This window comes from Pinus tabuliformis, chromosome 3_1 (genome assembly GCF_031772625.1).
Source record: "Pinus tabuliformis cultivar Carrire ecotype Pingquan chromosome 3_1, CPIR1, whole genome shotgun sequence".
In the NCBI taxonomy this organism is placed as follows: Eukaryota; Viridiplantae; Streptophyta; class Pinopsida; order Pinales; family Pinaceae; genus Pinus; species Pinus tabuliformis.
Window position 1 is genome coordinate 877,439,529 of NC_142301.1, and position 144,179 is coordinate 877,583,707.

The following is a 144,179-nucleotide window of genomic DNA, read 5'->3' on the forward strand; positions in this document are numbered from 1 at the left end:
TAGTCGTTGAAAGATCTGGGCAAAGTTGTCCATCATCACGTTCCTCTATCGCTCGTGGGCTTCTTCAAGCAAGATTTTGATAGGATCTCTTGCCCCCTCGTCTTTCTTTTCATCTTCCATGGGAGGCCGTCAGGATTTGCGACGCTGATATTGCAAAGGTTCAACCAAGTCATCCCTAACTCCTTATATCCTAACCTCATTAGGGACATACAAAGAAAAAACAAAGAAAGAGAAAACCCCTCTAATACCACTGATCCGGATCTAAACAGGAACGCAACAAATTACAAATATAACCGTAAATACAAAGATGCAGCAGAAATAACACTTCATTTAATTAATAGAAAAATATTGAAGTATGGTTACAAACAGAATGGAAATAAGTCTAGCTTGGGCGATGGTAGTTTATCTCTAAGAAGAGATGTGGTGTCTACATGCCTCTGAACTGAGTTACATTGAGGCTTAAAAGCCTATTTATTATTGAGAAACAATGGAAAACCCTAAACATCCAGAAACCTAACCCTAGAAGATGAAGCGCCAACACTATGGGCCCCATTTGGGTAAATTGGTACATCAACTTCTTGGGGTCGTAACTTTGGCATACGATCTCCGTTTGGCTATCATAATACCTCGTTTCGAAGATCTCGAAGAGAAAGCCGAAAGAAAATAGGCATACTGGTTTGGTACATTTTCAGTCTCTTTGTTTTCCCTAAATACATCGCTCAGTGCATCAAAACAACTTCGGAAGTTCAGGACCCGAAAAAACTGCGAAAAATAGTAAATTGTGCTACAATTAAGGAAACCGAAAAACTAAAAGAGATAGTGTTGGGGGTCTAAGTGGAATAGGCGGGTGGCCACCAATATACACCTAGATCAGGGGGGGACTAGAAAGAAGGGTTGGAAGGGAAAGAATTGGCAATAGAGGGAATCTGCCATAAGGAATAAGGGGAGAGACCCATTCTGGTTAGAATTAATTTTTCAAGTTGATCACATTCCCAATCTTTAGAGGGACAAGGAAGAGAAGAAATGATTTCCCTTATTTTATTTAATATAGATTTCCAAATAAAGTTTGTGGAGGCCCTGACATTCCTAAATGTTCATATGTTACACTCCTTCCAAATCTCCCTTGGGATGAATCCTGGGATGAGTTTCCATGCTCTATTGACAACGAGATTGTAAAAGGGGAGTTATGCCATAATTTTAGATTGAAAAGGAAATTACTTTGTATTATGTCAATGTGTCAAAAAAGCATAGCAAGGTGGTCTTAGATAGAAGCATAAAAACTACAACCGCTGATGATTGACATTTTCTAAATTGAAAAAAAAAACAAATTAAAAAACCTTGCATTCCAAAAACTTATATTAATATATTATAAATTATAAATTCCAAAATATTTGAAACACGTAATCAAATTATAAAACTTATATTATGTAGAAATTGGATAATATCTTAGGGTCAAACATAGTTCTTAAATGCCCTTAATGTTGTTGCAAGGAATAACATTCTGTCAGGGTCAAAGTTCATGATTTAAGGAAACGCCCCCCAATTGAAGGATATTTAGGTAATCTCATCTCTCAGTGTAAAAAGTCAATAAATATCTATATTATAAACCTCAAAAACTAGAGGCAATGAGTGTTACCCAATGAAACCCTCTTTAATTTCTTGAATACATGTTTAATTTTGTTATTGCATGTATTGCACACGTGCGAACCATAATCATTCACAATAAAATATTGTTTACGTATTTAAGTGTGTAAAACATGTATTGCACACATGTAAATTGGGTTCAACATCTTCATTTGACAACATAATGCCACATTAAAAATGCATAGTATAAGGAGACAACGTTTAATGGAAGTTTTTGTAGATTTTGACAAAATTCCACGGAATTTTTTGGAAATCAAAGTTACTGTCAAGTTTTAGGATTTCTGTCACCTTAGGGTTTTTTATGGTGCAGAATCAATTTCCACTATAAATAATAATAATAATAATAATAGATTCAAACACTCCCACGATCAAACTTAAAAAAATAAAAATAAAAATAAATAAATAAAATTCATTTCAATAAACAACACTCATTAAAAAAGCAATAATATCGAAGACCATTCACATAATGATTTAATGGATCAGGAATTATGGACTAGCCACTATTATTCACATTAAATACCATTCATTTTAATGGATTGGGATTTAAATGATTTGTTTACATCAACCCACACATCCTTTTCCAATTCTTGAAAGGTGCCAAATTCTTTTTCTCCACTCAATTATACACTTAAATTTAGTGGAGCAAGTGTTCTAACTTGAGTTGGGATCCCATGCCAGTGAAATATGGTATATTTTTCATCAAACTCTTTGTTTCAAGAACTTCAAAAACAATAACTAAAGTTAGTGTTTTTTATTTCTTCGAAGCATGTTTCTTCCTCCTTTGTTGAATCAAACTAAAGGTTCCTAAACAAGTTAGAGTCGTAACTTGCTCAATCATCGACTTAAGTGAAAATAAACATAGTATAACTAGCAATTTCCCCAAAATGTGGAAAGATACGCCAATAAAATTCTTAAATTGAAAAAGTTAATTTTATCATGGCAAAACAACCTGCTTAAAAATGATATTTTTATTTTAGTCAAATGCCATCAATACTTTTATTTTAGTCAAATGCCACCAAGCACAGGGATTGAAATATTTTGTAACAACATTAAAGACTCAATTGAGTTACTTAGATAAGTAAAGAACAAATCAAAAATCCATTCAAAGGGCCAATTCCCACCACTCATTGAATTAAGATAAACTTTATCTAATTTACCTACTGCACTCTTTTTTCAAGCAATTCTGATGAGGTTTATCAGAATAAAATCGTGTTGGTTTTTCCTTGCAATCCACTTGAATATTTAGAGATGGTTATTGTAATTTTGTCTGTGGGGAAATAAATCTAAACAACATGGATCCCAAAGAAAATACCCTACAAACACCTGGGATCTAAATATTTAGGAAATTGATCTAAAAATTATTGCCAATAGATTATTCATCTTGGGCATTCACTGACTAGAACTCACTTTCTCAGTAGCATGCAATTTACTTTCTAGGTTGTCATGCTATGTAAATCAACTTATTTATTCACATTTCTTTTACCATTCTACTATTGTTATTTTCTAGGTTGGTCCTCCACATTGTAGAACAGTATATGAGGATGCTTCACCTGAAATGATGAGAGACTTTTTCTCGGATGATGATTTGTACCTTAAGTGGGATGACATGCTTCTCTATACAAAGACTTTAGAAGAGTTCCAACGAACAAGAACAATAATTGCCCATTGGGTTAGAAAAGTACGAACTAGAGAAATGACATTACTCTTGATTTTCATGATGTTGTGCTCTGATTTTTATGTTTTAGTTGGTTTCATATTTTTGTAGTGACCGAGAGTATTTCATTAGTTGTTGAATTCGGGACTCTGGAAAGACATACTTCTCTGCGACAAAGGTATGGCTCATTACTGTTAGAATAGCATGATGTCCTTGATTTACTTTTATTGTAATTTGATTTCCTTGACCTTTTGGTGTAAGTATACTGTATGAGATACTTCATAGAGTGGTTGAAGGCATTCTAGGAGGGGGTTATCCATGTCTGGAGAAAGGAACATGGTCAATGACATGGAAAGGGGTACATCAAAGTTGGAGTTCTACTATAATAAACAAGAACTGGTGAATGATTAGCAGTCACAACACACTTCTTTTGTATGTCTTTCTGAATGTCCTTACCTCCTCCTGCATAATGGCTTGTGAAGAATCGACAACATCAAGAGGAAGGATATTATAAGGTGCATATATTTCCTTCTTCTCTTGGACATCCTTGGTGGCTGCAATAATCTGCTCATTAACCAAAAATATCACTTGAGAAGCTATTTTTAAGGAAAACCCTGGTAATGTGGTATAATGAATAGTGTGTCATAATGAATAAATATTAATGTTACTTCTAAACCGCTATTTCAATTATAATCATGATTATTGATATAATCATTATGTTTATCTCTGGTGCCACTTCATCAACTTTTTCGCTGCTTCTATTGACTACACATAACACGTCAAAAAGAACTCTTGCAGTCTCATAACATTTTGCAAACTGAGCCTTACCAAGACACAAGATCCTTAGAAAAAATATCTTCAATAAAGGGAAAACAAGACTATTTTCAATCATAATAATTGTTGTCGATATTGGGATTCAATTTAAAAGATGTACATTTTCAATAATAGTTACATATTTTTCAATCTATTCAACACTATCAAGTGCTCTAACATATTTTTCATAATATTATCTATAGAAGTTGGCAAAAGAACCGATATCTAATTCCAATACTAATTTATATTACACCTTGGATATAGATAAAAGGAGGAGAAAGTCTTGTCAATTTAGGTTGCATAAGTCAGATCAAAGAATATTTTTAACTATAGAGTGACTAGAAAATATACAGTCATATTGATCCATTACATGGAAGGCTAGAATAAAAAGGGAAAGATGCATATAGAATTGGGTGTAAATCGCTTCCATCCAAGTACCTTTGAAGGCAACACTAATATCTACGAAAAATAAAACTGTTTTAAGGTTTCTTTGCAACTCTTTTCCTTAGAGTCAGAAACAAACTCAAAGGTCTAAATATAAAGAAGGTATAAATTTCAAAATGCGAAGTGTAACCAAACCTATGAAAGAGTATTTCTATAATATTTTATAAGGTAGAACTGAAATTAATTTCAAATTTGTATAGCACAATTGATACCCTGTCCCTTATACTGGTCAATAAGTTTGGAAAAAATTACCAACAATTCACTCAACAATATACTTGTCAATTCTGGAATTTCATCCAACTTCATATTAGAGAACACCTTGTTCTCTATGTCTGAAGCTTGAGATAAAAGTGAACCTATAGTCAACCATAACAGTCGACTTAACATTTGAATATAGAATTATTTATTCAACCATAGCCAAGAAAATATGAATTAGTGTGCCTCATTTTATGTAATTTTCCAGCCTTATTAGAACATATCATCATCCCCCTTATACATAAATATGGGAGCAGATTAATAAACAAAACATTAATTTGTGTGCTTCATTTTATGTAATTTATAGCCTTATTAGAATATATCATAGTCCCCCTTGTACATAAATATGAGAACAGATTAATAATCCTTTCATCACTAGATATATATTGGTCATAAGTCACGTGAAAGGAAAGCATAGAGAATCCCCCTAGTGGTGATAAAAGGTCATCCTAAGGTGAGGGAAGAGGGTGTCGAGGTGACAATGGCAACTCTTCTGAGTTCCACTTGTCTTGTCGTCCAATGAAGACTCTGCACCTAAGGTGATAGATAAAGTGGCAATAGAGTCTAAAATATAGGTGATATAGTTTACCTTCTTATGATATTATGCATGCATGTATCCTAAATAAGAACCTACAACAAAAGCATATCATTTTGGCCACTAAAACAAAATTATTTAGAGAGGAATTAAGAAAGACCTTAAAATGGATCAAAAGGAGTATTTGCTACAAGGTTATGAAAAATGTAGATAATCGAAAAACAAGAAAGAAGGCATACAACAACATTTCCAGTAGTAGATACAAAGAACATAAAGGGAGAATCAACCACAATCAGTATTCTTCTAGTCAATGAAAAACATTACCTGGATTACATCCCTTCGAGACACATTTGAGGCAAAAATGGAAGTCTTAGACTTCAGTGTTTAGGTTCGGAACATTTGTTTCAAACTCCAATACGACTCCAAAAAATAGTCTATATTTATTCTCCAAGCTTTCAACAACCATTACAATAGGAGAAGCAAGTTGCAAACACAATTTCTAGAGATGCAAGGTAAATACACGAAGGAGATTAAAGGGGCTAGATCCTTATCAATCAAATATTTTCCATAGAAACGACCTCGAATCTGTCACCAAGGATGCACTCATAGACTCTCTAGATAAATAAAATAATGGAAAAGTAAGAAGAATGAAGCAAAACACCAATCAATCTCTCATCATCAAACTTGTATTGCAGTTCCCTCTATCAGCTGTTGTAGCCATCTCTAGTTAACATTCCTTGACATCCTCTCTTTTATTTCAACACCGAGACTTTATTGTATCTGCACCTTATTTTATTTTGATATATTCTTTTAGTTAGACACTTGGTTCTTTATTTTTCTACTCTCAGTTTTGATTTAGGAGTACCTTGATTGGATTTATTGTGTATCGACATTGGATGTACTCTTCTAATCCCATAGATCTACTTTGGATCATTTTAGGTCATCAATAAAATAATCTTATCTATATGAAAGAGTGCAGCTTGGCCTTTGACCAAAATAACCTATTTTGGTCAGTGATGGGCATTGATGTAGTTTATTTTTTTCTTTGTTCTGGATACCCTTCAACCATCGTAACTTATTAAAAGATATATGCAAGCTTCACTCTATAAGGCTCAGCCTGATTTTGATCTGCGCCTTTTTGTATGGTTAATACAGTCACTTACTCCACAAAGCTTCTCCTGATACAGGTTGTTGCTTCTAAATAAAATATTGATCCATGCATATAAACATTCATTTCAAAGTGCACAGTGAACCTCGAGCCAAAGTAACCTAAGAATGTGAAATTGCTCCAAAAGTACAAGAATTAAAGGCAAATTGTTGCATTTTATGAATGAAAGAAAATAGCTTACCCTGATTTAAGGCTAAATTATGAGTGTCTCGTGTCATAGACAAATTAATGCTTCCAATTAACTAAACTTATATGAGACAGATTGTCAAGCCCAAATTTGCATGCACAATTCAAAAGCAAAATTTGCAAGATGAAGTTAAATGTCTTTTAGTAAACCCTGGGAAAATGAAACTGTCGCACCTTAAGCATATAAATTTAAAATACTATTCAAATAATCGATGATACCATAAATATCTTCCAAATTTCTCCATTTAGCTCCATCCAGAGACTTGAACTCATAACCTTAACTCCAAATCAAACCAAGAAAGAGTCCTTGGGGTGAATTTTGTTAAAGAATTAAGCGCACTATCAATTGGGTTATAGTCTCATCGCCATGACTATGGAAGCCGCAGTAGCAAACTCACAATCCCCTTGCATTTATAAATCATAACTTTTTGAATTTTCCCCGCAAAGTTGATTATTCCTCACTAATTAACACAAAATTCCCATCGAGTAATGTCAACTCGTCCATGGATGAATCAAAGATAAAAGATCTCCAAAATACAATATAAAAAAGCATACTCAAAGATAGAATCATAAAAATGAAATACGAAAACATGCATATAAAGCATAAGATAAAGTGGACATACAACACTTTAACAATTCTTACTCTTTCCATACGTTGCAATAGAGTAGTCTTGAATTTGCATACGCTTCTCCCGCAAGAGGTTGGGGTCAAGCCAATGTGCTTTATTATCACTTTAACAATTATTACTCTTTCCATACATTGAAGTAGATTAATCTTGAATTGACATGCGCTTATCCTGCAAGAGGTTGGGGTCAAGTTTATGTGTTTCCTCATAAGAATAAAATCCACCTGACATAACGATTATATTTCATTAGTGACCCGAAGAATGGGAGCAATGCTCCCAAGAGACAAAGGAACGCTTTTTGTGTCAAATACTATTGTCAAATATGGGCCTCTTGTTACACTCGTTAGGTTTCTAGATAAATTCCTTGAACTTGTCATTTTCAAGACTTTAACCGGTGGATGTCATGTTTAAGTGTCAACAAAAGAATAATTTTCTCAAACACTCTTCATTGCATTCAAAACCTTTGAAGGATCTTTTTTCAGTGATAATGTCTAGGCTGATGCTTGCAACCAGGAACAAAGAATTGTAAGAAACCCTAGGGAGCCAAAGAAATATATAAATTGGAGCAACAGGAGCAAGAAAACACGTAATTATTACAGCAAAGCACTATGAATAAGTGCATTGTAAATACGACGAAGAGAATCTAGTTTATGTGACCTTTATTGCTGTGAATGAGCGAGGTTAGAAACTGATAAGGGAAATGTAAGGAAACGATTTGGAGCAACTTGTACCAAGAAATTACTTCGACTGGAGCAACTATCACTCTAACAACGCTGGTGGTTTTGGTGTCTCAACATAATAATCCTATGTAAATGTGGCTGAAATTGCCACTACATTGGATAATGGCACCATTGAAATTTCCGCTACATCTAGAGAATGCTGACACCCTTGTTGCAAGCTGCATAACGGGTAAAACTTGTAACAAGCCACTACTTCGACTGGACTAACTATATCTCCAACAACACTGGCTATTTTGGTACCTCATGATAATAATCGTATGCAGATGTCGTTGAAATTTCCACTCCAACAGATAATGGCACCACTAGAATTGCTACTACATCCGGAAAATAGTGCCAACGTTGCGGCAGACTACATAACAAGTAGAACTTATTGGACCAATCAAATTTTAAATTCTCCAATATTTTTAAAGAAGTCAAATTCATTTAAACATTTAAAAATATCTTTTTCATCGAAATTATCAAGCCAAATATAAAGGAGACGTGTAATTTTTTCCATGTCTCTCCTTGAGTTGACATGTCTCTTTTAAAATTAAAATAAAATATTCCCTTAAAAAAAACAAAAAATGAATGTACATATTTGGTAGCTTTTTGTTATAAGCATTATAAAACATCAATACTCTCACTCTCACTATGGTTGTTGGGTTCGTTGTTGATATCTCGGCTATAAATAAAATATTTTGATGTCTATGTGAAAAAACATAATTTTAGATAACCTTAGAGATAAAAGATAAAAATATATATTTTGTGTTTTCACCTTTTGAGTGTGAGGAAGATATATATTTTTAATACCTTTTACAAATATGTCAATACAAACTTTAAATAAATTATTTGAATATCCATATTAATTAATTTAGTTTAATATCAAATTCATATATATTTATAAAAAGGAGGAATTCATGTTGAATACAATAAAACATTTCAATATTCAAAGAGAAGAAGTAATAGAAAATAAAAAAAAAATCAATTACTTATAAGAATAATAAGATAAAGATGTGTTATTCATCCAATTTTTAATGATATATATATGTATACACTATCACAGCCAAGCGAGACACTGAATTGGTATATGAGGCCCCCTTGTTTGTGGGGCATTGGACCCACCTCCGCGCAGCAATTTGACTGCTAAGTCTACAAAGGCATAGACAAAAGTGGTAGTGAACAGTTTCAAAATGAAACGTCTATCAATGTAATTAATTGGTTTGTTTAAATTTTGGTAGAGATTTTTAAGAAAATTAAATTTGACGTTTCTAATTTGCCTAATTTAAATTCTCCAATATTTTTAAGGATGTTGAATTCATTTAAACGTTTAAAAATATTTTTTTTCATAGAAATTATTAACCCAACTATTAAGGAGATGTGTAATTTTTTCCATGTCTAACCTTAAGTTGGCACATGTCTCTTTTAAAATTAAAATAAAATGTTCTCTAAATAAATAAAAAAACAAAAATAAATGTACATATTTGGTAGTTTTTATTATAAGCATTAGAAAACATCGATAGTCTCACTCTCACTATGGTTGTTGGGTTCATTGTTGATATGATAATCACTATGAATGAGATGTGGAATCTCGGCTATAAATAAAATATTTGGATGTCTGTGAAAAACATAATTTTAGATAAGCTTAGAGAAATAAAAGAATAAAAATATATATTTTATGTTTTCACTTTTTTAGTGTGAGGAAGATATATACTTTTAATACCTTTTACAAATATTTCAATACAGGCCTTAAATAAATTATTTGAATATCCATATTAATTAATTTAGTTTAGTATCAAATTCATATATATGTATAAACGAGTTGTCTTTAGTGTGGCTTTTTGGAAGCTTTTCCGATGGGTTTTTCCGGTCTAATTTCTCTAAAATCCAGCAAGAATTTATTGAAATCACAAGTTTGATGGGTAACCCTGCACAAACAAAGTGCCCTAAGGGTTTTTTAGGGTGCTAAATCCATATATACAGTCAAAAAATCAGTTTAAATAACACAAATTAAGATTTCACCTCAAATTTTTCCGCCGGATTCCAACACAGTAAAGTCCAAATTGTCGCACTAAAGACAACTCCTATGTATAAAAGGGAGGAATTAATGTTGAAGACAATAAAACATTTCAATATTCAAAGAGAAGAAGTAATAGAAAATAAAAAAATTCAATTACTTATAAGAATAATAAGGTAGAGATGTGTTATTCATCCAATTTTTAATGCACATATTAATTATAATATATATATAATTTTAAGGTCATGGCCAGACACCAAATTGGTGTATGAGACCCCTTGTTTGTGGGACAAGGGACCCACTAGACACCAAATTGGTGTATGAAACCCAGTTGTTTGTGGGACAAGGGACCCACCTCCGCACAACGATTTGACTGCTAAGTCTACGAGGGCATATATACTCTACCCCCTCTCGTTTTGAACCTATGGCCTCTTAGGAGGAAACACATGCTCTTAACCATTAGGCCCACTCAAGCTATATATATATATATATATATATATATATATATAGTAATTGAAAAAAGTAAATTTCTACTATTTTACATTCTCACTTTTTTAAAAGTATATTTTTGGGTCAAGTTTGTTTGTAATCCAACAAAGATTTATTGGTGCAAAGAGATTTTTAAAGTATTGAATCCAATTATTGAGTTGAGAGGCGCTATCCAACTCAGTGTGATAGAGATGTTGTAACTTAATGTTTAAAATTTTGACTAAGTCAAATTACATAAAACAATTAAATTATATTAAATTAAAAGATTAATGTAACATAATGTAAACCTTTTTTTTTACTAAAGGAAAAACCGTAATTTTATTCAAAGACAAAAGTACATTTTGCAAATGCCCAAGGGAATTAAAGATATATCAGCTTAAAGGCCTACTAGAAAAACGCCTCATGGCGAAACAAAAAACTGAGAATCCAGCAAAAAAGTTAGCAAAATCATTAAACAAAACCTAGGCACAGCTCGCCCAGATAGCTCTGAAAACCCCAATAAATTGTGATAGAAACATAGGAGAAACGAGATCAACCACAAGTGTGAAGAGAAAAGAGGCATGAAGTCAAGGGAGCCACTTCGACCCCACCCCCTCAACTCCCATCTCCACAACAAATACGACAAGGGAGCTACTCCAAAAACGACCCCACAACACCCAACAGCGAACGACGAAGACCCTCGATTGCATCAACGCAAGGAGTCAGAGGCCTTGTGATAGGGTAGCAAGGAAGAATGGGCACAAGAACCCCAGAAATCACCCGCGGCGGCCACAAAGGGAGCCAACGAAAGCAACTTCCAACAAAACAAGGCGGTGGTGAGGGAGGGCATAAACGGCTCCAGGTGAAAACGGAAAGCACCAGCAGCAATCCCGGCAGGAACCCCATGCAGACACTCAAAGACGCGCCAATACCCAAAAATGCCATCACCATGCGCACCAAAGAAGTAACAGCAATAGTTTGAAGGAGAGCCACTGGCATCAGGAAACAAACGAAGGAAAGGCACGAAACAAGGGCCGAGGAGGCTAGGGCTTAGTTCTCTTGCCCCCGCTCCCTCAACTTCCCATAATGTAATGTAAACCTTTTAACTCAGTCAAAATAAAAATAACTCCATAAAAATGAAATAACACTAAAAATAAAAATGACCCATGGTATTCATGTGTAATATATAGTTTATTTAAAGAGGCAAATTAAACCAACCTAGATCCATCTTAACACCTGATCTACAAAGCCCCTGATCAAATCTCTTTTCACTCTCAACACTTGGTAAACACTGAGTTAAGATGGATCTAGGTTGGTACATTTAAAAATACAATTTAAACAAATATATATAGATAGATAGATAGATAGCAGATCTAGCAAGTGTGGAGAGATATTAAATATTTTTAAGTTAATTTATTTCAAATTTTATACTTTAACAAAAATTTGATCTCTGTTGATACTTACTAAATTTATATCTATGATTAAAATAAATATATACTAATAAATAATAAAATTTAGAATATTATATATATATATATATATATATATATATATAACCAACCAACTTCACATATCCTTTAAATAATTAAACCATATCCAAATAAATAAACGAAACTGACCCGTCATCCACACAGCATTAGATGGGAAAAGTAATACTTATTAGTCCTTGCCAAAGTAGGATTCTAACAATTGATTTATATGTTGACCACTATTAGTTTAACAATTGATTTGTATGTTGACCACTATTAGTTTAGTATTGACCAACTTAAGCTATATCACTAAACTTTGAAAAACAAATATTTATTTTTCGATATTATTGAAAAAATTATTTTTCAAATATTTGATTGGACTATAAGTTGAAAGGCCTTCTTGTAGCTTTGTGCCATGTGGATAACTATCTCACATTTTTTTGCCATAATTTGTGGATGTAGTTGCAATATGTATGTCATGATTTTTAAATATTTGTGCAATGATTTTTCATTGTTAAGCTTCATTGGAAAACCACCTAAAATTAAATTTTTCCACCATAATTTAAACAAGTATTTGTATTATCTTTTCTTCAAAACGTGTAAAAATGCGAATGTGCATACTTAATAATGGTTACTACCCACAAAAAATTTATGCAAATCTTTATTCCTTAATAAAGAATTAAAAGAGGAAAGATTTTCATATTTGAACACAAAAAAAAATTGTTTATTTTATATATTGTTTTTAAAGATATAAAATACAATAATATTTTATCTATGTATTTAAAACAAAATCAAAGACAAAAAAAATTCCAAACAAATAAATTCAATAATTATGCTACCCACTTTATATATCAATTTGTAAATTTTCTAAAAACATAACATACACCGCACTTAATGACATCACACTTTAAGTGTGTAAATTTTCTAAAAACATAACATCCACAGCACTTAATGACATCCACACTTAAGTGGCAGGAACTACTGTTGCCAGCCGGGATTGTTTTTTATGTATGTAAACAAAATGGAAGAGATGTAAGTGCTAACCAGGGTCAATAGCCCGCGTTAGATAAAATATATATAAAAGGTTAACATTGTCCACATCAGATATCATGTATGTGCCTGTGAAAAACTACACAGAAGTGATCTCTGATAGTTACATGTCAGAGGTTTGGAAAAGGAAGAAGTGATTTTGACTTGAGAAGAGACCAATTCACTAGTTTTACATTTAATCCTACAGAGCAGCAGAAGATTTGGAAAAAGAGAACAGGAAAGGGAAAAGGGCCAAATCACTGATTTTACATTGAATTCCACACAATCCAACCACAAGAAGTTTGGATGAAGAAAAGTAGGCAAAGTGGTTTTGAATTACGAAAAGGCTACACCAGCAGTTTCACATCCAATCTGTTCAATTCTACGCGTCTATGACTTTGATGGAGAAAGACAAAATGTAGCATGGAAATTCCTCGAAACTGAATTGAAATTCCTCTTCAATATACATTACAAATGGTGATTCCAAACTATCAAACAATTTCTGCCTCCGCTCCTCTCTATGTGAACACGAAAATTCCTCAAAAATCAATTCGGAATATCTCTTCCATATACATTATATAAATTTAGTTAAATCTAATTAAATATTTTTGAGCTAATTAAAATTAAAATAAAATAAAAATAGCCTATAAATCCTCATACGACATCATTGACATATCATTTTGGCAAGTCCATTGGAAGGACGAAGCCCTAGTTCTTCATTGAAATTCGAAGTCAATGCTTGTAGAGTGAAGCAAGCATTTGTTAAGGCAATTTTAGTTCACCCTGGCGACTCCCGTGATATCAATAGATAAAGATCAATGGCTATTAAAAGGCTTCATGAGTGGTTTCCTACTTTGGATATCGCATGGGTCCCAGGATACTCGAATAGCTTGGATTGAAAGTTCATGCAAAATTTGCCACAATTTGAGGGTCATCCATCTACAACAATTGACCACATAACAAAACTCATTCCAACGTAAAGGTGGTTCATCTAGATAGCCTCATGGAATTATTTATCGCCTCCATTGAATACAACCACCAAGGTTGGCTTGGCCCATGTGAGCCTGAAAGCATTTCATCTTTTACTGAGTTGATCAACAAATTCGTGAAGTATAAGGGGCCAAATTCCAATCTAATGAAGCAACTCGTGAAAGCTTAGAGGAAGCCCTCCAAAGGGAAGGTCTCATTAGTTAGGATGAGGAAGTTGGAGAGGACCTTGAAGATGTGTCCTGCTTGGGTTTGCACGATGAAAAGAATGGTTTTGAGAGCACATGTGTTGGGAAGGATGAGTCTATGGAAAGTGAGGTTGAGGTTAACCTTACCTTTCTCAAGGATATTACTCCTGATGACTCTCCTGTTGAGAACCTTGGGGAAAGTGATCCCATTAGCCCCTTTGAGGTTGATATTGGAAATTACTTTCATATTGAAAAGGAGAAACGGGAAATCGTTGGCCCACAATTTGATTGTGCTCCCATTTATGATACTGACAGGGAGGATGAGGTTGGGATTGGTCTTCCCCTTATTTATGATGACATATCCATTGATACCCTTGGGAAGGAGGATTGTTATTGTCCCTTGCATGAAAGAGGGAAGTTGGAAGTAATTGATTCTCCTTTTTGGGAAGACCCTATCTTTGATACTAATGACAAGGGAATTGATAGGGCCCTTGCTCCTACCTTCCTTCCTTGTGATTATGGGAGTGTATTCAAATCACTTGAGCCTTTAAAATATGATTTTCAGGAAAAGAGCCCCATTGAATACAATACCTCGTCTTCCCCATCACCTTTCCTTCTTGTTCATCAGTTTGAGTCATCCATAAGTGATTCCCTCACCCCTTGTCATATCATCTCAAGTGACCATAAGCCCTTTCCCCTTTCCGAGTATAGTGTCAAGGAAGAGCCCCTCATTGAATATACTTTATCTCCTTGGACACACGCTCAGGATTATGATCACTCCATGACTTCCCCTCTCTAATGTGACCATCACCTCGAACAACTTATTTGTTGCACTCCTTCCTTCCTTCACTCTCTATTCCCCTCACATCATGACCTTGTGGCATCCACAAAGCATAATATTATGAGCAATGATTGTGATAGGGAGTTCTTGAGAGTAATCATTCATTCCACCATAGTGTACTTACAGGGAAAGCCCTGCACTTCTAGATTGACTTATTTTTCTAGGGCTTCTTGTTACCTCGAATGGAGATCATATTTTCCCACTTCTCACCCGCTTCATCCTCTCTGTGATTGTGTCCATTTGCTGTAGGATTTTATACATGAGTAATCATATTGGCATGCATACGTACATAGATATGATGATATGTTGGTTGCATTGGCTTTACGATTACACTTAGTATTAACAATGTATTATATGCATGTTAGGGTAGGATGCAGTGCATGCTGATTTTCTAATTAGAACTAACATCATATGATATTCTCATGAAAGATTTGTTGCATTTAGATTAAATTTACATTTTAATTCTTGTTGATTTTTGGCCTAATACTAAGCATGGGTGATCATAAGACACCACAAAAACATGTTGCCCTGTGTGTTTGGTCTTTGATATGTGCAAGTAACAGGTCTACGGTACCAAGAGATTGTTGGTGTTCTCATGACCTCCGGTTCGAGTAGCTTCGCTCACTTCCCAAGAGATAATGTTCCAATTGGAGACAGATGCTACCCACCACCTATGGGTAGTGTATATAAGAAAAAAAAAATTCTAAATGGTCCTCAGTCGACATCCAGCAACCCCTTGAAGCCACCAGATAAGTCAATGTGCCATTGTCTCTGCCACCTAAGCTAGCCATATGATCCCTCAACCACTTGTCATGATTGTATGATTGGAGGTGGCCCTCCGGACCCTAAAGGTATGACTTTTCATTGGTTTGGTTGAGTAATTTTGTTTACTTTTCATGGGCACTTTAGGGCATGGATTGGTGGGGGAATTCGGCAAAAAGATTGGGTTAGGTTTGTATTCTTGTCTCCATTGCCTGATTTCATGGTTACCTGTGTATCTTAGTCCGATGGGATCTTCTTTACTGCCCATTAGCTTCAGGGTTGGCACTACAATAATAATATAAAGCCACAAAAATAACAATAGAGGGATTCTATGGGGTACAGTAATAAAAATATGGGGACAATAGGGGCACAACAATATTAATAAGGGATACAACTACAATAGCAATGGGGTAATCACTAGTATTATAGGGACCTAACATGCCCCTCCTTCAAAAAAGTGTTGTCCTCAACGCTTGAGTAGTTCTGGATGCTTTTGTATAAAATTCTCATCCTCCCATGTGGAATCTTCAGCGGATAAGTTCTTCCACTTGATGAGATACTCCGAAATTGATCGATTTCGTAGCTGTCGAGTTCTTGTTTCTGTGACTGCTACCGGTTCCAATATAATTTTTCCTTCCTTGTCAAGTTCTGGCAATATTGTTTGAACTGGGAGCTTGTCGCCTATAACCTTTTTTAAAAATCAAACATGGAAAACTAGGTGCACTCGAGACGCTGCAAGAAGCTCCAATTTGTATGCCATAGTACCAATCTTTTGCGACACCTTGTACAGACCATAATACTTTGGTGATAATTTATTATCCTTCTTAGCTTGCTTGAGAGACATTTGTTTATATGGTTGTAGCCGTAGGAATACCCAATCACCTACATCAAAACTTCTTTCGTTGCGATGTTGATCTGCCTGTTGTTTCATTCTATTCTGTGCCAACATGAGGTTATCTGTTAAGAGTTGGAGGACTTCTTGTTGATGTTCAATGTGATGTTCCACTGCTTGAACCTTAGAATTTTCTCTTAAATATGATGTGATGGATGGTGGCTGATATCCATAAAGTGCCATAAATGGGGTCATTTTTGTTGCTGTATGGAAGGAAGTGTTATACCACCATTCAGCCAGAGGCAACCATTTGACCCATTGTGTCTGTTTATCAGATACAAAGCAACGAAGATACCTTTCCAAACATTTGTTTACTATCTCAGTTTGCCCATCAGATTGAGGATGATAAGATAAGCTATGAGCTAACTGAGTACCAAGACAAGAAAATAATTATGTCCAAAAATTTCCAGTGAAAATGGGATCTCTGTCACTTACAATAATCTTTGGGTTTCCATGTAGCTTTTGAATTGTTTCCATAAATGCAGTAGAAACTGTACTGGCTTTAAATGGATGTGATAATGCACAAAAGTGTGCATACTTAGTAAGTCTATCAACTACCACCATGTATGAATGGATGAATGTTCCTAGAGATAATTTATGTTAAATACATCTCAATAAGTGATCATTTATTGCAAACCAAAGTATATTGTCCTTGCAACGGCTATTTTCATGCTCTAAATGCCATGCGAAATTGTTAAAGGCCTCTTTGATTTGGTGAATTCTTCCTAAACCATAAATTCTCCTAGACTCCATCTCTCCCAAAGGACAAGGCAATAATACTCCATTGGTGATCATTTTCAATGCTTATTCTTTTCACCTCCTTTTTCTAGGCCTCACTGACATAGGTCACCTAGGGCATCAATTATCTCACAATCTAACCATCTAAACACTTCGATTTTTGGCCCACAACTGTGCTGAGGTTTTCTCTATAGTCCCTCCAAATTTGAAGCAAATCTGACGATGGGATCTTGAGATATAGCAATTCCTAATTCAAGGACCATTTTTTGTCGTAGTTTTCCCTTGGCTAGTGTTCTCATTAGGATCACTGAATTCAAACCTCAAAGAAAATTTGTCCTTTGATCCTCTTCTCCTCCCTAATTAGGTCAAGCCCCTCATTGGGTGATCAACTCCATACACTTGACCTAATTTTGGGTATGCCTGGTCCCATGTGGTCCCACAACCTATTAACGCCAATTCCACAAAGATCACACAAAGACCAATTCTCCATAAGGATTTCTAGGCCTAGGAATCAGCGTTGTTAGATATTCCCAAACTCAAGCCTCGAGAATCCTCTTAGCCCTTCGTAGAGAGCATATCACCTTGCTTCCCGAGCAAGAAAGCCATATGACTGAGTCTCTCGTGAATAAGCCTTAGGAATCACTCCCTGCCCTCTCATTGTTCCATTCATCCAGTGATTCCCCTTTATACTGCGTCTCCTCCCATCAGTGAAAATACGTAAAGAGCAAGGCGATTTAGTTGAGGTGATAATGGGTTATTGCTCCATTGTTGCCCTTGACCTAGTAGTTGCTCTATAGGATCCCCTTCTAGGATTCATGCTAGTTTGAGCAGTAACAGGTATTAAGCCACTCAGTCTAAAACTAGCCAATCCTAGAACTGTCAACTCTTTGCATTCACCAAGCTCAAAAGGAATCCTACGAGATAACTCATTATTGTAAATCATCATAACTATGAACTCTGTTAGCATGCCCAACTCCTATTTGATAATTCCAGAAAGTACATTAGAAAACAATAGTAACACCAAAAGGTTTGACAGATTACCAAGCTCAGAAAGTATAGAACCCATAAGAAAATTAGAAGAGAGATCCAAAATTTTGAGAGCTTGGAACTTTCTAAAGGTTGTTGAAATGGGCAAAGAAGATGATAAATTCAAAACACAACTGTCAGATAAAAATAATCATTTAAGTTAGAAGTTTACAAGTGTACAGTGGGCACACAAGGTTTATAGACTGAACATGTTAAACCCCAATACAACCTCGTTCCATGCACAAGAAATCCCTACATGCAATGGTAAGCCATCAACGAAACTGCAATATGTTGTCACACTTCAAATCAATGTTGCACGACTCGTACTTCTATAAGAGTAGTCACGGCATTGACTTGTCGACTCGTATAACACTCGGGAATGACCCTTATAAGACTCGTAAAAGACTCCTCAAAATACAAAAAAAAAAAAAAAAAAAACTTAAAATATGGTAAATTTTAAGCACAAAAAAGAAACTAATGACAATTCCAACCCTTATAAGTTATAAAAACCACAATATATGCAATAATTCATAACATCATCTCATATCTATAAAAGTACAACATAACATATTCGATTTTTGTAAGCAAAACATTTAGATACTGAATAAGAAAAGGACTCATGATTCCATAATTAAAATAAAAAATGTCAGCAAATTCAAAAGTCAAATACATGTCATAAATGATAAATGATTGTCTCATAACAATCTTGCGTCTCATCACTCATAGAAGACCACGCCTAAAATAAGCCCTCGTGGAGCTAGTGGTAACATCGGAAGGTTGAAGTAACTGTGAGGCACGTGTATTTGGAGTCTCCATTTGAGACGGAAAACTAGAGAAATCATCAATCTCTTCATCAAGCCAACTCAAATCAGGGGCCTCCTCCTCCACAACCCAATCAGACTCTAAATCAATAGTATCCAATAAAATTGGATCTATATCCTTTGGTTGCACTTGTTTTGTGAGCATTCGAAGGTTGTAGTAGATGAAAACCAACTTCTCCAACCTCTCATGCTCCAACCTGTTTCTCTTTTTGTTGTGGATGTGCTCAAACACTGACCAATTGCGCTCACAAGAAGCACTGTAGGGTTGACTCAGAACTCTGATGGTGAATTCTTGTAATTGTGGTGCCTCAGTGCCACAATCTATCCACCAATGAGCTGTAAAAAAATAACAACAAAGATTATCAGTTTGCAATGCCAAACATATAAAAGAGAACTAGCAAAATTACAAGCTAAGTTCTAACAATTTGCACTTACAAGGCATTTTCTTGTCCTTGAGACGTTGGCTTGAGCTAAATCCAAACATGCCAGATGCTTCCTTGTACATATCTCGTTGTATGTTGATTTTGTCCTGAATATCTTGATCCGAGAACATCTTCTCAATGCATATCATGACACCTCTCATCACCTCGGGATCTCTTTGAATGTTAGACCCCTCATTATAGAATAAGCTCAGATTGAGATATGCTCCTGCTGCATGCAATGGTGAATGTAGTTGCTTGTCCCACTTGGGATCAATAATTTGCCATATAGGGAGATATTCAGATTCATTTCCCTTACAGAAAGTCTTGATGGCCTCTTTGGCTCTGTCCATGCCCTCATAAATATATCTCATTGCAGGTTTCTCTCCATCCATCAATCTCAAGACTTTCACAAGGGGCTCAGTGAAGCTAACAATCTCAGTCACTTTGTCCCACAAACTATCAGCAAAGACAGATGTTTTCACAGACATTGCTTCTGGTTTTGTGCTATCTTTCCATAATACCCATCACTGGCTACAAAACATTCTTCTCAACGCTTGGTACTCATACAAAAGGCTTTGGAGGGAAAGAAAGTTTCTAGCAAACCGTGTGACAGTTGGACGACTAAGCTCACCCTGTGTGAATTCCCTCATAAGGTTCAACACCCAAGCATGATTATAAATATACTTGGTAATATGCTTGCATTCTTGCACTACATCTTGCACCCACTCCAACTTCCCAATGTCCTCTAGCATCAAGTCTATGCAATGGGCAGCGCATGGAGTCCAAAAAATGATGGGATATTTGGCACAAAGCAACGTTCCAACTGCCACATAACTTGTTGCATTGTCCGTGATTACGTGGACAACATTAGCAACCCCAACTTCCTCCACCACATCAGCCAACAATGAAAAAAATCAAATGTGCATCTTTTACATTTGCAGATGCATTAATGGATTTTAGGAACATGGTTCATTTAGGGCAAGCTACAACAAAATTTATTATTGTTCTACCCCTCATCTGTCCACCCATCAGACATAAGTGTACAACCTGTAAATTTCCATGAGCTTTTAATGCTCTCCAATTGTTCCTTGACACACTCAAGCTCCTCATCTAGCTCTTTCCCCCTAAGTGCATTAGAAGATGGGGCTTTGTATCCAGGGCCAACACATGCAATGGCATCCACCATGGGTTGATAAAAATAAGACTTTGCATAGTTGAAAGAAAGGTTTTTATGGTACCAAAACCTCTTCACTGCCATATCTGCCTCCTTCCTCTTCTTTTCATTGAAATTGTCCAAGGTTGGTTGAGATCCTGGAGTTGTACGAGGACTAAAGAAAGAAGAGGTTATACTCATGTTTGCCACAGCACTTGAAGAGGAGTTACCAATACCTGGACTTTGAAACTGTGTTTCACTCTGAGATGGAGATCTACCTATCCCAACAATCTCATCCTTCTTGCCCTCTTAGAACTTGCTTCTTTAATGGATTCCAAAGCAGCTACCATTTCAGTAGTGACTTCATCAAGGCAACTTTGACAACATCCCACACCATTCCCAGGAATTCTGGCTAGGCGGTATTTCAGCATGTTTATGTCTGCATGCATTGTGGCATTGCAATAATTGCATTTGATATTGTGGTCATTATCGGGAATGATTCATTGTCCATGTACCCATGCTAAATCGCAAGACTGTCTGAAACCCTTTGGTGGCATGGTGACAAAATCTAGAAGAAAAATAAATAAATTTAATTTTTTTGTTTTAATTTTTTTTTGGTTTTGATTTTTTTTTTAATTTGCAGATATTTTTTATTGTGGCTGAATTTCTCAACCACACAGGGCCATTGTGTGGCTCAGAAACTCAGCCACACAGGGCTGATGTGTGGCTAAAAAACTCAACCACACAGCTGATGTGTGGCTAAAAAACTCAACCACACAGCGACCCTGTGTGGCTGAGAAACTCAGCCACAGGCAACCCCAAACATTAGGAAAAAAAAAAAAAGGAAAAAAACAAAAACAAAAACAAACAAAAAACAAAAATAAATACAAAGAAAACATTCTGACTAGGTGCATGAAGCCTACCTGAAGCTTAGTCTGATACGATGAAGCCTCCTTTAGCCTCTTCCAACAACTCTTTCACGCTCCTTTAGCTTCACTCTGAACACTCACACAAATTAGCCAAACACTCAAATGCCAAGTGAATGAGAAATGGAAGGGAGAGGTGCTTATAAAGCATTTTTTTCCCTCCAATTACCCTTTTCCTCCACCTCATTTCCAAAAAAACAAAATTTTAGGCAATTTGTCGGTTTTCATGCCTAAAGAGTCTTATACAGGTCCGATGGGGGTTTCATGGGCTACCCGCGGATTTGATGTGGGTAGCCGGGTCTTATGAAAAACATGTCGAGTTTGGGTCTAGACCGCGGGTTCTATGCGGGTGACCCGGCCCAGGCATAGACCTGTAGGTACCCACAAGTTTTTAATGGGTGGTGCTTCACTGTTTCAAATGCAAAAAGAGATAAGATAGTTTTATTAATGTCCAACAAATTACCATAAATAAATCAATGGCACTGAAGGATACAACCAATACAAGTACAATGTGGGAATGCAAATGGAACTCCTACAAAATGCCAAAGCTAAAACTAGGATATAATGAAGTAAAGCTAAAACTAGGATAAAATGAAGTAAAGAAGGATATAATAATAGGACAGCCTCATAAACATGTTATCACGGATCATGTAGAAGGATAAGTGAATAAGTCCAAGTTTGGAGGTCGATGATGTCAAGAATGCCCGAGTCTAATAGATGACAATGAGGGGGGCGAAAGTGGCACTGGCTTGCTATTGGAGTCCTCTAGATCCAATGAGGAGTTTGGCTGCATGATTTTGGGGGAGATGTAGGAGCAAGGGATACTCCTAATATCTGAGGCCAAAGGAAAGAAGCTCTAGATAAGTCTTTGGCTACTTTGTTGGGGTTGGGAAGGAACCCATCAGGGGGCGAGGGGCTGTTAGGGAACTGTCTTATACTAAACTCTCTGACACTCTAGGTGTGAGTGAACTAATGTGCTATTCAGCACCTCTGCAACAGTCTCAAGGGTATTGGTTGGCCTCCTAAAGGGGGCAAGGTGGGGAGACCCATGGTCTCAGTGCTCTACTATCTCAAACACTTGAGACTCGGCTCGTTGTTTGTTGCTCTAATCAGCCAGATTAACCTAAAGGTATGATGTGATCATCTAGATCATCCTCGAGTGAGGCAGGGTATGTAGGATCTGAGAACTGTCTAAATATCTCCTTGATGAAGAGGGCTAGGCATATCTTATTAGGATAGCAGAAGAAGGTAGAGAGGAATCCTCCCAACTCTCTATATAGGCGGATAATATCGTCCTCTGGTCTCATAGTATATGGGGCACCGAAAAAAGAGGTTCATCTCAGTCTTCAGCGCCTGTAGGTGGCACAACTGGCAAACCCTATCAGATCGTGGTATATGGCGATCTGTCTCCACCTGAAGGCAATAGGACCCAACTCAAAGCTACCCCAACGGGATCCTGAGTGAGTGCATCCAGTACCCACGAGTATAAGGGGGGCAGAAGATGAGGCCATCCTACAACTCCAAAAAGTGTTGTAGGTAGAAGGGCGTCTTTGAGCCAAGGCTCACCGAGGGGGATGTCCAAGTGACTTGAATGTATAGTCTATAGATATCCTCCTTGGTTTTGCATCTCCCGAGTTGATAAAATATGTGTTGGTCCATCAAGGGAGAAACTAAGAAAATATAGAAACCAAGAAAGACAAAATGCCAAGCACATCACATGACTGCCAACACAGGAGGCCAGGTACTACCTTTATAAGACTTAGGGAGCATTACTGGTGGAAAAAGTGAGACAACTCAAAATCAAGTAATGGAACAATATGCTTCCTTAATAGACCCTACTATGATATACAATTGATCTTAAGATAGATCCAAGCCATCATAAATTTCCACATTGCCAATCATCAATTTTCATTTAATAGAAGGATGAAGTTGACATCAATGGTTGTACTTAAAATTGTTTCAACTTCTTTCCCTGTTGGATAATTTGGTAAAAAAAATAAACAAAGGAGCTTTTACATGGTGGCATCATGAATGAATATAACCTAAACCCTTGTAATTTCAAGAACAATTAAATGCAGTTAAGTAGTCAACCCATGACAATTCTATCTGTTTATCACAAAAACAAAATGGGTCAAATTAGACTCCAAACAACTCTGTCTTTGCATGGTAGCATCATGATTGAAAATAACCCAAACCATTATAATTTGAAAGAAATTCAAATGCAGTTCAGCAGTCAACCCGTGATAGTAAAAAACAAAAAGAATAAAAAACAGGCTCCAAACAAAAAGAGTAAAAAATAGACTCCAAACAAAAAGAGTAAAAAACAGACTCCAAACAAAAAGGGTAAAAAGCAGACTCGAAGCAACTCTTTCTTTGGAATGGCAAATGGAAGCTATGGCCCATGGGGAAACCTTGCTAAGTGTTCCAACGTGTCTTTAAAATGAATCTAGAATAATGCATTTGCTCTTTTAATTTACAAGCCTAATGGTATAAACATTACACCTGGGCCTTTAGTGCTACCAAAATATACTAGGGCGAGTCTAGAAAGTAGCATTTTGCTACTTATGTCTCTCATTCGTCAAATTAATTATCACAAGAGCTTTCAGATACCTCAAGCCTTAGCCCTATTGATTGTTTTGGTGAACCTGATATGTTTGGTGATGCTACCCTATGTTTAATTGGAAAAACTTTGATGGTGGCAAAGTTTGGATAAATATGCTAGAAAATTAAAGCAATTAAACATGCATCCAACCAACACAGAGGAATATCCAAACGCAGACAACCTTAGGCTTCTAAGATTGACATTTGAAAAAGAAACATTTGGTAACTTCTTGAAAGTTCTACCATCTTTGATGAGAAAGGTTTTCCGACTCCTGAAGGTTTAAGAAGACAAAATTCAAGATCTTTCTACCTAGTATTAGAAGGATTACAGCTATCAACCCCCAACTACTGCAGGGAGCAGTTTGGCTTTTTCACATATCCTATCATTAACTAGTGCTACCTTGATAAATGTGTGAAAAATCAGAAACCCGATTCCTATTGCAGCGACTGGAAATAATTCTCCTAATTGTTAAATTAATTTTTAACAATTTATTTATTGTTTGCTACAGCAAATATTGAATCAATCACACTGCAACCTACACAAATAAACTGCGGAAGAAATAAACACTGGAAGAAATGCTAGCACACACACATAAAATAACACAGTTATTTTTTGACCAATGTCCCCAGAAAAACCCAACTCGAGAAAACTGGTGCACTGAGGGTTTTATTATTATCCAACAGTGAAAATAAACTGAGTACATCTAGATGTTGACACTGGAAATCCTACAGAGAAATAATGGCAAGAAAATCTAGGGAGGAGAAATTCCTCACTCTACAAGCAAATACAGGCATTGACCTCAGCTCAAATTGAGTCGTCCAAACTTACTCTGCGCAATCACTGTGTCACCCTAACACAGTTGTTGCTGCTCTTAGCTTGGAACAGCTTCTCCTCAAGCCATCTGACCAGTTGTTGTCTGGGAAAACTTCTCTCTTAGCCTCTGGAACCTCTGCCCAGCTTCTGGCACTGAAATTATGCTTCTCCCCAGCAATTTGACTTTGCCTCTAGAAGCTACTACACTACTCTACGTCAACCTCACTGTATCTTCTCTGCCTCTCTGCAAATGCACTCACCAGATATGGAAATCTCCCTTCCGCTTCACTGTCCCTGCCCCTCTCTCACTACTTTGATTTCTCTGGCTCTCTCTCCGACAACTAAATGCTGCTACACAAGAAATTGATCTGCTCATGAAATCGAACTACACAAGTGATTTCTCCAAGCCCCATCGACTTCTTTTTATAATCCTTTGTTGAAACTTCAACGACCAAGATTAGATCTTAATCTATGGCTAGGATTAACTTGAAGTCGATCCGTGTGATTTTCTAGAACATTCACACCATAACTTAATTAATTCTAATTAATTAGTCATATTCCCTAAGTTTAGACTTAAGAAATATTTAAAAATTGACTAATAATCTACCTAAGTTATTTCTAGGTGGAATTTTCATAAACGATTTATGGGTTTTGGAGATCTCATGCATTCTAGCCTCCACAAAATTTCGTGGCTAGAACACATCTGATGCTACAAAAACTAACACTCCCTCTTGGTGAGGAATGTGTTCTAGTGTTGTTGCCCCCTGTAGCAACACCCTGTCTCAGCGTCATCTCCTGTTACGCTGCTGATGTCTGGCTGCTGCTACCCACCAACTATTGCACAACTCTGATATACGTTGCATTTGTGTTGTTGCTGACTCTGCAAAACTGCTGCCAACATTGCATCTACACTGCAACTTTCTCTCCATTTGTTGTTGTTGCAACTGCAACTGAGGAGCATCCTAAATACTGAATCAATTGTGATCAATGTAATGCATCTGTCACCAAAGTCTCTAACTGTTGCTAGTATCTGTGCTGTCACTGAAGCATCTGCGTTGTTGCCGACTCTGCATTGTGCCATCTGCACTGTTGCCAACTCTGCACTACGCTCCCTAGCATCTTACTACAACTAGACTCTGCATCTGCCACTCTGGCATCTGACTGCATCTACTGTCACTGATCCATCTTGCTACTGAAATACCGTGGGCCCCCGTAGCAAGGTACTGATTCAAGAGGTGGATCTCGTCAAGAATCCTACCCATCTGTAGCACTCTAGGGCTACAGCACCAAATCACCTAATTTACTTCCTAGGGGTATGTCAGCAAACATGGCGAAGTCATCCTCCAGCCTGGAGGAAAGTCTATCGATCTCTGTTGATGTTCCCTGTTGGTCCTGCTTCACCTATTTGTCCTTCTTCTCCTCTTTGCCCTTCTTCCTGAGAGGACATTGGGTACTGTAGTGACCAAGCTCACCACATCTAAAGCACTTGACCTTTCATAGGTCCTTTCGCTACTCCCCTTGTCCCTAACTAGTACCCTTTGATGTGAGGGCCACATTCTCCTCTTCCTTCACCTCTTTCGATCTGTTGTTGCTGCCACTAATGGAGTTCTTCACTAGGTCCCGTCTCAACTCCTCTTGCTGTAAATCGGCCCATATCCTGTCCCACCTTGGCAAGGTTTCTCTACCCAAGATACTTTGGACAAATACCTGTCACTCCTCTGAAACACTTTTTAGTGCCAATCGCACTAGCTCTGTGAGTTGAGGTGTTGCCCCAACAACTGACAGCTGGTCCTGGATTCCTTGAATCCTGGTGAGGAAGGGGTCTATGTGTTCCCCTTTCTGCATCCTGATGCATCTTAGGTTCTCCTCTAAGTACATATTATGCTACTTGGAAGTGCCCTGTTACAGTGTGGAAAGTGTACCCCACATCTCTTCGGTCGTTCCCTTGGCCGCTATGTGTGATACAACATGATCCCGAACACCATTTAGGATCAATCTCCTTGCCCGCGCCATCTCCTTTCTATACTCCTTTAGTTGATTTGCATCCGTGGGGATAGCTACCACTGCATCTATGAATGGCTTCAGGCCATATTCATCCAGAAGGAAGGACATCCTTGCCTCCCAGATGACATAGTTGGAAGCATTGTCGAACCTGTCCTAATCTCGTAGTCCAACAGTGGCCATCTCAGATAATGTCGGAAATCTCCTCTTCCAGTATGCTCAGTTGTTGCTAGGCTATTCGCACTCCCTTTTGGAGTGAGAAAATATGCTCACAACGAGTGATGATCTGCAAGGGAAAACAAACTTCTTAAGACTAGAAGTTCCCTGAGGAAAATTTTCCCTCAGTGTGTGCTCTTGTTCCACCTAACGCTAGTTCTGCTCTAGTAAATTGCTGCCAAACTACTACATCCAGCTAGAGATCTGCTCTACGAAAAATATTGGCTGCTCCCTCTGCCTCTAGAAACCCTTGTAGTCCGACAGTGGCCATCTCAGATAATGTCAGAAATCTCCTTTTCCAGTATGCTCAGCTGTTGTTAGGCTATTCGCACTCCCTTTTGGAGTGAGAAAATATGCTCACAACGACTAATGATCTGCAAGGGAAAACAAACTTCTTGAGACTAGAAGTTCCCCGAGGAAAATTTTCCCTCGGTGTGTGCTCTTCTTCCACCTAACGCTAGTTCTGCTCTAGTAAATTGTTGCAAAACTACTACATCCAGCTAGAGATCTGCTTTGCGAAAAATATTGGCTGCTCCCTCTACCTCTGGAAACCCTCAAACTAGAGAGATCGAATTTTTCTGCCCCTCTTTGAAAAATCGATCCTCCTCAAGAATTCAACCTCTTGGGCAAGGTGATTGCGCTGCCTCTGGGGTTTCGATCTGTTGTGCCTCAATGAACAGCGAAAGTCCCTCTTCCTTCACTATTGAGCTCTCCAGATGATCATCTGTGCTTTGATACCATGTGAAAAATCGGAAACCCGATTCCTATTGCAGCAACTAAAAATAATTCTCCTAATTGTTGAATTATTTTTTAACAATTTATTTATTGTTTGCTACAGCAAACACTGAATCAATCACATTGCAACCTCCACAAATAAACTGTGGAAGAAACAAACACTGGAAGAAATGCTAGCACACACATCAAATAACACATTTTTTTGGGACCAATGTCGCCGTAAAAACCCAACTCGGGAAATCGGTGCAACAGCTGAGGCCCGAGGGTTTTATTATTATGCAACAGTGAAATAAACTGAGTACAACTAGATGCCGAAATTGGCAATCCTACAAAGAAAAACTGGCAAGAAAATCTAGTGAGGAGAAATTCCTCACTCCACAGGCAAACCCGAGCACTGATCTCAGCTCAAATTGAGTCATCCAAACTGCCTCTACGCAGTCACTGCATCACCCTAGAGCAATTGTTGTTGCTCTCAGCTTGGAACAACTTCTCCTCAAGCCGTTTGACCAACTGTTGTCTAGGAAAACGTCTCTCCTAGCCTCTAGAACCTCTACCCAGCTTCTAGCACTAAAATTATGCTTCTCCCCAGCAATTCGACTTTGCCTCTAGAGGCTACTACGCTATTTTGCATCAACCTCACTGTGGCTTCTCTGCCTCTCTGCAAATGCACTCACCGGATCTGGAAATCTTCCTCCGACTTCATTGTCCCTGCCCCTCTCTCACTGCTTCAATTTCTCTAGCTCTCTCTTTGACAACTAAATGTTGCTACTCAGGAAATCGATCTGCTCATGAAATCGAACTACACAAGTGATTTCTCCAAACCCCATCGACTTCTTCTTATAATCCTCTGTTGAGACTTCAACGACCAAGATTAGATCTTAATCGATGGCTAGGATTAACTTGAAGTCGATCCGTGTGAGTTTCTAGAACATTCACACCATAACTTAATTAATTCTGATTAATTAGTCATATTCCCTAAGTTTAGACTTAGGAAATATTTAAAAAATGACTAATAATCTAATTAAGTCATTTCTAGGTGGAATTTCCAGAAACGATTTCTGGGTTTTGGAGATCTCATGCATTCTAGCGTCTCCACAAAATTTTGTGGCTAGAACACATCCGATGCTACAAAATATAACAAAATGAAGGTCTTGCAAAGTCTCGGGTTTTACAAACAATCAAATGCTCATCATTGCACATTTCATTGGCATCAATTAAAATGTCAATGTGAACATGAAAAAAGGCAACCTTCATCTTCTGGTCGTTCCTAATCTGATCTGAAGTCATTATGATGACTCCCCTGATGAGGGGAACATGCAAAAAGGAAACCTTCATCTTCTGGTCATTCCTAATCTGATCCTAAGTCATTTTGGTGACTCTCCTGATGAGGGAACTGTATCAAGTATAACAATTCTTGAACCCACATCTTCAAGCAGATATTCCATCCGATTTCAAAAGGGCCATTCAACACTTGAGAATCGAGATCTCAAAGGCCGGCTTTAAAATTTAGGTCAAGAAAGGGAATGCTTCAATATTCCAATACTCTGTTATCTTCAGCTCATTAAGAATCAAATATAGCTTGTAGTTCGAATCCTCTAGGTGCAAGGAGGTCAAGGTAGAATTGCCTAAACTAGCAATCACCACGTTTTGAATTTTTTAAGTCATTTTATGAAATTCAATTACCACCAACTGGGCCAATCATGGAAAGCCTGAAAGTATCTTATGTGCAAAGGCTACATTAGCACTTTAACTATTGAAGGAAGTATGTTTTTGGGTTCATTCTTAGGATGAATGAATTCTTCATTGGTAGGGGAACTACCATTTTACAATCGACAATCATGCAATCAATTCATCTTACAGAGCAATTTTGGAAACCTGATAAAAGGAGCTAGGCAATCTCTCTTGATACTCTGTTGTATAATGTTTTCTTTTGCTGAATAAACCATCAACTAGCAATTGCCCCTGAAGATGCAAAAAGTATGCTGTCATAAGGTAGAGAGGTGAAAATGATGTAATTAAAATTGTGTTGGAGTGGAACAGTGCGAAATGCAGAATTTGAGAAATTAATGATGCACTTGAAATATTGGAGGGGAATTTTATTTTTTTTGCTTGCAAAGCAATTCATATCAAATCAAAAAGTGTTGTGTTCCCAGAATTTGCTTTAAGAAAACTACAGTTGATAGATAATATATTTGTGAAAACAGAACTATTTTTTTTAATGTGATTTTCCATCAGAAAACATTTGCCTTCCTATGATGGAAAATTACTAATAGTAATCAATTTGCATAGACAGGAATAGAAATTGAATGTTTCACTTACCAGCAGTAAACATACTTCACTTATCATCATGAGGGCACACGCTTGTTTGTTTTGTCACTGTTTGCTTTGACCGTTAGTTTGAATCAACAGAATTGAAAGTGAAGTTTTAAAATCAAGTGTATTGTACGGTAGCAGGAAGATGACAAACAATCCCAGCTGCATACAAAGGAAAAAGTGCCAACTATGCAAGGCACTCCCTTGTGCAAAGATGTTTTTGCATCTGTATACCATTTTGCAATAATTTGGTATAGTTATAACTTTCTTTTAAAATTTAAGCATGCACCATTATGAGTACAAGACTTCAAGATACATCAGTACTGGCACACTATTTTTGTAATTTTGTCTGAAACAAAGACACTGCACCATAACAAAAAGTACCACCAGCATAAACTAGTCAACAGTAACCATCAAATAGCACAGTAATAAGGCAAAAAACTCTGTTTACACTGTCCATAGAGGAAGCTTGATATGCATACAACAATATTTTTGCAACAGGAAAATATATATGTATAACATGAAGCTTTTTTTTGTAAAGAAGAAAAGAAACAGTAGATATGAATATGCTGGGCCAAGGTTCATGTTCCACAGAAGGCCATATCCTTGACACTAGTTGCATCGATGTTGGAAATTGTTTCATCATTAAGAGAGACAAGGAGGTCTGCAGACATGAGGGGAAAAAATTGACTCATGAAGGTTCCTCTGCCTATGCTTATGGTATTCTGATGAATGAGTCCATATAAACGAAAACAAAAAATTTAAATTTAAAAATCAAAGCAAAATAAATGGTCCATACCAGATATGCAGAACAAGAAATGCATGCCAACACATCATAGCACTGTTCTAAGATAATGTTTCCTCCATATCGGACTGCTAAGGAAACATGCTAGCCTCATGAATAGCCCTCTCTCTTTTAAATATGGTTGCTATGCTCTGCACGCCATCAAAAGAAAAACCTCTATAAATGAAAACCCCCAAAAAGAACATGCAAAATAAAGATGAATGGATTGACAGGGCACAGAAAAGCCTGCATAAGTAAGGCAGCCAAGGAATATATAGATTAAATTTTAATGCCAAAGAGTAAGTTACTAAGTGGACAAAATCAATATTTTTGTAATTGAAAAAAGAAAAAGAAAAATCAGAATGGAAGCAACTGAAGCCTATGTCAATTTTGCAGGTTCTTTTCAAGCATTTGGAAACTATAACAATCAGAGAAGAATGTCTGCCCTGATAAGAAAACACTTTCCAAATGCTTGAAAAGAACCTACAAAATTGGCATAGGATTCAGTTGCTTCCATTCTGATTTTTTTTGTTTTTCAACGACTTTACACACACAAACACAAACAAGGTGTCAGAGCACGTCACCAGGAAAGCTGTGGTCTATTTTTTTAAATCTTAAGGTCAACATTGAACAACAGATTTTGAATCCACAAGCATTGTGGTTTCCAATTCATCTTTTCATAAATTAATAGAGAAAGAAATAAGAAAAATGAAATATGCTGTGACTACCAATACTAGATTAAGATATGAATGAGCTATTGACAGAACAGTGAACTCCCTGTTCTTTGCAATGCCAGTAATCAGTTATCTGGGATTCGTCCAGCGTATATTACAGGAGGATTTTGTGGACCTACTCATTTCTTGAGGAGAATGGGTGAGGTATAAATGAATCTATTGCATGTGTAAGTGTGTGCATTTGGTATATTCATATGTGGATAAGAACATTACACAAAGACAAGAAGCAATGGACATCTATCCCACCAGGTTGCAAAGCACCTAGCTTCTCTCAGAGTTGTCTATACGGTGAATCTGTATATGCAGTAAATCTTTTCATTGTTTTTACAGTAAAGAAGTGACCTGGCAGATATTTTTTCTAGAAATGCAGGCAAATGAGTAAGATATCGTATTAACTAGTCAGTTCATTTGTATGCATGCCATAAATCAGTAGGATGTAATCATGATCCTTTTATTAATATTACAATAATTTTAATCCATCCAAATCTCCATCATGAATATTTCCTGGTCATGAAGTTGGACAAGCATAATCATTCTCCATTTTCCATCATTATATAACAATGTGGAAAAAGTCGAAGTCGGGATTAATTCGGCAAGGGTCCAAAAGTTGAAAAACTCGTCAAAGTCGGGAGTTTTTTGAAAAAGTCGGCAAAAAGTCGGCAAAATTAAAAAACACAAAATTATTCATTTTTTATTTTTTATTTTTTTAACATCTAGAGTATCCACAACATCAAATAAATGCATTTCCACATAAACATGTAAAGTAAGCTAATATATAATATGTATATGAAGTCTAGTGCTACATCACATATCAAAATAGTGAATCAACTCCTGAATTTTGAGTCCTGTCTGAATCTCAACTCTCAAGAGTCAAAATATCAACAAAAAATATAATAATTGCTTTATCATGAGTCATCTAAAAGTCATCAAGTAATCAGCCACTGAGATCCTCTTCCCCTTTTAATTTTTGTTTCCGTTAATTGTATTAAGAAATAAGTCATGCATTTATTCAGCAGATTGTAATCTGCTTGGGTAATAAGGTGTCAGGTAGTAGGTCCAATGAAAATAAACAATGAGTATCACAGTAGATGTGAAAATTAATGCTTGGTGACTCCAAGCTGCTTATTTTCTGAGAAGACAGTAGATGTCAGATTACTAACCTAGCCTTGGCATCTATTATTCAAAAACTCTTGGAGGTAAAATCCACTTCTGATACATAACCTTTCCCCACATTTACAAGGAGTTCACCACTAAAGAAGATTCCCTTTCAAAACGTGCTCTCATTGCAGGAAGGATCTTTTCTATCACAAGATTTCACAAGTACTTTGTTCCTGTCTGAAAATGGGTTCTTTTTTGAGGCACTGGTTTTGTTTTTTTGGACAGGTGGTTGTTATTTGATCTTCATGACCTCCTCTTTGTTGTTTCTTCTGGAAGCATTCAACAACTATAACAATGTTTTTGATGGTGTGGGGTTCTTTCTACGGAACACTGTTGTATGCTTATCCTTTTGGTACTTTTGTAATCTTTTGAAGGGGCAGTGGTTGTTAGAGTTTGGATCACTGAAAGCCTGGAGGCTTAGCCAATGTATACTTTGCTTTCTAACTAGAAATATGAAGTATAAAGATTTGTTTTTCCTTGGAAAACAAAAACATATCTTAACCTCAAAACTAACAGATTACAAATGAGACTACTATGCTCGCAAGAAGTATGACAAACAATACAATGCAATAACTTGAAAATGCATGGATGGAAGCTTCAATTTACAGTTTTTTCACCTTTGCGGCCTCTTTATCCGCGGCCTGGGAAGGGAGGCAGACTTTTTGGGTCGACTCCCGATTAAATCGGGAGTATAAGGAAAAAATCGCGATTTTTTCCTTTGTGAAAAAGTCGCCAAAAAGTTGGGGGATTAAATCGTTTAGTTCAAAAAATCGTGTTTTTAGGATTAAATTGGGATTTTTTGTAGACTTTTTCCACACTGTTATATAAAATCTCCAAAGCAAATTGACAAAAAAACTAGATGATCCAGACGTGGAGGAATGTTTAGGGTTACCGCAGCTTTAGGGCTTCTGCAGCATGGATGAAGACATCCAACTGGCAGACTATATGAATTATCCACACAAGGAGAGGATATCTGGTCATATCCAAGGAATGGATCACTAGGGCAATTTACCTAGGGTGAAAACTTAAGTCACAAGACACAATGACATGGAACATGAAGGACACAGAAATAAGAGTGTCTGACATGAGACACAGCGACCTCAGAAACAGGACATAGAGTACACGGTTTACACACACACATACACATATATATATCACAAATACAAAAAGAAAGACATAAAGATTCAAATTTTATTAGAATTTAGAAACGAGAATATTTACATGATCCAAATTCAATCATACAAGTAGTTACTACTTAGTACTTACTAGTACTACATCAATGGTGATAAATCACAAACATACAAGAAATTAGAATGATAAACTGCATTTTTCTCATTAAGTCATCAATATCAAAATGTATTACATAGATACTAAGTCACTGCTACTCTAGGTGGGAATATCAACTAGCTTACATGATACAAATTCAATCATACAAGTAGTTACTACTCAATACTTACTAGTACTACATCAATGGTGATCAAATCACAAACATACAAGAAATTAGAACCATAAACTGCATTTTTCTCATCAAGCCATCAAAATCAAAATGTATTACATAGATACCAAGTCACTGTTACTCCAGGTGGGAAAATCAATGACAAATACAAAATAGGGTAGATAGTAGAACTGTAGATGGAAGAATTTCATAGATTGTGACTGTAGTCCTCCTCCATGTCAATCAAAATCAGCATCAGTGCCACTACTCTCTCCACCATCCTACCCCTCCTCTATATCCAATCCAATCAATGGATCTGTTCGTGTGGAGGATAACCCCTCAAGAGGATCACCATCATCAAAAGTGACTAGCTCTAGCACTGGTTCATTAAGATCCAAGTTGCCTAATGCCAACTCAACATTGATGTCTAAACACATATCATTAGGAAACACATACCACGTCTTTGTCTTTCCCTTCAACCACTCCTCCCTCTACCTATAAATAAGACAAAGGTTGGTGTGCACATACACCATTGTCTCTAACCTTGATTGCTCAAGCTTGCTCCTCTCCAAACTGTACAAATTCCCACATGTACTCCAATTCCTCTCGCAACAAGAAGATGATGTAACTGGAGACTCTGAGAGAGGAGACTCATGGCTAACTACTATAGAAGAGGGTATGTTGCCACATAAGTTTCTCGCCAAGCATAGGGCTTCTTACCCCCCCCCTTTCAAAGTTGCAAATATAATACCCGACTAAACACCAAGACACCTTAAAGCTCCAACCTGCTAAATAAATGAGTAAAAAATAGGGGTGAGTTGCCTTTTTAGAGCTCGCAATCACCACTTTTTGAGAGGACAAGTGCACTAAAATCAAGACACGTCTAGGGCAGATGGACATAAGCTTCGCACATGTCCTATGAATAAGACGCATGCCAAACTCGTGTGTGACACATGTCCCAATGAATCTGTGTCCAACACGTGGGGTACCAGACAAGTAGCCCACTAGGGGCAGGTCCTATGAGTTAGGTTAAATGTGTGGCAGTGGACAAGTGTACAAGTGTACTAAAATCACCACTTTTTGACAGGACAAGTGTACTAAAATCAAGACACATCTAGGGCACATGGACATAAGCTTCGCCCGTGTCCTATGAATAAGGCGCATGCCAAACTCGTGTGTGACACATGTCCCAATGAATCTGTGTCCAACACATGGGATACCGGACAAGTAGCCCACCAGGGGCATGTCCTATGAGTTAGGTTAAATGTGTGTCAGTTTAAGCAAGGGAGTAAGAACTATGGAAATAGATTCAAAAGAGGGTAGAAAATTGTTAATTTTTGGTATGTTCTATGCTTAGAGCAATTTATTTCAATTTTCACAGTTAGCTCAATATCTTTTCCAGATTAGCAATCACATCAGCATTAAAGTAAACTGCAGATAGAACATAAACATAAATTGCAGAAGACAAGCCAAGACAAGAGGACACAAGATGTGGCACTAGCCAGGGACAAACCCCAATGTGGGGAAATCCTTGATCAATTCTTCTTATATGTTCTTCAATAGTCAGCAAAGAGAGAGAGAGAGAGATAGTACGTTGACAACAGAAGTCAACACTTCGACTTATCTAGATAAGAGCATAGATCATCTCTAAGAAGATGATACATGAGATCAGTTGAAGACATGCAACTTCAATTGATTCTCCAAGGTGACTCCTTCACCTATCGTTGTGCTGCATTTCGTCATCATGTTGCACCTCACCGCGCTACACCATGCTGCACCCATCATCACTATGCTGCATCTCATCACGCTTTAGTAATCATGATTGTACCCATCACTGTACTGCATTATGTGCCATTGTTGCACCATGTTGCCATACTGACCTATGTGTAGGTTGCACCTTGCTTGCTTGTCGACCCTTGCTTGCTTGTTGTCCCTAGCATGCTTGTTGTCCTTAGCATGCTTGTTGTTGCATGCTAGTTGTCCCTTGCATGCTAGCTGTAACATTGCATGCTTGGTGTATTTGTTGCTAAGTACCATACAACTGTCCCAATGTTAGTTAGTTGTCCCTTGCATGTTGCTCTTCTTCGGAGACAGATGCTCCAGTTGTTCCGGCAATTTCGGTTGTTCTAGACAGTTCCCGGTTGTTCCCGACTATTCCCGACAGTTCCAGCTGTTCCCGGATGTTCCCGACAGTTCCGGCTGTTCCCGGCAGTTCCGGCTTCTGCCCTCTGCATCAATTTTCCCAACAGTTCCGGCTTCTACCCTCTGCGTCAGCTTTCCCGACTGTTCCAGTAGTTCCAGCTTCTGCCCTCTGCGTCAGCGTTCTCGGTTGTTCTGACAGTTCCAGCTATTCCTAGCAGTTCTGGCTTCTGTCCTCTACGTCAGCTTTCCCGACAGTTCCGACAGTTCCCAGCAATTCCGGTTGTTCCCGGCAGTTTCCAGCAATTCCGGCTTCTACCCTCTGCGACATCTTTCCCGGTAGTTCCAACAGTTCCCGGCAATTTCGATTGTTCACGACAGTTCCGGCTTCTGCCCTCTGTGTCAGCTTTCCCAGCAATTCCTGGCAGTTCCGGCTTTCTGCCCTTTGCGTTAGCTTTCCCGGCAGTTCCGGCTTCTGCCCTCTGGATTAGGGCAGCGTTATCCCTCAGGATCTCTCCTCCTACTAAAACCCAAAGACAAGTAGAGAGGAAGAGATCCCAAGTATGTTGAAATGACTTGAAGGCCACCTCTATTTATACTAAAACGTTGAGCACAAGTGGGGTTTATTTGGTTGCTGGCCGACCTTGACGAATTGTCCCATAACACAAATAAATTCATATCTCCATGAATACTTATCGGAATCGGATGATCTTTAGATTAATCCTACACCTCTCGATGAGAGGGATCCAAGAAAAATATCAGCTTCCATTAATAAGATGACCCACATGGAGTTTGGCCCTAGTTTCCAATTTTAACACTCCCTCTCAACTAGGGAGAACTCCATCCGCTGATCCATATGTTCGACTGTACTATCTCTGCCATCAGTGCCCTGCACTGCTCTGCTCTGCTGAGCTCTGCTCTACTTTGCTCTGCTCTGCTAAACCATGAAGAAGAAGAATTGATCAAGAATGTCTCATACCATTCTCTACTGGCCCGAAGTCAGTTTCATCTGAAGAGAGTGTGTCACATCACTCTTACTGGCCCGAAGTTAGTTTTATTGATCCCGAATCAATGTCACAAGAGAGTGTCTCAAACCACTCATACTGATCCTAGATCAGTTTCATTGATCCCAGATCAATGGAGGTCATCCTAACATAGGGAGTACGGTAGATACATCGATGCGTCCATTGATAGTACTACTATGGTCCCTAACCCCATTTCCCTGCTCATTGATCAGATGAGAGGTACTTCCCATGAGTCCCAGACTGCATGGGTAGGATGCCTCGACAGGAGAACTAATCATCCTGTCCACAGGAGAACGAATCATCTTGCCCCACAGTCGCCACGGGAGAACTAATCATCCCGACCCACAGGAGAACTAATCATCTTGTTTCACAATTGCCACGGGAGAACTAATCATCCCGACCCACAGGAGAACTAATCATCTTGTTCCACAGTTGCCACGGGAGAACTAATCATCCCAGCCCACAAGAGAACTAATCATCCTGTTCCACAGTCGCCACGGGGTATCACAGGGGAAGGTTGAACCTGTCATCCTGTACATAGCGCACCACCAGGGGAGGGTGAGTCGCCCTGTGGTCATATGTTGCTCCAGTAAGTACCCCAAGCCCCCCAGAGCTCCCAAAGCTCAATGCATGCAACATGCAGGACCCTTATAAGAAGGTCTCTCAACGACTCCAAGTCGTTCGGGAAAGTCACAGATTTGACCTTTCCCTGGGGCTTTGACAAAATGTCTGTGACCTGTACATCAGTCTCAATGTGATGGAGCCTCCTCGCTCATCGACTTACCATATCCCAGATAAGGCAGTATCTGATGTCTATCTGTTGGAGCAATCATCGAATACGGGATTCCTCAATAATCGAATCCCCCCTCTGGTTGTCACAGAGAATCACAGTGGTATTCATCATGTGTACAAACAGCTCACTTAAGAGCTTCTGCAACCATGCAGCTTCACACGAGATCATACTCGTAGCTATGTATTCGATATCAGTGGTGCTTATAGCAACCAACTTCTGCTTTCTGCTCATCCACGATATCAAAGTAGAATCCAAAGAGAACCAACACTGAGAAGTGCTGGAGTGATCCTCCACACTGCCTCCCCAGTCAGCATTCAAATAATCATGCAGTTTCATATTTCCGACAGTGTATCTCAATCCATGAGAGATTGTGCCCCGAAGATATCTCAGAAGATTCTTGGCACCAATCTAGTGAGGCTCAATCAAATATGAGCTCACCATGCTAACTACAAAACATATGTCCGGACGGAAGTTCACCAAGAACATCAACGTGAATGAGTTTATGAAACTCAGAGGCATTTCCCAAATCTAGTCCGACATCACTACCATATAACTTCTGAAAGTTAAGATCCTCGAGGTAGTCACAGGCTTGCAGTTTATCATTCCACATCCGAAATCCAACTCCCTCTTACTTTTGCAAATGAGAGGGTCTGCACCTGTCAGAAATAGGTCATCCTCATAAGGTGCCGGAGCTTCTCGGCCCCTTTCTATTTGAGTGTCAACTACCTATACAGTTGAAGTCTCAAGAAGACCAAATCCCCAACCTCGAACTACCTTTCTACTCGGCCCCTGTCTGCATAGAGTTTTTGCTGGTTTTGCGTAGTTTGTATGTTATCTTTGAGAACCCGCAAGATATTTTGGCTCTCCTGAATCCAATCCTTGGCCCTACGGGTCTTGCTCTCTCCAAACATCACATCACCAAAAGATAATGCATCATAAGTGTATAAAGCTCTGAATGGGGACATACATATGGACATGTGGTACATTGTGTTGTAGCAATACTCGCCCAAATGCAACCACTGTACCCATGCACGCTGATGGCCCATCACATAGTTACATAGATAGCCCTCCAGCCATTTGTTGACTATCTTCGTCTACCCATCAGTATGGGGGTGGTGACTAGTGCTCGGAGTGAGCTTTGTGCCCACTAGTCAAAACATCTCCTACCAAAATCCCCCCATAAACTTGTTGTCCCTGTCACTGACAATGGTTTTCGGAAGACCATGGAGCCGAAATACCTCTCTAAAAAATAGTTCAGCATCCTATGAGGCTAAATATAGGGCTGAAATAGCAAAGAAGTGCGCAAATTTTGTCTATCTGTCTACCACCACGTATATGGAGTCCTTGCCCTAACTATGGGCAACCCGGTAATAAAATCCATCGATATGCTCTCTCTCATTTCCCCTCATGGATAGGACGAGGCTGTAGCAACCCAGCAGGGTGTGTCTGCTCACCCTTGTTCCTTTGGCACATATTGTTGATTTCTGGTAGCATCGGATGTGCTCTAAGTCTCAAATTTTGCGAGAGGCTTAGGCCCATGTATTCCAAAGAACCCAGAAAACGTTTTGGGAAATTCTACCCAGAAACAGTTTTATTAAAATAATTAATTATTTTTAAAGGGACCCTAAGTCTAAACTTAGGAAAATAAAATAATTAAAGGGTATTAATATAAATTGTGCGTGTAACTTCTAGAATAAGACAAGGATCAAGCATAAATAATCTTAGCCATTGATTAATTTCTAATCTGAACCGTTGAATGTCAACAAGGAGATTATTTAAGGAGGCTTGAGGGTCACTTGGAAAGACACAGAGAGTTCAGAAGTTCAATTTTCTGAAGTAGAGCAAAGGAGCGGCCGGGAGAATTTCGATAGTGAGTTGTTGTAGTGAGGGGCAAGGATAGTTGGGTTGGAGTATCTTCTCCTATACCCAAGATAAGATAAGCAGCAGAGAGGCAGAGAGACACCAGGAGGAGGCAGCACAAACCCAGGAGGGGTTGACGCTAGTCCAGAAGGGCCCATGTAGAGCTTGACGATGAGCCAGGAGGGCTCACGTAGAATTTGTGTAGTCTTCAGCGTAGAAGTCCGAGTTTGCTGAGGGAGCTAACATTTCTGAGCCGAGAGGGCTGGAAACTGCTCCAGAGGGCAAATGTTTCTTAGTTGCGCTGACGCGGGGCCAGTGCAGAGATAGTCGGGGACAGTTGGTTCAGCCGCCGGAACAGACGGGAATTGCTGAGTAGAGTGAGGTAATCTCACTAAGTTTTTCTGCCAATTTATTTTCTCTGTAACTGGATTGTCGGGAGGGCATCCAGAGTTGTATTCTGAAACTACTGCTTAATAATATAAAACCTTCAGAGTTGTTGCACCGGTTTTCCAGCATTAGGCTTTTCCGGGGACATTTGTCCAAAAAATATTGTCACTTGTGTGGATTTTTCTCTATTGTTTTATTCTTGTTTTGGGCAAATTAATTAATTAAGTGAAGGCTGCAATTGTATTAGCTTCGATATTTGTTGTAGAAAGCAGTAGATAATTTGTTTCGGTAATTAACAAATAGGAGAATTTTAATCAGTTGTTGCAATAGTTGATTTGGGTGGGATTCTCGAATTTTCACATGGTATCAGAGCATTGCAGGTGAAGCAAGAAGAATAGTGCCAGAGAACCCAATGCTGAGCAGAAGAGGGAGATCGAAAAAGCTGGAGAAGACAGCAATTCGAAACCCCAGAGGGTTGGCGCAATCCTAGCCAGAGGGTTGATTTTCGAGGCAGTGTCTCTCTGAGTGAATCAACAGAGAGGAACGACTCCCAATTCGAAACTTTGTCGGGGCAGAGGGAGCAGCGTTGAAGCCTCAGCGTGAGGAGAAGCTGGTGGGATGCAGTGTTTTATGCATGCCATTTTGTTGGGCAGAAAGACGTCAGAAGAGAAGAGAAGCACAGTGAGGGAACTTTTCCTCAGCAAACTTCCCACCGAAAAGTCTGATTTCTCATTGAATGAGCAGCAGCAGTGAGAAGCAGAGAGGAGATTTTCGACATTTTTTGGTAGAGATGACAACTAGTGGATTGAGGGATCAAGATAGGTTGGACGGAGCATCAAACTATGTCATCTGGAAGGCTAGAATGTCATTCCTTCTAGACGAACATGCCCTCAAGACATATGTCAACAGCGTGGTGGTTGTGCCTATAGATGCAGATTCGTTGAAGAAGTACCAAGCTGAAATGACAAAGGCAAAAAGGATGATCCTCGATGGAGTGAAGGATCATGTTGTCTGTCACATCGCTAGCAGAGGGACTGCTAAGGAGATGTGGGATGCGTTGTCTACGCTATATCAAGGATCTTCCGAGCAGCAGAAGATGTACTTGGAGCAAAAGTTGAGATCTACTCAGATGCAAAAGGGGGAGCGTGTAGATCCATTCCTCATGAAGCTTCAAGAGACCCGTGATGAGTTATCTGTGGTGGGGTCCACACCTGAAGACTTAGAGTTGGTTAGACTGGCCCTTAATTCTGTCTCAAATGAGTGGCAAGTCTTCGTCCAGAGTATCCTGGGCAGGGCGACTTTGCCGAATTGGGATGAAATGTGGGTAACTCGCAAACAAGAGGAGCTAAGGAGAGACTTGGTCAAGTGTAAGCTTGATGGAAGCAGCAACAGTGGGTCAAAGCCCAAGGAGGAGGAGGGTAATGTAGCCCTTGCATCGAAGAGGCAACAGAAGTAGCGAAGACGTAAGAAGGACATCTTAAAGATAAAGTGCTTCAAGTGTGGTGAGATGGGTCACTACGCAACTCAGTATCCTCTCAAGAAGGGGGGAAAGGATAAGAAGCACAATCCGAAGGTTGCACTCGCGAAGATCGAGGAGGAGTTCACCATGACAGCTGAGATACCTCTAGGATGGAGGCGGGCTGATTTGGAGTTGTAGTTCAAAAGAGCTACAGATGGGCAAGATCCTCAAGGAGCCCACCTCTTGGATCAATTCCTTGCTACGGGAGCCCAGATCAAAAGTAGCAGGATGGACTAGTGTCGGATGGTGCTGAGGAGTGTCGAAGAGACAGTTGCAGTGGCTAGGAGCGCCAGAGACTGAACAGCACAAAGCAGAGTTGGCAGCAATGCAGATGGCACAAAGCAGTAGTCAGCAGCAACGCAGTAGATTCAGAGGGTCAGCACAAAGACTAGCAGCAGTCAGGTTCCAACATTCACATGGTATCATACTGAACACAGTTAGTTCAGTAATTTGGGATGTTTTTCCGTTGTTGATGGAGTAGCAGCAATAGTTTGCAGTGCAGTGGCAGTTGGCAATGGCAGTGCCAGCGATAGCATGGATGCAGGATTTAAAAGGGAGTTGCAGTATGGATGCAGTGTTGACAGTGGCAGGGTCAGTAGCAGTATAGTTGCAGCATTTGCGCAGTGGTTGGTGGGTAGCATGTCAGACATCAGCAACGTAGAGGGAGATGTTACAGAACAGAGTGATGCTCCAGCAAGGTGCATTGCTAGAGCACATTCCTCGCCAAGAGGGAGTGTTGATTTCTCGTAGCATCAAATGTGCTCTAAGTCTCAAATTTTGCAGGGAGGCTTAGGCACATGTATTCCAAAGAACCCAAAAAGCATTTTGGGAAATTCCACCCGAAAACAGTTTTATTAAAATAATTAATTATTTTTAGAGGGACCCTAAGTCTAAACTTGGGAAAACAAAATAACTAAAGGGTATTAATATAAACTGTGGGTGTAACTTCTAGAAGAAGACAAGGATCAAGCAGAAATGATCTTAGCCATTGATTAACTTCTAATCTGGGTCGTTGAATGTCAACGAGGAGATTATTTAAGGAGGCTTGAGGGTCACTTGGAAAGACACACAGAGAGTTCAGAAGTTCGATTTTCTGAAGCAGAGCAAAGGAGTTGCTGGGAGAATTTCGAATGTGAGTTGTTGCAGTGAGGGGCAGGGATAGTTGGGTTGGAGTATCTTCTCCAGGACCCAAGATAAGCAGCAGAGAGGCAGAGAGACACCAGGAGGAGATAGCGCAGACCCAGGAGGGGTTGACACTGAGCTTGAAGGGCCCATGCAGAGCTTGACCCTGGGCCAAGAGTGCTCATGCAGAAGTTGTGCAGTCTTCAACGCAGAAGTCCAAGTTTGCTGAGGGAGTTGACATTTCTAAACCAGGAGAGATGGAAGCTCCAGAGGGCAAACATTTCCCAATCGAGCTGACGCAGAGCCTTTAGAGGTTGACGTAAGGCCTATGCAGGGACAGCGCAGAGATAGTCGGAAACAGTTGTTTCAGCTGCCGGAACAGCCGGGAATTGTTGGGTAGAGTGAGGTAATCTCACTAAGTTTTTTTGCCAGTTTATTTTCTCTGTAACTGGATTGCTGGAAGGGCATCCAGAGTTGTATTCTGAAACTACTACTTAATAATATAAAACCCTCAGAGTTGTTGCACCGGTTTTCTTGCATTGGATTTTTCCAGGGACATTTGTCCAAAAAATACTGTCACGTGTGGATTTTTTTTCTATTTTTCTATTCTTGTTTTCGGCAAATTGATTAATTAAGTGACGGCTGCAATAGTATTAGCTTCGATATGTGTTGTAGGAAGCAGTAGATAATTTGTTTCGGTAATTAACAAATAGGAGAAGTTTAATCAATCGTTGCAATAGTTGATTCAGGTGGGATTCTCGAATTTTCATACATATCACACTCCCAGACATGCCTCGAAACATCATCTTTGAGGCCCCTCCATGCAAAGTGCTTGATAGCCCTATAGGTCTTGATAAACCCCTGATGCCCTGCTAACAGTGATTCATGGGCAGCCTGCATGATCTTCTCCCTCAACTGGGAGTTGGGCACTAAGTAAATCCAGTCCCGAAAGCAAATCACCTTGTTCATCACCCTGTATCGGTCATCTGTCACTGCACCATCAAGGACCTCACATGCAAATCAGTGCTTGGAATACTCCACTAGCAATTGCACCCTCCAATCTGGCGCAATGCTCATCAATGAAATGGTGGCCGACCTCCTACCCGTGACATACTCAATGTCAAAGTCGTATGCCTGAAGCTTGCTCACCCACTTGTGTTGCCTCTCCTGTAGCTGCTTCTGCTCCAAGAAGAATCTAAGGTTGTTGTGATCTGTCTTCACCCGAAACCTATTTCCCACCAAGTACTGCCTGAACTTGGCTAGCGCATGCATGATGGCTAGCATCTCTTTGTCATAGATGGAGTACAACCTCTCATGGGGTAGTAGCTTTCGGCTCTCGAAAGCTATCAGGTGTCCCCCCTGCATCAATACTGCTCCTATGCACTCCCCTGATGCATCGCACTAAAGTACAAAAAGGTTGCGAGAAACCTAAGATTGCCAACGCTGTGCAATTACTCATAACCTATTTGAGGCACTCAAAAGCCTCCTGTGCCCCATCTGTCCACTCAAACGCCCCCTTCTTCATCAAATCGGTGAGGGGAGTTGCTAACTAAGAGAAGCCCTTCACGAACTTCCTGTAGTAGGTACAGATACCCACGAAACCCCTCAACTCTGTCACATTCTGGGGCACTGGCCAGTCCCAGATGGCCCTGATCTTCTCCTCATGTACTCTCATGCCATCTTCCCCAATAATATGCCCCAAATAGAGCATCTTTGTCAACCTGAACTCACACTTGGATAGCTTGGCATAAAACTGTTGCTCCTCCAAAATACGCAACACCGCCTCCAAGTGTTGCAAGTGCTCCTCCCAGGTCCAGCTATAGATCAAAATATCATCAAAGAACACCAACATTGATTTTCGAAACTGCCCACAAAACACGTGGTTCATGCAGGACTGGAAAGTGGTCGGTGCGTTGGTTAGCCCGAAGGGCATGACCAAGAACTCGAAGTGCCCATAGTGACACCTGAAGGTTGTCTTAGGGATGTCCTGATCCCTCACTCTGATCTGGTGGTACCCCGAACGCAAGTCGATCTTGGAGAAGAACTTAGCCCCTCTCAACTCGTCCATCAACTCATCTATGTGTGGGATGGGGTAACGGTTCTTCAGGGTCTTCTTGTTGAGGGCTCGGTAATCTATGCACATGCGTAAGGACCCATCCTTCTTCTCCACCAGGACAACTGATGAAGCAAAAGGGCTGGAGCTAGGCCTAATATGCCCAAGTGCCAACAACTCATGAATGGCCCTCTCAATCTCATCCTTGTAAGCCTTGGGATGTCTGTACGGGGTGGTAATCACGACCTGTACCCTTGGCTCTAACTCAATCGTGTGCTCAAACCCCCGATCAAGTGGTTGCCCTGGCAATATGTCTTCAAACACCATCAGGTACCTGTCTAAGATGACCTGTACATCAAGGTGTGGTGGCCCGAGCTGACCCCCAGCCTAAAAAATCCTCAACTCTACTGCCCACTCAATGTCACCATGCCTTAGGTTAGCCTCCATCCTGTGTGCTGAAACAGTTTGTGGTGGGTAAGAGTGCATGCCCCTAAGGACCACCAAGTTGCCATCTAGCCCTGTAAACTCCATCTCCAATTTCCTCCAATCAGTAGTGACCCGACCAAGAGAATAGAGCCACTGGACACCCATCACCACATTGGTGTCTGGTACATCCACCACGAAGAAATGATCAGTGACTGAATAGTTCCCCATAGTCACTGTCAGAGCAGGAACATAGCGTGTACACTACATGGTCCTGTCCCCTGGCACAAGGACTGAGAACCCCTCAAACTCCTCGGTCGTGATCCCTCTCCTCTGCACCATCTACGCATCAATGAAGTTGTGGGTGGCCCCACTGTCCACCAAAACTGAGACATGTTGCCCCTGTACTGTGCCTTTGATCCTCATCGTCAAAAACTTAGGTACCCCACGTAAGGACACAAGGACCCCTCTTGCTGGTGCGAAAGGGGCTCCCCCTGGCAGTGGTGGTGGTGGTGGTCCCCTCTCCACGTGTGCCACACTGTCATCTCCACTTGCCTCCAACTCTACATCGTCCTCATGGTCACTGTCAGAGTAGACCTCAATGTAGTGGGCCTTGCCCGTTGTGCATCTATGCCTTGGTGCCCACGGTTCCTGACAAGTGAAGCATAACTTCCTCCTCCGGAGATCTCTCTAGGTCTCCTCATCCAACTGTCCTCGCCCCTGGTTGGCTCTCAGTGGTGGAGCCCTAGTGTCTCTCCCCCTCTGCTGGAACCCCTGTCTGGGTGGTACTGGTGCTCTAGTCCTAGGTAGGGCATCCTGCAAGTCTCGCGCTCTCCCAACTGCGTCCTGCAAGGTGGTGGGCTTGTTGGACTTCACCAATCCCCTCAATGGCTCTGTTAGCCCCTCTACGAACATGAAAACCCTCCTGGCCTCTGATAGGTCAAGCACCATCACTGACAACCTCAAAAACTCAGAGATGTAGGCCTCAGCACTCCCTGTCTACTTGAGCCTTGTCAACTCCCCAAAATGCTCCTTCGAGTCTCTCCTCTCAAATCGCTCCAACACCCTCCTAGTGAAATCCTCATAGGTTGTAACCCTTGCATGCCCCATCGTGGTTAGCCCATGGAACCACCAGTCGTGGGCTTCTCCCTCTAAATGCAACGTGGCAATCTTAATTGCCTCCCCCTCCATCATCTGGTTGAGTTGGAAGTAAACATCTAACTTCTCAACCCATGCTTTCGCTGAGCTCTTGGACGAACCATCGAAAGTTGGGAGGAACAATCTCCCCATGGTGCGCTGCAAATTGGTACCATGCGTGTAGCTTCCTCCGCCTTGCCCTTTTCCCCTGTTATTACCTTTCAGCTGACAAAAGTCCCTGAAGGTAATGGCCTCTCTAAAGTCAAGCCCATAGGACTGATACTCCACAAAATAGTCCCCCATGGGCATCTCCTCTTGCCCTTGTGGCCCTCCAACACCAGATGCTATAAATGTGGGAATAATGGACCTAGGTGGTGTGCTGGGAATGAGGGGTGCATTGGGGCCATGACCCCCTTGGTGATGCGAAGTACCGAAGCCCTCGCCAATTTGGAATTCCCCTTGAATCCCTTTGCCCCTGTTGTTACTGCAATTTTGTTGCCTCAGCTCCTCAATACCCTTAGACAAATCCTGAACGGCCTTGAGAAGATGTTGGGAAAACTCCTCCTCTTTACTCCTTTTGTCTCCCTCGTTATCCCCCATGTTTGGCCTTTCGACCTCTAGTTCAACTATCACTGGATCTAGGGTAATTTGTAGCTGCCTCTCTCTGCTCCTGTACCTCTGCCTCCAGTAAGTCACGTTTTGTTGGTCTTCTGGTGTCATAGACTGATGTTGCTCCCACAGGCTGAGCCAAGACTATGAGCTTTGATACCACTGTAATATTCCTAGTGGAAATTTACAATGATAAACAAAGCAAACATAGCAAAAACAAACACATAAATTTATAGCACATTAAACAACTAGAAATCTCCGTAAACTGCACTAAGCTGAGTCATTTTATTGATATAATTGTTGGGTACAAAGGTAAGATCAGAAAGCATGCACCTGGGCTTGCCCAAGGCAAGCTAACAATGTCCAAGTGATGAAATCAACTGCTCTAACATGCAATGTGGTTGTCCCCAACAATCTCAGTGTTGTCTTAGTGAAAATTGGCTGCAAACAATAGTTGTTAGGGCCTCCTCCGATGCTCAGAAAATTCCAGGAAATTAACCCCGGGCTCTTCACCAATAACCCACAAAAACCAACAAAGGAATTGGCCAAATGTTGATCTTGGAAATTAGGCCCAATTTCCCCTAGCTCCTCCCACTGCTGGGTATTTCAACCCATCTGTGAATAATGTTGCCAAAGGCTTCCAAAATGGCTGAAAAACTCAGCAAAACTCCGTTCTAAGCTACTCCCACGATCTCAGCCCCAAAATCAACCTCTTCTAAGTGTTCTACGTGTGACAAGTGAAGAGACTGCGCAGGCCTACGCTATCTCTGTTGAAGTTTCTCCAAGAACACGCTGAAATGCCCCTGGATCTATAATATCCCCAATTTTTATATTTTATTTGAGGGGATTAATGGAGTTTACTAGGGAGGTACTAAGCATAGCATAATTTTGTAATTTGAGCATTAGAGGCATTTTTGGCATAGGGACAGAAATAGAAAATTATAGCTCTAGTGGAAAGTGGGGGCTACAAGAGAAGGAAATTCGACCCAGTGGAGCAATTTGCACTAGTGAGAAGAGAGAGAGAAAGGAAGGGGTGCGAATTGGTGGAAGGTCGGGACCACCAAGGGAGAGAGGGCCAATAATTATAAATAGAGCTTGGAGGTCTCCATTTGGTACTTTTGACAATTTAACATTAGTTCTTTTGAGATGCTTAGCCAAGACAACTGTGTTGTTCAGCACAAGGAATTCCCAAGCGGGAATTCCACCCTCAATTCGGAGAACTTTGAGTGTCTCCCTAGTGAGGCAATGGGGTAGCTCAGTTCAGAGTTTCCATTGGGCACATTTTCAGTCATTTCCTTCAGCTGGAGCGAGTTTCCCTTGGACGCAAGAAGAGAAATTGTGACTCTTGGGAGGGCCAGCGAAAAGGGGAATTTGGGCCAGCGAGTTAGCAAATAATCCTTCCACAAAGAGGGTTGGAGTTTTTTGTTAATTTGCAGGTTTGTTGGTGAGCCGTTTGGGAGAGTTGAGTTGCTCCAATTCCTGGCCTGCGCAAGGGCTCATTGGGCATTGTTATGCAATCACTTGGGCAAGGAGAGTCTATGGTGTGGCTACATAGGAATAAGGGAAAATTTGGGAAGGATATTTTCTAAGAGAGATTTGGAGCATTTTGTAGCAGATTCCATCTAAAACCAGTTTTGCTATCGAGTTAGAGGTCCACGCACAAATTGGGGTCACTGGGGCACGTTGGACTCAGCCCAAACCCTTTCTAGGTTTTTGTGGGTTTTATGAGAGGCGGCTAGGATTAATTTTACCGAATTTTCTAAACACTCCTAAGGGCAAAATTCATAGTTGCACTCAACAATTAGCAGCAGAAATTATTGGAGGACATAGTTATTTTGGGGACCATTTCCACCACTTGGGTTCACGAGATATTTCTAGGTTTGGTTGAGCTAGTGGGGTAGTGCATGTGGCTAATTTCATAGAATTTTTGGAGCAAATTGGAGGGCTAAAACAGCAATTCCTTTCCAATGGCAGCAACAGTTTTCTGGGTGGACGTAGATTTGGTAGTAGAATCATTTCCAGCATTTGGGTACCATCATATTCACCTGGAATCTTGCCTTGCTTGTTGTAGCAAGCCCAAGTTCTTTTGTTCCTACTCATTCTACTCCATGTGATTAATTTAATAAAAAGGTTGAGCGTTTTGGGTGTTATTTCTGGCGTAATCTGGTATTTCTGCATGTGTACAAATTTTATTGCATGTTTATGATTTCACTATTGTTATCACTTAATATTTCCATTAGGAATATTACAGTGGTATTAGAGCCATAATATTGGCTCAACCTGTCGGAAACCCTTCATTCTATGACAAGACCAGAATAAAAAGCTAAGAAATCATGGAATCCAAAGAAATATTAAAATCAAACAACATGGCAGTAACCTTGAATGAGGTGATTAGGATGCAACAAATGATGATTGATGTGGGGGAGCAACTGATTCATTCTGCAATTGGGAATCAAGACCATTCTCAATTATACAACAAATCCACTGTGCCCAAAACTATGGGTAATGCATCATAATGGCAAGACATGATTGCAATTGATGTGGAGTTATTGGCAGCAAATTGGAGGGCATACCAATTATTGGGTCATGCAATTCAAGCATCCCTTTCTTTTTGAGAGTTCCGTGAACTAAAAGCCATGCACAAATCAGTGGAGATTCAGTGGAATTATGCAGGGATGATGAGGAGGATTAAGGCAGAAGATGAGAGAGTAGTTGAAGGGGCCATGGTTGGCAAGGAGACAGTTGAGCATACACTCATTGATGAGATGCCATCCGTTGTTGAGGTATCCATTAATGAGGTATCCCGAGTTGTGACCGAGTTCTCAAGTGATAGTAGCGCACCACAGGTTGATGAGGTGTCGAGAGACATCTCCACTGTTGATGAAGAGCCAATAAGCACGGAAGAATCTAGATCAATGACAGAGTTGTCAGACGACAGTCACCTACAGCTGACTAGTAAGCATATCTTGCGTGTTGGGTTGTCTATGGAGCAATCGAAGGCTCGTGTTGAGTCCATGATGGAGGAGGATATGCAACCATCCTTTGGGCTAGTCATTGATGAGGAGCAACATAGAGACCACACGTTGGGATTTCAGCATAGTTCGCTTCAGAGGCACGTTGATGGGATCTACAGCATTATTAGCCCACCCTTATGTATTGGGTTGAGGGAGGCAAAGTTGTCTAGACATGCCCGAGGGAATGTCCAGGTTAGCAAGATTAAGCGACATGAGCTGAGTATGGAATAGCGTCAGCATGGAGGGCTTGTTTCATACACAAGAGATTGTACATTCAATCCCTCCTTCGAGATTGGATGGCAAGAGGTACTGAGCTGGTACCTGATGGGGCAAGCTAGGCGATTGGATACATCCATGGCCACATTTCAGTAGAGGTCGAGGATTACCAGAGGGACTCGAGGGCCACACTGTTGTTGGGATCCAAGTGGGATTTCCCATCACATCATAGAGTTGGTAGGTGATGGTAGTAGTTGCATGATGGATCTGACGTTTGGGCACACACACATTTTTAGATCTCCATCAGAGCCCCGGTCAACACTAGTGACAAGATGGTTTGACAGGGGAGCAGACAAATTTCATGAGTTGTCTTGGCATATTGACTGTGCATGGAGTCATAGGGTGATTAGCTTACTCTGGCAGGAGCAAGTAGGAGGAGGTGGCATCAGCAAGCCACCAGGCAGGGCATTACATGGAGACGATGCCCTCTCATTATTATACTGGACACCGGAGCTACTAAGGATAGGCACAGTAGTGTCATTCTCATTGGCATGTGAGGAGTCAAGCCGCTCAGGTCTTTCAGGGCAGATGGGGAGATGTAGCCCACATCATGGAGGGTTTACTAGCAGAGTGGTGGATACTTTGGCACATGCAGGATACCGTATGTTACAAGGTGATACGACAATGAGCAATAGAACACAGGCCTACACAGAGTTATCTCATAGGGTCCAGTGTTGTGTAGAGGGATGCAAACTGATGCGTACAGACCTAATTTTAGGCCATAGCATCCAGTGGTGTGCAGGGCGATGCAATGAGGAGCAATGGCCTGCAGAGGAGCATGCAAATGCATGGTGGTGTGTCATAGCATTTCGGTTTACATTGTGGAGTAGGGGGAGTAGCTCGCATCGCATTGAGTACCCGCGGGGAGTGTCAGGTACGGTGACACAAGCAAGACACGAGGTGATACAGGATGGGACAACAGTAGCAAGGGGTATCCAGCGGTGTACAGTGGCATGTCGAGCAGTACAGGGATGCTCAGTGGTATGCAGGGTTGCACGGTGCTGCACAACGGGGTCTTGGAGTGTTGCCTCCAGGGAGACTCCTAGACAGAGACATTGGGCATACCTTTGGGTGTAGTTCACCTAGGATCGACAGGGACATAGATGAGCGATACTTGCTGGTATCCATGGGGACTCACACGCCTGACCGTCTTTTACATCACTTATGGGTAACGTCGATTTGGCTGTTGTCCTTTGACACTCTAGGCATGAGCAGCAGGGGACGAGGAGCCCACCTAAGATATTTGAATGAAACGCATCGCACTAGGGGAGAGACTTCTCAACGGTGGCATTAGGTCGGTGCGCAAGTTGAAAACCACAGGTTGGAGGATGAGGTGATCATCTACAGGGGTGACATATCATTCATCATTGAGCCTACACTTGGGGAGTTGGTCACGAGGGAGACATGTGTCACTCTTTCCACAAGGCATGTCAAGACCATGCATGGGCAGAGGATACCGTGTACGACTGAGGTAGTTTTCTAGTATGTGTCCGGGCTCCAGACATTATATTGGCACATTATCGAGAGGGCGGATGGCAGACCCAGTGGTGATGGTTGGCAGGAGCAGGAGGGACCCGCATACACTGAGTCGATTGCGAGTATCAAATACCCATCTATTGGTTGCATTTAGGGGGTAGCTATTTGGCACATGTGGCTTCCAGCAGTCATCAGTACTACACAGTGGTAGGCACAGGGCAGTTTAGCATGCATCAAATTAGTTCATGATATATGGAGCCTATATATTGATTGCATGCAGGGACTAGAGATGAGGCACGGATGGATTCCAACAGTTGTTAGAGCTATGCCACAGCAGGTCCGACTATGTGACGCAGAGATTCATCTAATTGATAGATCACTTTGTCTCGTGATGAGCAAAGTCATGGCAGAGAGTGATCTAGTTCACTCTTGGGTTGGCACATGGGGGTTCGCAAAGGCCTTCATCGTATGGCGAGGCAAGCTTTCTCTATTGTTGCACAAGTTCAGAGTTAGATTTGGATGGGTAGGCTTTGGCGTCATGGAGATGCCTGGGCAGGATGTATTTCGCCTCTACCAGATTTTCACCATCGAGTTCCAAGAGAGGAGGATACAATGGATGCACGATGGGCAGTCTATTAGAACCAGAGTGACGCAGCGACAACATTGTGGCGCCCTTTTGAGGCTAACATGGGACCTAGGCATCACAGTACTTGACGACTCAATGACCTTTAGGGATGAGCTCGTTACTAGAGGGGGAAGATCATTTAGATTCCCCATTGGGCTTTAGTGAGTCACTAATGGTGTAGGGAACTTCATCAACATGGCAGGTTGGTCAGCAGGAGGATATCAGGAGGAGCTCATGTAGGAGAGACTTCATTCGCATAAGGATTGGGTCATATCTTCAGGGGCCCACCATCAGAGTGCACGAGATAGACTACTCGAATAGTGAGTGGAGCAAGGGGTGCTTCACGTTGATCAGGTTGGCTTGGGATTTTGGTATCAAGGGACTCCTTCACTACAGGACAGTGCAAAGATCAAACATGATCCAGTGGCACATTTGGGACCCTAGTACAGTTTGCAGTGACAGTGGGGATCCACAGTCAAAGGGGACGCTTGTTCAAGAATTGTTTGAGGACAAGCAATTTTTGGTGGGGAGGACTGTAATATCCCCATTTTTGATTTTTTATTTGAGGGGATTAATAGAGTTTATTGGGGAGGTGCTAAGCATAGCACAATTTTGTAATTTCGGCATTAGATGCATTTTTGGCATATGGGACTTGGGAGAAATAGAAAATTATAGCTCTATTGGAAAGTGGGAGCCACAAGAGAAGGAAATTCGACCCAATGGAGCAATTCGCACTAGTGAGAAGAGAGAGAGAAAGGGAGGGGGCGAATTAGTGGAAGGTGGGGACCACCAAGGGAGAGAGGGCCAACAGTTATAAATAGAGCTTGGAGGTCTCCATTTAGTACTTTTGATAATTTGTCAATTTAACATTAGTTCTCTTAAGCTGCTTAGCCAAGACAACTGTGTTGTTCAGCACAAGGAATTCCCGATCGGAAATTCCACCCACTTTAGAGAACTTCGAGTATCTCCCTAGTGAGCAATTGGAGAGCTCAGTTTAGAGTTTCCATTGGGCACATTTACAATCATTTCCTTCAGCTGGAGCGAGTTTCCCTTGGACGCAAAAGAGAAATTGTGGCTCTTGCGAGGGCCAGCAAAAAGGTGAATTTGGGCTAGCCAATTAGCAAAGAATCCTTCCACAAATAGGGTTGGAGTTTCTTGTCAATTTGCAGGTTTGTTGGTGATGCGTTTGGGAGAGATGAGTTGCTCCAATTCTTGGCCTGCACAGGGGCTCACTGGGCATTGTTATGCAATCACTTGGGCAATGAGAGTATATGGTGTGGCTACAAAGGAATAAGGGACAATTTGGTAAGGAGATTTTCTAGGAGAGATTTGGAGCATTTTGTAGCAAATTTCATCTACAACCAGTTTTGCTAGCCAGTTAGAGGTCCATGCACAAATTAGGGTCATCGGGGCACGTTGGACTTAGCCCAAACCCTTTTTGGGTTTTTCTAAGTTTTATGAGGCTAGGATTAATTTTGCAAAAAATTTTGAGCACTCCTAAAGGCAGAATTCCTAGTTGCATTCAGCAGTCAGCAGCAGAAATTATTGGAGGGGGACATAGTTATTTTAGGGACCATTTCCACCACTTGGGTTCGCAAGATATTTTTGGGTTTTGTCGAGCTGGTGGAGTAGTCCTTGTGGCTAATTTCTCAGAATTTTGGAGCAATTTGGAGGGATAAATCAACAGTTCCTTTCCAATGGCAGCAACAGTTTTCTGGGTGGACGCAGATTTGGTAGTAGAGTCATTTCCAACATTTGGATACCATCATATTCACCTGGAATCTTACCTTGTTTGTTGTAGCAAGCCCAGCTTCTCCTGTTCCTACTCATTGTACTCCATTTGATTAATTTAATAAAAAGGCTCAGCGTTTTGGGTGTTATTTTTGGCGTAATCTGGGATTTTTGCATGTGTACAATTTTTATTGCATGTTTATGATTTCACTATTGTTATCATTTAATATTTCCAGTAGGAATATTACAGGATCGATCTGAAGCTAAATGGAATTCCCTCCTAGGGCTTGGCACTCAAAGTCCACCGAAGCAAGGGGTGAGATTCTTGCCTAAAAATCTCTTATGTTCAACAACACATGTAGACTTGGCCTCTAGCTCAAGTGTGCTAGTCAAAGTAAATGCTCAAATGATCAAGAATGCCAAAAATGAGTGCCTTCTCCTCTTTTGTCAATGTGCTTCCCCAATTTCACATGTGGGCCCAGCCATTCGAACTCCCCATTAATTGGGGGCGCATATTTCTCCATGAGTGGTCCCCACCTCCCACTAGCACTTCAATTTTCTTCTCTTTCTCTAATGTTCAAGCCTTTCCTTAGCTTCAAAAGGAAAGTGGAGCTCCATAACCCACTTTTCCTAAGTACAAATGCAAATGAGACAAAAATGGCCAAAATTGATATTTCCCCTTAGCAATATTGCTAAGTGGGAATATCACACCACAATACCGGAAAAATCATTGGAAGGAACAAAACACAATATGGGAAATGAAAGATGAGGAAGGTGAATGGTAAGATTTCATGTGGAGATAGTTGTAATAGGGATCATACATTTTCAAAACATCTATAAGGAGCCTAAGAGAGTAAATATTGCAAAGGTTGCCAAATAGCATCTTTCTTACGTGCTTTTGTGTCTAAAGAAAAAATGTGAAACTCTTTGATAATCTGTGATAATCTTTTGAAGGAGCAATTAAGGGTGGCAATGTCTTCTTTCAAGAAATATAACAATCTAGGGCCTGATGGGTGGACTATTGAATTCTTCATTGGCTTTTATGAATTAGTTGAAGAGGACTTGCTAAGGGTGAATAATGGAGTCAAAAAATCTAGTAGTATGCCCAGGAACTTTAATTCTATATTTATTGCACTTATCCCAAACAAAGAAAACCTAGGTCTTTTGACAACTTCAAAGTTTAAACCTATATCCCTCGACAAATGTATATCGCAAAAGTTCTAGCTACAAAGCTTAAAAGGGTCCTATCAAAAGTGATATAAGCTAAACAATTTGGTTTCCTGAAAGAAAGACAAACTCATAAGGCCATTAGTACTACACAGGAGGGACTTCATTTTATAAAAAGGAAAAGCAGCCAACAATGTTTATTAAATTGGACTTGTTAAAGGCCTATGATAGAACTAAGTGGTTGTATCTGACTTAATCCTTATCAATATAGGATTTAATCCCTCTACTATCATATCAAATGGATAACAGGGTGTGTCAATTGACCACTGGAGTGGCACTTGATGATTATATGAAGACTCCATGCCCAAGGATGAACCAAAGGATGAGCCAAAGGATACTTGTACCATCAGATATCATCAGATTACCAAAGTTTCTAAACTCTACTTCTTCTTCTTCATCATTTTATGTTGTACCCAAATTCCACACCCTGAGGGGACATTGTAAAAGTGACGTTAGTATGAAGAGTTTTGAGTCATGTAACAGGACTAGGTAGCCTAGGACCTTGTCATCAAGTGAGTATTACTCTAGGAGGTTTTTTCACTTAAGTAATTATCATCTCTCTACCATGACTTAATAATTAATTGAGTTTTTTCCTCCAAATATACTCCAAAGTCAGAATACGGCTTGATGGTGAAGCCTTGGGTGAATCCTAGTGTCTAGGGTCAATCTTTATTACCATACTAGATCACACACACAAAATTTCGTGGAATTTGGTTAGGTCTAGGTAGTAATTTTTTTATTTTTTAGATTTCTCGCAAGGCAGAAATTGCAATAAAAATTATATTTGTAATGTATTAAGTGATGTCTAGAAAAGTTGTATGGGGTATGAGTAATAAAATTTGCACCTCTCACCCTCAACTTTCTACATGACACACTTTGAGGGGTTAAAAATGTGTTTTGAACCTTCAAAACTCACTTTTTTTAAGTTTAGTGGGAAATCTAGCAATTAATTAAGCCAGAAATTGAATAAATGGAGAAAAATAAATATTCACACGTGTTAAATGTTGTAGAAATGATATGGAAAATTATGGAGTTAAAGTGAAATCCCAAGGTAATGTGGACTCCCAAAATCAAAGAAAAGACATGTGCTCAAATAAAATCGAAATTTTGGCATTAAATGAAGAAGTTGCTTACTTAGAAATTGCAATTTGTGAAGTTAATGAACATTTGGGACGATTTGGGAGAATATTTAGTAGAGATTTTTGTCGAAAATTGTCCCCACATGGGTTACCACCCATCTACACTTGTCATGCCATCATAAAATTTAAATTTGGCACATAAGGGAAAAAGAAAATGATGTTCACTTGCCAGAAATCAATTTTTACACTTGGCATTAGAGCTCTATTCAACAAATTCGAATTTCTCTTTGGGATTGTGACCTCATGCCACTTGTTTAATCACTTTTACATTGGGATTTGCTCTCAACTCTATATATAATGGAGTTATGGGTTATCATATTGTATCATGTTATGAGCTATTGGACTTGAGGAGACTCTTTCTATTTGTACTTTCATATTTTTAATATAATCAAGACTTTGGGCCTACATGGCTTATGTTCTCTTGGCGTAATGATGTGACTTTTTTTCATGTTATTGCTATTATTTTCATTTCCTTTTGCATATTGAATGAGTATTAGATTGTATTTGCCATCTTATTTGGATTGGTGTGTGCAAGCTATCTTATACACCCATTGATTTAGAGTAATATTCTAGGAATAGGCTTTCCAAATCATTTTAGGAAGAATGTTTGGTTATCTTGTTTATTGTATTGCTCTAATCCATATATGAACTAATGTTTCTTCCAAGTGTATAGGGAATATTTTCGTTTTGTGTGAAGGAATCCATCCGGAAGTGGGGGAAATTTTCACAAAATCAACCAACTCCTAAAACCATAGCAATCCAAGACCTAGCCATCTTCCATTCCAAAGTCTTCTATCCAATGAAGCAAAAAATAGTTTCTTTACCTTATAGTTGCTTGATCATCATTTAAATACTTCTTTTATTATAGCTTTTCAAAGTCATATTTGTTATCAAGAGCCATCATCAAAACTAGGCAAGTATGGGGGTTTACTCCCAATACTTGAACTAGTATTTTTGTACATTAAATTTGTATTCTAGTTTGTTTGTTTTGATTTATTTTCAACTAACTCTTGGTTTTCATTTTGCAGCCCATAAGCTTGAAGCATTGGACAACAAAGAGCTTTGAGGAGAGACATTGAGAAACTACTTACTTGTGTGCATGCAGGACCCCCTCACCCATTTCAAGGATCGATTTTTTAAGGGAAGCCGTGAGCATTCAAGGGAGAGCCGTGAGCATTTCACGGGAAGTTGCAAATTCATTTAAGTCGTGGGCCTTATTGAGCCTCCCAACTATCTTTTGAAGGGTCTTTTGAGCTTTATAGCTTGTTGTTGTATATTCTTGAGAGAGAGAAATTACTTACTTGTGTGCATGCAAAACCCCCTCACCCATTTCAAGGATCGATTTTTTAAGGGAAGCCGTGAGCATTCAAGTGAGAGCCTTGAGCATTTCAAGGGAAGTTGCAAATTCATTTAGGTCGTGGGCCTTATTGAGCCTTCCAACTATCTTTTGAAGGGTTTTTTAAGCCTTGTAGCTTGTTGTTGTATATTCTTGAGAGAGAGTCTAGCCTTGTTAAATTTCTGCACTTTGTAAAAATCTCTCTCATATTGTGGGCAGCCCTTTAGAGACATTTTAACCCATCTCAAGCACTAATAAAATAAAATTTATGTTTTGAGGGAGCTTGGGATTTTTCCCATGGCATCCCCCTTCCTCATTTGAAGAGGGAATTCTTATGGTTTGACTGATTTTTTCTTCTAGTTTTCTTAACTTCTAACACTTAATTTCATGCTTAATAATTAACTCATTCCAGTCCACATGCAATTTTTCCTAATTTTGAATCTCTTATATGCATTAGCTTCAACTTGTAAATTTTGAGTAAATTCTATCTTATGTGCAAACATTTAACATTGTGGCAAGTTTTGATTATTCCTTCAAGTACATGTTTCACTTTTTTATTATACACATTGGTAACTTTTGAAGCAAATTCTATTGGAACAATCGTAGCTTTAAAACAATCTGCTTCATTTGCTTATTTTCCATGCAAGCACATATGAGTTCATTTACATGCTAAATTCTCAAAGTTTTACAAACTATCTCATTTTCCATTTATAAAACATATGCATGTAAGGGTATTTTAATTAGAGAATTTAGACAATCTGCACTATCATTTAAGGATTTTAATATAGGAAGGCTTCCAAAGCCTCACTAAAATTAACCTCCAAGCATAAGCTTGGTTGATAGAAAGTATATGGAAAAGGGTTTTCTTCGAATGTTCTTCCATCTAGTACGAAGTAAGGTAAAAGTGTTATGACCTTGTTATGAAGGTGGGTTGTCCCCCCGTAAAAACGAAGGCACACGCTGGCTCGTAAAACCCAAGGGACGGGTATCGTTAATAACACCTTTGTGCCATCGCCCCCTCTTTCTTACAATGATCCCAATTTTTACCCTTTGGTAAGAGCTCAGGAGGAGGACTTCTCACTTAACTTAAGCATTTTAGATTAAAAATAACTAAGACTAATTGCATCCAAATCTAGTATAAGTGCATCTCATGCTAATACATCATATAGTTTTACTTGCAATTATCCATTCTACTTGTCATTGTTGAATATTTTATGTTGGCAAGCATTGTTTCATTTTCTTTTTGCAAGTAAAACACTAAATGTTTTTCATTTTTCAAAATTCCCCTATATGCTTTGATTTATGCATTGATTATATTTTGAAAGCATTTTATATCTTGTATCGATTATCGTACTAACATCTTTGTTTCCATTTCAAAATTCTTTTGTTTCCATTGTTGGAAGCATTCTACCTTTGTTTTGAGAAAATGTATCTTTCATTTATGTTGAGCAATTTATCTTAAGGCACTGATTTTATGGTTTTATCATGCTAATGATTTTTATTGCTCATATCATATTTTGCTCATAATTATTAAAAGTAATCAACTTTCACTTTAAAATCTCTCCTAGAACCTCACATTTCTTTTAACTTAGCTTTCCATATTAGGGACCACCCCCCATGGTTAACCTAGGAGATAGCTTAAACAAAGAGAGAAGGGATTTAGTGTGACAGCACATTCTCTAAGTTCCCTGCCACCAACCACACCTAGTGGGGTTGAAGGCCTTTTTCACTAACCTATAGGTAGGTGTAGAAGGCAGGAGTAACATCTTTTAGCGCCATTGTCGAGGACAACTCTTCTTGTACCTAGGAAATACGACTAACTTACGATTTTTGCATTTTGGATTTTAGAGTCAGATTCCTATTCAAGTGGCGACTCCACTTATTTCATTTTCTGCAAGGATTTCTACTTAAAGCCTTCTTCTCATAGACTTCTTGCTAATCTTGGATAGGAGCCTCTCTCCGGTATCCATTTTCTCTTTCAGGATCAAGTGAGCATGACATCATGAATGATTTGTTCGTCCCTTGTGATTTTACTGACATTCCAAGCTATCTAAATTTTATTCCAGATGAAGCCATTAAGACTATTGAAGAGTTGCCTAGTTTTCTAGGTAACAATGCCATTAGTATTGAAACTCACCTTAGAAATTTCCACCTTTGTGTGAGCAAATGGTGCCATGATATTAACCATGAGAACGTTAAAATGAGACTTTTCATCTTTTCATTAGATGGCAATGCTATGGATTGGTTCACAGACTTACCTGCTAACAATTTCAATTCTTTAGAATCAATCCTTGATGTCTTTGAAGAAAAATATGGAAGAACGAGCAAAAAGTTTTACTTTGATCGCATCAACATCAACATCACAATCTATTAAAAAGAAAAGAAAAATGCGTAAAGGATTTGGTAAATCTGATGGCCATTTACAACACAGTGTTAGGATGGATCAAAGTCCTAAGATATTCAGAATTGGACAGGGCACATCAGAAAAGCAGCCCATGGATCTGCCCGAAATTAGCAAGTTCTGAGCATGAACTTCACTGAGGACATTTGATGCCATGGGGCATCTTTTTGTATCATATTTCTAACCTTATCCCTTGTCATTTTTGGTTAAGTAATTTTATTTCATGAATAAATTGTCATTCATGCTCTTAGAATAAATTTCCATTTCTTCATTTATGTACTTTATTTCATTTGATGATATTTTGAATGGAGACTGTTGATATATGTCTTTTGTCAGTGGATGCAGATTCTAGGTTCTTGCACACTATCACTTCATATCTAGCATGCATCCGCATATGGAGCCAAATGTTGACCATTAGAGTGGCACTTGATGATTATAGGAAGAATCCACGCCCAAGGATGAACCAAAGGATACTTGTACCATCAGATATCATCAAATTACCAGAGTTTCTAAACTCTACTTTTTCTTCATCATTTTTTGTTATACCCAAATTCCACACCCTGTGGGGACATTGTAAAAGTGATGCTAATATGAGGAGTTTTGAGTCATGTAACAGGCGTAGGTAGCCTGGGATCTTGTCATCAAGTGACTCTAGGATGTTTTTTCAGTTAATTAATTATCATCTCCCTATCAAGACTTAACAATTAATTGAGTTTTTTTCCTCCAAATATACCCCAAAGTTGGAGTACGACTTGATGGTGAGGCCTTGGGTGAATCCTAGTGTCTAGGGTCAATGTTTATTACCATAATTTCGTGGAATTTGGTTAGGTCTAGGTAGTCATTTTTAATTTTTTAGATTTCCAACACAGTGGAAATTGCAATAAAAGTTGTATTTGTAATGTGATAAGTGGTGTCTAGAGAAGTATGGGGTATGAGTAATAAAATTTGCACCTCTCACCCTCAACTTTCTACTATGACACACTTTGAGGGGTTAAAAATGTGTTTTGAACCCTCAAAACCCACTTTTCCTAAGTTTAGAAGGAAATCTAACAATTAATTAAGCCAAAAATTAAATAAATGGAGAAAAATAAATATCCACATATGCTAAATGTTATGGAAATGAGGTGGAAAATTATCGAGGAGCTAAAGTGAAGTCCCAAGGTGATGTGGACTACCAAAATCAAAGAAAGGACATGTGCTCAAATAAAATTGAATTTTTGGTATTAAATGAGAAAGTTGTTTACTTGGAAATTCGAATTTGTGAAATTAATGCACATTTGAAAGGATTTTGGAGAATATTTGGTGGAGATCTTTGTGGGAAATTGTTCCTACATGGGTTACCACCCATCTACACTTGTCATTCCATCATAAAATTCGAATTTGGCACATAACGGAAAAAGAAATGATGTCCACTTGCCAAAAATCAATTTTTACACTTTGCATTAGAGGTCCATTCAACAAATTCGAATTTCTCTTTGGGATTGTCACCTCATCCCACTTGTTTAATCACTTCTAAATTGGGATTTGCTCCCAACTCTCTATATAATGGAGTCATGGGCTTTCATATTGTATCATGTTATGAGCTATTGGGCTTGAGGAGACTCTGTCTGTTTGTACTTGCATATTTTTAACATAATCAAGACTTTGAGGCTACATGGCTTATGTTCTCTTAGCATAATTAGGTGACTTATTTTCATGCTATTGCTATTATTTTCATTTCCTTTTGCATATTGAATGAGTATTATATTGTATTTGTCATCTTATTTGTATTAGTGTGTGCAAGCTATCTTGCACACCTATTGATTTAGAGTAATATTCCAAGAATAGGTTTTTCAAATCATTTTAGAAAGAATGTTTGGTTATCCTATTTATTGTATTGCTTTAATCTATGTATGAACTAATGTTTCTTTTAAGTGTGTAGGGAAAATTTTCGTTTTGTGTACAAGAATTCATCTGGAAGTGGAGAAAATCTTCAGGAGATCAACCAACTCCTAGAGCCATAGCAATTTAAGACTTAGCCATCTTCCATTCCAAAGTCTTCTATCCAACGAAGCAAGAGGGGGTTTCTTTACCCTATAGTTACTCGATCATCATTTAAATACTTCTTTTATTTTAGCTTTTCAAAGTCATATTTTTTATTCAAGAATCATCATCAAAACTAGGCAAATATGGGGGTTTACACCCAATACTTGAGCTAGTATTTTTGTACATTAAATTTGTATTCTAGTTTGTTTGTTTTGATTTATTTTCAACTAACTCTTGATTTTCATTTTGCAGCCCATAAGCTTGAAGCATTGGACAACAAAGAACTTTGAAGAGAGACATTGAGAAACTACTTACTTGTGTGCATGCAAGACCCCCTCACCCATTTCAAAGATTGATTTTTAAGGGAAGTCGTGAGCATTCAAGGGAGAGTCTTGAGCATTTCAGGGGAAACTGCAAGTTCATTTAGACTGTGGGCCTTATTGAACCTTGCAACTATCTTTTGAAGGGTTTTTTGAGCCTTGTAACTTGTTGTTGTATATTCTTGAGAGAGAGTCTAGCCTTGTTAAATTTCTGCACTTTGTAAAGATCTCTCTCATATTGTGGGCATCCCTTTAGAAGCATTTTAACCCATCTCAAGCACTAATAAAATAATTCTTTTGTTTTGAGAGATGTTAAGATTTTTCTCATGACATCCCCCTTCCTCGTTTGAAGAGGGAATTCTTATGGTCTGACTGGTTTTTTGCTTCTAATTTTCTTAACTTCTAACACTTAATTTCATGCTTAAAAATTAACTCATTCCAATCCACATGCATTTTTTCCTAATTTTGAATTTCCTACATGCATTAACTTCAACTTGTAAATTTTGAGTAAATTCTATCTTATGTGCAAACATTCAACATTGTGGCGAGTTTTGATTATTCCTTCAAGTACATGCTTCACTTTTTTATTATACACATTGGTAACTTTTGAAACAAATTCCATTGGAACAATAGTAACTTTAAAGCAATCTAGTTCATTTTCTTATTTTACATGCAAGCACATATGAGTTCATTTACATGCTAAATTCTCAATGTTTTACAAGCTATCTCATTTTCCATTTATGAAGCATTTGCATATAAGTATATTTTAATTGGAGAATTTACACAATTTGCACTATCATTTAGGCATTTTAGTATAGGAAGGCTTCCAAGCCCGGTTTCCAAAGTCTCACTAAAATTAACCTCCAAGCATAAGGTATAAGGGAAAAGGCTCTCTTGGAAAGTTCTTCCATCTGGTACAAAGTAAGATAAAAGCGTTGTGACCCTACAATTATGAACGTGGCTTGTCCCCTTGTAGGAACGAAGGCACACGCTAGCTCGTAAGACTCAAGGAATGAGTATCGTTAATGACACCTCTATGCCTTCGCCCCCTCTTTCTTACAGTCACCCCAATTTTTACCCTTTGGTAAGAGCTCAAGAGAACTTTTCACTTAACTTAGGCATTTTAGATTAAAAATAACCAAAACTAATTGCATCCAAATCTAGTACAAGTGCATCTCATGCTAATACATCTTATAGTTTTACTTGCAATTATCCATTCTACTTGTCATTGTTGAATATTTTACGTTGACAAGCATTGTTTCATTTTCCTTTTGCAAGTAGAACACTAAATGCTTTTCTTTTTGCAAGATACCTCTATATGCTTTTATTTAAGCATTGATTATATTTTGAAAGCATTTTATATCTTGTCTCAATTATCGTGCTAACATCTTTGTTTCCATTTTAGGATTCTTTTTCTTTTTTTGTTGGAAGCATTCTACTTTTGTTTTGAGCCAATGTATCATTCATTTATGTTGGGCAATTTATCTTAAGGCACTGATTTTATGGTTTTATCATGTTAATGATTTTTATTGCTCATATCATATTTTGCTCATAATTCTTAAAAGTAATCCACTTTCACTTTAAAATCTCTCCTAGAACCTCACATTTCTTTTAACTTAGTTTTCCATATTAAGGACCAACCCCCATAGCTAACCTAGGAGATAACTTAAACAGAGAGAGAAGGGATTTAGTGTGACAATCCCTTCTCTTAGTTCCCTACCACCAACCACACCTTGTGGGGTTGAAGGATTTTCTCAATAACTTGTAGGTAGGTGTAGGCGGCAAGCTGAACATGTCACTTTTGTGAACTTTGGTCTATTAATTCATGGGTCAGCATCCAAATTTTTCAAGCCTGCTAAAGGATTAAAACAGGCATATCCCCTTCGCTATTCCTTCTAGTAGCTGAAGGGTTAAGCAAGGCAATCATGGAGCAAAAAGGAGAAGAAATATTCAAGTTATTAAGATTGGGTTAGTTCCTCTAACCCATTGTCTTTTTGTAGATGGAATTTTGTTGTTTATATATGTATGTGAGGGAAGTGAGAAAAATTAAAGATATTTTAACACCATCTGTGTGGCTACCAAGATCGAGATAAATGCACAAAAATCTAGATATAGTTTTACTGGTATAAGGGAGGAGGTTGTAAATAGGCTAGCTTTATTGTTCTCTTTTAGAGCAATAAATATGCAAGATGGATTAAAATATTTGGGATTCATCCTCAAAGCTGACAATTCTGGAAAAAGAGAATGGGTTTGGCCAATTGAAAGAAGAATTTTTCATTGGTGCAACAGATGCCTGTCAAGGTAAGGAAGGTTAACTCTGGTCAAGTTTGTCCTTAAAACAATTCCAACTTATTGTTGTTTACTTGCCTCCATTCCTAAAGGATTTCTACATATTCAGGAAGGTATGTTTCAATCTTTTATGAAGACATAAAAAATGGTTAGATATAGCAAAACCAAGGGATATGGGAGGTTGGGGACTAAACTATACTCACATACTAGGAAAATCCCTAGTTGCTTAAAATCTATGGAACCTATTGACCAAAGATAATCTACGGAAGAATGTTATAGAATGAAAAGTATATCACTCCAGGTACTTTTATGTACTGGATCATAAATCCCAGCAAGAGCATAAAAAATGGTTCTAATCAGTGGAAGGTTGTAGTATTAATCTTTCCTATACTTTGAAATAATTTGGCTCGGAGGGTGGAAAATGGTGAACAGATAAGACTAGGTTTTGATTCTATTTTGGGTTGTGGGAATGCAATAATGCCCCCACCTAAAGATTCAGTTCATTTACATAATCAAGGGATGTATTTTCTAAAACTGGCAAAGGATAAGGATGATACTTCAATATGGTCTCAAGGTTGGACATGTGCACAAGCATTGGAACTACTAGAGGGTGAAAGAGAAGTTGGGTGGAGTACGTTAATAGTAGAGCTAAGAAAAAGGCATATCAGAATAAAGGAGGATGTTGACTCTCTGGGTTGGGCTCAAGATAAGGCTTTTGGAATTTACTCCACCAGGTTAGGGTACAAAGTCATGATTAAGAATAATGAACATGGAGAGGTTTGTTGGTTATCAAAAATATGGAAAAGAAAGCTCCTAAAAGAAAATGTATATATATATATATATGGTTGGTTCTTAGAAGCAAAACCCTAACGTGGGATAGCACTCAAAAAAGAGGCAAAATTGGTCCAGGTATTATCTATGTAGGGAAGCAAAGGAAAACATGGGACACTTAATGATCCATAGTCCTTACGTTGTCAAATTTAGAAGGATGTGGAGAATCCATCAAAGAAATATATGGATGGGTATAACAATAGAACATTAGTTGAGAAATTGGTTCAAGAAAAGGAGCCGAAAGCTTATAGAGTGCTAACTTGTATAGTTCTCTGGGTATATGGCTTGCACACAATGACACTTCAAAGCAAAACCCAACATTTCAAGTGCCCTCACAGATCTTTGGTGTATTTCAAAGTTTTAAATTGGATTTGAAGGTAAGAGCTCTATTACCCAACACCAGTGGGTGACCCCATAGGAGAAATCTTCTCCTAGATTTGTCTTCAGCCAGCAGCCCCTAACAACCACCAGTGTAGCTGATATTGTGCCAGATGTCTCCGCTCCCCAAGCCAATCATATGTCCCCTCACCCATCTGTCGAGATCATATGGTTTTTCATTATGCAATTGGGTGCTTATGCTTGTTTTTCTTCGACACACTTGGGTATGGAATATTGGATGACTTGGAAGGAGGAAAGGCTTCGACTGTAATCTTGTTCCCTCACCTTAACTGGGGGGTTAATCCTCAACCTTAGTCTCATGGGATTTGCCCTCCTGGCTTACAACGTTAGGACGGGCACTACTTGGAAAACCCCAATTTTGGTAGCGTGGTCCCATTTTCCCATTCCACATTTTTCACTCTCCTCCGCACATTACATGCCCTATTTCATCATCTCCCCTCTCTGGGTCTACAAGGCTCTGGTACTCCCTCCCCTTGTCCACATGTCTGGGTCAGGCGTGGAACAATGCCCCGAAAACTGATGCAACTAAAATAAAAGACAAAAGCATAATATGGCCACATACAAAAGGAAATAATACCACAAAATGCAAAAGATGGTCGAGACAATAAAATTTAGCACGTGGGCAAAAGCCAAACATGAGCTCTATCCCTTATCATTATGGCCATCACCCTAGTTCCTAGGGCCCCTATGAGTGCCCCTTGCATCATTAAGGAACCCATGTATGTCCCAACCCCTGGTGAGCAATGAACTACCCCACCTTAAGGGGGTAATCATTGTTATATCATACACATCATGCTCTCATCCCCTAGAGCCCCGAGAAGTAAAATAAAAGAAAAATCAATAAAAAGAAAAAGGCAAGTGAAGAAGGGTAGGGGTTACTCATGTATCACAATTGTTCCCTCCTACATTCATACATCCAAATATGTGGACATCCCTCATCATTACCACCTTTGAGCCCATGGTATTTGGCCTTGAGACCCCTATGTTCCAATCCACCTCATCATTATCCACGACACCTACCACTTGAAGGATGTACCTTGGACATGTCCTTCCCTTTAAGGGTTGGGAACACCTAATAGGGTTGCTTATTAACCACTCCTACTAGGGAGGTAACACCATTACATACTTAAAGCCCTAAATTTGGAAAGAAAACCCATTATGAAGTCTTATTTTTGCCCTTGATTAATAAGATTATTCACTCAATCGCACTAATGAATTATTGTATCTGGAGATGAGGAGACGCATTGGATCTTATATAGGATTGGCAGGTGGTTTCATCACGGATTAGGCAACTTAAATAGGGCCCAATCCCACGAGAGGATCATATTGACACTTGTAGGGGAAGCATTGAGAGCCATGGATTTCTATCATGTGACTTAGCATTATCTCATACCATGGACGGCCTCAACACCTTCAACAACTTGTTCATTGTTCGCATTATATGAGAGATGATGCACTTGGACCAGCAGTGCCCCCAACCGACTTTACAGTATATACAAGGTTTGGCAACTAATCCAAGGCCCAGAGGAGGTTTGTCTCATCCTTGAGACATGGGAGGGAAAGCAACATCTTCCACGCCCTCATTTGGAGCAGTCTACGTGCTTATTTTTCATCAAGAGACCCATGAGACCACTACTTGTGCCCCAAAGCCACTTGGAGCACCACATGATGTTTTTCTAAGAGATCAAGGGATCGCCCCCTTGTCTATCATTCATGGAGCTTGTTACTGCTCAATATAGCAGGGGTCATAGGAGAGATTCCAAAGAGGCAACTACTAGACCAAGTGACAACAATGGGAGAAGGACCCACTATCACCTCAATCAATGTGCCCTGCTCTTTACGGACTTTCGCCAATGGGAGGAGTCCCAGTATATAGAAATCACAAGGAGGGATAAGTCAATGATAGGGTATATAGTGATTTCTAAGGCCCGTTCACAAGAGAGACTCAAATAATAGGTTTGCTTGCTTTAGAAGCAAGGTAACGGACTCTCCAAGAAAGGCTAATTTGTGAAAGTCAAGACCTAAGTAAATATTGGTCAATTTGATGGCTATGCCTAGATCAAGGCTTCCCAAGGGGAGGAGAATGATCTCCATTGTAACTTTGTAAGATATTTCGTCATATAAAGAATGGGACCACAAAGAGACCAAGGATACCCAACAAGACTTAGGGTTTAGGGTGTGATCTTCAACCAAATATCAAGGCCAAACAGGAGTGAAGGAGGGATCAATAATAGGTGAACCTCCTTTGAGTTTTCAAGCACAATAGATCCCTTAGAATGCCACTAACCTAGAAAGACCAAGAACCAAACAATTTCGAAGCTAGGGTTGGATGTTTCTCCAAAACCAACTGTGGGATTGCCTTCAAACTTGGAGGGCTAGAAGAGGAGACAACAACGCAGTCCTCCACCAACTCGCACCTCAAATGGATGGCTCTAAAGAAAATCGTTTGATGCCCTAGTCAAGTTGTCTAGGGTTAGGGAAAAATCAAAGAAAAGATAATAAAGGTTTTAGGGGTGATCAACAATGGATTATGGATCAGTGCCTTGCTTTTTGGGAGAAATGGAGTCAAATGACCTTGACTAAGGCAACTTCGATGCTTCAAGGAGACCTTAAGGGACCTTTCTATCCTAATAGAAGATGGCAAACGAAAACCCTTAAGAATTTTATACTTCCAATACAATATCAAGATGGAGTTTCAAGGACTTAATTACACAATTATTCCCCTAGGAACATTCACTCAATCTTTGTCAAATGAGTAACACATGCAAAAATCCCAACAATTTTCAATGCTCCAAGCACTTCACATTAATTAGGGCATATCCAATTACAACAAGAGAAAATTCCATGCATTAGACATTTATTATGACAAAAATAAGCATCATAAAGCACTTACAAGGCAAAGAAAGAGTATATCCATCCATCCAACATGCAAAATAGAAGCTCCAAGAAGAAGTGTGAAGTTAATCCAAACATCAAAATTCATTTAAAAGCTCCAAAATTCGTCCAAACTGCAGGTCTGAGTTCTTTGGGAGAGACAAGAACAAATCCAAGTGATGATCAATGAGAGATGATGACTCTCTTATATTTATACAATCCTCTAAGGGGTTCGAATAGCCTAATTTAGCCTAATGATGCCCCTATAATAAAATAATGTGAAAAATAACAATACTTTTGGTGACAAGCCACCAAATAGATCCATAACATGAATAATTAGCCTCTCAAGAGGGTCGAATTGATAGAAAAGTATCTAGAAGGGTCGTTGGAAGGCCAAATGAAGTCCCTCATATGCCATAATGAATGAGAGGGCTCCAATAACAATGATGAAGGGGGTGGCCCCTCAAACTCCAAGAAAATGACTCGTGGTGCTCTCGAGTGGTTGTAGGGCACTAACAACATCCTCATGGGTCTCCAACTAAATCAAACAAGCTTGTGCTCCATTTGTAAGGGCTAGAACAATGATGCAAGCCCTCCCTTGTCTCCCTAGGTGAGACAAAATCCCATCTATGCCCTGGATCAACTGCCAAGTGTGTGGTGCAAGTGTAGTTGGCTGGGCAAGGTGGTCCAGTTGCGTCATCATCATCAAACAAGTGGGCCACGAGCAAGCAATAAGTGGTGCTGAGGATCTAATGGTCATCTGCTCTCTTTTATAGTGGAGGCCCATGGCTCTCAACGCTCCCCCTATAAATGTCATTGAGACCCTCTGGAGGGCTTAGACCCTATATAGGGAGGCCAAACCCCAAGATGAAGACCCATCTACAATCTTGTATAAGATTCAATGCATTTCCTTGCCTTCCAGTACAACAATTCATTAGTGCAATTGAGCAAATGAGCTTACAAATTATGGAACCAAGTGGGCACTTAACAGTGGCATGCCCTTCCGTAATGGGCTTTAGAATGTACAAGTGTCCCCAAGTTTAAGACGAAGGTTAAGCAAGGACCCTATTAGGTGGTTTCAACCTCTAAGGGAGTGACAAGTCCATGGTACATTTGTCAAGTAGCACATGTCATGAGAAATAGTGATGGAATAGAGTGGGGTAACAGGGAAGGCTCCAAGCCACATGCCATGGTACAAGTGTAGCTCTAATGAGGGAAGTCCACACTTGGGTGTATAGATGTAGGAGGGAGAAATTGTGGTACACGAGTTACCTCAGCCTTTGTTTTTCCACCCTTCTTGATATGCCTTTGCCTTTTATTGATTTTTTTTTTTATAACTGCTCGGGGCTCCAGGGAATGAGAGCATGATGTGAATGATATAGTAGTGAATACCCCCTTAAGGTTGGGCAGTTCATCGCCCACCAAGGGTTGGGACAATCATGGGTTCCTTAATGATGCAGGGGGCTCATACAGGGGCCCTAGGAACCAGGGTGATGGCCATGATAAGGGGTAGAGCTCATGTTTGGCTTTTGCCCACATGCTAAATTTTTATGTCCCGACCATCTTTTGCATTTTATGGTACATTTCTTGTTGTAAGTGGCCAAATTATGCTTTTAACTTTCTTTTTAGCTACATCAACCTTTGAGGCATCATTCCAAGCCCGACCCAAAGTGTGGACAAGGGGAAGGGGAAGGTAACTCCTTATGGACCCAATGGACAAATATGGACCCAGATGGGAAATATGTGAAAAGAGGTTATAATGAGTGGAGGGGGAGTGATGTATGTGATGTTGGGAAGCAGGACCATGCAACCAAAATCGGGGTTTCCCATGTAGTGCAACTTCTAAAGCTAGTAGCAAATAGAGGAGATCCCACAGGACTAAGATAAAAAGTTTGCCACCAAGTTGGACAAGGGGACAAGAGTACAAACCAAGACCATTCTTTCCGCCGAATCCCCCCACTAATCCATGCCCAAAAGTGTCCATGATAAGTAAGCAAAAATACCTAACTACATAACGAAAGCCATACCTTCGGGGTTGGAAGGCACACCTTCAAACATACAATCATGCCAAATGGGTGAGGGTGCATAATGGCTAGCTCGGGTAGCGGAGATGATGGCACATCGAGCTATCTGGTGGCTGCAAGGGGTTGTTAGCTGTCAATTGAAGACAATCTAGGACAAAAAATTATCATATGGGTGTCACCCACATGTGGTGGGTAACAGAGCCCTCACTCTCATTATGGCACCTTGAGGACTCAACGAGGCCCTCCAACAGCCCTTCTACACCATGATTTCATCAATTCAGCTCACTTTTGGATGGTTTATTCTTCACTTTATGAGCTACTTGATGGGCTTGTCACCAAGGACATTAAAACAGTGTTGCGGGGGAGCGCCCCCCCCCCCCTCGCTCCCACTCCCGATCCGCGCTCCGGGCGGGAGCGACTCGGGAGCGGGTCGGGAGCGCGCTCCCTAAAAAAAATTTCGCTCCCTGCCTTTTAGGGAGCGTTTTCGGGAGCGTTTTGCCTTTTTGCATTTTTTTTTTTGTAGTAATGTTCGAAATGCAATTTTTTTTGAAAGAAACAAATAGTTTTTGAGTGGGGCAACTTAATGATCAAGTCTAAGTCCTAGTATTGATATGCTATTCATGGTAATGTTAAATTCTTAAAGTAAAAGTGACATTTTCTTTAATTTTCATTTTCATCCTTTTACTTAAATTTTTAACATTACCATGAAATGACTCAGGATGTTTGAGAGTGGTTTCGTCCTCATTGGATTTCATATGGAGAAAGTAGAATTTTAGATTTCATTCAAAATCCAGCAGACTTATCAGTTTTTCAGGATTTCAGGATTGGGGGATTGCAATGTTTCCATTGAATTTTGTCATGTATTAGGGTATGGAACTCATATTTAATCAAGAGTACCAATCCCTCTATGTACCTTGATGTTAGTGACATTGGTTGTCGAACTCCTCTATCATGACCCTTCTAAAAATGTACGCATCACTCAAACAAAATCTTGACTTGACATGCTATGCTTTTTCTATCTTATGTTAATGCTTAGAGGGTGATATTAATGACAAATATCCCTATACAGATACAAAGGTAATGACAAAGATACCTCTGGATATTAATGCTTGGAGGGTGATATTAATGACAAAGATCCTGATTTTGCAACAAGACTAAAAAATTAGACATTTCTTGTGGTGGCAAGAGGCCCAAGCATAAGAAATAGATAATAGATTTACTTCTCTTTTCTAGTTTCTAGTAGCTTTTATAACTATTGACTCTTTCATATTTATTATGATATTTTTTTAAACAATATATGACAATTTAAGTTTGAAGTTGGCAATTATAACTCATTAGTAATGAATTATGAATATGATGCTTCATGAAAGTTGAAAGTTGTTTCATTTCATTTCATTTTATAACATTTCATTTCATGTTAGATATTATTTGTTGTAATGGTTACACTTAGCTTACAAGTACAACTTTGGTGATCAATGATGATAAATGTTATATATTGAATTTTGAAAGCTTGAAACTTCAAGATTGATGAATCATGAGACTCAATATGTTGTATGTTACTATGTTACTAACTTGCGGACGTGGTTGATGAAGATTATAACTTCTAGATGATTGTTGTTATATGGTTCAATCTATGCTTTTTTATGTTTTTTATATCTAATTCATCATTCTACATGTTTTTGTTGACATATATGTATCAAAAATTAAAAAATATAAAAAATATATATATTTTTAAAAAATCGCTCCGAGATTCGCTCCCAAACCGGGAGCTTCTGAAAATGGTCGCTCCCGCTCCCGCTTCCGCTCCCGCTCCCAAGTAACATTGTTAAAATAATATTAGAGGCATCTTAGGCTAATTTGAATTAGATTAGACACATATAAATAGAGATCTCTCCAATTGAGAGAGATCATCATCATCACCTCTTGGATCTATTCTCTTGTGAAAATTTAACACTTTTTCTTGGATGACTATTGGAGACTTCTATTGATGCATTTTGATATCCTTGGAGGCTAAAATTTTCGCTTTTTCTTGGAGCCATTTCTTGTTCTAGGATGGATATATCTCTTGTCATCTTGTAAGTGTTATTTTGTTGAATATCTCTCTTGAATAATGTCTAATGTGTGGAATCGCTGCAATTGACTAATGTTTTTTATGCCCTAGTTTTATTGAATATCATGGTAAAAGGTTATTTGATTGACAATTGCACAGGTTACTCATTGTATGGCAAGTAGATGAATGTTCCTAGTGGATTAGAATTGAATGTCTTCCATGAAAATCCATAGAGCTTGGGTGGGCAAATGTTAAAGAGCGGTTGCTAGTGCATCGCTCTTTTGCCTCCTTGAAGACGATTTTGGCAAAATTCTAAATCATCATAGGGTCCATAGCCCAAGGATTAGGCATTGATCCAAGTAAAATTGGCAATCACCTTCTCCTTCCTTCTCTTTTCTCTCCCCTAAACTTTTTGGCCCCTTTTCCTAGACGGTCAACTAGGGCTTCTTGTGAAATCTTATAGAGGGGTGATCTTTCAAAACTGTTTGGATAGGTATATGTGTTGGTGTCTCCTCTAAAAGAACTCCAAGTTTGGTTGAATTCCCATGGTTAAATCTTCAGAAATTTGATGCCCTAGTTGTGTCTTTGGATTGAAACCTAGTTGTTTCTTCCCTTAGATTAGGTGTTCTTCTTAGTGGTTGCAAACTTGGTATTCGTTGGAATAAATCATTCAAGACCCCATTCCTCTCTCACCTTTACCTAGTGAGTACATTGGAGGGGCTCCTCCCACGATAACTCATAAACCCTAGGTCTTGTGTGGGCTTCTTCTCGAGTTTCTCTCGAGTATAGCAAGAGCATATTTCAAAAGGTAAACCATCTTAATTAGCTCTTGAGAGGTCCTATTTCATCTTGGAATCTTGACCCTAGGCATACCTAGCCCCATTGTCCCAAACCCTAGGTCTCAATTTCAATCTTGGGTCTTTCTTGGAGAACCTTCCATGCATCAAATCTTTAATTGAGCCTCCCTTAAATGGGCCTTGGGAATCACTTTGTACCTTATTATTAAGCCCATCATTACAAGTGATTTCCTTTGTACCAGGACAGCTCCCATCTGTGAATGTCCATAAAGAGCAAGGGACACTAACTGAGGTGACAGTGAGTCTTTGTCCCATTGTTGTCATTTGGTCTAGTAGATGTCCAATAAGTACCCCTCCTAGGACACCTGTTATATTGTGTGGCAACAAGCTCCAAGTCAAATTAGGAACTATGGTAGACAAGTCAATGCCATAGGGATTTTTTGGATGGGGCTTGTTACCCATCAAAATGGGTAACCCCATAGGAGGAAATTCTTCCCCTACATTTAAGAGCCAACAGGCCAGCCAAACAGCCAGCAACCCTTGCCAACCACCATGAGATGATGATATGCCATGTGCCTTTGCCATTTGCATTAGCCATGTGCCTCTTACCATATGGCATTGACACTTGGATGAATATGGGTTGCTATTCAAAAAAGTACTTTGATCATTTCGCAATCGAGTGCTTATACTTCCTTGTTTTGGGCATTCAATAGGGATAACGGGGTGATCTGGAAGATTGACAAACCTTAACCGTAATTTTGTTCTCACCTTACCAAGGGTGTTAATCTTTGACCTTACTCCAACAGGACCTCCTTTAAGCCCTTTTGGGTTATAGGAGGGGCACTACTTGGAAAGCCATGATCGAGATAGCATGTTCCATTTTCCCTATCCATACTTAACACTTTCCATGCTACATTACAAGCCCTCTCACCACCATTCTTCGGGTACAACTTATCATTAATTCTTGGGAATTTGAGTCTTTCACACTCATATGTTCACATACCTTGATTAGGACCTGGAAACTTTGCCCTAGGAGGTTGATGTAGCTAAAAGAAAAGAAAAAGCATATCATAACCATAATGAAACAAAAGAAAGAAAATCAAAATGCAAAAGATAGTCGGGACATAAAGATTAGCACATGGGCAAAAGCCTAACATGAGCTCTACCTACCTCATATGGCCATCCCTTGGCTCCGAAGCACATGATGCTCCATTACATCAAAAAGGAACCCTTGCATGTCCCAACCATGATGAGCGATTAACTAACTCATCTTCAAGGGGTAATAAAATTGTTATATCATGCAAAGCAAGCTCTAACCCTTGAGCTAGAAGCAGTAATACAAGGAATAATCAAGAAGAAGTAAAAGACGCACAAGAGGGATGGAAAAATCAAGCCGAGTTGGTAGCTCATGCATCCACGAATGCTCCCTCCTCACATATATACACTCAAGATGTGGACACCCCCATCAACTAGTCCCTTTGACCATGGCACTTGACCATGAAGTCTTCTCCCCTCCATTGCCACATTATTATACACTAACACTTATCAATTGAAAGGTGGACTGTGGACCAGGTAAATGTTACTTCCCTTTAGAGGTTGGAAGCATCTAATAGGGTTGACCATTAGCCAACCCTACCAAGGGAGAAAACACCTTTGCAAGAACTTGGTCTTGATTTTGAAAAGAGATCTTTATTTGAAGTATTAATATGCCCTTAACATTCAAGTTTAGTTCACTTAGATGCATTATTGATCTTAGTCTCTAATGGATGGTTACTTTCACTAGAATCCATGTTTTGTCAAGTGGGTCACTGAAACCCAAGCCTTGGGCACCCACTCCATAGGTACCCAAGCACTTTAGAGAAGTACATGGCCTAAGCAAGTGCGGCGTTGAGAAACTGGAGCCTCCTGTCAGCACTAACAAATGACACATGTCCCAAAGTACCTCTAGGACCCAAGACATTGGTCAACTTTGACCTGGTTTTGAGGATTCTTCAAGATGACACCATTGGACCCAGTATGCCCCCAAGCTATCCTTGACACAACTTGATGGGCAAGTGTTGATTCAAAGCCTAGATGAGGATGGTCTCCCATTAAGAGACTAGGGAGGGGTTGTTGCACCAGAGGAAGCCTTAACACTAGAGAGAAGGAGACCTTATTTGACAGTCAGAGACCCATGGAGATCAATTGATGGCACCCCAACTGGCACTTGGGACCCCACAAGAGATATTAAGGTGGATTTGAGGGCCAACCCTCAAATTTTGATCATATAGGCATCTACACATTATTTGACACCTCATCACACTTTGACATGGCATTTGGAGCATTAATTATAGATGACGTCAACAAATAAGAGGCTACGACTCACATGTGTGGTCAAATTAGGCTTATTTTGTTGTAAGCTAACAAGTTTGCTTGTAACCCAAGGTCATTTAATGATCAAACTTGTTTCTAGGCTCTTTGTAGGCTAAAATTAGGAACTTGATCCTCATATAAATAGAGGATAAGCTATTTTCATCGTCACTTGTGATTGAATTTGGCCCTCTTAGAGAATTCGACCTAGCTGAAGTAGACCTTATATCTTGTGGAGATGTGATCTATGGAGGATTTTTTCTTATGGAGCTATTCTTTGGCTTTGGAGATGTCATTTTGGAGCAATAAAGGACTTGTTCATGCATTTTATTTTGTAAGTGTAACTTTTATTTGTTAAATCTTTGTATTTTGTAGCTATTGTATGGAATGGTTGATTATATAGGGTTTATATGTGCAAGATATTGTTGAAAATTATTCTATGAAATCTTAGTAATGGTATTGCATGCATTACCCACCTATAGAATGTGAATGGCAATCCCATGGGTGAACCTTTCAACTAGCTCTCCCCATTGACTTTGCTCCCTCACAAAAGGGATAGCTAGAGTTTGAAACCTAGGCTTTCACATTCCCTTACTCCTTGCTAGGGTTTGGTGTTTCTACTAAGCTAATCATCCCATAGACTCCATCACCCAAAGTCAAGGCATTGGCCTTGGTCACACAATTGATCACTTTGAGAAATTACATAAAACTTCATTTTTCCTCTCCTAAACCTAGTTTTGGCCTCTTAATGAAAGCCACAAGCTAGGGTTGGGGAATGTTTTTCAACTATGGTTGGAGACGTTGCTTGGTGGAGGGATACAACGCGTGGAGATAAAAGTATTTGCCTCAAAATCAAAATATTCTCGTGGCTGATTTCTCCATTTCTAGGGCTAAAGTCCTTTTCCCTAGGTAAATTTCCCCTAGAAAAGCCCTAGTTTGCCCAAGGCTTCAACGTAAGGCTTCTTGTGCCATAGATTGATCATATATATCTTTTGTAAACCTTTTCTTGGCCTTGTGATCCTAGATAAGCCAATTAACCTTGCTTACTCTCAAACCTTGGGTCATGCTATTGCCCTAAGTAGGACATTGGAAGGATATGAATTGCCTTATTATGCTAATTAAGCCTTATTCTTAAGAAGAGCATCCTTCCTTAAGCCTATCTTGTCACCTTATCCCTAACACTTGACAACTCCTATAGGTTACCTAATATAGGGAAGCCTCCCTTGTGGTGAAAGTCCACTAAATAGCAAGAGGTAGTCGATGTGGTGACAATGGGTATACACCTCATATTGTTGTCCTCAGATCTTGTCTTGTGAGCTCCCCTCACAAGACCTGCTAGATCTTGAGGCAACAGGGCCCATGAGATTATTGCAATGTTGTAGGGAGCTTGTTCTTTTCAGAAACCCATTTTATCAAATTCAAAGCAGGCATGAGCTCAAGATCAAACAACAAAGTTGAGCTAACAGCATGAAGATGTCTTCTAAAATTGGCTATAGAAAAGGGGATTGAAATCTTACGGGTACTTTGGGACTCTACTTGTCATCAATTGAATGAGAGGGAACAACCAGATTCAAAATGTTTTTTTTGCTCCTTTAGCAGAGCAGCTGAAGAAAGTCTCTGAGATATTTCAAAGTATTTCTTTCACTCATATATAGAGAATTGAACATGGTAGTAGACAGGCTACAGTTAGAAGTCGGGACTTGACGTATTAAAGCTGGAAGAATCACTTGATGTTTCCTCTCTTTGACCTCTCACAAAATGAAATGTGTTTTTTCTTTGGAGAAGATGAGCTACAAGAGTTTAGTGTGGATTGAATATATCTGGAAATTGTATTTTGTCTTTTTGTGTTTTTGGATATGTATAAAGTCTAGGTAACTGGACTGCACCCTATAAAAAGATATATTTACATCAATCCATATGTATTGAGGTTAGTAAGAGTGTGACCAGATATTGTCCATATCTAAAACTGTTTATTTCAACAAGTGCCAAGAGCATCAGAAGAATGTAATTTTCCATTCAACTCTGAATCAAAATTACGCATTATGTTCTTGGCAAAAAAAAAGGAGTAAGCTATGAAGTGAAATATGAGCCTCATATTCTAACAATAAAATAGTGCTCCTCATTCTCAACACATTTTTCATACTTTAAAAATAGCTATTAGTTACATGCCAATAAAAGCAACAATAAGTATACGGTTTTGGGATTGGGTAGTCCGGAAACCTATATATAAGAATGGAAATAAGAATAACAACTATAAACTAATTAATTTCACCAGCATAAAACACAAACAAACAACTACTATGGCTGTGCATCGGCTATCTAAGGGATGAAAACATAGCAAGCAGTCCATAGCACAGGTTGGTAAAATACAGATTCATGAAAAGGAAATATGCTCCAATAATAAGCTGGAAAACACACGTCTACTTTCACTGTTCTTGAAATAAATATTTATATGGTAAGAAAATGACATTTGGACTAGAATAGGAGGAAGGACACATGAGTTTGTTGACCAAATCATATTTTTATCAGATTGCTCAATCTGGATACCTGATCATTGAAGAAGCATCACAGTACCGAGTATACTGGACAATCCAATATTCTCCCTAAGATAATTGATAAAATATAGTATGCCGGTAAACCAATGCATGGTATGGATTAGGCATGAGAATCTCTATCTGCTCTTCTATTTGGGTTGTGAAGCCAAGATCATAAACATAGTGGCATTCATCATTTCCTTCCTTCCCTAATTCAGGAGCAGATATGGCCTAATTCAGAGGTAGATATGGTATTCCCATTCATGTGTGGATTCACAATGCATGAAACATGCATTTAAGGGAATGGCATTAGTAATTTGAATGTTTATTTTCTATTGTATTTTTTCTTTTACTACTAAGTTTTTCTCATTCCTTTTTTTTAGTGTGTGTTGTGTGTTGTATTTTTGAATTTTTCAGCTCTATTTTTTTATTTTGATGTGACACCAATATATCTACATCAAAGTTTTAATAATGTCCCTACAAGTTTATTCTATATGTGACACCAACATATTTACATCCAATTTCTAATGCCATCCTCACAATCTTATTCTGGATGTAACACGAACATATTTACACCCAATCTTTAATGCCATCCCTACAATATTAATCTAGATGTGAAACCAATATATTTTTATCCAAGTCTTAGTGCCATCCCCGTAATCTTATTGTTTATTTTCTTCAATCATCACAATGAAGAATTCAATAATTCACGTTCAGGTAAACAAATCTCAAATGTAGTTCAACGAAGCATTCTTAAGACAACATATTGTTGGAATTTCTAAGTCTAACCCGTTAGAAACCCTTCATGTACTTTCTGATTTATTCCTACCTACTTATTTTGTTAATTAACAAGTTATTTAGCATGTAAATATTGGAAATAAATACAAGTTCATGCTCAACACATTACAAATCATCAATTAAAGGGAACAGAAACAAGCACACAAGTGACACCGTTATTTTTGGACTAATGTCCCCGGAAAAACCCAATGCGGGAAAACCAGTGCAGCTATCTGAGGGTTTAAATTATTAAGCAGTTTCAGAATACAATCTGGGTGCCAAATCCGGCTCACCCAACAGAGAAAAATCTTGGCAGTAATACCTCTCTACTCGGAAAAAGATATTCCCGCTGAAACCCCGGATAAACACTCTGGCAGCTCCACAGTTCCAATCTGCCCCACGAAACCCCAGCATCAGCCTCTAGGGACTGCGTCAGCCTCTCTCTGGCCCAACGTTAGCCCAGCGTCACTCTGGCTTGGCCTGCGTCAGCCTCTGGAGTCACTGCGCCAGTCCTTTGGCCCTTTGCGTCACTCACGCTGGCCCTCTGAGCAGTGTTACTTGGGGGAGGGAGCGAAAACGGGAGCGGGAGCGACATTTTCAGAAGCTCCCGATTTGGGAGCAAATCCCGGAGCGTTTTTTATATAATATATATATATATTTTTATATTTTTTATATTTTGATACATATATGTTAACAAAAACATGTAGAATAATGAATTAGATATAAAAAACATAAAAAAGCATAGATTGAACCATATAACAACAATCATCTAGAAGTTATAATCTTCATCAACCACGTCCACAAGTTAGTAACATACAATATATTGAGTCTCATGATTCATCAATCTTAAAGTTTCAAGCTTTCAAAATTCAATATATAACATTTATCATCATTGATCACCAAAGTTGTACTTGTAAGCTAAGTGTAACCATTACAACAAATAATATCTAACATGAAATGAAATGTTATAAAATGAAATGAAATGAAACAACTTTCAACTTTCATGAAGCATCATATTCATAATTCATTACTAATGAGTTATAATTGCCAACTTCAAACTTAAATTGTCATATATTGTTTAAAAAAATATCATAATAAATATGAAAGAGTCAACAGTTATAAAAGCTACTAGAAACTAGAAAAGAGAAGTAAATCTATTATCTATTTCTTATGCTTGGGCCTCTTGCCACCACGAGAAATGTCTAATTTTTTAGTCTTGTTGGAAAATCAGGATCTTTGTCATTAATATCACCCTCTAAGCATTAATATCCAGAGGTATCTTTGTCATTACCTCTGTATCTATATAGGGATCTTTGTCATTATTAATTAATATCACCCTCTAAGCATTAACATAAGATAGAAAAAGCATAGCATGTCAAGTCAAGATTTTGTTTGAATGATGCGTACATTTTTAGGAGGGTCATGATAGAGGAGTTCGACAACCAATGTCACTAACATCAAGGTACATAGAGGGATTGGTGCTCTTGATTAAATACGAGTTCCATACCCTAATACATGACAAAATTCAATGGAAACATTGCAATCCCCCAATCCTGAAATCTTGAAAAACTGATAAGTCTGCTGGATTTTGAATGAAATCTAAAATTCTACTTTCTCCATATGAAATCCAATGAGGCTGGAACCACTCTCAAACATCCTGAGTCATTTCATGGTAATGTTAAAAATTTAAGTAAAAGGATGAAAATGAAGATTAAGGAGAATGTCACTTTTACTTTAAGAATTTAACATTACCATAAATAGCATATCAATACTAGGGCCTAGACCTGATCATTAAGCCGCCCCACTCAAAAATTATTTGTTTCTTTCAAAAAAAATTGCATTTCGAACATTACTACAAAAAAAAATTTGCAAAACAGACAAAACGCTCCCGAAAAGGCAGGGAGCGAAAAAAATTTTAGGGAGCGCGCTCCCGAGTCGCTCCCGCCTGGAGCGCGAATTGGGAGCGGGATCCGGGGGGGCACTCCCCCGCAACTATGCCCTCTGAGGCACTGCGCAACTCGTGGCTAGCTCTGCGTGAGCCCTGGTTGGCTCTACGTGAACCCTTGGCTAGTTCTGCGTCGCTCTCTCCAGCTACTGCGTTGATCCTCCCGGTGCTATCTCTGCCTCTCTGCTTCTATATTCACTGCCCCTCAGCTGCAACTCTAATCACTCTCTCAACTTTATAAGCAAACCCAGTCCCAGAAAGTCGAAATGTTGATCTCTTGGTGTGTTCTCCCAAACTGTTTAGAATCTGCCCAAAACATTTCTGGGTATTGGAGATCTCATGTGCCTTAGCCACTCCACCAATTTTAGTGGCTAGAGCACATCCGATGCTACCCCAAATCAACACATATAAAGCAAGGACAAATTACATATTACATTGAACATAAATGCCAAACGCTTCCAAACAAAATGAAAGGTTATGTCATGTCCCTTCTCAAATGAATTAGTCACGGGGTGCAGCAACACAATTTTGGCTTAAGAGGAGGACCCCACACGTAGAACTTAGGAACTATAGGCAATTCGATTTATTTATGGCAACTAGTGGAATGTGGGGGCCACCACATGCATAATTCGAACTTGGCCAAGGAATGCGTTGGAGGGAATTCGAACTAGTGGAAGGAGGGGCCCACAAGAAGCTAAGGGGGGTCCAAAGTGATAAAAGATGATGGAGCTCTCATTTTGCGACATTCTGATTATTTGACAAACAAACTTACTCTTGTACGCTTTGTTGCTTAGCGAGTCTACCGGCTGTTTAGCCACGAGTCTTCCGCAGGGAAGATTCAACCTCTACTTCGGGGGACTATCCGTGCCCGCCCTAGGGAGGTTGTTCCACAAAGGTTGCAGGAGTTTCAGCATCGATTCACAATTCAGCCATGCAGAGGAAGGGACTGCGTACTTTCTGGGCAGCCAGAAATACGCAGAAGAGGATTGAGCCAGCCAGGAGGTCCCTAACTTGCTGGGAGTTCCGGGAGCAAGGAAGGTAGAGGGTTGAGGGTATTTTCTCAGTGTTTTGAAGCCAGCCAGTCAGTACACACAGCAATACGCATTTCTGGGCAAAGGGACTGCGCAGTGGCCTCTGGCAGCAAATTCGTGGGGCTTAGGTGAGCAGCCATCAGGGCCAAGGGCCATCCGGGGAGCAAGGGATCAGCTACTACAGGTGAAAGCAACATTTGAGGGGTGTTTCCAGGTGGATTTGCAGGTTGTTTCCTGCAAGTCGAATTTGGCAGCAGTAGTCGGAGAGGGGCTCCCAAGAGGCCGAAAATCCATATACATACATATGTATGTATGTATGCATATGTGTGTGTGTGTGACATGAAGTCAAAATCAGAGAAATTCCCTTGTGGGTTTTTCTGGGTTTTGTCCAAGGAGTCTAAGGCTGAAAGGACGAAATTTTATGGGTTGTTTTTGGGCACATTCCAGCAGGTCGAAATCAGCGAAACAACAGTTTTCTGAGACAGCACAGTGCATAGTGGTGCAACAACTAAACAACCATCTTTCCAGCTATTCCATCACCTAGGTTTGGCTCAGGAATTCCAGTTTTACAGTGTTTTATGGTTGTGTGATACATGTTTTTAATTTTATGTTGTTGCACTGTTTGTTTATTTGAAATATCACGTAAATTCCTGTTTAGGAACATTACAGGTTAGAAGTAGCACCACTCAACAAATTTATTAAGTAGTGCAATATTTGATGAAACATCATCATCACAAGCTCTGTATGACAAAAAAACACTCTTCTATTACCGTCTTGAAAAGGTGATGCATTAATAATATTGTTGTCAAAAATAAGAATTAGGTCTAGACTCCATCTCATCAATCTTGAGTGAAACGTTTGTTACAATGTTGCCTCTAATCAAATCAATAAGGCTGCCTTGAAATTATGAAACAACCAGATCAATGCTCTAATTGCATGGCCTACACTATGCTCCCTTACAAGAAAACTCAAAAATATGTATTATAAGCCATCTTAGAAAGCATTCATTTAGAATTTAAAAAAAAAAAACAAACAAACAAACAAATTTCAAGACTTCCACAATCATATGCCCCATGTACCAATGATGCAGTAGACAGTCGATTGATAATTCTCAGGACTTCTGAGGCAGCAATGTGGCCTGCATCCTTGGTTGCCATGCTCTGTGAGGAAACAAATTAGGCAAGACATTGTTCCTGGCTACATCAATCACTAACTACTATCAATAACCAAAGACACATATTGGCATCACCCATAGGAAGCAACAACCAAGGATGCCTATTTCAATGACTCAGAGAAGTGGCCTAGTCTATCAAGACACTAGCTTGGAAGATCTCATAATTATTCATATGTAAAGCCCACGTGAAAGTTCAAGGCTCAAACATAACTCCATGAGGCCCCTGAGTTCCAATTGAAAGGTGACAATGCACCTGAGTTCCAATTGAAAGGTGACGTTGCACCTGAGTTCCATTTGAAAGGTGAAATATAATGATGCAAGGAATGAGTGGATTGGATCGAGATGACAAAGGAACAGAGAAAAAATAAGAGAAATGAAAACAAAAACAAACAAAAGAAATTAAGAAGGATATGCTGCTAGGCTTACAACAAAAGCACTTACAGCGTCTCCAAGAAGTTTTAATTTTACATGGACAGATATGTTTCAAAACACAATATAAAGGACACAATATAATGATGTATTCATAAAATACCAATTGGGATTTATACAACTGCAATGGTTGAACTAACCCTAAACCTGTAGTAGATGCCATGAGCAACAACAAGTCAGAGTAATTGTAAACGCCTTAGGGCTTAACATTCAAGGATGAAAAAATTGATTCCATCTCATAGATCTAATTCATTCATCACATTTGCCAAACATTACCAACCTGCCCAATAAAAACAAAGAGAATTATAGAATGTATGGGGGGAAAATAGCAAAGTAAAAGCAGAGGAGACCAAAGGATCTGAAACCTGGACTTCCAGAGAGACATGGATTAAAAACCAAAGATGTGAGAGCCGAGTAGATGTCTATCATCCTGGATAGAGGGAAAGGACTATTTGGTTCATCTAGGCCAGACCTCTGAAACCCTATCTTTTATGTGCAAAACCCTGGTGTATAGATTTCAAACTAAGACTCAACACAAAACCCTAGCTATTGCTGCCTTGCTATTAAAGGAAAACCATGAAAGGTACCTAGTCGCGTGGATAAGCATGGCGTAAATCTAGCAAAAATTTTGGCAGTGATCACAGAGTCATGATTATCCCAAACAGGAATAGGTTAAATGGTTTTTTGAACCACAATCTAGCACCACTTCGTTATTGTTGGCAGGTGGAGAATAGATCAATGATGTTGTCATTCTTGAACTCTTTGCAACAGGGTCTACACAATCGTCTTTAGTTGAGCCCTGCTTAAGTTTTCTACATTCATAATGGCATTTGAGAGTAGAATAATATGGACCATTCACCCAAATTTCATCATTTAACCCTACAACTATTTCAAACATTAAACCTTTCCCATGTTCTTTGAGAACTTAACAGATATGTCTACTCAACAATGCTCATTCCAGCCTAGATGAACATTCAAACATATACCCCCCCTTCAAACACCCAAACTCTGAAGCTCTACCATTGTCAACAGTGCACAAAATTTCAAGGCCTATGTCACAATGTGCTTTAACTACTTATGCATGAATGAGTGCACCGGTATTGAACTTGGGCCTATTCTTCCTCATTGTGCTTTCAAACTCAAGGAGAGGTAAGAAAGCAAGTGTGGGAGCTTTAATGTCTACTACACTGTTACTAGACTTTTGGGCATCAACAACAATGCCGATAATGACTTCCAGGCAAGGCATATACGTCCTATCCAATCCTTCAGCCAGATCACTATCACCAGGCTAGCAGGAAACAGGGAAGGCCACTTCTACCTGTGATTTGAATGGATAGACATGGTTGCAATCATGATCATCTACCAAATTTGGATGGCCACGAGCAATTTACTTGTCGCCATCAAACATACAATGCAAAGCAGGGCAACGCCTTACTGCTTAAAAAGTGCATTGCATCAATACAGATAATGCCAACAATAGCACAAAGAGTTCAAAATACACAGACAATGGTAGATTTAGAGGCATGGCTTGAGAACCTTGTGACATACCAATATGAGGCTTGATCTGTTAGGTGTGCTGCTGATATTTATTCCAATTTGATGATGTCTATTTGGTTTAGATTCTCATCTCATAGTAATTGCAAAAGAAGGAAGACCACACAAAGAGGTTACAAGGAAGCAATTCAAAGGTAAGGAGCTAGGCCACACAAGGATATTACAAGGAAGCAGTTCAGAAAGTCTTCTAAGTAATTGTTGTTTAAATATCTCAAATTTAGCATTTTTAACAGTACCACTACTCTTGCTCTTAAAAACTTTAATCCCAGACCATGCCATTTATCTAATCTTCAACCTCTGATTTGCTAACAATACTTGCTAATTTGGATCCACCTCTATGTGAAAGAACTCTCAACGAAAGGGTGGCATTGTGTGGTCAAAAAGTTTTCCTCTTGCTGAAACACTTTTCATACAATGCATTCAATCATTTATGCCACTACATTGGCTGAAACCAGTGTTGAGAACATCGCAATGTTCTCAAAAAATCGCGACTTTTTAGCCTTGCAGATAAAATCGCCCGATTTTTAAGGTGTTTTTTTTTTTTATTTCGAAAAAAATCGTGAAAAAATCGCGATTCGACAAGAAAAAATCGTGCGACTCTAGGATAGCGCGTTTTAAAAGCGAATTCATGGTTTTTATTTGTCATTTTTAGTAGACAGCAGACTTGTTTGAGAGCTGAGGAGGAGAGGAAGGCGACTACTAGGGCAGAGGAGGAGAAAAACGGAAGATTTTAGCATCCCAAGTAAGATAAATTCGTGTTTGGACCAAATTTCTTCAGAAACCATGGTTTCCAGGTATGGGCACCAAATTTGGCCCTTTTTTGGAGGGTTTTTTCTTGTTTTTGCTTGGGTTTCTATAACCCATTGATTATCAATGATTTTTTAGTGGATTTGATTGTGTTTTTTTTCATTTTTGTTGCATAGAGTGGAGAGAGTTCATTTTGATCAAAAATGCAAAAACTTGATTGTTGTATTCATTAGTTTAATTTTTTCTTGTGCTCTATTTTTTTGCATCATTTTTTATTGGGTTTGAATGCGCATTTTTTCTATTATTGTTGGATTGAGTCAAGATTTTTTTTGTCAAAAATTCAATGTGTTGTGTCATGTATATAATTTTTTTATTTTTTTTTAACTTGCAATTCTTCTTGTGCCATAGGTTCAAGTTTCAAGTTCCAACTTCAAACTCCATCTTACATTAAAACTCAAGAGTTCAACCAAGTTACAAACATGTCAAGGAAATTGGACCCTCTGTGGGAATTTGGTGAACCTGATGGAAGGTTTGATAGATCAAACTTGTCTTGCAAGTTGTGTGGGCAGCATATGACAAGGGGGTTTTATAGATTGAAGTATCACCTTGCAAAAATCTGTAGTATACCTAGAAGAGATAGTATTGGGTACAGAGAGAGGTACCCAAGGGAATAATGTAATAATGGGATGGGCCATAGTAATAAATAAAGTGGTTAACCCGTATCAAGTAAGAGACCACAAGTAGTTAACAATAATGTAATAAGCCCATGGTATTAGATAGATGGTATTGAGGGAACCAATGTAATGACCCATGGTTTGTATGTATGAGGCCTATATAGAGGCTAGAGACTCCCCATTGAGAGAGGTCAAGGATTATTGTATTGACAAACATATGGCTTGTGGAGTGTTCTCCTTCCTTAAGGAGTGATTGTATGGTGTTACCCTACCTCAAGGGTTTGATCAATAAAGAGAAACATTTATATATTTTGTGTTTGTCATTCTTTTGAGATTATTTATAGTTATTGGGTATATTGGCATCATTTCATATATTTCTGAGTCAGATCTATTACAAGTGGTATCAGAGCACTTTCTTGGGCAAAGCGGAGAATTTTTTTTTTATTTTTGCAAGAACTTTTTGGGGTGGCGAGTTTGCAAATCAGATCTATACGTTTTGGTGCAAAATTTGTAGAATCTTATTGCAGATCTGGGTTTTTTTGCGAAAAAATACCCAATTTGAAAAAAAAAATCAACCAAATCGGAGTCCGAATGAGGGAGATATCGCTGATTTAAAAATCAGCTGTGTTGCAGATATTTTTCGGGGCAGTGAGTTTGCAGATTAGATCTATATGTTCTGGTGCAAAATCTACAGAATCTAATTGCAGATCTAGGTTGTCGGCGAAAAAATACCCAATTTTAAGAAAAAAATCGACCGAATCGGCGTCCAGATGAGGGAGATATCGCTGATTTAAAAATCAACTATGTTGTAGATATTTTTCAGGGCAGCGAGTTTGCAGATCAGATCTGTACCCAATTTGCAGAATCTAATTGCAGATCTGGCTTCTTTGCAAAAAATACCCAATTTCAAAAAAAAATCAGTCGAATCAAAGTCCGGATGAGGGAGATCTCGCTAATTTAAAATTAGTTCCTTTTTAAGAAATTTTTGTGACGGCGAGACAGCTGAAGCACGAATCTAAAATTCCAGTGCCTAGATCGGAATTTGATGAAGATGTACAAATTTGATGGCTCTAATCCAGCAATATGGGTAGCACAAATGGAACAATATTTCACTTTGAATCACATTGTAGATGATGAAACTAAGTTACTAAACTACGTGTGGGAGCCATTTACTTGGACCAAGAAAGATGGCAATGGTGGCAGTGTCATCAAAAATGTTATCCAAGGACAATTACTTGGCAGGCATTCTCAAAATCCATTTGTGACCACTTTGACTGTGAATCTATTTTTTTGGGTCGTCTTACTAAAGCTCAGACAGAGAGACACAAAACCTAACAAAGATTTTATTTTTACGGGAAAGAAGGAAACCAAGAAACCTAAAGGGTTATTTTCTGTTGGTATCTCCTTATTGCAGGTTCATGGATGCATTCAGAAGGAGAAGATCATTGTGTCTATAAATCCTAGCTGCAAGCATAATTTTATCAATGTTAATTTGGCAAAAAAATTGCAAGTTCCAATACAACACATTGAAAACACACAGGTTGATGATGAGGATATTCAAGTTTATAAAGATTTGAAGCTTTCTATGGATAAGTATGTGTTGCACTGTGATTTTTATGCTTCAGATATGGCTAATGTGGATGTTGTTTTAGGATACCCTTGGATGGAATCTGTGGGTACTATCAATATTAATGTGCAGAAGAGTTTCCTGAAGCTCTGGTATAAAAAGAAGAAAATTACATTACAGGATATTTCCATCAATAAATAGGTAGAGTCCACGAAGACTGAAGCGAAGATGTTCCAGGGACTGACACATCTGATGATGAGCCCTTGATGGTCGACAACCAAACACAAACATCAAACCAAGTACAAGAAAAACAGGTAGAGTCCAAAGAGACTGAAGTAGAAAATGTTACGGGTACAGATACATCAGATGAGGAATCCATGGTTGAAGTAATATTGGAAGATAAGAAACAACAACAGACGCCACAACATGTACCAGATACCAATCAGGCTCCATTAGGTGGTGAATTAAAGAAAGATACACCGTTGGTTAAAACTTCAGCATATCACCACCCACATCACCCCGCAAGAAAACAACCTACAAGATGGCAACGAATTAGCCACAAGGACAACAACCCCCAAATGACAGATAGAGAGGGCCGACAATCCACCTACTACACATCAACACAGAAGAGCTGCCAGGTTCAACTTCCATCTCAAGGGAGCGAGGCACCAACTAGATCGAGGGTTCACCTTTCTCTTTGATGGCTAGATGCACGTGCATGGTACCAGTGGACTACTCTTTTGAGTAGATCTTATTATTTGTGTTCTTCTTATGTTTCGGGAACAAAACATGTTTAGGGGGTGGAATGCAGTATACCTAAGGGGGATAGTATTGGGTACAGAAGGAGGTACCCAAGGGAATAATGTAATAATGGAATGGACCATAGTAATAAATAAAGTGGTTAACCCGTATCATGTAAGAGACCACAAGTAGTTAACAATAATGTAATAAGCCCATGGTATTAGATAGATGGTATTGAGGGAACCATGGTAATGACCCATGGTATTATTGTATGTATGAGGCCTATATAGAGGCTCGAGACTCCCCATTGAGAGAGGTCAAGGATTATTGTATTGACAAGCATATGGCTTGTGGAGTGTTCTCCTATTGTATTATCCTTAAGGAAAGAGAACACAGCACAAGCCATATGCTTGTCAATACAATAATCCTTGACCTCTCTCAATGGGGAGTCTCTAGCCTCTATATAGGCCTCATACATACAATAATACCATGGGTCATTACCATGGTTCCCTCAATACCATCTATCTAATACCATGGGCTTATTACATTATTGTTAACTACTTGTGGTCCCTTACATGATTTGGATTAACCACTTTATTTATTACTATGGCCCATCCCATTATTACATTATTCCCTAGGGTACCTCCTTCTGTATCCAATACTATCCTCCCCTAAGTAAGCTCTAATACCACTTGTTATAGATCTGATCTGAAAATATATGATAATAAAAATAACAAGATCTAAATATAGATAAATGCTTCTTTATTGATCAAACCTTTAAAGTAAGGCGACACCATACATTTACTCCTTAAAGAAGGAGAGCACTCCACAAGCCATATGCTTGCCCATACAATATCCCTTGACCTCTCTCAATGGGGAGTCTCTAGCCTCTATATAGGCCTTATACATACAATACCATGGGTCATTACCATGGTTCCCTCAATACCATCTATCTAATACCATGGGCTTATTACATTATTGTTAACTACTTGTGGTCCCTTACATGATACGGGTTAACCACTTTATTAATTACTATGGCCCATCCCATTATTACATTATTCCCTTGGATACCTCCCTCTGTACCCAATACTATCCCCCCAGGTATACTACATTCAAAAATTCAATGTGTTGTCAAAAATTCAATGTGTTGTGTCATGTATGTAATTTTATTTTATTTTTAACTTGCAATTCTTCTTGTGCCATAGATTCAAGTTTCAAGTTTCAATTTCAAACTTCATCTTACATTAAAAATCAAGAGTTCAACCAAATTACAAACATGCCAAAGAAATTGGACCCTCTGTGGGAATTTGGTGAACCTGATGGAGGGTTTAATAGATCAAACTTGTCTTGCAAGTTGTGTGGGTAGCATATGACAGGGGGGGTTATAGATTGAAGTATCACCTTGCAAAAATCCCTGGACATGAAGTAGGGCCTTGCACCAATACAAATCTGGAAATCATCCGAAGAGCCCTCAGATCATTGGAAGAATTAAAGCAAGTCAAACTGTCCAAGTCAAATCCGAGGAAGCAACTAGCAAGGAGAGTGTTAGGAGGTGAATATGAAAATGACACTGGTTCTACTTCAGCATCAATATCTACAACCAACCCTGTAGCTACCTCATCATATTTTGTTCCTAGAACCACGGCTGGTTCACAGCCATCTATCTCTTTAATGCTTAAAAAAAATGAGAAAGAAGAAGCTAACAAATTTTTGGACAAGTTTCTCCTTTGGAGTGATATTCCTTTCAGCGTTGCAAGAAATAATCCATTTTTCCAACCTGCTGTTGATACTATTGCAATTGTTGTCTCAGGGTACAAAATCCCTTCTTATGATGATTTTAAAGACCACATTCTTCAAGATGAAAAGGTTAACTGCACCAAAATATTAGAGAAGTTTAGGGCATCATGGGCACACACAGGATGCATTGTGATGTCAGATAGTTGGATTGACCAAAAGGGGAGAGGCCTTATAAACTTCTTGGTTAATTGTCCCAAGGGGACAATGTTTATGAAATTTGTTGATGCATCTGCACATATCAAAGATGCAAAATTATTATGTGATTTGCTGGATATGTTTATTTTGGAAGTGGGTGCACAACATGTTGTCCAAATCATAACGGACAATGCTGCAGATTATGTTGTTGCTGGCAAGATGCTTATGGAGAGGCATCATACTTTATTTTGGACACTTTGTGTCGCACATTGTATTGACTTCATGTTGGAGGACAAAGGAAAAATTTCCTTTGTCAAAGATATTGTTGACTCATCAAAAAGCATTACAAAATTTATATATAATCATACATCTATGCTTCATTTGATGAGAAAATTCACCAACAACAAAGAGTTGGTGCGCCCCGCCATTACATGGTTTGCCACCAGTTTCATATCTCTTCAATCCCTCTTAATTTCTATGTCGGATGTGAAGAGAATGTTTCTTTCAGATGAGTGGCGTGCTTTGACATTTAACCGCAAACCAGAGGGAGAGGCCATATGCAAATTAGTTTCATACCAGAAAAATTTCTGAGCGAGAGTGCAGGAGGTGTGTAGCATTACTGAACCTTTGGAAAAAGTCCTTCGATTAGTTGATGGTGAAAAGCCCGCAATGGGCTACTTGTATGAGGCCACGGACAAGGCCAAAGGATCCATCCGGGCCTACTATGGTGATAAGAGAGATGAGGGGTTTCAAAAACAACTCCTCCTATGGGAAGTGATTTATGAACGATGGAACAACACACTCCATCGTCCCATTCATGCTGCAGGGATCTACCTGAACCCCGCATTTTCTTACCCTTGTGGGTTCCTATTTGATGATAAGATCATGGATGGATTCTTCACCTGTGTTCAGAGGATGGTGCCATCTCCAGCAGAACGTGCAGAAATCTCCAAAGAAATGGAGATATACAAGATGGCAGGTGGCACATTTAGTTTTGAGATGGTTGTGGTTAATAGGAAGACTAAAATGCCAGGTATTTTTTAATTTGTTTCAAATTTCATTGTCTCTTCAAGTTCATAACTTCATACTTTGCTTCAACTTTCAAATTTCATTTTTTTTATTATGTTTATCTTATTTGTAATTTTGTTGTAGATGCATCGTGGAGAAGCTATGGTGCCAGAGTACTCCATCTGCGAAAGCATGCCATTCGAATCCTCAGCCAAACATGTAGCTCTTCAAGATGCGAGCGCAACTGGAGTGTATTTGAAAAAATACACAATAAGAAGCGCAACAAGTTAAACTCAAAACTTAAAATATTCCAAATTTCCAATTAATTTTTGAATTCATTAAATAACATTTTTTTATAATTATTATTTTATGATCTTTGTATAGGCTGGAGTCCCAGCGACTTAATGACATGGTCTACGTCTACTACAATCTTCGATTGTGGGTGAGGCAACTTGAAAGGACACCTGATATGGAGTCCATCTCATTGGATGGGATTGACACCACTGTTGCATGGAGGGTTGAGGCTGAGAGGCCTCTCATGGAGTTTGTCAATGATTAGTTAGAATAGGAGGTAGTGGAAGGCGTAGAGGGGGCGGAGGAGGAGGAGGAGGTGACACCACCTACCCAAGCTACCCCTGCCACCAGTAGAGGACGTGGTCTACCTCCTGTAGCTCCTAGTTCTTCAGCTTCTAGAGCACAGCAGAGTCCACTGCCAACTCCACCAACATCTACATCTAGAGGGAAAGGGAAAGCTATTGCATTTTCTCGCAAGAGGGGCAGAGGAAATCAATAGTATTAGTTATTTGGTTCATTTCATTGTATATGACATTATGACTCATGATATGAGATACATTATTATATTTTTTGTTGATATTTTGAGGCTGAGTTGGGACTCAAGAGTCAAGACTTACTATTCAGGACATGATTCACTGTTATGTGTGATGTAGCACTAGAAATGATATTACACATCTTATATATTAGTTCTTTTATCATATTTATGTGTCAATGTATTTATTTTATGTCGTAGATGCTTTAGATATTAAAAGAATTGAAAAAAAATGAATATTTTTGTATTTTCTGATTTTTTCCCGATTTTTACCGATTTTTCCCGATTTTTACAATTTTTTCCCCTCGCCAATTTAATCCCGATCGTGATGTTCGCAACACTGGCTGAAACAAAAGTACAAGACTCCTAGTTGTATCAAAATTGAGACTGTTAATAAATACTTGTGCCACTTATCTATTTGCCAACATAACTCGCCATCTAGATCTGGTGGCTTCCCTAGATTAAAGCATGCCACTGTGGATCCATCTGTAGGTTACCCGAAATCTGTGCATGTTAACAACCAACGATACCCCTTTGGATGTATTACTGTTTACATGAAGCCTTAAACAAAATGTTTCCTGTGCATGCGGCAAATGCAAAATTAGTAATGAGAACGATGGCTCTAATCTTTCTGGTAACAAATCTAGAGTTTGTAATCCTGGAAGATAAATCTAGCATAAAAATATTTATACAAACTCATGTATGTTCAGATAAGGGGTGATTTACCTACAAAGTGCAAACTTATATTCGAACTCTAGATATTCTATAAAGAACAATCATAAACCTTCAACAAGAACAACTTTACACCATGTCCGTTGAAGGTGGGAGGATTTCTGTAAATTAATGAATTTAAAACCGCCAAGTTTCCAAGAAAGAAGGATATCAATTTTCCTAAAATTTAGACCAGTGCTTATGAAAAACTGGCTTATATTCGTTTAATGTTAAGAGTACATTTCTTGCTGATGCTGTTCTTCTAACTGTATTGATATTACTATACTTATTAGTAATTACTACCATTAATTGCTATCAAATTAGTTGGTTATCCATTAAAGCTTTTATAATTCTAATACCATCTAATGTTCATTGTTAACTCCTCTAGAAAGTATCCGCAGAAAACATAAATTGAAAAAACAAAACTTTAGAATTTGCAGAGGTAATATTCCTGGAAGACTTACTAATGTTGAAAAAAGCCAAGCTTCCAATATGGCATGGGAAGAGGCAAATTTTCAATATATGTTGTTTGTAGGACTATGCTTAGAGCCCAGCCTGACGACACTAATATGACACATGAAATACAGCTCATATTACCAGAGTTATTTTGATTAACCATTAGACAAAATATACAGGTCATATTAATGGACTCATTTTAATTAACTAGCATAATATATTATTTTGTCTCATTGAATGAGACTAGAAGAAAAAATGCTATCCTGATTATAATGGTATCTCACCAAAAAGAGACTTCAAGCAGAGCCAGGAGTTTAGAATGAAACTTACAAAAACAAAAATGTGTTTCTCGTATTATTCTGCCATCATCTCTCCATTTTGTAGTTTTTTCTCCCTCAACTTATCGAACCCCTCTCTAACAGCAAATCTTATCTCATCAGATGTTGGTAATCTGCCAAATTGACGAACCTAAAACAAAAGAAAGTACTTAAGCTGGGACAAGTAAAACACAATTATTTACCACAAATTAAATTATTCCCATGCAAGTCAATAAGAGAACAAAACTGAAACATGGAAACTTACCATGGAAGCTTTCAAAGAAGAAATACCACCTTGGCCCAATTTGTGTTTGCCAAACTTTTCTAATCGAATCTTAGTGACCTCCTTTAAATGCCCGTACTTTCCATCTTTTCTCCCTTCCGTCTCATTCTTCAATATTGCCCATGTTGCTTCATCTATATCAGGTTCTCGAGGATGCTTTGGTTCTTTCCTTAAAACCCTTTTTATGTAACCTCTTTTATTGTGCAAGTACTTACATACTTCAGCTAGCATCCATCTTTTGTCAAAAATGTGTCCATATTCTTCAGTCATTATCTTTTCCAATTCCATTTTCTTCTCTGCTGGTTGTTGTTTCCAACTCAAGTTCATTGTTGACCCAAACAGGCGACAAGCTTCAGAATACAAAGTATGATAAAACTCTGAGCCACCTCCCTTCATCTTCAAAACCTCGCCTTTTTTGTCGACATAGAGGGTTATTTTTTTGTTTCCGGTTGATTGTACTGAATGCACAAGAAGATTTTCATTGCCATTTTCAAGTTTAGCTTCAACAGAAGAATTGATAGGATTACTAGGAGCAGAATCAAATGAAGAATCAGCAGGGTCACTAGGGCGAGAAGCAAGGGAAGAATTAGCGAGATCACTGGGACGAGAATCAAGGGAAGAATTAACAGGATCAGTCGGAGCAGAAATATCAGAAGAAAGATCAATAAAAGGAGAATCATTTTGTCCATGGTTCTGACATGTCGCAATATTATCATTTTGATGGGTTAGTTTTATAGAACGTTTTTCAACGACAATGGGAAAAGCAATTGTATTATTACTCCCATTGATGCAGGTAAGAGGATGATTACTGTCAATTTTTTGGGAGAGAGCATAAGCACGCTCTGTAAGAGCTAACTCCCTTTCTAAAATCTCCAATTTTGCTTTCTTGATGGCAATTCTTCTTTCTTCCAGCTCCAACTCTCTTATTTCTGCTCCATAGTTGAAGCTTTTACATGGTTCCTGAGTGTCCAAACCAAAATAAATAAAAATTGGTACGCAAAATATGTACTTTTTTAGCTCTACTTTGTCGCTTCTTGAGGATCTTTAGCAGAGGATGTAAGAAAATTCTTGGATTGTCTGTAACAAGAATGAATAATTAAATTTTAGAAAAAAACAAGTCATATACATACCTTCATTTTCATAAGAAGGTAGTGGTTTATCGCAGGAATCTTCAACAACCAAAAGCAGCCATGATCTGAAGAGTTGTATTGCAAATAACTGAGTACACAGAGTTAAAAAGCAGTTTCATTGTACTGAAAATAACAAAGTTGTTATCAGATAGTCCATGATACCCGTTAGATTGGGATTGGTGTTATTAACAAACGTTGGACAAATCACTATGTCTAGGGCTACAACGCCTTGAGTTTTAGCATTGATAATAGCTGCCATGGAATTAGTTCAATATCATGCTGACATGCACCACCTAAGAATCTTGCTAAAATCTTTAATAGAAACATGGTTGCTACTGATTCTGTCAGCATTAACATTTGTAGAATTAACTTAAGCGCAAACGTGATAATCGATGTCAAACATCCTCCTATCTATTTGAATACCACAAAAGTAAAGGAATATCACCAGCTACGCAAATACAGTCTTATTTTGGGCATTTTCTCTATAACCAATTTACAGTCCACGGGAAATAAAAACGCCACAATATTGGGGTCATACACAGAGTAACTAACAGACATTTCTGCTTCTGTTTGCATATGCACAATGTGGGGCTTCGGTAAGCTTAATCTCATGATGTCCACAATCTTTTAAGTGGCTCTACATGCTGATAAAGGCGAAGAGGGTACCAAAACAAACAAAAAGATAAAACAAACCCTACGCGGCATTTATCTTCAACAATCCATAATCTCAAGATAAAAAAATATGCATAGACCTCTTGTTTGTTTGGCACCCCGTTTTTGCAGCTTTTGGGAAATTTTGGCTGCTGGAGGCGCAGTGAGGTGACTCAACCGTGTTGGCTCCCGCCTGCAGCAGTCGCGGGATTTATGAATGTACACTTGGATGTATCACTGTAGGGCAAACTTTGAAAAGATTGGCGCCAACAACTTCGGTTGGTTAGATATATTGTCGTGTCCGGATCCTGAAGGAGACCCTCCAAAATGGAATCTCAGCTGATTGTGGTAACATCTCACCGACCTGTCAGGGTAAAAGGGTGAGAAGAAAGTACTCCATGAGGTTGAAAAAAAAACCCTTCCTGTTGTCACACGTTATGTGTGTGCTGTAATTTAAATTTAGAGGAATATGCACAATATTGCGTAATTTAAACTTTGAACCAATCATATTATATTTTTACATTATTTTAAAGAAAATGGGTTTTTCAATATTTATAAAAAATAATAACATAAATTATAAATTTGTATGAAGTAATAAAGATATTTGATTATGTATAAAGATTTTTTATAAAAAAATTGATGTTTTGATGCTTATTTAGTTAAACGTTGTTTTCAAATTTGAGAGAAAAAAATGTAACAAGTCATTGAGAGGCAGGCTCTCTTAATATTGGTCCCCATTTAAATCATGATATAGATTTGATCGGTAAGAATAAATATCCAATTTTATAGATTTGATTGGTAAAAATAAATATATAGTTTTATTATTTTAAAAAAATATAAAATTTAAAGATGTAATTTATTTATTTTATGTTTTAGAGGATTTTTGGTATATTTTTTTTGTTTAATTTGCTTAAAATTTTATGGGGATTTTTTGAAATTACAAATTTGAGTTGTAAACTCTCTACAATTTGATTCTGATTAATTTAGGGGTTTTTGAGGGTGTCGATCCATATATATAGTAAGAAATTTATTATAAACAACAAAAATTAAGATTTGGCCAAAATAAAATTTTCCAAATTCTCATAAACACTTTAAAACATAGCATATTTAAACAACACCAAATTAAAATAATATGTTTTGATTATTTATAAGTATATATAAAGTTTTTAATGAAAATTACTATAAAAATATTATATAACCTCTTTAATATTAGGTATGATGGTGTTCTTCATTTGTTTTGATGTAAATATAGCAATGTAGATTTAGTCATTTAGAATTATAAGCGTTATAAAAATGTGATACATTTTATTAACATTATTTTTTTAATGTAATCATATTAAAGTAAATTTATTTTAATTTCTATTTTTTTTACTTAACGCATGGGGATTTGAATCTTGAATCTTATAGTTTACATAATACTTCATAATAATATTGGGATTCCTAATTGATTGCCCTTGTGGGCTATTTTAATTTCTAATTTATTAAGTACTAAAATATATTGAAAAGAAATTAAGATATAAATTTCTAGATTTTTAAGATATTTATAATGAAAATGGATATATATATATATATGAGGATTTTTTTTTATTTGGGTAGCAAACCCGGAAAATCTTAATCCTGCATTATTTAATTAGAATACTAAGTCAGCGCAATTTACATTAATTATGGCCAACACCACTCACAAGGATAAAGACAAGTGTACAAAACAATATAGTTTGTGTGTGTCCAAGCACACTCCATAAGGAAACCCAAGGGATGATTCCTTGCATTTGTGGAATAGTATCTCTAGTAAATATGTTGATGAAAACTAGTGCATCTAAACAAGGAGATTCAAGTCAAGTACTTGTTGGCATGGAACTAGCTAAATACCCAATGATATTGGCAACAACTAGTTGAGCTAACCCATTAGTCCATTACATTTATTCATAATAATAATTAATTGTATGTTTATGGCCTAGCTAAACACCAAATTGATGTATAAGACCCCCTTGTTTATGAGACAATGGATCCTCTCTACCCAACAATTTGATTGCTTAATCTATGAAAGTATGCATACCCTACAAACCAATGAACCCCCAGGGTTAAATTGATATGTAAGATGCACTTGTGCAAAGTCTATAGAGGCCTCATAATCCATTTCCATCATGACCTTTGGGGTTACCAATTGTCTCTAAGGACAACAACTAATCTACCATCCATCTACATAATTTTGGGGAAAGTAAGAAATGTTCTTTGTGAAGTTATTTCTTCCACACACACAAACATTTATATTTATGCATATATATATTCATATTTACATTATTTTCCCAATGGAAACCTCACAAGGTCCTCCCCCTTTCTCTAGACTATCTAGATGGAGGGTGGCTCAACCTTTAGCCAAAATAGTGATTGGTAACCTCGAGGGACCCTACAAGATTTGAATATGTGACTTGTGGTTTCCATGTTGACAACATGCACTAGGTAAATGGTTTAATCGATTGAACTAAACCTTTGGGCTATATGTGTATTTATTTATGTGTTTATGTGTTTTGAAGAAACAACTTCATGAATAACCTCCCCCATCTTCCCTAGAATTTTTATTTAGATAATAGATCATCCATTAGAAAAAAAAGGGTGACTCGCAATCCCAAAGGACATGAGATAAATGAATCCTAAGACCTCTTTGGACTTCACACAAAAGTACCCAAGCTAACACTGGGGGCTCCTTAGTGTATGTGCATATGTGTGTAAAGCCCAAGTAGTTATAGAGATATATCCCAAGATTTTAGCACAATAAATTGTCATCATGTTGTTAGGCATTTGGCTAAGTTCATATTGGTGAGTACCAAATTTGAATCTCCTTGGGTGATGCACACCAATCTACACTAAAAGTTTTATTAGAGATGCCATCCACAAATGAGGGGAAGCATCCCTTAGGTTTCCCATTAAATTTTAATATAATGGTTGCTTGGTTGTGAGATGAATATGTGTGTTTACTTATACATAATCTCGCTTCTTCATGAAACATGTTGTATGTGTGATGATAAATAATGAACAACCAATCGCATAACATTTAACATCTTGAAATAATTTCAATGACTTTGGGATCTCCTCTCCTCTCTACTTGTCCACTAAGGTCACAAAGTAAGATAATCGTGTAGCAAAAGGATCTTCTTTTTTGTTGTAAATACTATATTTCACCAAGTTTCTAAGACAAGGAAGCGTGAAAATGGGGAAGTACACGTGGAGGATGTGTGGGAACACCCTCAATTTCCAAGGAAATTCATGAGGGATGAGGGGATATTAAGGTCCCCATCTCTAAAATTATAAGAATAGAAATAACAATGATAAAATATTAATAATAACAATTCATGCAAAGCAAACTCATCATTGTTCAACATAGTAGAAATGTTAATCTTACCAATCTTAAATCATGAAAACTATTGAATGTGTTGAATTCTCAATGGGATATGAAATAATACTTTCTCCATATCAATTTTGATGAAGTTGGAACCACTCTCAAACACCATAAAACAATTAAAGGTAGTGTTAAAATTTTAAGTAGAAGGGTAGAAAAAGTAAGATAGAGGAAAAGACTAAAGTCATAGACTCTTGAAAATTTTATTCCCTATTTTTATTCTACCTTAAAAAGTTGTTGGACAAAATATTAAAGTAGAAGAGCAGAGTAGAGAAAAACCAAACAACATCATCCCTATATTAAAAAAATGTTTCCCAATTTTTTGAAAAAAAATACGAAAAAATATTTTCCCAAAATACACCCAACCAAACGACATCATCCCTATATTAAAAAAGTTTCCCAATTTTTTGAAAAAAAATACAAAAAAATATTTTCCCAAAATACACCCACCCACACCCTTTAAGCAAGAAAAATATAAATATATATATTTTTTTATAAAACATTATATAAATATATTAAAATATATTTTTATAAAACATTATATAAATATATTAAAATCCAAAAAAAATAAACATGATGGTTAAATAATGCTCTTGTATTTTTACTCAATTCCAAATAAAACCAAATGCTCAGAAACATAAAATAATAATAATAATTAACCAAAATTTTGATTTCCTACCGATTTCAATAATCAAACCTTTTCTTTCTTCCATTATTTCTTAAGTTCACATCATTCATCGTTAACTACTTAAAATCCATTATTTATTTACTAAATTAAAAACTATGGTTATGCTTATATTCGAGACTATTAGGAACTTACCGATGGTAGGTGAGATATTCTGTCTTATTTGTAAATGTAGACAGGTAGCCACTCAACAGCGATATGTGAAATTAGTGGTTTGTATGAGGGCCAACTAGCTCTTATATTCGAGAATGACTTGATAATTCGTAGTGTGCTTTTCATCATTACTCTATTTTAACCGCATTATATGGAATTTTTATTTTATTGCCATGAGAGAGGTGTTTTCTAGTTTATTATAATAATAAAAAATATTAGTGTGAAGAGGTGTTTTTTAATTTAATATAAAATAAATGTTGTAATGTTTAACATTTTAATTAGGTAAAAAAATTATAATTATCAATAAAATATTTTAATTGGGTCAAATTATATAAAATTAAAAATAAAAATAAAATAAAATAACATAAAAAAAATAATTAAATTATTCTAGATTTATTTTTAACTTCAATTTATTAAGCGCTTAGATGAATCAAATCTCTTGAAATGTAAATCTTTTTTAAAGTGAATCGAGATTTGATCCCTCTGAGTGCTTGGTGAATCCAGAGTTAAAATAGATATGAACTCTTGTTTACTCTTTGTGAAAATAAAGGTTTTTAATATACATTTAATATATATAAACATAATTAGTTGTATTTTGCTTTTTTTTTATTAGGATAAGCTATTTTTTTTCTCTACAAAATTCAACTTTCTTGCTTTTCAATGTATTAATGATTTTAACTATAACAATTTCATATTCAACTCTTTGATCAGGGTGGTCACACACTTGAGTGAAGGTGATGGGACAACACCACTGTCATCCCATCCCCTCAACAATGTCACCAACCCACTTATAATAAGTCCAACCCCTAATTACATGCAACACTTAATGTCGCATTCTACTAGACTTAATTGGCATTTCAACCCCAACTTCGATGTGATATCTGCCTTCGTGAGCCACTCCCTTGCTGGCAACCTGCTATTTCTGCCTTTGTGTTGGGGTTGGTTAAGGTCATCGTGACCCACCCACCCCTTCCTCCTCCTTATGTGACTATTTGGGTGGAGTTCTCACTTGCATAGTTGCTTCGCTGAGAGCTTGGCTCAACCTCAACCCTTAATGCTTCCCATTTTTCAAAATTCAATTATGTGACCTAGTAATATTGGCAACGATTCACCATTCAACTCCTAGTTTTGGTCTCAACTTCCTCCAACTTAGGATGCTCCAGTCGGTAACCTCCTTAACGAAAAAATCACCTTGTCAACCAAAACTCCTTTGAACATGATCTTCTTACGACTACAATGGTACCTTGAGCTTTCTTAGACAAATTTCCTAATATTTTTGGTCTCTATTTTCTGTACTCAACAACATTGTTTTCATGTTGTAGACATGCAAATATATTGTTTAAGTTATTATGCTAGCTATAGTAGTCTTATGTCATGGTTGGGACAATATAAAGACATTGCTTTTTTTTTTGTGTTAGATCCTTCTTTTGCAGGATGGTCCAGTTTCCCAAGTGGCAGACAATGGTGGAAAAGCATACATCTATGGTTGTAATTAGTGATGCATTTTCAACGATTAATAGAATCTAGAAGCTTGCAAAAAAGATTTAAAAAGCATTCAACTATATTTATTGCTTCTTAGTCTATTGGGTTAGGTTGAACAATGGACATCCAACATGAAAACACATTTGCTAACCAATGTTGAGATTTTGTCCAGATTCAAAACTCAATTAGCTCGTCTAACATGCTTGTGGGTAGTTGTATTAGGCACAGTAGTACGGAGGTAGTCCCTCCAACTCAACTTGGAGCCTCTTTGGTGACAAAATTCTCATGTATTATTTCCCAAATTAATCCTACAACATGAAATAATAAGAAAACATAAGAAAGTTTAGTTCCCTTCCATTGACTTTTTGTTTAAGAATGAAAATATAATAATATACTTAAATTATTTTTTTCTAAGTCAAACACAATTAATTCGTACAATATCATGATTAAAATTTATAATAATTTTTCCAAACTTTATAATAATATATTTATAAATTAGGGAGAATTCAAGGATAGCTAGAGAGGAGAGGAGGGGACAGGAGCGGAGAATGGCGAGGGTTTGCGTGAGGAAATCTGTGGCACGCTCCAAACGGGAAGCCGGGGACTAAGCAAACGCAGTCATGGACAGGGGGAAATCCTCAAGCTTTATGCATGTCAGTTTCCAGACCAGCATTTCTTAAACGCAGATCATGACATGCAGGGTTTCAGGCGAGCGTTTTCGAGGACTGATTGGGCCCTTTTCCCTTTGATCCGAGAGTTGATGCATAGACCCAGTTTAAGTTTCACCCTTTCAGGCTTTCGTTTGCCGGATCGACCCCTATACTGGTCGGATCTGGGGACCCTTATTGAAAGGGATCGGGATACTGAAATAACAGTTAATACAAATGAACAGGACTGGCATACCACAGCGATCATTACCGTTGGCCCGCAGATGGATCTCCGGTTCCTAAACAGCGCCATCAACCTGACGGTGTTTCAGAAGGGGCTGCAGGATAGGTTTGGGATACGAGCAGTGCTAAAGTGGGGATCAGGGAACATTCTCACGGATCCCTTTTCAAGAACAAAGGATCTGCGTAAGGCAAGTGAGATCCAAAGCTACACTCAGGAAACAAATTTTTTCAGCAGATCGGATAAGGTTTTGGAAGGCACAGATCTGACAAGAATAGAGCCATCCCAGACTGACAGACCCGGTGGGAAAATCTTTGTAAAGACGCCAAAAGGGAACACAATAGTGATCTGGTCTTTTGACAGTGACAAGGTTTCAGACTTGCAGAACAAAATTGCCGAACAGTCTGGCTACCCGGCTGAGGAACAACACCTTTTATATGAGGGCAGATTGTTGCAGGAATGCAGAACCATGCAAGAATACAACATCAAGGCAGGCTCTACAATCATTCTCAATATGAGGTTACGAGGGGGAGCTGAAAGCGCTGGAACTAGCTCGCAAAGAAGAGGGTCTTTTAAGGAAGCAATGAAGGGTAAGGGGAAAGATTCTACAACTGTCACTGAACCCCCAGGGCAGTATATTGTAGATCAAATGCCGGAGAGCCCCTCTATCTCCATCGATATACCAGAGGTAAATATCATATTCTCATACTTACAAAAAAATGCAGTTATTTGTAGATTCAATGGTTTCTGGCCTAGAACTGATGCATTGTACCAATGGATCCACACGGTTTGGACAAAAAATTTCCAAATCTACCTATACCCTAAGGGGTTCTTCATAGTATGTTTTCACACAGAAGAAGAAAAGGAAACAGTTCTCAATCAAGGGCCATGGTTCTGGGGCAGTGCTGGACTTTTTATTACTCCATGGTTTCCTGAGTTTGATGCCAACACCATGGTGGTATCAAGGATGCCAGTATGGGTTAGGTTGCATAACCTTCCTTTACATTTCTGGCACTCAAAGGCTTTAACAGCTATTGGAAATACCCTAGGGAGAATGCTAAAGATAGACAGAGAGAGACATATAAAAGGAATTTTTACCTTTGCTAGAATATGTGTCGAGGTAGATCTCAGCCGAGGACTACCTGAAAGCATAATCCTGAACTTCAATAATACACAGTGGAAACAACCTTTGGACTATGAGAATACAGCTTTCAGATGCCGGGGATGTCAACAAACAGGTCATTTGTTCAATGCATGTCCAAGCCACAACAAAGGAAGCCGAAAGGATGGCAGAACATAGATGCTGCTTTAAAAAAGGGAGATACAGCAAAGAAGGAAGAGCAAAATACAGCAAAGGATAAAGATCAGGAAAATAAGGAAAAAGAGATTAATGAAGAAAAGGAAGAAGATCTCCAGCTGGAAATAAGTGGTAATAAACGAAGTCACAGTCCTGAAGGATCAGATTCAGATAAGGAACAACAAATGAACACAGTGGAAAACCAGCTCGCCATTATTGCCTCCACGCACAACACTGATGGTTGGCGAAAAGTGGAGAAAAAGAAGGGCAGGAAGACTTAGGTCAGCTGGTTTTTGTGGACTGCTCTTCGGATAACTAGAGAGCCCCTTTCTTTTTTTATGCTTGTAGGCAGGTTTGTATCCTGCGGGCTGTATGATCCATTTTTCATACAATAAAATTAAATGCTTAACGCATATACTTGTAACTTTGTATTTTTATTAATAAAAAGTTCGATTTTTTTCTTTGGAAAAAATATATTTATAAATTATAAAATGAATTTGAAAAATATTAATTAAAAAAATAAATTCGTTAAATTAAAAGTATAAATTTGAATAATAAATATACATTTAAATTAAATTTATTAATATACAAAAATTAAATTAACAAAATAATTAATAATCAATACAAATTATTATTTAAAAAAATAATTATTTCAAATTCACTTCAACTAAAAATTAATCTTAACTTCAAAATTCTCGCTAATATTACATAAAACAATAAAAACTGACAACTTTATAACTACCCACTTGTCATATCATTTATATGTAACATGAAAAATATGAAGGTCACAAATTTTGCATGAAATTATCAAACTTACAACTTTGTAACGGTCCTTTTTTCACATCATTTACGTGGAACAATCTAGGCTACAAATTTGCACCTACTTTATTTTCACAACTGTTACATGGAGCAACCATAACAAGTACAACCTCACAAATACTTCATTGTCACGATTTTTACATGACACAATAATGATAACAAGTTTAAAACTAACCTAACCTTTATATATATAGTGGGAGTACAACCCATACAAAAGGTTGTGATTGCAATGACGGGACATTTAGTTTCAAAAAACATTATATCAAAGTTATTTTTACCAATTTACGAAGGGTACTTTAGATAAAAAGGAGCTTTCTTAATTTAGAAGTTTCTTTCCAATTCTAAAATATACATGTTTATAGATATAACTATTTTTTTAAATTTAAGTACATCTTTTATATAAATAGTGATAAAAAAGAAAAGAAAAAGAATTTAATGTATATAATATTTAACAATACATTGAATCGAAGGTAATAGTTTGGAATGTTTAAATATGCAATTCTATTCACTTACACTATATTGATAAAGTTTAAATATATAAATTTTATGTAATTTTTTTCGATTTAAAAATTAACATATATTTTTTAAAGTAGAAAAATGTTATAATATATAGAGTTATTAGCCTAGCTTTTGTTGCTATAATCTTAAGACCTTGATTTGCAACAATATTATTATCTTTGGATAAAATTTGGCCACAAAAAACAACTTGTTGGTGGTTTATTAGGAGGTTCACTTTCATTCTTACCATATACCTTTAGATTTTAAATCATTAACTTCTTCTTCTTTTTTTATGTCCAAGAAAATTAAAATCTAAATAAATTAAAAATAGTTTTAAGTTATACTCCAAAACTAATTAAAATCCAATATATCACTAACTATTAAAATGTAAAAAACAACTTGTTGGTGGTTTATTAGGAGGTTGACTTTCATTCCTACCATATGCCTTCAGATTTTAAATCATTAACTTTTTTCTTTATGTCCAAGAAAAATAAGATCTAAATAAATTAAAAATAGTTTTAAGTTATACTCCAAAACTAATTAAAATCCAATATATCACCAACTATTTAAATGTAAATGTCAAGTCCTACTAGCATGATTTGATTTCAAGGGTTTCATTTTGCAAGACGATCAAAGTTTGAAACTCATGGTAGTTGGTATGAGACACACACAAATTTCAACCATGTTAAAGGTGGGTGTGGCTTATGTTCATTGGAATACATGGGTGATTTTGGAGACTTAGATGTCCTTGTATTGTGATTTCTTAAACCACCAACTAATCTCAAAATTACCAACAACTAATTAGATGTCCTTGTATTATGATTTCTTAAACCACCAACTAATCTCAGAATTACCAACAACTAATTAGATGTCCTTGTATTATGATTTCTTAAACCACCAACTAATCTCAAAATTACCAAACTAACAAACTATATGTGTGTGTAAGTGTGAAAAAAATGAAAAGAAATAAAAATAAAAAGAGAAAAAGAAAAAAGATAAATACTAAACTCCCTCAAAATCCTAAAAGTAAGAAAAATCAATCCAATGGCATAATGTCATTATCAAAACACTCAAATTTAAACATAAGATCTTAAACCCTACCCAATATTCCTTTATTAGAAAAATGTTCTTACTATCATTGAAATTATATCAACGTAGATCCATCTTAACTTTGGATCTACTAAGAGCAAGAGGGATCAAATCTCTCAAGATGTTAACCATTTTTTGAGTGCAAAACCCGAGAAAATTTTACACTTTTAAAGATGATTTTTTTTTAATAAAAAAATTGTAATTTTATTACTATAAGAAATTGAATTGAATTGATTTGATTTATTATTTTTATTTTTCATTATTTTTTAATTGAATCAGCATTGTGTATTATTATTATTATTTGATCTACCTCATCATTTTACGAATATTTTAACATCTCCCCATGCTATGACGCAAAATGACCTTTCAATACAACGGTAAAATATTAGGGATTATAATCTATTTTATTATTATTATATATTTTGGATTCCACCAAAAAATAAATTAAATCATGTTAACATTAGTCCCACCTGAATGTTTTGGCATAATATTTCTCCTCTCTCAGGCCTAGGGTGAGAGTGAGGGTCAATACAACAATATTCATAAGCATTACAACATTATTTCTCATCATCATGTCATTTGTAGGGAATTGAATCTAGGTGGGGGAGATAACAACCATTCTACCCAACCATCCACGATAACTCAAATTAACTTGAGAATATATATATCTATATATATACTTTCCTTAATAATAATAATAATGTATTATTAATTCATGATAATGACAGTAATATAGTTAGTCTCTATTAACATTATATATAGCTTTGTATCCTGGATGCGGGTGTTTAAGAGCGCTGGTACTACGCAGCGAATTTGGTTGGCAAGTGGCACGGCCACCTAGCCACCCACGCTTCCACCCAGAAGATCACCGCCAACATTAATGGCATTTTAATGCACTACACGGGCCAAGGAAACCTCAATCTGGTTCTTAAGATGGCTTATTCGAACCGCCTTCCCCCTGTTCCGCCTCCTCTGAACTGCAATTGTCTCCTTGTTGTTGCAAAGCCGAGCTCGCGCACGACAACAAGGAGACGCTGCCAAATTCGTGCTTCATTGAGATGGTAGAGGTGCCCATTTCTCGTAGAGTCTTCGTTGTTGCCTTCGAACTGATTCTTCGGCCTTGAATCTTGGTTCTGAACTGCAGATTATAGGTCCTCCTGCTCCTAGTGGTCATTCAATCCCTGGCACTGCTCGTCATCGTCTGCCCAATTTTGACCAGGTGAACATGCCTCGTCTGTGTCATAGGATGCGTTGTAGGAGGGGCAGTAGCAGAGGAAGAGCAATTCGCCCCCTCCCCGCCCCCCCCCCCCTTCCCTGTCCCTCTCTGACTCGACCCCTTCTGACTCTTCCTCCCCCTCGACGGCTCATTTCACGGGAAGTTATCTAGCCACCCACAGCGGTCAGGGGCGAGCTCAGACTGCAGGTTCTTGGCGTGCTAAAGATGCTCCACACCCTCCTGCTGCATCTGTCTCGTCTCAACAACCCAGTCAGTATGCCCAATTCCAATTTCGCTGCACACTAGATCATCCATGCATAATTGCGACCATTTCGGTAGCATTTAGAGAGGACCCTCAAAGCTCTGAAGTCCCAGCTTGCAATATTCAGGAGCAGACCAACACCAACAAAAGAAAAGCCCCTGGCAGTAGCTCAGGGATGCATAGAAGCCATGAAGAAGCTCAGGATTGCGTAAATGCAGCTCAGGGATGCAATAATCTAGATGGCTTCAAGACCATGGAAGCAACTCCGAGAGATCAACAAGATGCAGAAGATGACATGGAGGCGTATAGGTGTCTAATAGTGGAAGAACCTCCTCCTACTAATGACACCTAGCTGGTCAAAGTATTTTTCAGGTTTTGGGTTCCCGGCTCCTAACCGAACCACCTTCCCCCTGTTCCGCCTCCTCTGAACTGCAATTGTCTCCTTGTTGTTGCAAAGCCGAGCTCGCGCACGACAACAAGGAGACGCTGCCAAATTCGTGCTTCATTGAGATGGTAGAGGTGCCCATTTCTCGTAGAGTCTTCGTTGCTGCCTTCGAACTGATTCTTCGGCCTTGAATCTTGGTTCTGAACTGCAGATTATAGGTCCTCCTGCTCCTAGTGGTCATTCAATCCCTGGCACTGCTCGTCATCGTCTGCCCAATTTTGACCAGGTGAACATGCCTCGTCTATGTCATAGGATGCGTTGTAGGAGGGGCAGTAGCAGAGGAAGAGCAATTCGCCCCCTCCCCGCCCCCCCCCCTTCCCTGTCCCTCTCTGACTCGACCCCTTCTGACTCTTCCTCCCCTTCGATGGCTCATTTCACGGGATGTTATCTAGCCACCCATAGCGGTCGGGGGCGAGCTCAGACTGCAGGTCCTTGGCGTGCTGAAGATGCTCCACACCCTCCTGCTGCATCTGTCTCGTCTCAACAACCCAGTCAGTATGCCCAATTCCAATTTCGCTGCACACTAGATCATCCATGCATAATTGCGACCATTTCGGTAGCATTTAGAGAGGACCCTCAAAGCTCTGAAGTCCCAGCTTGCAATATTCAGGAGCAGACCAACACCAACAAAAGAAAAGCCCCTGGCAGTAGCTCAGGGATGCATAGAAGCCATGAAGAAGCTCAGGATTGCGTAAATGCAGCTCAGGGATGCAATAATCTAGACGGCTTCAAGACCATGGAAGCAACTCCGAGAGATCAACAAGATGCAGAAGATGACATGGAGGCGTATAGGTGTCTAATAGTGGAAGAACCTCCTCCTACTAATGACACCTAGCTGGTCAAAGTATTTTTCAGGTTTTGGGTTCCCGGCTCCTAACCTTAGGGGTCTATTCTGTTGTTTCTTTATGAAAATGTTGTTAATTTTGATGTTTGCTAGAAAAACTATTCCACTCTAGCATTACATGTTGTTACCCCTACGTGGGCAGCAAACACTTCTAGTTTTGGACTGGTTTCCCCGGTGCGGGCAATGTCTTTCAGTTATTTGTTGTTAAACTTGGCATAATTTGAGGCTTTCTCTACAGAGGCCGGTGCCTCCTTGTACCATTTTTGTTACATTAATAGAATTAGTCAAATTTATATATATATATATATATATATATATATATATATATATATAGCTTTGTAACAACCTCGGGTTAAAAGTTCATGTAATAAAAGTTAATAAAGGCAAAATAAGACCAAGATCAAGGGACACTTATTAGAAGTTGAACGTTGGACAAAATGTCTTTGTGGGCATCACTTGGTGTGTTTATGGCTAAAGGGAAATTGACAAAGGTTTTGAAAAGGCAAAAATGTATTATTGGCATTTTATTTATGAAAATAAAGGAAATTAGGAGAAAAGGGAGGCGAAAGGTCACAAGTTGCATGTGAGGAGGAAATTAAAGGAAAATAATGGAAAATGAAGAAATTAGATGCATCAATAATAAAAAGACATGAAAACATCAGTTTGGAGCATTTTGTCATTTCAGTTTTGGAGTTAGTCTCAGAGAGGAGATGAGCACCAAGAGGAGAATGAAAGCAAGCAAGCAAAGGAAGGACAGGGAAGGAGAAGGAAAGCAAGGATCAAGCAAGGAAAGGTTGGATTTGGCAGCTTTAGCATAAATACTTGCAAGTAATAAATTGCATGTATGGTTTCCTAGTTGGTTTTGGCATGCATGACATATGCATGTGTGTATCTTGGTTTCTTTGATGACGGTGGCATGGATTTTTCTAGGTTTTGACATTGGTTTCAACATTGCCTTGCCATTTCCAGATAGTCATAGTGTGATGGGATTATTTTTTAATTAAACTATGGATTTCCAGAAGGATTTGGATCTCGGTAAGGTAGTCTTAAGAAACTCCCAAGGGTTGGGGGTGGAGATGATTTTCTCTAGGAAACCCTCAACAGGTGGGTGGAGACAGGAAAATTCCTCAAGGGATAGTGAAGGAATTTTAAGGTATCCAAGCTCGGTTTAGTTTTGTGATCTCGAGACTAGTTTAAGTGAGATCACGGTATGGTGAGGGTGGAGGTGGTTTAACCTCTGGATTCACTTGGTTTTTTATGAATGGTTTTATCCCATGAGATCCCATATTCATGCTTAGGATATGGCACGGGGGTGAATGGCTGAAAGAAGGATTTGATTCAGCTCAATCTATGGTTGGGTGGTACGTGGAAGTCCCTGACTTAGTTGGCTTTTGCATTTAGTTAATAAAAGTTAAGTTCCTCTTGTTTTGATGAGTAGATGTATTTGTTATTGTGTGGCTTAAATGGTTGTTCTATCATTCTTATTTATATGGTTATATGTTGGTTATAAGCATGGTTAATTAACAAATCTAAGTATGGCTCTTATCACATTTCACTCCATGAATGTTTGTTTAATGAATGTATGACCTAACTGGTGTTATGCCAACTATTGTGAGAAGGCATAAATCCTTCTTGTTAAACCTCAGATAAGTTTTCAACTCCTTACGTTCAGAAATGCATTCATGACCTGTAGGTTACATGTTCACCATGTGTTTGACGGAATGTCAATCCCAGTTGGGAGGGGTCAGGTCAAGTCTTGGTTCATGTTTTGCTTTATAATATTTATTTCTATGTTATTTATCATTTAACATAGTTACCGATCAAATGAGAACTATTACCTCAAAACGAGAACTCTAGTAAAAAAAACCCAAAAAAAACATGAAAAAATAGCCCGAAACCAAGCAGTGTTGATTCTGCATCACCATTTTTTTATCGGAGTAAATTTTCAATAATTTTTAAAAATAACAATAAAATCCATTTTGTTTCGTGCAAAAAATACCTTGAAATAAAAAAGTTTTTTTGTTTGTTTGTTTGTTTTTTTTTGTTAATAATAAAATACTTATAAATTGTTTTTTACCAGAGCATTAAAGATAAAATATCATGACTTAGAAAACCCTTAAAATTTTGACAATTCTTCAACCATGGAATTAAAACCAAATATCACAACTGCAAAAAACCTTAAGTTTTCAATATATGTCAACCCTGGCATTATTTAAAAATTATATGACTAAAAAATATTTAAAAATGAACACCTAAATAAAAAAAGTCATTATACTAAGAGTAATTTCTTTTTTAAATGTTAAAAGTATAGCTAGTTTAAAATCTTATCCTAAGACAACTTACATTGCAACAAAAAATTAAAAATCAACCATCAAATTGACATGTCGTGTAGGCAAACTCGACCTATTGCAATGAAATTTAAAAATCAATCAAGAAATTGATATGGTGTGGAGCATACTTGTCCATTAAAATGGTAACTTTAAAATCAACTATCAAATTGACACATAATGAGGTTGGGTTGCTAGTTGATGATTGACACGAACCCTACAAAAAAAAGTAGATAAATAAATAAAAATGAAAAATACAAAGCAAAGCAAAACTTAAAAGATTGAAAAAAATTAAAAGTAAAAACAAAAAACAAAAAATGATAAAAAAAAATAACAACTAATAAATAAAACAACATATTAAAACATAAAAAATAAAAAATGACCAAAAATAAATCAAACATAAAAAATAAATATAAAATATCTTTCAGAGAAATCATGTAGTTTTCAGAGTCGACATGGTTCGAACCATTTACTATGATTGAGCATCAAGACATATATATATATATATATGGGGAAAAAAATCTTAAAAAAATAAAAATAAAACACTAAAAAATAAAAATGTGTTAGCCTCGCTCTCATGTGATGAAAACAATTAAACTCCAAAACAATTAAATTAATTAAAATCAAGAAAGTTGGATTTAATCCTACCTTTGTTAGGAGTCAGTTTAGGCTTAGTTGGTTGAGAGATTCTCTCCAACTAGTTAGGCTCCTAGATTAGTGTTTGGTTGAGAGATTTGCTCAACCATAGTGTCCAAGATAGACGTATTATCTTGAAACAAACTTCCTCATGTATTTATATGTGTATCATAAACATTACATGGTGAGTGTGAGGAATATAATACAATGAGGCTCTGGCCTTTTCGGCCATGTCTGATTTGTGTATATATTTGTTGTTTATTCTATTAATGTTTTATCAGTTGATTAAATATCCTACATGTGGTATTAGAGAAAGCATTTAGCCTGTGAGACCTTTGATGTGGAAAATAATTTGTTATGCGTGACACACCATTTTAGGTGGAAGGAGATGGCATAAGGCTTTGGAATCTGGAGCCTGTAGGAGGTTTTAGAATATGCATGTCTTTAAAAGTAGTAGCTTGTTGAGGAATCCACTGTGCATTCAAACGCTATGTACTGTTTTTCTGTGGAGCACTGAGTATTGAAACATGTTGAACATTATTGAGTGTGGGCGCAACGTAGATGGATAACACAGACTTGTGTGAATTGAAGCGTAGAGTAATATGTACGCAACAAATCCAGGATCGATAACACTACAATAGGTTCATTGAATTGCTAGGCAATTTGTGCCAACACACACATCCATGTACAAAGGACACCGAATTGTTGAACTGGCGAAACTCATCATAGTTTGCAATGTCAAATTAAGAAGCTATGAACATCAGAAAGTGCACGGGGAGGACAAATGGTCAAAGCAATTCAAATGCCATCAACAATGGCTGAGTGAATAGAGGTAATTTCAATTCTTTAACCATTATATCATTTACAGTGAACCCAACCCATAGAGTCACACACAACTTTCTTGCAAGAAAACTAGCAAGAAATACAAGACCATGACATTCAAATCCTGTCTCTGTTGCCTGTTGCCTCCACACGTCCTCAAGTAGTGTGAATTTTAATCCTTTCGTGGGATTCAAAAATATTTCTCTTTGTCATTTCTGTGAACTTCCAAGGGTCCAAAATTACAAATCCCCAGCTTTCGCTTTTCACATCCCATTGATTTAGCCACCACATTCATGCCATTACTCTCCCACGCACCCACCCTCGCGACACCACACCACATAGTGGGAGAGCCAGTGAGAACGAAATAATGGAGTTTGATACTATTTTCAAGTCAAATCCTCACTGCAACTTTGATCGAATGTTTTTCATGGGTTGCAGTGACTGCGTCCTGTGGTCAGAGTTGAAGCAAGATAAGCATAAACGCATATAGAAGCAGCAGCCCCAATTTTGCTTTAATGAACTTTGCCTTCTTCAGAATCTGCACCACATCTCTGACCATACATTCTCTTAAAGATTTCATGGCCTAAACTTTGTGGATTGTTTTGCTTTCTTCGTGGGCTTCCTTTAATGTCAAAAGAAGCTGCTAGATCTGCTTTATTTCGGCTTTTATCAGGCTTACTTCAAAAAAAAAATAGTGTGGAGGAGGTAGTGCAATATGAATTCGATCTGTTTGTAATCGGTGCTGGAAGTTGTGGGGTTCGATCTGCGCATGCTACTACCAGCCTTGGGGCCAAGGTTTCCTTTTATGAGTTTCCCTTCCATTCGAATTAGCTCAGAGACCATATGAGGTGTTGGTGGAACGTGTGTTATACGTGGCTGCATTCCAATGTGGTACTAGTTAATGGAGGGAGACCGTTAAAGTTCATAAGTCAAACACAACTAATAACAGAGAGTTACCAAGTTGTGTAAATTCATGTTAGTGCAGAGAAAACTGTTGGAGGAGTTGCGTTGAAGACCAGCGTTGAGGGAGCAACTTGAGTGGAAGAATTGAAGAGCGCAGTAGCTGTGTAAGTGTGTTTTTTGAAGCCTTGGTGAGAATTCAGAGGCGCCCCTTTTGAATGCGGTGGAGCCTGTAATCTGGGTGGAGCATGCAATCAATGCGTGTGGAGTGAACTGTTGCATGGATCTGCGTCGAGCATAGTGCAAAGAGATCAAATCCGGTTGTGGCTAAAAAGACAACATGAAAGAAATCCAAAAGAGGAGTTTTGCACTGAACCAAAAGCCAATAGTGTGAAAAATAAGTGAAGTAGCTTCGAACCAATCTCTGCTTGAATGAACCAGCATGAAAAGAAAGGGGAACCAACATTTGCGTGGAGTCTTCAACAAATTTTTTAAATCAAAGATTTATACACCTTTCAAGACTTCATAAATCATTATTTCTTTCTTTTTTTATGTGACATCATAAAGGTCTTTTAAGGAAAGTTTAAAAAGGGAATTTAAAAATTCCATGAAGGTAAGGTGTATTTTTTAATTCTGAGTGATTTTTGGATATTTTTATTTGGGAGTCGTAAGGGTGAAGATTGGGATTAATTTTGTAATAAGGTTGATGTTTTTAAAGTTTTTGGAGGGATAAGGTGTATTAAAATTTTTCTTTTGGAGAAACAAGGTATATTATGTAAGGGAAGCTCATTATTGTATTTTTGAAGTAACGTTTTTACTTTTAGGAGGTTGAGTCAATGTACATTCCATTTTGAAGACAAGTCGCTTCAAGGGGTTGCGAGCTTGGCATTATCATTACTTGAGAAGGTGAAGGTTGATATACTCCCATATTTAATAAAAACATATATTTTTGGTGGTGATTGTGTCCTAGATCCACCTGAAATTAAATAAGGGGATCTTAGTTACACCATGAGTATGTTTGTGATGGTGCATGATTCTTGATGTTGCTTATTTTTTGTGTCTAGTTTTGACACTATCCTTGTAATATGGTACACATGGAGTACACAACAAATTACACAAGTGCATGCACATAATAAATTCTCTTCAAGCTTATGTAATCAAGCAACCTACCAACAATCAAGAAGCAGAAATACATAATCAAGTTGTCAAAGACAATTCTACATCAACATCCAATCAAGTTAATGAAGTTGTCATCTACAACAACAACATTTGCATCAATTCAACAACAATTTTTTGGAAAATGCACTTGCACCATTTTTTTTTAATAAGCTCAATACAAAACTGTAACTTACAAATCATAATTTGTAAGTTGGATTGTAATCAAAGTCACACTGAGTTAAATTTGGAGAAGCTAGGAGCGCTCTGCAAGGAAAACCCTGCACCTAGGGTTTAGCACTGTTCTGAACAGGTTCACCAACAGTTCTGGCAGCGCACAGAGACCGATTAGTTGATCTTCTTCTCAGAGGCCGTGTACTGGCCCGACAAATGGCAGACGGGGGGTCCACTGGGACCCCATCTTACAGGGAAATAGTCATGCAGAAACACAAAGCACATGAAGGTTTCAATATCTCTGGGTATGAAGCCCGAAAAGACAGCTCTGGGACAAGCAGCGGAAGAGCAACCCAGGGGCAGAAAGATCCAAATCACGGATCAGAGATGCCAGGAAAAGTCAGTAACAGGCAGGAGAAGCACGGGAACAAACCGAAAGCAGGCCAAAACAGCTCAGATCCAATAATCGCTCCGTCAGATGAAGAAAAGGAACATAGGGAGGGAAAACGCCCTATAGAAAACGAGGATAAAACGGAAGCTTCCAACCTCAGCCCTAAAAATACCCTGCAAGGAGTCTGCAAACCCAAAAAGAAGGAAGCCCTCCGTGTGGTCTTCTCAGATCCAGATATTCAGGCCTACAGAGACCACATGATGGAGCATGCAATCATATGTAAGTTTATGGGACTGTGGCCAACAGAAAGAGCTCTCTGTCAATGGATCAAGCAGCACTGGCGACCAAAAGGTGATGTCAAACTACATCTTGGAGCTAAAGGTTTTTTTACTGTTGTCTTTTCTAACCTAGAAGACAAAGATAGGATCTTCGATGGAGGGCCTTACTTCCTTTCATCAGCAGGCCTCTACATGAGGCCATGGAAGGCGAACTTCGTGCCTGAAAAGGAAACCTTCACCCAAGTCCCTGTGTGGATTCGCCTCTTCTCTTTACCTATCGATTACTGGGGCCTAGCAACTCTAAAGCGCATAGGAGACCGACTTGGCACCTTCATTAAAGCCTCGGAGGCAACGATGCAAAGGAAGTACACTTCCTGTGCCAGGATCTGCGTTGAAATGGATGTCTCAGGTGCCTTACATGAAGGACTGTGGCTAGAGTTCAGAGATGAAGATTACTTTCAAGCCATCGACTATGAACAGATCCCCTTCCAGTGTAGGAAATGCCATGAACACGGTCACCTTGTCAGGGAATGCCCATTAATCAAACCAGTGGAAGAAGCCAAGCCTGAGCAGCCAGCCAAGAACCAGGAGGTTTTCAAAAAGCCAAAATCACGACAAAGGGCCTACAGGAAAAGAATAAACAAAGCAGTGACAGATCCCAGCAAAACTCTTAATCCCTTCAGCATTCTGGACTCAGAAGTAGACTCGGAAGGTAAAAACAAAGAGACAAAGCTACCAGAAGCTCCTCAAAAAAATAGGACAGACCACAGATCAACGGATGCAGAGGAAACCACTGAAAACACAGAAATACAAACGCATGAAGTAGCAGATGAACGAGATGAAGACACAGACATGCTAACAAGCGATGGGGGAAGCGAAGACCTGGAACTCAATGAAGTTCTAGAAAAAGAAGGGGTAAACCTATCAGATATGGAAAAGCACTAGAGAACACAAGGGCTGGAAAATATCCCGGAGGAAGAAATAAAGAAGATCAGCGACCTCTTCATAGCAAGACAACAAGCGGCGCTAGACAAGCAAAAGAAAAGATTAGGAATCATGAAAGGCACAGGTAACCAATCCAAAAGTCTTTTTCTTCATTCATTAGGACGGAAGCAAAACAAGAAAAGAGGCCGAAGGACGAATGGAGAGGTTCTCCATGATTTGGGTATCTTTATGATCAATTCAGGCAAAATGAAAGATTTACACGCCTTCCTGTCCTACCAATAACCTCATCATTATTAATGAAAATCATCTCCTGGAATACAAGAGGGCTCAACAGCCACGTCAAACAACGACTTCTCAAGAGGAAGTTACAACAGGAAAAGCCAGATATTATGCTCATTCAGGAAACAAAATGTGCCACTGATCAGCTGGAGAACATCACCAAAAAGCTAGGAAAAACTATCAAATATATAGACATAGCCAGTCAAGGATGGGAAGGAGGCATTGCAACCCTCTGGGACTCCAGAGTCATCGAAATCACCTCTATGGAAGCTACCAGATCATACATTGCCACAGAATTTCAACTAACAGGTAATTCTGAAACCTACCTCTGTATAAATGTCTATGGGCCTCAGCGTTTAGAAGATAAAATTTCTTTCCTGAACTCGTTAATGAAGTTAAAGCTAAGATACCAACATTCAAAGATCATAATGGGAGGGGATTTCAACATGATTACCACCCTCCTGGAAAAAAAAGGAGGCCTTAGGCGACTAAATAGAGACTCAAAACTCTTTGTTGACTTCATGGAATCCGCCCAACTGGTCGACATCCCCCCAAAAAATGGGCTCTACACTTGGAACAACCGAAGAGGAGGAGAAAACAGGATAGCCTCTCGCCTTGACCGTTTTTTGATCTCAGAAAACATCTTACTGGAAGGAACAACAGTTGACTCTGATATCCTCCCCAGTGGGGGATCAGACTACTGGCCCATCGCCCTGGAAGCTGCCTTTCTTGAGACCCCCAAAAACAGGTCATTTAGATTTGAAAAATTCTGGCTAACACACCCAAATTTTCTTGATCTGGTGAAAAAATGGTGGGAAGAGCCCAGGAATATAAGGGGGACCAAAATGTTTAAACTCCAGTCCAAACTAAAACACATCAAACACAAAATCAAGGAATGGAATGCAACCGAGTTTGGTAATATTTTCCAGGAAAAGCACAATATAGAAGACCGACTAAGTCAAATTCATAAGGACTGGGCTTCAGGGATTAACAGGGAGGACTCAAATGAACAGGAAAAGATACTAATGCAGAAATGGCAGCTCCGCTGCCAACAGGAAGAAATCCTTTGGAAGCAAAAATCTCGCATCCAATGGTTGAAGGAGGGAGAGCAAAATACAAAGTTCTTCCATAGATCGACGATGGATTACAGGGGGGCTAACAAAATCCTTAAGCTGACCAATGCATCTGGAGAAGTTATTCAAAACCATAATGAGATCTCAACTTTGCTTACTAGTCACTTTAAGCAAATTGCCCAGGAATCTCAAGAAGATCGATCGGAAGCCAGAGAGGAAATAATTCAGGCCATACCCCAAATCATTACTCCAGCACAAAATGCCTCTCTGTTAAGAAATATCTCAATGGAGGAGGTGGAGGAGGCTGTTAAAGACATGCCAAATGATAAAGCTCCGGGCCCAGATGGTTTTACTATAAACTTCTACAAAGCTTGTTGGCAAACAGTCAAAACAGAGGTCTGGGAAGTAGTTGAAGATTCAAGACGATCTGGCTCAATTCTTAAAGGCCTAAATTCTACTTTCCTAGCCCTAATCCCCAAAGAAGAGGAAGCCCGAACTCCAGAAAAGTTCCGCCCCATAGCTCTGTGCAACGTGATTTATAAAATCATCTCTAAGGTCATCGCTAACAGACTTAAACCTATCCTCCCGGACATCATCTCGGAGGAGCAGTCAGGCTTCGTGGAAGGCAGACAAATTCTGGACAACATCCTCTTGGCGCAGGAGATGATACATACTTTGCAGTCCAGAAAAATCCCTGGTATGATGATTCAGCTTGACCTTTCAAAAGCTTTCGACAAAGTGAATTGGAATTACCTGGAGGCCACATTAAGGGCTTTTGGTTTTGACAATCGGTGGACCAAATGGATTCTCGCTCTTATCAAGTCAACAAATTTCTCTATTTTGGTTAATGGATCCCCCTCGGCCACCTTCTCTCCTTCCCGAGGCATAAGGCAAGGAGACCCACTGTCCCCCTTCCTTTTTGTGATCCTCATGGAAGGGCTTAGCAGATATATTCATAGAGCCAAAGCGGAAGGGAAAATCAATGGATTGCGCCCTCTCCCCTCCACCCCTGCAACTACTCACTAGCAGTTTGCCGATGATACTATGCTGCATGGCTCTCCAACTGTCAAAGAGGCCAAGGCTTTCAAATCTATCTTATCTCTTTTCAGCATGGCATCAGGTATGGACATAAACCATTCCAAATCGACTATTTTTTTCTTTAACACTCATGTTTCTATTCAGAACCATCTCACCAGCATCCTAGGCTTTCGAAAAGGTTCTTTACCCTCGAAATATCTGGGAGCCCTGCTCACCACCAAGCCTTGGCAAAAGGTTCATTGGGAAAGGCTCATAGCAAACATGGAAAAAAGATGCAAACATTGGACCCACAGGGCTCTTAACTTTGCGGGATGCCTTGTTTTAACTAAAGCCATCCTGCAGGCCATCCCTCAGTACATGCTTTCTATCCTCCCGGCGCCCAAGGCCATCCTGCAGAAAATCCGATCCATACAAAGATCCTTTTTATGGAGTGGCAGCGCAGAGAAGAGGAAATGGGCTCTCGTGGCCTGGGATAAGATCTGTAAATCGAAACTTGCTGGAGGTTTAAACCTAATAGACCCCGATATTAGCAACAAAACTGGGGGAGCCAAACTGTGGTGGCGCTGGCTGAAAGAGACCAACCTCCCCTGGGCCAGACACTGGAAGGAGAAATACACTCCTAACTGCAGAGACCAGGACCTCATAAGACTTCAGGAATTGCCGGAAGGTTCTCCAATCTGGAATCTAGCAAAAAGAAACCGAAACCTTATTCAGGACCACAGCTTCTGGGAGATCCGAAATGGGGAATCAGCCTTCTTCTGGGAAGATGCCTGGCAACAGCATCCAAAGCTTGAAAACCCAGACCTTGAAGATTACAAAATAAACTGTCATAACAGGGGAAAATACACCGTTCATCATTACTGGACCCCCAATGGCATTGACCAGGATTGGAGAGAATGGACCCTTCCAGATACCGAAAACCCTAATGAGGAAAATAATAACATTCAAGACCTGCTTCAAGTCCTACACAAACGAAAAATTAGGATAACCTCGGAGGCGGACAAGCTGAGGTGGGGTATGAAGGGCAATGGCAACTTCACTCTTAAAGAAGCCAGAGAGCAGTTGGAACTCACAGAGCAGGGGGAGACAGCCCCTTGGTTCACCAAGGTTTGGGATCCCTTATTCTGGCAAAAAATTCAAACCTTTCTATGGCTCCTTATGAGGCGTAAGACGCTCACCTGGGAGAACCTGCGAAAAAAAGGCTTCGAAGGCCCCTCCTTTTGCCCTATGTGTAATCAAGCAGAAGAAACTATGAATCACTTATTCAATACATGCGAATGGGCTAACCACATTTGGCAAGGGATAGAAACTATCATGCAGCAAAACAGAAGAGATATGGACTCCATCCAAAACACCATCACCAATTGGCCAAGCAATTACTCTGAAAACCCTCAAATCAATAGCATATGGAAAGTTCTGCCAGGTTTTATCACATGGACAATATGGAAAGAAAGGAACAGAAGAATTTTCCAAAACGAGCACAGGAATATAGAGCACCTGAGAATTACCTTAATGGAGAACATTCGCCAATTGATTCTGGTAAAAAGTAAAGTAGACCCATCCAACCAAATCTCCGCGGAAGACCAGAGAATCCTGAAGGCTTTCAACATTCGCTACGATCAAAGCCAAAAGCCCCAAGCTAAACAACAGAACATCAACAGCACTCCAAAGGAATGGACTCGGCCTCCTGAAGGCTTCCTGAAACTGAACTTTGATGGAGCCTCGAGAGGTAACCCGGGACCAGCTGGCATAGGAGGCCTCATTCGAAACCAGAGAGGTGAAATAATCCATATTTACAGTCAAGCTTTGGGCGAGGGAACTAATAATGAAATGGAATTCGCAGCAATGGAAAAAGGTTTAACAATTCTTCAAAGAAACCAGGCAGAAAACGCAGTAATTGAGGGTGACTCTGAGATTGCCATTCTGGTGGCAAGGAAAATCTATGGGGGAACGCCGGCCAGCAAGGCAACCAAGCACTGGCACCTGGCTATGGTCACAGAGAGCATAGGGAAATTTCTCGGGAAAATGAAAGGCCTCATCTTCCAGGCGGTAAGAAGGCAGGCTAATTCGGTTGCCGACCACTTGGCCAACCATGGGATCGAGAACCCAAACGGAATGGTGGACAACTGTTGGCATCAGGTCGAGAGTAATCAATTAAAGGAACGGTGCTCTCACCTCGCACGAATAGATTTGGTGGCAGCTGACAAGGTAGAATGGCAGGCCGCCTAATTCACTACCACAAGAGTATGGATAGGCCGACGGGACGAGAGCCATCAATACACAGCAAGCATAGAAGGACAACCGGGTTGAGGGAAATAATGTGCACCGCAGGCCACAGTCAATTGTACAGTATCATGATCCGGAGTGACATAAGCCGCCACAGAACCGCAGGACAGAGGGACACTTGGCACATTCAGAACCGTGCAGGAGGAGGTGATCGAAAACATTCTCAATCATCGCAATTGCCCTCCACAACTCCGAATCGCAGCATTTATGTTGATCGGACATGCAAATTGCATGTCGCGATCCGCTCCACCACCCGAAATCTTCCCGCTATTATCTATATATCCTTCCTTGCTCTCCTTTGGAGCATCACTGCTCCGGTGCTCAACAATCAGAGATCATCGATTTGCATTATCATTCAGGCAAGCAACAATCAGGAGAGGGCTCCCATGGCGGGGGAAGGTTGTCGAAATCAATCTGCAAACAACGACCTGCGGCTGGCTAGAGATATGTTCGAGCGGAGAACTTCCCAACGGAACAAACGGAAAATCATTGACCTGGAGGCCTCAGCACAGGAGGAAGAGAGCAAGTTATCCGACCATCGGTTAAGCCAGGAAGTAGACTGGCTGCAAGATTCGGGGACGACCAACACTTGGGCGACTCAGTTCGTTCGCACTCAAGCAGAAGCGTGGCGCATGAAGACCATCCTGGCTAAGGCCATGGATGTCCAAGCGGAACAGGCTGAGCAACTGCGAACTCTCCAGCAGTTTGCTGCCACAATGACTAAGGAGCACATGGCTGTGGTTCAAAGCAGTGAATTTAAACTCACCGCTCTGCATGAGGAGGTTGATACTATAAGCAGAAAGCTCACTGTCCTGATCAAGCTGCTCAGGAAAAGCATTGAGCAAGACAGCAAGCCTCCAGAGCCGCATCGGGGTGGTCCGTCGAAGGTCAACCAGGAAAATGCACTCAACTGCAAAGAGATGCACACAGTGCCAGACTCCCCAAAAAAATTCTGATCAGTCTTCCCTGTCCCTCTGTCGGACTTTGTCATGTATGTTTTGTTTTCATTTTCTCAGTTATGTGCTAGCCAGTTTTTTTGGCCTAAGTCGCCCTGCGTGGTGCACTTTTCGGCAGCACTCTGTCTCTCATGTTTGCTACTCTCCCTGTCTTATGTTTCAAACTGTTTTTAGCTGGTAAGGCCTGCCTCATAGCGGCCAGTCAACTGCTTCGGCATAATTTTTGTACTATATGTTACTCTTGTTAATATCAAAGCTTATTTACACAAAAAAAAGTCACACTGAGTTGAATTGTAAGGGTGCATTCTCGGTTGAAACCGACACCCAAGCTTTGAATTGATAGGGAATCAATTAAACCAAGTGAATCCATTATTTTTAACTGAGTCATTCAAATCATTGTAAGTGTTTCTCTTGGGTGCATTTTCAATAGTATTTGACACCCTTCATTTGATCAATCAAGAGAGTGAGTTCAAGCAAGTGCAAAGTTAACAACATCAAGCAAGCCTGAAACTGATTGAAGCAAGCATCAAACGAGCAAGTTCACATGGCGAAAAGCATTCAGTTATTGCAGATTCTTAACAATTTGATCCTCTCAACTACTGAAGACATGGTGCAAATCAACAAAGCAACTCTTGCTAATATTTCAATGAATCTCCAACAAGCACATGAAAAAATTGAGTTCCTTCAACTAGAGTCGCAACTACAAAGAGATGAGTTGCAACAGAAGAGTGATGCTTCCAAGTCTTTCAACCACACAAATGAAGGTAAAGTTGTTGATTCCAAGCCACTTATCCAAACAACTTTAAGTGTAGAAGTTGTTCATGATCAAATTGAACTTTCTTCTTCCAAACCAATCATCAAGCCGTGGGAAGAACTCCAAAGTAACAAAAATCGACGAGGATTAGGATATGACAAAGATGAAAACAACTTGCATATCCCTTATTATTCTATGTCCATCAAGTTCATTAGTGCAGGATTTCTTGATCAAATAACATCAACAAGCCATGAGAAAGTTGAAAACAAACCCACATGCAAACATTGTCAAAGAAAATGTCACATGGAAGATCATTGTTTTGATCTCCATCCTTGTCACCATTGTGGCAAGCATAATCATTCATCAGAGAAATGCTGCAAACAAGACCAACCTGCCAGATTAAAGATCAATTATGCATGGATTGATCCTTGGGAATGGTCATCAACAGTAAAACGATTGTATAAATTTTACAACAGAATTCAATCTCAACTATTGCAGCCAACAACCAATTGAAGATGATACTCTCATGCACCTGAAAGCGGGAGTACAACAGTGAAACTCTCCTACACCTGAAGGGGGGAGTTCAGAAATCAAATGCAGATGAATGTCTCTCCTTTCAGCTAACAAAGGGGGGAATTGATAATGGAATTAAGGGTGGTTGTCAGATTGAAAGTCTCGAAAACATCATCAAAAGAAGCCAGTGGGCATCATCAACAAATCAACCAGTGGGCATCGTCAAAGAAGCCAGTGGGCGTTCTCAATATTTTGTTAGTGGACAAAGGATGTTGATTGCAAGCAAATGACAGATGGATCCTTTTGTAGCTTGCCACATGATGGAGTTGTCAAGCAAAATTTTAGAGACGACTCACACTTGCAGCTGACTCATGTTCTCTTCCGATTGGAGTTTTTTCAGCATCCAGGTTTGGCAATTTTTCAGGCAGTATTTTTTGAGGATCAACAATTTCAACATGAGAACTTGGAAGATGGTTCCTAGTTCTTATTTTGGACTTATCATTGGGGGGGGAATGTTAGCCTCACTCTCATGTGATGAAAACAATTAAATTAATTAAAATAAAGAAAGTTGGATTTAATCCTACCTTTCTAGATTGAGTTTGTTCCTCATGGTTAGGAGTCAGTTTAGGCTTAGTTGGTTGAAAGACTCTCTCCAACTAGTTAGGCTCCTAGATTAGTGTTTGGTTGAGAGATTTGTTCAACCATAGTGTCCAAGATAGACGTACTATCTTGAGACAAACTTCCTCATGTATTTATATGTGTATCATAAACATTAAATGGTGAGTGTGAGGAATATAATACAATGAGGCTCTGGCATTTTCCACCATGTCTAATTTGTGTATATATGTGTTGTTTATTCTATTAATGTTTTATTAGTTGATTGAATATCCTACAAAATAAAATAATAATTTAAAGAAAAATTTTATACTAAAAACAAATAAAAAAAATAAAAGTGAATTAGATAAAAAAATAAAAGATAAAATTAAAAAATATATAAATACAAATAAAAACAATTTAAAAATATTTAAATCATAAAGTTAAAAATAATATTAAAAAAACATTAAAAAAATAGTCATCGAAAAAAAATTAAAATTTAAAATTAAAATTAAAATTAAAAATTATTAAAAAATATAGACATTATAAAAAAATTAAAATTTAAACCTAATATAAAATAAAACAATTTAAATTAATTTAAAAAAATTAATGAAAACTTTATAATTAAAAATATTTTAAAAAATATTAAAAATTAATTGGAAACAGATAAAAATTCTAAAAAAACAAATAAATCTTAGAAAAAAGGAAATTAAAAAAATATATGATGATGATGATGGTTAACGTCCACTGAGACCAAATTTTGGTCTATCGGACCTAAAGAAACAAATTATTTAGTTTGATTTAAGATTTTATTCCTATGCTCAAAAAGCTTGGAGAGAAGTCTCCCAAGCTCACTATAATTTTGACATCGTAAAAGGCTAGGAAGGTCAGTATTGCAACAAAAATTATGAAACTGAGATCTAATGTGGTTGTACGTGGGGCACTTTAAGAGGAAGCGGTTTTCATCCTCGATGTTCATATTCTCACAGAGATGGCAGATCCTTTCCATCCATGTTGTTTTACGAACTGCCCAATGACTTGTTTCACTATGGAGCTCATGAGAGTTCGTTCTAATCTTCGCTATATTAATTTTCTTCTTGGAGCTAGTTAAAACAGAGAAATACTTTTGATCTTCTAGGGTGGGGTTGATGACCTTCTTATAATAACTTAATTTTCTTTTAGCTGCTAAATCTTTCTCACACCAAATTTTTTCTTTGAACTTAGAAGTAACAATATTTTTAATGTTATTAATGTTTTGCAAAGCATCATTCTCGTTGATCTCCCAAAGGTTTAACCAGGCCTTTGTGTCTTTATACCACCCCCGCTTGAGCCTTGGGTGGTTTTGGCTGGAATTTAAAGCTAGCTTAGGGAGTCTATGATCTCCTATGTTATTGAGTTTGTGTTTGTACAACAGAAGCCTAGTCATAGCTAGGCTCTCGACAGGGGAAAGGCCTACTTCTATAAGGAGAATAGGATAGGGTGTATTGCTTTTAGTTTTCAGGTTATACATTATAAAACGCTTCTGGATTTGCTTTCTCCAAGATTCTCTAGAGATGCTGCAACCCCAGACCTCACATCCATATAAGATAACAAGAGTGACTAAAGTTTCAAAGAGGAACTTCTTTTTATCCCACATTACGAGGTTTTTCGTTTTATAATTATTTTCAAGACCAAAATAAGCTTTCCACCCCCCATTAATCTTTTTCTCAATGTTATAGTTCCAGTTGAGCTTGTGATGAATATCAATTCCTAGGTACTTGTAAGAATACACTTCCTCCAAGTTATTATTGTCATACATAAAATTAGCGTAAGTGTCCTTCTTGGATTTCATAATCATAACTTTTGTTTTGTCAGTGTTAAACAGTCATACCCATGGTAGAGAAGAAATCCTTAAGAAACCTAAGTTGCTTATCAAGATCAAATGGGCACCTTGCAAGAAGAACAATATCGTCAACATAGAGAAGAAGGATGATGACTATCCCAACTAAGATCGTGCCAGCACAACCTGCTTCCTCTAAATAACCTTCAAGCTTGTCGATGTAAATGCAAATAGGGTAGGGAAGAGGGGGCAACCTTGTTAACTCCAATATTACATTTAATATCTTTCGACCACCCCTCATTGCTTTTTAGCTTGGCAATTATGTTCTCGTATAATCTTATGGTGACAACTCTCAACTCGAAAGGAACCTTTAGCTCTTCTAATCTATTCCAAAGGTTGTTTCTTGGAACCGTATCGAAAGCCTTTCTAAAGTTCACAAAGCAACAAAAGGGATTGGATTTATCATTACGACATTCCTCCACAATGATCCTAAGCGTAACGAGGTGGTCTGTTCTTGAGTGATGCCTTCTAAAACCCCCTTGGCCTTTAGCCTGCTTACCTTCACTTTCAAGCCATATGCTCAACTTCTTTTCCAAAATAATACCATATAGCTTGGCTAAGAGAGGGCTGATCATAATGGTTCGATAATTAGAGGGGTTATTTGTATCCCCACTTTTAAAAATAGGGATAATGAGGCTCTCAATCCATGGTTTAGGGAACCCTTGCTTGACTGCTTGATTGAAAAGCTTGTGGATGTGGGGGATGAGGACAGGACCTCCAATTTTTAAGATTTCTGCTTAGTAACCTTCGATGTCCTTAGCTTTCCCATTTGCCAGGTGTTTAACGCCAAAATCATTGTCTTCTAATGAGAAAATTTCTTTTGTTGTGAGCAGGGTTTCAAAGTTATCCATGACATTTGAAGATTCATAAAGCTTTTTAAGATAGGAATTCCAATCGTGTAAAGCGATTTTATTATTATCTTTAGTTTTCCTAGTTAGAATCTGCCTCCAAAATTTCTTAGGATCTACCTTAGAGAGGTGTAAGAGATTCCCTTGTCTTTTACGAATGTACTGCCTCTTTTTCCTTTTAGTTAGGTTTTTGTATATTTTTATCTTGCCCATTTTAAGAGATTCATCAACAACTTCCTTAATTGCTCTCTTCGCACTTTTACAATCTTTGTCATACCATGGGTTGGTTTTGCTATTTCTTTTATTATTTGAAACTTCAATTGAGAACTTGTTAATATAATATGAGAGGGTTGTAGTAAAATTATGATAGAGGTCTTCTATGTTGTCTATACTAGATAAAGGAAGCAAATTAGTTTTTAATTCATTTAGAAAGAGATCGTTTTTATTTCTATCAAATATTAGGTTCTTTTGGCTATAAGGATTATTTTCTATGGGATCTCTATGCATAACAAAATTGAGAGTTATAAGTAAAGGCGTATGATCAGAGTCAGGCTCATGATCGTTTAAGATGTCAAAATATAACCTAAGGAAAAAAATAAAAATTTAATAAATAAAACCAATAAATAAAATAAAAAATAAAAAATTAAATAAAGTAAAAATAAAGCTATTTAAAAATATATTTAAAAACATTTAAAATAAAATTAGTTATATATATATATATATTATTAAAAAACATTGCAAAAATAGATAAAATATACACCTTATTAAAAAAAATTAGAAGAAAATTTAAATTTTTAAAAATATATTAAACAAAATATATAAAAAATTTAAAATTTAAAAGTTTTTAAAATTTATATTATTTATATGAAAAGATTTATTATTATTATTATTATTATTTTTAATTATTTATTTATTTATTAAAATTTCAAAAAAAAATTAACCCCTGCTCTTGTTTGGTCGAGGGCTTGAGGGTCAGCCGAGCGGCCTGCAATTTTGTTTATCTATATATATAGATGGAAATCAACCTTGACCCCTGCCTGACTGAGGGCTGATTTCGGGAATCGACCCTCAGCCAAGTAGGCGCTGAGGGCCGCCCCAAGGCCATTCGACCGGCCTGCAGGCGCTCCGACGACCTTGGGGTGGCCCTTAAGCTCCCGCTTGACCGAGGGCCGATTCCGAAAATCATTCCCCCGATCAGGCGGGCGCCTAAGGGCTGCCGCATGGTTACCCGAGCTAGCTTGTAGGCCGCTTGGCCGAGCACCAATTCCCCGGCCAGGCAAGGGCCGGGGTCGATTTTTTCTTTTCAAATTTTAATAATAAATAAATAAATTTTCAAATTTTATTAAAAAAATTAATTTTTAAAATTTTATATATAATTTTTTTTTTTAATTAAAATTTATAAATATTTTAAATATATATTTAATGCCCACGGGGTTTTGGATTGACAGTGAATGGGTGCGCTGTTAAGCCACTCTTTGCGATAGGTCACCGATTCAAATCCCTCGTGGGTACTTAGGTTAGTCTTAACTAGAATATATATATATATATATATTAATATTTTATAACTTTTATTTAATTTAATTTTTTAATTTTAAATTCTTAAAAAAAAATCCTTTTAATGATTTTATTTTTTAATAATTTTTAACTATAAAATTTCAAATTTTTTTAATTATAAATTTTTTAATTGTATATTTTTAAAATATAAATTATTAAATTATAATTTTTTTAATATTTTCTTTTAAATTTAATTTAATTTAATATATTTTAAAAATAATTTTAGATAATAAAATTTTAATTAATTAATTTAAAAAATAATAATTTATTTCATTTATTTGAAAATTTTAATTTTAAATATTGTTTGGTCTTTTAATTTAATTTTATGTAAATATTTGAACTGTATTTAAAAAAATTATTTTATTTTAATTAATTTATATTTTTTAATTGTTTTATTTTTTTCTAAAGTTTATATTTTATATTTTTTTTTTTTCTCTGTAAAAACTATCTAAGTAATATATTATATGTACAAAAAGATTACAAACTGCATGACATGCCTTCCAGAGCCTGAAGAGTAGCCCTGGGACTCCTGACTGTAAACCTTATAGCTCCCTCGCAGGGGCAGCTTCTCCAAAACCAAACTGAATTATCCATGAAAACAAAAAACCCATACAGGGGCAGCAACGAACCAAACTCTTAAGACAATAAACTAGACACATGATTGCCCACGCAGGGGCTAGCAGCAGAGATAGTCTGACCTTTATATCTGACAAATGTAAGCGTGACTGTGTTACTGATGTCAGCTATCCAATTCGACTTCCCAATGATGAGGCAAGACCATAGACATGACCAAAGACTCAGAATTAACCAGGACCAAGAAGTAAGAAGCGAATGCCAAAAGACTGAGACAGAGGAAGCAAAAGCCAGAGGACCAAAAGACAAAATCAAGACGTTACCCGCCACAGCTTCAATCTTGGGGACGAACTGAAGATGGCTGGATGGACGCGAAGTATGCATCTGCCGCCTCAGCCAGGCTCGGATCTTCCACGACATAAGCCCACCCATCACCTTCCGTGCGCCCTTCCCACATTTTCCGCCATGTATCTTCTTCCACACTTGGAGGAGGTGGCCCCATCGGAGGGAAGCGGTCTTGCAGACTTGATTCCCCCTTGCTTCCAACAACAGACGCTGGAAGCACCTCAGCAGCGTTCTTTTCCACAGACGAGTTTCTTTTCCAAGACTGATCTCTCTGCCCGAGTCTTCCAGTTGTTTTTCCTGCGGGTCCTGGAGATGTTCTTCATCTGGAATTTTTGTAAACATGATGGAGATGTGGGCGTTAACGCCTGCATTATCCTTGGTGCTTGGCAAGGTGAAAACCACGGAACCGAAAGCCGGGAGCTCCGTTTTCCTTTCACAGGAACCCCCAACCTCCACATATTGTCGAATGGGAAGCGGGGTTGCTCTAGCTCTCCTGTGACAGTAGCAGCAGCAGCAGTGGTGGTGCTCATCTGCTGCAGGTGATCTTGAGGAGGACCCTCTAGATGGGCCTCTTCTGCATGGTTGTCGTTCGCGAAGTTTAGCCATTGTAAGTCTAAAGCTACCTCTGTATACTCGATGGTGAACCTGGAATTGGTAGCAGCAGCAGTTTCCTTCCAATTCACTCTCAGATGCCCAGCTTTCCCCTTGGCTACCTTCGCTTGAGAGCCAACAATTTCTTTTCCAGACTTGATGCTGCAAAGCATCAAATTGCCATCTCCTCCCAACCCAGCAACCAGAATGGCCACCAAGACAATTCTCCAGGCTGCAAGGGAATGAAACGGTGCTTGGCCGGAGCTTGCTATGCTTCCACGACCGCCAACTTTCCTCAGGCCAATATGCCTTGAACGAGCCATCAAACCTGTGATATTTTCCCCCAAATTCTCGTTGCAGGTGCACATTAATGCCGCCCTTCTCCTCCATCTACCCCGTCTCTTCTTCATTGAATGCATTATCAACTTGGGTGGCTTAATTGCCATACGACGGCCTCCATCGGGGAGCTAAAGGATTTACACGAGGCAGCCCATGCGCTGCATGTGGCGTGCCTGTACTTCTCGACTCGACACCCGCATCCGGGGTTATATTTTATATTTTTACAATGTCTTTTATTTTTATTTTTTTAATAATTATTTATTTATTTCTTTAACTTGTTTTTTTCGAGGTTTATTTTTTAAATGTTTATATATATATATATATATATTTATTTAATTAATATATTTTAGTAACCATTATTTTTTATGTATTAAAGTATTAATTAACTATATATAAATTTATAAAAAATCTTAACCTCAAAATATTAATGTTATTATTATTATTTTTTTTTAATTTTGCAAAAATAATTAAAAATTTCATTATAAAAAAACATCTAAAAAACACAAATATATATATATATATATATATATATATATATATATATTTTGAAATCCCTTAAAAAACAAACATTTTAGAATGAAAAACAAGAAGATGAATAAGATAACTTGAACAATTGTTAAATAATCAACATTTAAAAAATAATTGTGCATACTTAGGACATCGAAAAATTTTAACTATAAAATATGTGCCTTAAAAAAATGACGATTTTCAAAATTCACATGAAAATCACAAACATTTAAAAAAAGTATCCACACTCAATACATTAGAAAATTTGAAGTGTCAAAAATAAGCCCTCTAAAAAAAGGGGTTGATGTTGCATCAACACTTTTCAAAATCAGTGTGAAAGTTGCTAACATTTAAAAAAATGTTCGTAAGAAAATTTAAAGTGCCAAAAATATGCTCCAAAAAAAAGGGTGTATTCTGAATCACCACTTTTCAAAATTGAGTGATTTTTTGCTACCTCAAAAAAATAGGTACTAGGTAATTTTCTCGTTTGATCAGTAACTATGTTATTTCTGGAAGTTTCACTGAGTTCTGGGCAGAGGCCTAAGTCCTAGCCATGAAAAAGTGGCTCATAATTCAGGGTCGTTGTCATAAAACTGACTATAAAAGTCTGCAGTCGCATGGAGGTAAGCTTATCAGTGTGAATGTAGGGCTACAATCGCTTGCATGCCTCAGAAAGGGAGTGTTTGAGGCTCTAGATCAGTGAAAAAGAGAGTTATCTCAGTTATTGGACACCTGGAGGGGTTGGGTTGCGCTTAGAGGTCCTGTAGCACTCGAGGGAAGTCAGTAAGGTCCTAATTTGTAGACTTCATTTCCTTAAGGTCATATAGGACGTTGAGTCTTATCATAGTGACCCTCAACACATATTTACCCCGGGCAAACCGGTGAAAGTGAGTAAATGTGGGAGGAGGCGGTTACAAGTTTATTGTATAAAAGTGTAAAGAATTATTAATTTGTTTTAAAATTTTATTTTTACATTTAAAAAGTTTTAAAAGAAGTGTTTCTAAATCATTATAATTTTGATAAGTTAAAAGGTTAGGAATATCGATATTGTAATAAACATTTTGAAATTGTGATTTAATATGGGTGTACACATAACGTTCTTAAAAAGGTGTTTTTCATTTCAACCCTCTTAGTGTCACAAAGATGACAAATTCCTTCGTCCCACGACATTTTAGGAATTTTCCAATGTTCTATTTCACTATGGAGCTCGTGAGATTTGTTTTTATTTTAACAATGTTGATTTTCTTCTTTAGGTCAATTGAAATATAGAGGTACTTTTGATCTTCTAAATTAGAGTCGACTACTTCCTTATGGTATCTTAATTTTCTTTTATCCTCTAATTCTTTATCGTGTAACAATTTCTCCTTAAATATGGATGTAGTAATATTTTTAATATTATCATTACTCTGTAGAGTGACCTCTTCCTTTATTCCCAATAATTTAACCAAGACTTGACATCTTTATTCCAATCTTGCATGACTAGAGTTTGAAACAATATTAGGAAGCCTCTTACCTTCCATGTTGTTTAACTTGCTTTTGTACATTAGGTACCTAATAGTAGTCATGCACTCAATGGGTGAAGGACTAGTTTTTGTGAGCAGGATAGGGTAGGGTGTATTGCCTTTAGTTTTGAGATTATAAGTTATAAAACACTTTGAGATTTGCTCTATTTTTCTCCATGATTCTCTATAGATGTTGTGGTTCCAAAATTTATTACCATATAAGATAACATAAGGGATGAGAGTCTCAGAGAAGAGTTTATTCTTATCCCATAACCAAAGGTCCATTAATTTGAAACTATTTTCAAATCCATAATAAGCTTTCCACCATCCATTTATCCTTTTTATAATGTTATGGTTCCAATTAACCATGTGATGAAGATCGATTCAAAGATATTTGTATGAAGTCACTTCGGGCCAAGCTGTTATTGTCATATATGAAATTAATGTAAGTGATATTTTTGGATTTAATAATTATAACCTTCATTTTGTTAGCACCAACAATTAATGCCAATAAAATGATACCAAAGTGGTCATATCTTTTAGATTCTATTTCTATAAAATAGGGATTTTACCATCTCATATCGTGCATGCTTAATAGTATTGCATATTTGGAGAATTATTATCTACATGATTAGCTTGGATTGTGAAATATTTGACATTAATATTTTTTTATTAGACTATTATTACCATAAGCTAATTTTTTTTAGTTAATTTAGGATAGCTCAAGTGGTTGAGAGAAATTGTGTTCCCTCCTCTGCAATTGTTCAAATCCCACTTTATGACATAATTTCTCTTCATGAGTTGATTTCGTTGAGATGTTAACCTAATATTGATCCTTAAATAATTTGATTTACCAAGATACCATCCTTGGAATGAGGGGAAGTGCTCAAGGGGTTGCCCTTGGAAATACAATATGTCAAAGAGGAAGAATAATAATAAAATAGCTAAGTTTTTGACCTAGAAGTTGAACTGAATAAGTCAAAAATAACCTTTTTTTACTAAAAATTTGGCCAAAAATAACTCAACTACCATTGTTGATCTTCACTTAAACTAGAATTGTAGGGTGGGGAGGATATGTAAATAAGTTGAAAATTATTAGGGCTATCAAGTTGAAATATTAGAGGAAATTTAGCTTAATATGGAGGATATCAATTTAGTTGACAACTGCATGGGAAATAGATCAAAATCTAAATAAATAGGCTGAAATTTTATTAAAATATGACCACTAGCAAGGAAAATTGAAAGTAAAAATGGCCACTAGAAAATTGGTGACAAATAACTATAAACAAAATCATGTTCCCTCTCTTAAATCAACAAGGTTGACACCTAATCACATGGATGAAAGAAGAGTAAAGGGATTATGTTTCAAATGTGACATAGAGTACATAAAGGGGCATATATGCAGTGAGAATAAATTATTCTACATAGACTACGAAGATGAAGAATATCAAGAAGTGGAACTGTCACAAGATATAGAGCTATAAGAGACTATTCAAACAATATCTTATCATCCATTGGTTGGCATCAATACTCCACAAATCCTCAAGATAGAAGGATATATCAAAAAGAAAATTGTAACAGTATTGATTGATTCAAGTAGTACCGATAACTTTATTAATTACAAGATGGTAAAACTTCTTAATTTCTTTGTATCTACATCACTTAAATTTCAAGTAATGATTGCATATGGAGGCACCATAAATTGTTTAGGAAAGTTCCATAGTATTAAGCTGAATATGGGGGAGTATTTTTTGTGTAGTCCATGATTACAATATGGATGGGTGGTGTTGATGTTATTGTAGGGGTCTAATAGTTACAGTTGTTGGGAATAATGACCCCTAATTTTCAAGATCTTTTCATAATATTTTCCTTAGAAGGAGAAGAATTTGATCTTAGAGGTATTCAAGGGAAATTGAGTAAAGTGATAAACTCTAATAGCATGGAAAAATTGCTAAAAAGGGGACTCAAAGGCGTAATTGCACAATTGTGTTCATCAGATGTTCAAACATCTATATCACTTGCTCAAGTGGATCTCAAAAAAGTTATGAATAAACATTCCAAAATATTTGGAGAGATGCCTAAGAGTCGTCCACCTACTCAAGATTATGACCATGTTATTCATTTGCAACCTAGAAGTTTTACACCTAACATTAGGCCTTACAGGTATCCATATACACATAAGAATGATATTGAACATATGGTTCAAGAAATGTTAGAGGTTGGCATCATTCAACCTAGCTAGAGTGTTTTCTCTTCACTAATGGTGATGGTTATAAAAAATGATGGTTCATGGTGTATGTGTCCAGATTACATACATAGCAACAAAATTACAATCAAACATAAGTTTCATATTCTTCTCGTTGATGAATTATTAGACAAATTGCATATGGACCATTGTTCTTTACTATGCTGAATATCCATTCTATATATCATCAAATTAATGAGACAAGAAATATTCACAAAACAACTTTAGAACACATGAAGGTCATTATGATTTTTTTGTTATGCCATTTGGACTTACAAATGCACCTTAAACATTGCAAAGCTTGATGAATTCTATTATCAAATCCTTCCTTTGAAAATTTGTTTTGCTATTTTTTGATAACATGCTAATCTAAAACAAATCTTGGAAAGAGGAAGTACAACATGTTGACAGGGTCTTAACACTATTGGGAGAGAAAATACTATATGCAAAGCTTTCCAAGTGTGCCTTTGAGGTTTAAGAAGTGGAATATTTGGGCAATATCATATCCCATGAGGGTGTTAGAGTGAATACTAACAAAATCAAAGCTATGAGGGAATGGATGATCCCAAAGAACTTAGGGATTTATAGAATATTACCACAGGTTTGTTAAGAATTATGATCAAATAGAATCTCCTTTAACAAATTATTGAAGAAGCAAGCATTTTCTTGGATTAAATAAGAAACTAAATCTTTTGAAAAAATTAAAGAGGTTATGTGTACAATTACCATCGTAAAGACACCTAACTTCATAAAAACCTTCATTATGGAAGGGGATGCCTCAGGAAATGGCATTGATATAGTTTTCATGTGATAAGGAAGGCCCCTTTCCTTTGAAAGTAGTGAACTTGAAGGAAAGAAATTACTCAGGCCCATCTATGAAAAATAAATGTTGGCCATACTACATGTAGGTAGGAAACGACATTCATATCTAACGAGAAGAAACTTCAAAGTAAAAACATATCACGAGAGATTGAAGTACTTCTTAGAATAAAGACTCTTTGAAAGAGAAACAAAAATGGGTTACAAAGATGTTAGGTTGGATTTGAAATTAACCACAAAAAGGGAAAACAAAATATTGTGGCAGATGCAACAAAAAATTTATGTGGAAGAGTGATTTGTTGTGGTATCAAGATTGCTTATACTTATGTAAGCATTCTCAATGCAAATAGAAGGTCCTTTTGGAATTACACACTTCTCTTCTGGTAGGACATTCGAGGTTCTTGAATATGTACCATAGGATCAAGAAAGATTGTTTTTGTGAAGGGTAGATGTGCAAAATTTTATGGTTGAATATGTGATATATCAACAAAATAAGGGAGAGACAATCAATACCCTGGTGCTCCTTCAACCATTAGCCATGCTAAGCCAATGTTGGGAAGAAGTTCCAACGGATTCTATTACAAGTTTTCCCAAATACGAAGGAAAGAGTTTCATTATGGTAGTGGTAGATTGAATGACAAAGTATGAATATTTTCTATCTCTTTCTCATCCTTTTAAAACAAGTATATGGTAGAATCATTTATGGAAACAATCCAAAATCTAAATGGAATATTGAAGATTCTTGTAAGTGATTGAGTTCCAATTTTCCATGGGAATTTTTGGATTGAATTATTTTCTTGCTTAGGCAACCAATTGGCTCACAACTCATCTTACCATCCTCAATATGATGGTTAAACTAAGATTGTGAATAAATGTTTAGAAGGATATCTATGTTTCTTTGCATTTGGTAAACAAACACAATGGGCCAAATGGTTGTCCTTGGCAGAATGGTGGTACAACACATCCTTTCATAACTCATAAAAAATTTCACCATTTATAGCACTTTATGGATATCATCCCCCATCCATCACATCACCCTTGAAAGAAACTATAAAGACTCAAGCAGTAGAGGACCACACATGACACCAACAAGAGGTTCTCAAACTATTGAAGGAAAACTTGGTTATAACACAAAATAGGATGGAGCAGAAAGTAAATCATCATTGCAATTAAAAAGAATTTGAAGTGGGGGTTTGGATATTTGTGACACTATAGCCATATAAACAATGTCCCTCAAGCAATAAAAAAAGGGAAATAAATTAGCACCAGATTATTGTGGTCCCTTTAAGGTGTTGCAAAGGATTAGAAGTATAACTTACAAATTGCAGTTGCCTCCATATTCACATGTACATCTAATATTCCATGTTTCTTTCTTAAATAAGGTAATCAAAGACAATATCCCAATCTAAACTATTTTACAAAGATTAGTAAAGAAGGGAAAATCATATTAGAGTGAGAAAAATCCTAGAATAAGGACTAAGCAGCTAAGAAATCAAGTACAAAGAGTACCTCATCAAATGGAAAAACATGCCAATGGAAGAGGGAACATGGGAAGATGATTTGTTCATGTAGAAACATTTGTAGATAGTCAAGCGTTGAGGAAAATACTTGTTTGAAGGGGAGGGGAATGTTAAACCTTATATAAGCCCTATGTTAACCCTAAAACCCGTTATAAATCCCTGGATATTGAGTGGTTACATTTATATTGTTATGTAGTTTATGACCTTTCATGGTCACATTTTATTATAATTGTACCCTTTGTGTCCAATATATAACTAATGAGACGTAGTCTTAGTATCATCAAATCTTGTCTTGTAAATTATTTTCATTGTAAAAGGTGGTTTGCCCCCCGAAGAGGACTATAATTATTGGTTTCTTGTTGTAGTAATTTTTCTGGATAAATCCCACCCATACTGGTTCCTTATCATTTTTAAGGCGCAAGGTTCATAATAATTAATTACTCAAGCTACTATTTGTGAAAGATACACTTGCATGCTCATTTCTTTATCACTTGTATGGGATGTTGTACTTAGGTTGCTTAAAATTTCGTTGATTAGCTTGATTTTGTTTGGCCTCTCCATATCCCATTTATATATAAATTGCAATGAGTGTATTGAAATTTATATTATAATATATATGATTACATAAATTAATAAAACTGCCATAATAATGAATGCTTTATGAACACACATTGTTTCAAAGTTGTGCCTCGTTCCTTCTTGCAACATATCTACTTGTGGCTCCACTTATGATGACGTTTTTTCATGTCACATATCAATTAGAGTGATTTTAGTTCATACTTTAACGTACATCCCTCTAGATGGAGACCAAATTTTGAATCTTGAAAGTGATAGATGACCTTCACTTATTGATCATGAAGACCTAGCTAGTCCTTAGTAATTCAAAGTCAATTTCAATATCTCAGTGCTTCCTCACACAAAGTCAATGGGGATGGTTTCTACTTTTAAAATGATACTAAAAAGGAATTAAATTTTTTGTAATCATCCTCTCATTGGATAGCCCCACGTGTCAGCTTCATCCAACACTTTACAAAATAAAAAACGGAGGTCATATGCTTGAGATATTTCCAATTCAATCCAAGAACCCATGGAGTTAACTCACCACATCCTCTTCATTCCATCTTCATCAATTATCAATTTTATCGTTTCTTGATTTTTCATACATTTTCCATTTATCACTATTATTTTCATTATCCATTTTTCCCGTCTGTTTTTAGAATTTTGGCTAAGTGATTATTCCTATGTGGAATTACTCTTTCTCCTTCTCCTTTTGTTACTTAGACATTTTTACTTATCCTTTTTGTTATTCATGTAGGTATTTTCACCAACTTGTTTCTTGCATACCTACACTTAAATCATCTTTATTATTCATGCAGGTTGTTTCACCCACTTGTTTCCCACATACCTACACAATCATTTTTACCTACGTGGGTTGTGGGTTGTTCTTTTCACTAGGTTCATCCTGCACCCACATTACTTCCTTACACTTAAACCATTTTACTTCTATGCAAGTTGACTTCTCTTGACTTCACCTCACTCCATTACTTTCCCACATTACTTTACTCCCCCATACTTAACCATTTTACTTTTATTTGGGTTGCCTTCACCTAAACCATTTTACTTTTATTTTGGTTGACTTCACCTAACTCACATCACTCCATTACTTCTCTTGCATGAATTCCTCCCACACTACTTTACTTCATCCCACATTACTTTACTTCTCCCACATACTTAACCATTTTACCTCTATGAGGGTTGACTTCACCTAACTTCACCTCACTCCATTAGTCCCACATACTTAACCATTTTAATCCTATGTGGGTTGAGTTTACCTTGCTTAACCTCACTCCATTTATTCTCTAGCATGAAATCCTCCCACATTACTTTACTTACTCATGCATTACTATACTTCTCTCAAATATTTAACCATTTTAATTCTATTTGGTTTGACTTCACTTGACTTCACCTAACTCCATTACTTCTCCCGCATGAATTCCCCGTGCATTTCTTTACTTCTCCTATATATAACCATTTACTTCTGTGTAGGTTGACTTACGAACCTCACTTCACTCCAATCAGTTACACTTAATCTTTTCTTATTTCTTCACACTTAAATTTTTTTCTACCTTTTACTTTTTGATCTTCCTTTTTCTTTTTACTTCTTAGTATTACTTCACTTATTCATTCTTCTTGCTTTTGACTTCCTAATATTACTCTCACCTCTCTACATTATTCTCTAGAATTAGATTATTTATATCCTAAGTTTTCCCCCTATTTTTCTTTGGCACACCTCCCAATGAGACATGGCAATATCTGTAGGTGACACTTTGAAGGTATTGGTTGGACACAAATGATTGGCCAGTGACTTGGCATGATGATTGGATGTTGAGGTGGTGATCAAACATTTATACTACACGCAAGATACACAAGGATCCATGATCCTTTCAACTTCATACACAAATAATATGGGTAGCTTATTTCCTTATAAATTCTTACAAATTCCCTTTGATAATGCATATGGGAAAAAATGGCATATATTTATAAATCAAGACCAAGATTTATGTGGAGCAACCTAATGGCTCCTGAGTCACTAACTTCTAGAAGTCATAACTTGAGTTCTTAATGTGCAAATTGGGAAAACAAGAGCTCGTTGGAAAGATAGAGGCACGAAGAAAAACGTGGAGATGGTTTCCATGGCTAAAATTGCACCTGTGATGTCAACAAAATTAAAATACAATCATTTTTTACTTGGCAACGAATTACTTTAAAACAAAATGATTGATTTGATGGAACGGGGAACAAATATCAAATTTTATATTTGTTAGAGGGACTTAATTTAGTTAGCACAAAGGCGATAAAATCCCTAACATAAAATAGTTCAAAGAAGATAAAGAAAGGATTATAAAAAATATGTGAAGAACATTTAGAAAGAAAGAGAGAACCCACTTCCAACATACTAAGTAAAATAACCTTATAGTTGAGCCTTCTGATATATTCTTCTTGGTTATAAATCATCCAACCTTTCATTTCAAATTCATTTTGAATGACAAGAGCCATTTTCTAGTTGTTTTCCTCTTTTCTCGTCAAGGTATTTTAATTTACATGGTGCATGGGAGCCTGATTCGATCCATTTTGGATAAATGAGTCTTAATTTTATGAACATTATAAACTCTTTTAAATATTTGTATTTGAGGTTCCACAAAGAATCCTTGGGATTTCATAACTAGTGTGATATTTTGAATTTGTGGTTTAAGCTTAGTATTGCAAGTGTGTAACTCCTTTCATCCCTATGAGTTTAAATGAAATATCATGTTAAGTTGTTTGTAAATATGGTGTGTTTCTTTTCATATTACTCAATGACATGGTGTGTTATACCTACTACTTTGATGGAAACGAATCTTCTCACAACCTTTATTTTAGTCTTTAAAAGTCTTATGATGTAAATATCATGTTGTGAATATCATTTCTAATACCATTTCCATAATAAAAGTCTTTTTCATTTTCACACACAAACCCCATATATAAACTATTTTGCAGTCATATTTATTCCCTATTCTTTCCATGAATGAGATGATGTGCTTTATAAGTAAATATGTTATATGAAAGATTTATTGGAATATTTATTGGGGTTTTCTTTTTAACACTCATTCGTTACATTCATTTGAGGACAAAAGAAGAATCTTCTATCAATCAAGAGAGGAATACCACCTCTATAGAGACAAAGAGATTCATTCTTGTTCCCCACAATATTTTCTCTCAATGTTGGTCATTCACACTTGTCAAGAAAAGTGATCAACAACTTCATGCTTTGTTCCTTGCAATTTTTATACACTTGTTGTCGCTTCTACAACACCCCCCAAAATTTCAGTACATTTCGCATTTTGGAGCCTACCTTATTGTCGTATCAAATGGTGCCTTGGTCGTCAAGTATCGTCTTGTGTTGTTTGATATGTCTTAAGTGTTCTTGAGTGTTATAAAGTTTCATCACATTGATTAGAATATCCTTATCTGCATTTCCTGGTAATAACACCTTCATTATTGTAAAATGACACTTTCGAGTCGCAATTGCACGACTTCATTGTTTGTACTTGGGGAATTCGCATAAAGTCGTGTTTTGATGTATATTAATTGTTGATCAATTTTGTCTAAGTTTTCTCGATGAGTTAGTATGTGTCGCACATGGTTTTGTGTCTATAACTCATCTTGCTCACCCCTTGACCAATCATCTAGAATTAGATAAGTTTCAGTGGCAAAGCTGGCCCATTGAGGCCAAGAGTGCTTGAGCGCACTCTGAAGCCTTGATGGGAGACCCTTCATTGTTCATAAGTGAACCCTAGGTCCTCCTGGAGAGTTGGGTGCACTCCAAAAGCACGAATCCCCTTCCTTGTTCTGAATTATGCCCTCAAAAATGACTAAGTCTCCCTTGAGTGCACTCCTTCAACTCAAATAAGTGCGCCCTCCTTGAGCGCATTAGTGCACCCCAAACAACTGAAGCTCAATCCTTTAGAATTCCCATATGTCCATGCGCCCTCATGAACTTCTTGAGTGCACCGGCGTACCCTAAAGGCACGAAGCACAATCCTTCATCATTCAAGAGCACACCCTGCACCCTTCTTGAGGCTTATTGAGTGCATGAGCACACCCCAAAGGCATGCAGCCTTCGGGGGTGTGCCCTGCGCCCTCCCTCTCTCCCTTGAGCGCATAACGCACTTGCGAAGCCCAAATATTTCCCCTTCGTCCTTCGGACTTGTGATATGTGCCTTGCCTTGACTGTTTTCTTCCTTTGGGCACATCAGCGCATACTGAAGCCTTGAAGCTCCTCCACCCTAGTCCTTCAGCCTTTCAGAGTGCGCCCTTGTGCCTTGAAGCTTCTTTAACCATTTTGAGCACACTGAAAAGGCATAAACAAGAAAATATACATAAAACATGGTAGAGTAGGAGATTTTCAAACTGATAGTTTCTCGTCATGAGTGATTGTAGAAACATGTATTCTAGGGATCTCATGGCAAGCACACACAAGGAAGATCGAGCAAAGAGGATAAACAAAGGAAGCATGAAAAGAACCAAGAACACACTTGAAACTTGATGATTGAAGAACCCTAAAGACTCCAATATTGAAGACCCTTTGGAGGGTGGAAGCACTATGATCAGAAGATGAACAAAGAACATATACAATGGTAGTTATGTCACCACTGAAGCAGATCCATGTCATCAATCACTGTCAATCCCAGTCATCCAAGATAGTGATGTGTCTAGTTTCATCATGTGATGATGTGGAATTCAAGATGTAATATTTTAATAATTGTGAAGGACAAACAAGTAGAAGTCCAAGAGTCATGGAAGTCCAAAGGACATGTAATTCCAAAAGTCATTTGGAACTTCAAAGGTTGTAGAATTCCAAAGGTCACTAGAAGTTAGAAAATCGATTCATGAGGATATGAATGGTCACTCCTCGAGTTATAAATAGATCCTCATTTCTCATGTAAAGTAATTGTAACCTTGGCTTCTCCCATAAGGCATAAGAGAGATAAGTTAGTACTTTTGGGGAGCAAGTAGTGGCTCCAGCACTCCACTATTGGAGCAAGTCGTGTTCATTTTATTCATGCAGCTTGGGAATTTTACTTAATATTTTGAAGCATGATGGCCAACATGTTTTCATACATGGATTATGAATGTTTGTAAGACTATTCTGTAAATGTTATGGTTCATGTTTTCTTTCATTAGTATTAAGTTAGTTGAACTATTTTAGTTATTTTAGTTCTTATCCTATTGATAATAGGTTGTAATGGTTGTAAATAACATCACATCTTTATGGACTATTCTGTTGGATTTTAGATGAAACATTTTTGCTTACATGTGTCTTCATTAGAGTGGTATTATTTCCTCTCTCTTAGAGGCTCACTTTCTCTCCCCCCTGTAGTAGAAGAACCTTGATGCACCTAAAACTGAACAT

The 144,179-nt window shown here is 38.1% G+C and overlaps 1 protein-coding gene and 1 pseudogene across 3 annotated transcripts; both read right to left on the reverse strand.

The window, feature by feature from the left end:
* Positions 1–31,304: 31,304 nt before the first annotated feature.
* On the reverse strand, positions 31,305–97,576 carry LOC149190387 (uncharacterized). Of its 3 annotated transcripts, none has more exons than XM_089412140.1 (5): positions 97,410–97,576; positions 96,658–96,745; positions 95,510–96,487; positions 95,258–95,395; positions 31,305–31,396 (listed from the first exon to the last, which is right to left on the reverse strand). In XM_089412140.1, exons 2-4 carry the CDS (start codon positions 96,667–96,669, stop codon positions 95,282–95,284), a joined length of 1,104 nt encoding a protein of 367 aa, XP_089268266.1. In that variant the 5' UTR covers positions 96,670–96,745; positions 97,410–97,576; the 3' UTR covers positions 31,305–31,396; positions 95,258–95,281. The 3 variants fall into 3 exon arrangements, with proteins under 3 accessions (XP_089268266.1, XP_089268265.1, XP_089268264.1); XM_089412139.1 differs by having other exon boundaries at positions 96,658–96,722; positions 97,410–97,574; XM_089412138.1 differs by lacking the exon at positions 97,410–97,576 and having other exon boundaries at positions 96,658–97,397.
* Positions 85,459–86,445, reverse strand: LOC149190388 (uncharacterized; annotated as a pseudogene).
* Positions 97,577–144,179: the final 46,603 nt, after the last annotated feature.

Coding starts and splice junctions, on each gene's coding strand:
- LOC149190387 (XM_089412140.1), bottom strand. Junction 95,396..95,509: donor CTTCTTTGAAAGCTTCCATG/GTAAGTTTCCAT, acceptor CTTTTGTTTTAG/GTTCGTCAATTTGGCAGATT.